Source organism: Protopterus annectens, chromosome 13.part0 (genome assembly GCF_019279795.1).
Source record: "Protopterus annectens isolate FY-2018-M chromosome 13.part0, PAN1.0, whole genome shotgun sequence".
Classification (NCBI taxonomy): domain Eukaryota; kingdom Metazoa; phylum Chordata; order Ceratodontiformes; family Protopteridae; genus Protopterus; species Protopterus annectens.
Genome location: NC_056747.1, coordinates 1,031,338,940 through 1,031,483,118, shown reverse-complemented (window position 1 = coordinate 1,031,483,118; position 144,179 = coordinate 1,031,338,940).

Here is a 144,179-nt window from a genome sequence, read left to right as displayed (position 1 = left end):
AAACACACAGATTAATGGATATGTTTACACCAAACCTATTGTTGGGACATATGTCCTATTGTTCAACAAATATTGAAATGTGCTTCTATTAATGTTCCATGTTGAAATACTATCATTGTTGGCCCATTGCTATCAATGTAAACTGCATGCTGTTGTAATGGCCACTGTGGTTCCATATATGCATGTGTTCTGCTTGCTACGCAATTGTTCCAAATCTGGTGTTTTGGGTTAATGGGGATATCTATGCATGCTGTTGTAAGTAATCCTGGATTGTGTTGACTATTACTAACCCACATATGTTTTAAAACTGCAACACCATAGCACGTTTGAGAAGGCCGGTCCCAGTGGACCCACCTCTCCCACCTCATCTGGCCGTGGCACTGGGCCCCAGCACATCTGGGACCCACCCTGGGACCTCCTTGTCTGCTGGTCCTGCATCACCTTCAGGTGGAACCACCTCAGGGGATGGGGCTCGTCCCCGCTGGGAGTGGGCGCAGACAGGATCCTGTCACCCGAAGTTAGGTCTGGGGATTGGTGTGTAGTGAGCTCCATAGGGAGTTTGGAGATCTGCTACACCAGCTTGAGGGCCGCATGGTGCATTTAGAGGGTCAGCCTGCCCCTCCTGCTCAGCCCTCAACACAGCCACCTTCAGGACCGTGAAAGTGCAGTGGTGACTGCACATGGGTGGGGACCTCAGTCCCACTGTTTCCATTTGTGGGCTCATGGGCTTCTGATTTCCAAACACCCCTCCCTGTCCAAGGTGTTTACCCCCCACATGTGTCATATACTGCCTCTGTATGCTGTCTTGTCTGCCTTGTCTGTTGGCTACCCAACCTACCTCCACAAATATACCTACGATCCTTCTCCAACATCCTACTCTCACCTTAAAAAAAAGAATTTTGCACCATACATAACTGTCCATTTTGCCCCTGGTTACAAATGCTTAAAAGTGCCTTAATCACTCTGTATCCAACAGTCCTTGTTCTACCCAGCAAAAGAGTAATCAGCCCTTGCAAGTGTTAAACCCAGGACCTTGCACACCATATTCACAGCAACTTACCACTAAGCCATCTAAGTTGTAGATATGTGTGATGTTTTCGCAAACATATCATGCAGCACAGTCATTCAACAGTAGAGAAATGTATTTATATATATATATATATATATATATATATACATATATATATATATATATATATATATATATATATATATATATATATATACACACATATATATATATATATATATATATATATATATATATATACATATATATATATATATATATATATATATATATATATATATATATATATATATACATATATAAATATATATAGGTATTTGCCATACACACATTTAACATACCTACCCATAATGCATGATATACATGTTCACTTATTGCTGCTGTTAACTGCACTACATCACAGTGGTTACCATGGTGGCATAGTATACCTAACAACCTGTCAGTGCAAGATGTGTGAACAGAGATGAACATAATGGTGAGACAAATGGATTCAGGAGGGACATGTCTGAAACATTACCCTTATACAGTGGCTATAACAGTGTGTATACCACTATCGCAATGGCAACTGTTCCTAATCTAAACAACGGCAAATCACAATACCACATTCCACACCTTTTACAACCTGTAATGTGACCCTAACATGAGCAATGAATGCGTAATATGGAGTCCTATGTTAGGACAACAAATATGGGGAATACATACCTTAACAAATACTGGAGGCATATGTGTGCACACACTCTAAATAACATATTGTGGAAGCAGCTTTTGAGGTACTGACAGCATTCACTCTTCTCGAGTACACACCTTCCATCAAGTACAGGGCCTCAATGTCACACCAAGTAATGGTCTGCCATCCAAGAAGTATATCCATTACATTTGCCCACTCACCTGCAACAGAGGTAGCCATGGCTAGTGCACACATCTTACAAACCATGGAATGGATCCCATATCCGAAAGGTAGCACTCAAGAGTGGGAGATGTAGCCTTACCTCACCATTGCATATACCATGGCAAACAGTGCAGGCAGTCATATATGTGTGTATTAAGTTTGGGACAACATCAATGTAGAAAATAAACAGATGCCCATCCAAGACAGATGACAACACATGTTGCAAACTGGTCATGGAGGCTGCCCAGAAACATGCAGCAATACTGGGGGATTTGCAGGAATGTCTTTCAAGTACTGCCCGTGTAGTACCTGTGTCGACAATCACCTGGAATCTGCATAAGTGTGGCCTATGGGTTAGGGTAATCAGATGGAAGAGTTGTTCCACAGGAAACATCATCCAGGGCTGTCTGCAGGTAGCATATGCATAAAATCAAGTCTCCCAAAGGCATGTGTTGGAATGTGTAATGGTGCACTGAGACCAAGGCTGAAACCTACAGACAGTATTAATAAAAATACATGTGGTGCACAAGCAACACCTCATTCTACCTCAGGCCCACCATCCCCATTTTTACCTTGCTGGTGCCAGTGTACACCTTTAGGTTTGCTGTTCATTAGCAGGAACTAGGCCAGTAGACATGGCATTCTGAATTTGAAGCACTGCAAAATGACACTCATGTGTGGCCCATAGTTGTCAAGCATCTTCAATAAGGTTGAGGATGGGGAGGGGTGTCATCCTGAAACACAACTGTGAACTGAAGCATACATCCAAAGCTCACTAAAAATTGCTGTATCTGAACACAGTCAAGGTCATGAATTGTGCCAGACATAACCCTGACTCCACAGCAATAGTGAAGGCACTGTGTGACCTCCAGAGGCTGTGCACATGAGCTGACCTTGCAATCCAGCAAAGATGGGGGACATTTGTAGCGCATAGTGACCAAATAATGACAAGTGAAGATGGGCCATGCTAGTATACCCCTTCCAGGAATAGTGACTGCTGTAGTTCACTTAACAGGTACTGCAACAAACCATTGTGTTAAGGGAGTGCACACTTATGCAACCCACATATTGTATGCATCTCAATCAGAATCTGCAGGCCTAACACATTTGTTTGATACTGCATTTGATAGCATAGGTCATATGTCACATATCAGGTGTGTGTAATGTTAACTTATGCAGTACTGTGGCCCCATTGCATATCATGGAAGAGGCTGGCATGTCAACAAGGGTGTGCACATTGCTCATATCCACAGTAAGCTTTGAATGTTGTCAGTGTAATCAGATTTTATTGCTCATACATGCACTAATGATGAGATCTGCAAATCAGAGGTCAGGCATTAACTATTGACATCTGTCCTTATATCATGCCAGGTATGTGTCAGACAAACACATAGGGGCTGTGAACAACAGAGCAAACATAACTGCCACACATATACACATTCAGCAATGGTGCATACAGTCATGAGGTATGGTGCACAGTACATGCCAGGGTGCTGTACAGATGCACAGCAATACTGTGTACATGGGTGCAGTGTGTTCCAGGGGAAGGGGCACCATCTACTAACACAACTCATGCAACACAGAGATGTATAATGTTGATAACAAAGATTGAGTATAGCTGCAGTGCATGCTGTTGAGTGTCATATGCATGTTGACTGTTGGGTAATGAGAGGTCTGTGTAATATATTTGTGCCACCTCACCTGTAAGTGTGTGTGTGTGTGTGTGTGTGTGTGTGTGTGTGTGTGTGTGTGTGTGTGTGTGTGTGTGTGTGTGTGTGTGTGAGTGTGTGCAGAAGTAAGCAATAATTTACAGGTCTTAAATTACATTTTTTGTTTTCCCCTCACAGGTGGCGAGGTGGGACAGGGTCCCTCAGACAAACTCATGTTAGTGTCCATACAGACTCTGACCATGATGATAAGTATGGTGAGGCACAGGCAGGGTTCTCAGGGGCTGAAGCTGTGCCATCGGTTGACATCCCACTTTTATCCACCCCATCCCCACACATAGTCACAATCCCTATACATACCCCATCGCCAGTGACCATAGATGAGGGACAGTTGGCAGGTGCTGGCAATTGACAGGACAGTGTGGGGACTATGGCAAGTGTGTCTGCACACAGAAGCCATAGCCAGATGACTGGCGAGGTATCACACAGGCAGATGTACAGGGGTGCTCATTGGAGGGCTGCTGGCCATCATGCCCCTGGCAGAAGTGCCAAAGCAGGTGTCACCAGACGCATGTTTTGGGCCATCATGGAGGCACAGGCACATATGGAACATTGCACCAAACAGAGTCTGAGGCTCCAGAGGGCTAATCATTCTGCTGTACTTGACAACATCCGTAATCTTGCAGGTGCCCACCGTTATTGTGCAGAGGTCCTGGAGAGATGGCTGGGTGAGATGGTGGGAATCCTCGACCATGTAGTGTCTGTGTTAGAGCATATGGTGGGAGTAGGGTATCAGCCATGTGGACATAGGTCAGCAACACCAACAGGTGGAGGGCTATGTGGATGTGCAACAAGTCACAGCTGCTCCCATAGTGCAAGCACCAGCACTGCAGGGGGGGGTGCTGTCCACACCACAACACAGCAGGTCACATGCACGTGGTCCTGGCCTGTCCCAACAGGGACACAGATCCATCAGACATTTGTCATCATCAGGGGAGAGTAACATATCTGGGCTTCTACCTGGGAGTGCTCATGGAACCTCTGGCAGGCACAGTTCCCGTGTCCATGGCCAGACATGGTGAACTGTACACCATGCCATGTACGGTGTGCAGCTGTCCAACAAACCCCTGTATAGGGCAGCCACATGGCAGAACTGTGTGCATAGATACACACACACACACACACACACACACACACACACACACACACACACACACACACACACACACACACACACACACATCACAAACACAGCTAGGGCACCTCCATACCTACACACACCACATCTATGCAGCCCAATTGATAAAGAACCCCCTAACACACACACATGATGTCAACCAAACAGCTCAGCCTAGGTCTCTGGCAAACCCACAACACACCCTGTGCATATGATGATACCTGTGGCACATCCCTGTCATCCATACCATCAATGCAGGGACATGCTAATATGGTTCTGATGCACAGGGTGAATGTACTAATGTTTACAAATGTAATGCTGTTTAACATGTTTTCAGCTGGAATATTTAATGCTTACATGTCAGAGTGTATCACTGTCCAACCATGATGCATTATAGCTGTTATTAACACTGACTGATTGTGGTCTCCATAATGTATTCAGTTTGGTTGTAGGTGTTTATGTGTCAGCAGGATGTTGGTCTGCTGTCCTTTCCTACAAGGGGTATGGCACTGTGCTGACACATTGACTGTGTCATATCCTGGGTACAGCTGAACACAAATAACATGTCTGTATAACAGCTCCTGCATGTGCCACATGGCTGAAAGGTCTGAGGGGTGTGTATACAGGTGAGTGCCTAGTGGCTGATGTCAGCAGCTCTTCTACAGTGGACAATGGTAATTGTAATGGGTGGCATACACCAAATGTTTCTGAATAACACACACACACACACACACACACACACACACACACACACACACACACACACACACACACACACACACACACACATAGAGGCTTTGGTGTTGATGCAATACACAGAGAATACTGTACACATGGATGTACTTAATTTTGCATTGAACTCACTTTGACCTATGTAATTCCACCAAGACAAAATAGGCAAAACATCACATCAGTAAATAATCAGTCTGCCAGTTTAATGTTGTTGATGATGGTACTGGCAGGGTATATGTCCTTTTCCCCAGTGCAGTGCAGTCCTGGAATTGGTAAACATAGGTGTGCTAGTGTGGGTGACACAGCCCTCCACTTTGGAGGGTGTGGGGTGACGTAGAACCACACATAGTGTGATTAACAACTAGTTAACCTGTTAACATAAACTGTACAGTAGAGCAGCACACTAAGTGAGGGGATATGCACAACAATAACCCAAATGAGGGTGGCTGTGCCCACAACCACACCCAACTATATATACCAACTCCAGTATAACTGTACAGCTGTACAGTGGGGAAGAGGGCATTTACACATCTACTGCTAGTTTTGATGGCATGAATTTCCACAAGATGATTCCTTTGAAATGCTAGCTGTTGTCAGTTTGTTCTTGGACAAATGATCTCCTGGGACATGTATTTTCTCCAAGCTGAAGTAGATCCCTTCATATACACACATACACTTACTTGGCAACACTGATAGTAGAATACCTACCTAGGTACTTATTGCTACTAATGTGTTTGGCCTTAATTGCACACACCACAGAGCTCTTAAGATGAGGTGTGTTCCAAGTTTCTTATTAAGTGCAGAACATCACCAGGCCTTGTACAGTATGGCAATGGGAGATGTACTGGGTGTTAATGAACACTACATAGTATGACATACTGTCATATACACATTGACAAACACATAACAGTCATAGACACATCTGACAGACCTGGGTTTAGCAGTGCTAACTACCTTGTCAGTGAGTCAATTCTGTTACAGAGAATTTGCACACAGCACATGCATCATTGGGCTGGATAGTGTAATCAGTTACCTGTATGGTTGATGGTGACAGTGGTCATCATACAGTGGATTTTGGGACATGTACTGCAGGTACCATGGTGTAAAGACAGTATACCCAGCACCCACACCCCACACTGGATATTGTACTCACTGAAACCCATGATAATGCTCTGACATATCCACAATCACACATTGACCAGGACTGCAATACAACCCCTTGTCTATCTAATCAGTGCTTCTACAGGGATATGCATTTATTGCACATGCCACAGGGATAGTAGGGTGAGGGTTTGTCATGGCTCTCCTAATGTCAGCAACATCACTATCCCTTATAATTTATGGCAAGGTTTATTGTAGTTGGAGAATGTAGCCTCAGAATGCTGTCTCCTACCAATATACACTATATCCTTAAGCTTTTAATCTGCTGTAAAGGCAGTGCACACTTGCAGGGACAACTGGCTCAACCTCCCCACAGTGTAGACTTGGTTCCAAGCTGTACCACTAGATGGCAGCATTACTTCTAAATCAATCACCAGCTGTTTTTAGGTCTCACCGAGCATTTTTAAAATAAATCAAACACTCAGGTTGTGACTGTTACTCTTTATTGGAAGCAACTTAAAAAGTTTATTTGAGTGAGTTAACCATTTGGAACAAAACCTACACATTTGCTGATAACAAACAAACCCAGGACCCAGAAGTTATTTGCAAACAGTAAAAGTGCTGCAAACTACCATACCTGAAGTAACCTGGCTGATTGTTTTTTCTGGGCTAGTTCCATCTGGTTTTGTGTGGCCCGCTCCGTTCACCCTCGCTATCACATGGACTCACTTCACTCCCCATACCCTGCCCCCATTCCCATCCACCCCTGACTCAATTTCCTTTATAGTTAACTGCACCTCCTCCACCCACTTCACTAGCCAATCATACAACACAACACACCCACACCTCTTTAAATCCCCACCCCCTTAATACTCACACTCTTACACCATTCCTATAGTCTTCAATCACCCTCTGAACTAACAATCTCATCGATCTCACACTACTCTAATTACTAATATGCCTACTATTCTTAATGTACTATTTCTCCTTCTCCTTTCATCTACATTACTCTTTCTCTCAGTTCTCATATGCTATCAAAGCACTACTGTTATACACACCAAATCACCCACACTCACTTTATCTCCAAATCACAACACATCTACCTTTACTCACATTTCCCCCTCCCTATCTAACTTCACCATTATTGCCACACATAGATTCAAATACTTCCTTACACCTTAACAGCATGCCAACCACAAAAACAAACATCCACTCATGCACCCAATCTCTTCAATAATCAATTTCATATTATCCAACCTGTTACTATCAGGAGACATCCACCTTAACCCAGGTCGTAACAATTCTCCTCAAAATACATTCAATGCCACTACCACCTCTGTGCTCTCTTCCACCTCTCCATCATCCATTACTAATACTATTCCCCAAAAAAGACTCACCCTCTCATCTATAAATATTCAAAGTATAGTTAAAAAAAACAACACACTTCATGCTTGGATTACTCAACATAACCCAAACATACTTGCCTTGTGTGAAACCTGGTTAAAACCAAATATTTCTAATTCTGAAATTGTTCCCCCTAGCTACAATATCCTCAGGCATGACAGACTTTCAAAAAGAGGAGGGGGAGTCACAATCATGTATTCTAACTGCCTGTCTGTCTCTCCTATCTCTTTTCCCATATCTGACTTTCTCCCAGCTGAGATAATTTTAGTTGACTTTAAATTTAGCCACCATAAAAAACTTGCCATTGCATCAATTTATATCCCTCCTGGAAATAATGTCCCCATTTTAGAACACTTTCTATCCTGGATATCTAAAACTATCCCTTATGAAACCATCATAATATGATATGTCAATATTGACTGGCTGCAGATCAATAAAGAATCACCTTCTACCTCTCTCAACCTGTATGGATTCACACAGCTCATCTCTTCCCCTACCCACCTTCATAAATTTTCCTCTACTGGTTCATTTATTAACTGGATACTAGTATCTCACCCCCAACATTACCATAATCCAACCACTCTACCAGACACATTCAGTGTCCACCTACCTTTACTAGTTCACAGAAACTCTAAACACTTGCATAAAGCACAACAATATAAGGTGACCTGTGATCTATCTAGCTATTCTCCTGACTCACTAAATCACATCTATAAACTAGTCCTTTCTCTCTAATCTCACTCTTGATGAAGCAGTCCTACACTTAAACAGCACCTTTCTATCCATCCTCAACTCCCTTGCCCCCCACTAGGAAAACTTTCATCAAATTCAGATATACCCCATGGCTAACTAAAACTACCCTTACACTCATGAAGACCAGAGATAAAGCTTTGAAAATGTGGAAAGGCAATGATACCTTTTCCAATCTTATCTCTTACAGGGAACTTAGAAACAAAGCTAAGAAACAAATCAATCTTGATAAAAAGAACTATTACCAATCCTCACTTAACAATCCCATCTGTAATCCTAAAAAAATCTGGAACTCTATCAATAAACTTCTCTCACCTGGTACTCCTACCCCACCCTCACCTTATTCTGACAGGACTCCTCTGGAAATAGTAACCCTCCTTAATAAGTTCTTCATTGAAACCATTGAAAATGTAACTGTAACTAACTTCTCCACCTGCACCTCTTTCAATCCATCTACATCTTCATCCACCTCAGATTCACTTCTCTCACACTCACTCGCATTCTCACTATCACCTGTTCCCGCCTCTTTTATCAAGCTGCTCTTAACTAAACTAAAACCTGGTTCACCCTCAGCTGATAACTTTCCTCCATTATTCCTTAAACATGCAGCTACATCTCTAGCTTACCCCATATCTATCCTGATTAATAGATCCATAAAAGAAGGCAAAGTCCCTGAAATTTGGAAGACATTTTTGTAGTATCTTTTCATAAAGAAGGAAACTCCAATGAGCCATCCAATTTCAGACCAATTGCCATACTGTCTCCTCTCTCCAAAATACTGGAAAAGTGTATCCATAAGCAAGTGCATAATCATCTGCTACAAGAAAACCTACTCACACCAACTCAACATGGCTTCCACCCCACACATAGCACAGTTACTGTTCTTGTATCCTTTACTAATAACATTGCTCAAGTCAGGGATAATAGCAAAATACCATCAGCCCTCTTTCTGGACCTGTCAAAAGCATTCAACACCATATCTCATACCATACTTCACCATAAACTCTCCAACCTAGGCTTCTCAAACTCCACCACCTCCTGGTTCTGTGATTACCTCACTAATGGCTGTTAGATGGAACTCTTCCTACTCCCCTTTCTAGCAGTTAGGGCAGGGGTCCCACAAGGATCAATATCGGTCCCTCTCCTCTTCAATGTATTTACCAATGACCTTTTCTCATCCTGCCCCCAATCCAATCTTATCCAGTATGCTGATGACTCGACCATCATCAACTCTGCTGACAACATAGAAAACCTTCAATCCCTTATGCAAAACTCACTCCACTCAGTTGAAAACTGGCTACAATCCAACCAACTTCTGCTAAATGCGAGCAAAACTAAGCTACTACTTTTCCTTCCTAAAAATCTGGAACATGCAAAACAGAACTTTTCCGTAACATCTCTTAATGGAACTAAAATTTCTGTTGACACCCAAACAAAACTCCTTGGAGCAATAATTGATGATGAACTTAAATTCAACCATCACATTCATAGCTCAATAAAAAAACACCAAAAACTAGGTCTGCTTTACCGTCACAAAAACTTTCTTCCCTGTGCATCCAGGCCATCCCTTGCTGAATCCCTGCTTCTACCATCTCTACTCTATGCTTCACCTATTCTTACCCATCTACAGAGTAACCTAACATCCAAACTAAAAACCACATATAACAAAGTAGCCAGATTTGCTGCAAATCAACCTTACAGATCCCATCACTGCATTTCATTAAAGGCTTTACACTGGCCTGAGTTTTCCAACTTACTGCCTCAATCCCAACTCCTTATAGCCCACAATATACTAAACAATCCTAAATCCTGCCCATCCCTTGGAAATTCCCTGACACTTTATACTCCTCATTGCCCACTAAGAAGTATTAATCAATACATTCTTTAAGTTCATAAGCCAAACAAAACCTTTGGGAAAATACTCTATTATCACTCAGTTGCAAAAAACTGGAACACACTCCCTTTAGCCCTTAGACTACTTAAAGACAAAAATTCCTTCAAGAAACAGCTTAAATTTTTTTTCCTATCAAATTGGATATGCTCATGCTCTAAACTAATACCCAAGAAACATTCAGGGATAACCTAACTTAACTGTATCACTTCTACCTCTCTCTCTTACTACTACCTACACATTTTTTTCCATCATATTCCATACTAGTTAGCTCATGTTACTGTCAATTCCCATAATCAATATTACTGTTCTTTAATTTATTTACTAACTTCTAAAGTTCACACAACTTTATCTGTACATTTACTTACTTTATGCCTAGTACCTTGGTTCAGCAATGCATTGACCATAGTCTTACTATATTTCTGCTTAGTTTCTTGCCATACTATGTGAAAATTTCCATATATGTATTGTATTGTATTTCTATCTATTCTATATATTCATTTATTGCATGTAATATAATTACTTCAGAAGTACGTACACTTAAAATGTGATCTGTGTTTATCTTTGTTCTTACTTTACTTAAACTTTTTATGGGAGCTTTTCTCCTTGGGTCTCTGCTGAAAAGGGGCTTCTTTGAACCCATACAGACTAACCCAGTTAACAAATGTAAAAATAAAAAAGAAATACATAAAATACACACTCGCATACATACACACACTTGCCAGGACTCAGAGGGTAACCCATGCCTATCTACCCATTTGTAGAACAGTGTTGTGTTGGTACTGCAAGCTCCAGTTATCCCATAGGGTGAAGAGTGTAATAGGGTACATTTAATGTCAATTACAGCAGCAGCCATTTCTAAATATGGTAATGGGGGGTGTAGTGGGTGAGAAGGCCCTCATGGTATTATCAACTACAAGTTTACAAACACACAGACACTCTTATTCTCAGTAATGCACATTGACACATTTATCAGTACTGGGGTCCATAGGTACAGGTGTTTCCAGGTGTGTACCAGGCTAATGTCCATGGAGAGATGAGAAGAGTAGGGGATGTGGGTACACTGGTATCATGCCACCTGACATTTGTCAGCAGGCCATCTATCAACTGATGCCACTTGAGTGATCTCCAGGGTAACAGTTAAATGCAACATCCAATCATCTGGTTTTCTCTTGCAGAGGGCTTGTAAAGTGCTCCAGCTGACATGTATGCAACATATATTACATAACATGGCCAGTGTCTGGGTTAGTGACCTGTACCCAAGCATGTTCTATTGACTGTGTTAGTCTGGTTAAGGTATCCATGGCATGTGGTGCCTACAGGGTGGGGTTGCCTAGCTGTGACATTCATAACACTGCTGGGCAGACATGTCAGTGTCAGTCAATCATAGATTGTCTGCTGGCAGCCAAGATGGATACCTGACATCTGCACATCTGTACAGAGGACAGACAGAAACCAGCTAGCATACAGGTTATGCATTAGGATGAATGTTTTGACAGATAGATGCCTGACACTGATAGGTATGCCATTACTACATGACAGCAGCCCTCAATGACATGTCCTAAACACATAGTAGTCTACAGTTAATATCCACATATCAGATCAATATCCAGTAGCAAATACTTAATAACATACAGCTCACACACCAAGAACATGATAGTCAGTACTCAGAGTCCAGCTTTGCATGCAGAGGTGTAAGGTTCCAGTACAACAATCTGCAGTCTACTCTTACTTGGGAAAGCACTGTTAAAAGTAGAAATGTAATGATACAATACATGCAAGTGTGACTGCATATAACCTGAGATACTACCCATGTATGAAACACATACAAAGAGAAAAGATTGTTGTACTAGCCATGTATACTCAGGTGTCTCATACACTATACTCACACCCCTTGCTACTGTAATGACAGCACATAGAAGCATGTTATGCACATGGAATTAAATACATTTATTAAAGATGTCATTACCCTGCTATTTTATTAGACTGGAATGAGATCACTGGTTACCAGGGCTGAGCTATGCTTAGCAGGTGTAAGCATTGCTTAAATGTAAATGTTAAGCAGATTTGCACACGGGTAAATGAAGCCTACATGGTGTAATCGCCTTTCATTTAACCATATGTTAGCACCACTTACTGTCGCACAAACCCGCTTAAAGATGCTCAAAACTGCCTTAACCACTCTGTATCCAACAGTCCTTGTTCTGCCTAGCAACAAACAAACAACCATTGCAGGTCTTGAAGCCCAGGACCCTGTACGCTACAATCACAACAGTTAACCACTAAGCCATCAGAGCTGTAAAGATGTCTATTGTTTTTTCAAATATATCATTCAGTACACATACTGAATAGCAGTAAATAACTGCTCTCACTACTACAATTGTTTAGTTCTTGCAAGTGAAAATAGTGTTGAATAACTTGAATCAGTCATGTTTTTATATATAAATATACACATATCAGATAAATATGGTGGGATACATCTGGGAGGGTTATACAACACTCATGTTTACACATGTTGTTATCTTTTGACTTTTCCCAGTTAGGGGTCAGCACAGCAGAACTCCGGTCCGCTAACGATTGGCAGTAGATTTTCATGAATGCCGAGGTGTCAGCTCAACGTTCAACCTTCAATGAAGGCACGCCCACTTGCGCATGTCTTTCGAATGCCCACCCAACCACAGGGAGGACATGCAGACTCCACACAGAAGGCACTCCCCACACTCTAGCCAAGAATTGAATGGGAGAACCTCTTGCTGTGAGGCAACAATGCTACCACTGCATCACTGTGGAAGTACACTCATGTTTACACATAATAAGGATATATATATATATATATATATATATATATATATATATATATATATATATATATACATATACATGCACACACACATATGTAGACTACATGTACATACACACACACACACACACATATATATATATAATATATATATATATATATATATATATATATATATATATATATATATATTTATATATTATAATATTTATATATTTTATATATATATATATATATATATGTGTGTGTGTGTGTGTGTGTGTGTGTATATATATATATATATATGTATATATATATATATATATATATATATATATATATATATATATATATATATATATATATATATATATATAAAACATATGCCCATAACATGTAGTGGAGTCATACCTCAGCACCAATAGTCACATCCTGTTAGTGCAAGGGAATGTAATGTAAATATTGCGGGTATAAATGTAGAATGTTGCTACAGTAACAGGGGTTGTGTCGACAGACATGTTGTGTAGGACGTCATGTCTGGTACTGACATGTACACCATCATTTGCTGACAGATATCATAAGATCATCACACTGAAGTACCACACAAATCACAGTAATCATCCTGTGGCATACAGCAGAGATATGACCAATAAACGTGGACAGTCTGACAAAATCTGGTCAGTCCAGAGGTATACACAGAACTCTTTAGTGCAAGATGTGTGGACCAAGCCTGACAAAGCTGATGTTTACAGCCATGAAAATGGGGATATCACAAAAATACTGGAATAGATAAGCTCACACAGTTGATGCATTCACACACTCCTGTCTGTTCTAACACATATTAACTGGAGAAGCAGAGGTCCCAAGCCCACATACTTCCCACTAGTTAGTGATGTACATCTTCACAGCATCCCACTGCTTTTTCAGAAATACACAACACGTATGGTGGCCAGCAACAGTACATCTGACAAATATCTTGACATAACATCACACTAGGTAAATATACTGAGCTTCTAGGCATGTTACAAAGTGCTGTGTAAACTACAGGCAGACTGCCACAACACCAACCCAAGTTTTCTATGGGGGAATACACTTGTCAGGTGTCCCCCCCCCCACAATCCTATGTGGAAATGCAGTAACATGTATGTGTGGGTTTAATAACAGTGGAGCACAGATTACCTGAGCTGGCCCAATCTACTGGATAGATTGTTGCATGTGTACAATATGCAGGGTCCGTGTGTTAGGTTGTTGTGTGTTCAATATTGTCTGGAAGTTGTCAGCATGTAGGCATGAGGGTTGTGTCTCAGTGGTCTATGGCTAGTACTGTTGATGACAGGGCCATGTTCCGACAACTGCAGTGCTGACCACAATGCTTCTCAGCAATACCCATGTCAGCAGTCATCCATACTCACTGTCCAGATGTAAATATCTGTCACTGTCTGAAAGATGGACATGCCATGAATGTGGGTCCAGACATACACACAGTACACAGGTAGAAGTACCCTAGACAGAGTACATAAAATGTAACTGTCAACTGCACACACCTTTGGAATTGTACATACAGGTTAGCAGCACATTAGATGTCTGTGTAGTATGGAATACTGATGTAGTCTGGCCAATCAGTGGCAGACCACAAAAGGCACAGTTATGAAGTAATGAGAGATTGCCTATGTCCCTGCATGAGGCAGCATAAGGGGAATGTCCCATGTATATCTGTGAGTCAGCTGCAAGAAGCTTCCATATCATACATGCACTCAGCTCACCCCACTATCAGCCACAGGTTTATCACAGGTCATATCCTTGCTGTTGGGAATGAGTACAGTATGATTCCCACTTCTGCATGGGAATACCCACCGAATGCAGCATGCTGAAGAGGTGCCCCATGCAGGTAAGTCCCTAGCTGTAAGTAGCATCCTGCCAGCATTCAGACCAATGGATTAATATGGACAGGAACTATTGCCATTAACACCTCGCACACTTACCCTGTCACCCCAGGGGAATCCAGTGGCTCACAGCCTGGAAATGTAGGAGTGACAGAATGCACTGGCCTGCTACAGATGGCCTGCATCACTACCAGATGGCCTACAGTCCTCTGTCAAAGGCCTGTGCCTCACCCGTAGTGCCATTGTATGTTATCTCATGGGGTCCCAACTAACATAACACAGTCAACAGAACACAAATGCAAGGCCATGTTGAGAAATCCCAGTAGCATGCCCACCATGTCCTACTGCACGAACCATGGACCATCCCCTAAATACCACTGGGATGAAGGGACAACTATAGGGATACTTCTGAGATATCACTCACATAATGTTAGGAAGAGGATAGAATAACAGAGTGGGGGTGTAGAAGCATGGATGTCATGGAGTGTGTGAAGTCTGAAACTCTGATGTGTGTCCATACCACCCCTACCTGCAAACCCAGTAATGGATGGCTACAAACCTGCTCATAAACCACAATGTGAAGGGGAACTGACCAGATGATATATAAGCCCTGCCTCTGGGTAACTTGGGTGAATCTGTACAGCTGAGAAGTATGGCCACAGCAGAATATGGCCATTCTGTTATGTCAATATATGTACAAGAAGGGGATCCTCAACCACCATAGTACCAATGTGCTGGACCATTTGCACAGACCCATCAGCAAGTGTCTGCAGCTACCCCTCCAGAATGGCATGAGTGTGCAAAAATATGTTGGCTGCAGACCACAATACTGGACACAGCTTCATTCATCTTGTATTTCCTAGGAAATAATTGTGAGCAAATAAGTATATCTGTCAGTAGTTGATGACATAATACGTCACATTGTAAAACAGTACATATGTCTGAATATGTCTGCTAACACCAACCATGTAACACAAGCAGCACAGACACAATAGTTGTAGTATCCCACTATCTGTCATCCATTGTGACCCCGTATTGTCAATCTATCTACAGATATCCTGCAGAAACAGGTTGCTAGCTGTAGGTGTACAACACCAAACCCTGGACTGGAGTACAATCTACCTGGAATGGATTCACACACTCAATACAGAAGGTCATACTGGGCATAGCCCTATACTTAAAGAAATGAAGCCCATGTCTGATAACACAGTGGACTATACATATCTGTCAGTCACAGATGTCTGTGCACACACACTACATTATACACCATTCATGCTTTGCACACACTTTGGATAGGAATACTCACACATATCCAAGGCCAACACACTCTAATATGTCAAACATACACACACAGAGATGTGGGGAAGAGAGAGACAGACAGTGAAAGAGAGATTTCCATCATGAGGCCTGTCCCACCCACCACACATCCAATTGGCCAATATTACATGATGTGCTGATCTCAATCACTGCAAACATTCCTTTTGGTAGCCCTCAGCCCTATAGTGTCTGTGGTGCTTGTGATAACTGTGTAACATGATAGTACAAATCAGTATTCATCTAGCATTTGTATACCGAGTCCTGTTAAATGTAAAGTTGTGTGTCACTGAGTGTGTGTGTTTCCAGAGAAATGGTTTATGTCCCATTCAAATACACTGCACTTCCCATTGCCCTTGTTAGCACTCCTGCTGATGTCACTTACCTTGAAATAACCCTCTGGCCAAGTCTCAGCCTTATAAGCTGAGTGGCGCTTGCAATACATGTGTAATACTGTAGTGTAGAAAACTAGTTAGGTAGGAGTTATAATCCCAAACATGGCAACTGTGAAACTTTGTGTGTGTGGAGATGAATGATTTTGAGGCCATTCATACTCACTACACCTCCCATTGCCCTACTTTAGCATGTCTACTGATGTCAGTCACCTTGAAATAACCCTTTGGATAAATACCAGCTCTTTATGCTCTGTGGTGCTTGTGATAACTGCGTAATGCTATAGTATAGCATATTATTTAAGTAGTTCTAATCCCAGACATGGCAACCATGAAAACTGTGTGTGTTTGTGTGAGAGAGTGTGTGTGTCTTGGATAATATCTGATATTATGGACATTGACACTTACTACTCTCCCCTTACCCCTCCTTTAGCACTACTGCTGATGTTAGTCACTGTCAAAGATACCTTTGGACAACTTTTCAACACATTGGCTCCATGGCGCTTGTGATAACTGTGTAATACTAAAGTGCAGCATACTAATTAGTTAGGAGTTGTAATCCCAGACATGGCAACTATGAAACTGTATGTGTTGGTGTGAGAAAGTTTGTGTGCTTTGATGATATCTGATTTTATGGACAGTGACACTTAATAATCTCCCCTTACCCCTCCCTTTAACACTGCTGCTGATGTTTTTCACCTTCAAAGATACCTTTGGACAACTCTCCACCATATATGCTCTGTGGCACTTGCAATAACTGAGTAATACTGTAGTGTAGCATACTAGTTAGGTAGGAGTCCTAAGCTCAAACATGGCAACTGTGAAACTGTGTGTGTTTATGTGAAAGAGTGTGTATGTCTTTGATGATATCTGATTTTATGGACATTGAGACTTACTACTCTCCCCTTACCCATCCTTTAGCACTGCTGCTGATGTTAGTCACCTTCAAAGATACCTTTGGACAGCTTTCCAGCATATAAGCTCTGTGGCACTTGCAATAAATGTATAATACTGTAGTGTAGCATACTAGTTAGGTAGGAGTTCTGATTCCAGACATGGCAATTGTGAAACAGTGTGTGTTTCTAGGAGAGAGTGTGTGTCTTTGATAATATCTGCTTTTATGGACATTGGCACTTACTACTCCCCCCTCTCCCCTCCCTTAGCACTGCTGCTGATGTTAGTCACTTTCAAAGATACCTTTGGAGAGCTTTTCAACCTATAAGCTCCTTAGTGATTGCAATAACTGCGTAATACTGTAATATAGCATAGTAGTTAGGTAGAAGTTCTAATCTCAGACATGGTAACTGTGAAACTGTGTGTGTTTGTGTGTGTGAGAGAGAGAGAGAGAGTGTGTGTGTGTGTGTGTGTGTGTGTGTGTGTGTGTGTGTGTGTGTGTGTGTGTGTGTGTGTGTGTGTGTGTGTGTGTGTGCGTGTGTGTGTGCATGTCTTTGATGATACCTGATTTTATGGACATTGACACTTGATACTCTCCTCTTACCCCTCCCTTAGCACTGTTGCTGCTGTTAGTCACCTTCAAAGATACCTTGGCACAGCTCTCCAACATGTAAGCTCCATGGCATATGCCATAAATGAGGAACAATGTAATAGCAGTGGCTATATAGGTATGGGTTTGAATCTCATCTGTGGCAAGTGCTTGTGGGTGTATATATGTATGTCTGTACCTCAAAGATTTTGGCCCCATTTACATCCAGTATACATCTCAGTGCCTGACTTTAGCAGTCCTGCAGCTATCATCCACCTTAGAAATACCTGTTGCCAACCCTAAACCATGTAAGGCTAGTGGTTCATGTGGTAAATGCATAATATAATAGTCCATAAAGATTGTTAGATAGAGGTTTGAGCCTCACTCCTGACAATTTTAAATGCGTGTGTAGGGTAAAGTTGTTTTAGGGATCTCTCACCAACTACATCACCCAATGCCAGTATTTACAAGGGCTGGTGATGTTCCTCACCTTAAAAGTACCTTGAGACAACATCCATCCTATAAGCTCTGTGGCGTGTGTGATATAAACAGGTGGCAGTTTGAATCTCAGTACTAGCAAGTGTGTGAGTGTGTGTGTGTGTGTGTGTGTGTGTGTGTGTGTGTGTGTGTGTGTGTGTGTGTGTGTGTGTGTGTATGTGTGTGTGTCTGTCTGTCATCAGCATCCTGTGTGGGGGTTTCTGTGATTGTGTAATAACAGTATCCATTGTGGGGCGGGTTTTGCTAAATTATTATGTTGAGGACCTACTATATGTCACAATGTCCACCTTACAAGGCCAACAGATGTCAAACACCAGAGAGGTTGATGTAGACAATCCATAGCCCTACATGTGACATTATGGATTGGTGAACAATATAGGCAACCTTTCGATTACTCAGAGAACACTCTCCACCCACGTCTCATACACAAACACACTTGGCTAGGCAACAACCACTATATTGGTAGTTCCCTACATATTGCCTTGCAGATAGTAACCACGGTATGATTGCAGTGGACTACATTCCTGTTGACCACAACAGTGTCACTGACATCAAAAAGTGCTTTGATGTGTTACATCTCCTGACTGAGTGCATGTTATCTAGAAAGTAAAAGGACATGGCACCCTGTTCCATCCCCTCAGTAGCCAAATAAATGTATACAGTGGCCCTTTTGCCATGTTCCCCACTAGACGCTTGCAACAGCTGTAGAGTCAGCAAATGTACACCACAAAGGGAATACCATGCCTTATACACATACCCTGTATGGACAGACAATACTAACTCCACTGAATACCCATATCATACTGTCAATGTAGGTGCAAGCACGACCTCAGTTACATAGCCAGGTCTCACCAAATGAGGTCAGGAATGCTACATCAGAAGATAACAATCTGTCCACACAACATGCCACAGAGACCTCAAGTACACTTCCACACATCAAAGAACATGCACGTGGGATATGTGCACAATCCAGACACTGTTCCTGTAAGGGAATATAGATCACATACATGGGAAGAGGTGCACATCACTGCCAACCCACAATAGTAACCCAGATGAGTGGATGGTGAATACAGTACCCACCCCTGGGGACCACTCCAGGGACTACACCCCTGAGCCACACTGGAGACTATTGTCATGTGGCCTGATGCCAAGGTATTCTCTTGGCCTAGCCCTGTAGAGCCTTTAGGCCCATTCACCTACTACACACCTGTGAAACAATGAACAAAGAACATTTTTTTTATCTGTATTGTTCGGAGCTTTTCTCCCCGGGCCTCCACTGAAAATGGACATGTATCCAGTCTGATTTCTCCCGGTTAACAAATGTAAAATAAAATAAAATAAAATAAATAAAATAAACATATGGACCTCAGTAATGGCAAGTGTGTGTGTGTGTGTGTGTGTGTGTGTGTGTGTGTGTGTGTGTGTGTGTGTGTGTGTGTGTGCGTGTGTGTGTGGAGATGAATGATTTTGAGGACATTCACACTCACTACACCTCCCATTGCCCTACTTTAGCACACTTGCTGAGGTCAGTCACCTTGAAATAACCCTTTGGCCAAGTTTCAGCTCTCTAAGCTCTGTGGCACATGTGATAACTGCATAATACTGTAATGTAGTAAACTAGTTAGGTAGGAGTTCTAATCCTGGTCCTGCCACCTGTGATAATGTGTGTGTGTGTGTGTGTGTGTGTGTGTGTGTGTGTGTGTATTTGTTGACACCTGATTTTGTGGACATTCACACTTACTGCACTCCCTTACCCCACCTTTAGCACTGCTGCTAATGTCACTTACCTTCAAAGATACCTTTGGACAACTCTCCAACATGTAAGCTCCGTGGAGCATGCAATAACTGTGTAACACTGTAAGAGCAATACATAGCCAGGTAGGGGTTGGAAACTCAGTACTGGTAAGTGGATTTGTGTGTGTGCATTATCAACATCTTGTTGGGGTGATTGTGTAATGACAGGATCCATTGTAGTGTGGCTTTTGCTACATTATTATTTTGATGAGCTATCTGTCCCAATGTCCACATTACAAGGCCAACAGTACATAGCCAGGTAGGGGTTTGAAACTCAGTACTGGTAAGTGTGTGTTTTTTGTGTGTGTTATCAGTATATTGTGTGGTTGTTGGGGTGATTGTGTAATGACAGGATCCACTGCAGTTTAGGTTTTGCTACATTATTATATTGAGGACCCATATGTCCCAATGCCCACATTACAAAGCCAAAAGTTTTCAAACACTGTAGAGCTTGTTGTCAACAATACACAGCCATAAATGTGTACTGCCATGTGCAATTTCTATGTGAGAGTATGGATGAGTAAACAATATAGGCAACTGTTATAATACCCAGATACCACTCTCCACCCATGGATCATACACAAACACGCTTGGCTCTTTCTCCCTTCCTTTCTTACTTTCTCTCTGTCTCTCTGACTCTCTCCGTCTCTGGTAGATGTGGAAAAATACATCTGTTTTGCATAGGCAGCAGCTTGACTTTTGTAGGTAATGCTCATGATCAGCTGATGGCCCGTGCATGAATTGGAGTCCCCCATTTGCTAATTGCATCTGGAACAGCTGTGGTATTATTCCTATAGCCAATTGCATGGAAACACACTTATATAACTAAGCACATCATGTGGGTGTTGGCCCTTTTCCTTCAATGTGAGCAGGACTTCATGTGGGTGTCTGACAAACAGCATCACAGAGGGTAGTTGGAAATACCTCTTACAGCATACACTGTGGAGACAGGCCAACAAACAAGAGGGGGATGTTCCAGACATGGAGACAGAATGTAAGTATTGCTGTTCTACATTTGCAGTAATGTTGGTTTAACAGGGTTTATGTGGATATGGCTGTTCTGCTTGATTTAAAGTCTGGCATGACAGTGTTATGTGGCTGAGGGAACTCTCACCTGTAGGGCTATCTGCAGATTGGCCAGAGTTTGGAGTCTTAGATGTGACGTGTTACTCACACATTTCCTGTCTTTAGAAATACAGTGGCATACTCTCATGATTGCAGTCAGTAAATGGTGACATCCATGTATGTTACTGACTTCATATCCCTCAGAAGAGATATGGCAGAGCAAACCCTGTTACACCAGCAATTGTCTCAGTTTATCACAGAAATATGTCAATATTGGTCCTGTGTTTGTGTCTCTGTCCCCCAAGTCTGTCGCCCTTTGTCCATATGTCATGCAGTAAGAGGTGCATATGTACAGTATATCATTATTTTTTGACATCATTCCTGGTAACAGGCCAGTGGTATAAAAGAATGCCAGACATGTTATGCATAGTAGGCTTTATAATTGAGGACAAAACCTGGACATTCTGTTGTAGTCTGTACAGTAGTGACGTCTGTATACTTATGGTGATTGTTGACAGAGTGTCAGTATTGTGTAGCGGTGTATTGTGAATATGTTACTTGGCCTGTGTACAGACTTTGGTAGATGTTAGTGTTCTTGGTCCTGTTCTATCTAACGTTGCATGCTGCTCCTGTTTCTGGTACCCTGTCAGCATATATGTTTGCAGGGCCTGACTGAGACATGTCCCATACCACAGTCAGGCATCAGACTACACTGTGAATTGGGCCAGTATATGCAGGGTTAGTGTGTGAGTGGCAAATATGAGGATGGTTTTGTTCACACAGTCCATATACTGTACTATTAATTAGGCTTACCATAATGTGACTGTGACTGTGTTGAGACTGGTTGTCAGTATGCACTTTCACACTGGTGTCTGTTACTCCGTGCTGTTACATGCCTTTCGTGCCTGCTGTATTTGCAATTACATGTGTATTCCCCCATAGAAAACTTGGGTCAGTGTTGTGGCAGTCTGCCTATAGTTTATACAGTGGTTGGTGACATGCCTAGCAGCTCAGTGTATTTACCTAGTGTGATGTTATGTCCAAATATTTGTCAGATGTACTGTTGTCTGGCCACCATACGTGTTGTGTATTTCTGAAAAACAGTGGGATGCTGTGAAGATGTATGTCACTAACTAGTGGGAAGTATGTGGGCTTGGGACCTATGCTCCTCCAGCTAATATGTGTTAGGGCAGACAGGAGGGTGTGAATGCATCAACTGTGTGAGCTTATGTACTCCAGTATTTGTGTTATATCCCTATTTACATGGCTGCAAACATCCTCTTTGTCATGCTTGGTCCACACGCCTTGCACTAAGGAGTTCTGTGTATACTTCTGGACTGATCAGATTGTTTCAGACTATCCACGTTTATTGTTATATTTCTGCTGTATTCCACAGGAGCATTACTGTGATTTGTGTGGTACTTCACTATGATGATTTTATGATGTCTGTCAGTAACTGATGGCATACACGTCAGTATCAGAAGAGCCGTCCTGCACAACATGTCTGTTGACACAACCCCTGTTACTGTAGCAACATTCTACATTTATAACTAATGCTTACATTACATTCCCTTGCAATAAGAGGTTGTGAGTTATGGTGTTAAGGTATGACTCCACTACAGGTTATGGGCATATGTTTTATATATATATATATATATATATATATATATATATATATATATATATATATATATATATATATATATATATGTATATATATATATATATATATATATATATATATATATATATATATATATATATATATATATATATATATATATATATATGTATATATATATGTTGTCTTTCGGCTTTTCCCGGTTATGGGTCACCACAGCGGAACTCTGGTCCGGTAATGATTGGCAGTAGATTTTGGCAAATGCTGGGTGCCAGCTCGACATTCAACCTTCAACAAAGGCACGCCCATTTACACATGTCTTTCGAATGTCCACCCAACCACGGGGAGGACATGCAGACTCCACACAGAAGGCACTCCCCACACTCTAGCCAAGAATCGAATGGGAGAACCTCTTGCTGTGAGGCAACAATGCTACTGCTGCACCACCGCTGATGATATATATATATATATATATATATATATATATATATATATATATATATATATATATATATATATAAATATATACATATATATATATATATATATATATATATATATATAGAGAGAGAGACATATCCTTATTATATGTAAACACGAGTGTTGTATATACCTTCTCAGATGTATCCCACCATATTTATCTGATGTGTGCATATTTAGATATAAAACATGACGGATTCAACACTGTTTTCATTAAGAAGTAGTAAACAATTGTAGTAGTCAAAGCAGTTTTATTGATTTATTTTATTTATTTTATTTTACATTTGTTGACCGGGCTAGTCTAACTGGATACATGTCCATTTTCAGTAGATGCCCGGGGAGATAAGCTCCAAAAAACACACAATTACAAAAATGTTGGTACAGTACAATAATGTAATAAATGATAATAGTAAAATACCTTACTTACTAACAATCTTAGCACAAACACTAAATAAAACTTTATGCTTTAGTACGATGTTTATATATACATTAGCTTAAATTACAAGATCATGGACTGGTTATTAAGGAGAAAGACTGCAGTTAATACAGAAGAGTTAAAAGAGAGCAGCATCAAGTAAATAAAAATATGGTGAGCTAGTCGGGGTTAGTACAGGGGCATAACTAATGTGTTAAAAGGTACACTTTCAGGTTATACTTGAAGAGAGATGTTGAAGACAGTGATAAAAGTTCACAGGGGAGTAGATTCCAGTTTTTCCTAAAAGTGTTAGAGAACAGAGAATCTCCGGCCAAGTTATTGGATTTACTTGTGCAAACAAGTAATTTATTTGATGAGCATAAGTTTTTAAGATATTTGTAAGGGGTAATAAGGCTAGAGATTACTGGAGTATTGGTAGGTTGGTAAAGGGTCTTATCGCCAATAATAAGCTGGTGAAATTGAAGCTGATTTTGTAGCTCTAGCCATCCAAGTTGCTTTAGATTAGGACAATGGTAGGTTCTAAATGGAGTGCCAGTGGCAAATCTAACAATATTATTGTAGGAGATTGCCAGTTTGTTGAGGTTATTTTTGACAGATTAGTATATATAGGTGAAGCATAGAGGAGTGTGGAGATTAAATGAGTATGGGCTATAGTGGTTCTAGCTAATGGTGTAAGGTAGGGTTTGAGTCTATAGAGGGACCCCAGTTTCTTATTGACTGTTTTTATTGTGTTGTTAATAAGAGTATCGAAGTTAAGGTTGCAGTCTATTGTTATTACTAAGAGTTTGGTGGTTGGGTCAGGTGATATAAGAGTGCCATTATTAGATGTGACTGTAATATCTACTGGGGTGGACTTCCAGGTAGGAGTGAAGATTAAAAGTTTTGTTTTTTTTTGGGTTCAAGAGGAGGCAGCGCTGTAAAAAACATTTTCAGCTATATTAAATGCCTTTTGAGTTAGGGACTGTAGTTCAGATGGTGAGTTAGCTGAGCATATTATTGTGGAGTCATCTGCAGATTGTATACATGTAGCTTGAGGAATTGCTGAGTGTAGGTCATTACTGACAATAGAGAATAGTAGCAGGCCTAATATGGAGCCTTGAGGGACACCAAGGTTAATGTGGAACGTAAGTAGATAGATTATTATCCCATAGCACAACTTGCTATTGTCTAAGTAAGATTGGAACCATTTTTTAGCCAGTGCATCAAGTGAGAGGGATTTGAGTACATTTATAAGTAGCTGGTGGTTAACCATATCGAAAGCTTTAGAAAGATCGATAAAGAGTGCAGAGGAAATAATGTTGATGTTACGGTTTTTGTTTATGCAGTCTGTAAAGGATAAGAGGACAGTGGTGGTACTACGGAATGGTCTAAATCCATGTTGACAATTAGCAAGTAAGTTGTTTGGATTAGGTGGTGTAATAGTTGCCTATGGATACACTTTTCCATTATTTTTGCTAATGGAGAAAGTAAGGCTATGGGACAATAGTTTGAAAATTCATTTGAGTTACCACCTTTATGTAGGGGGATATGTGAGAGATTTTCCAGATAGTTGGGATGGTACCTTCAGTTATGGTTCTGTTAATCAGTATGGAAATAGGATCGGCTATGGCTTTAGCTGCTTTTTGCAGATATTCTGCAGGTAGATGGTCAGCTGAAGGGGTGGTTGGTTTTAGTTTTTGGAGAAGGGTGCAGATGAGAGAAGTTGGAACTAATTGCAACTGAAATGAAGGGAGTGAGCTAGTAGTGGAAGTTGGCAGAGTTGAGCTGTCTGGGGATAGTTGACTGGCAAGAGATTGAATGGCTTCTGTGAAAAAGGTATTGAAGGCTTTGGCGGGTTGAGTGGGATTCTCAAGGTTAGTGCCTTGTGGGTTTGGTGTATTGGATTGGCCTGGGTGTAGAAGTCTGTTAATGCTTGCCCAAAACTTTTGTGGTTTATTTTGGTGAGTTTGTTGGAGTTGGAAGTCAAAGTTCTTTTTATCTAAGAGAATAGCTTTTTTTGTATTATTTCTCAGTTGTCTAAATATTTGTTGGTCTTTTAGGTCTTTAATAGTACGCCATTTAGCCCAGGATTTGTTTCTAAGAAGAATTTTTTGCTTGGTTTCTTTTGAGAACCATGGGGCAGGTTTAGTTTTATTTCTGATAGAGTGTGTTGGCGCATAGTGGTCTAGGATGGCTAAGAATTTGGAATTAAAGTATTTTACTGCTTTATCAAGAGGGAGGTATTTTACTGGTGACCAATTACATGTCTTAAGTTCACTTTGGAAAAGTTCAGGGTTAAAATGTTTTTTGGTCCGTATTGTCCTGAATGTACTTGTACAGGTAATATTGATCTTATGCCTGATAATATAGGTAATTGAGTGGTCACTTAAATCATCTGGGAGGGTAACTACTTTGCATGTTTGATTAGGATTATTTGTGAGAATCCAATCTAAGGTACTTTCTTTATTACTGGGTTTGTTAATCCTGGTTGGAGAGGTAATAGTTTGAGAAAAGCCATATAGGTAAATATGGGTAGTAGGGTGTTCAGTACTACAGCACTTCCAGTCAATATTAAAGTCACCAAGAACTATAGTTTCTTGTGGGATATTTACAGAAAGCCAGCTAAGGATATTTTCGAGGGTGTTTATGTTATTACCTGGAGGAAGGTAGATACAAATGATATATATGGATTTACAGGTATTGAGCTGTATCTTAGAAATAAGGATTTTGGCATTATTGTCTAGAGGTAGTCTTGTAACCCTACTTTGTAAAGGATTGCTACCCCACCTCCCTTCTTGGTTGTGTAGTCTAGTCTCAGGATATTATAACCAGGTGGGATGACTTCATTATCTTTAGTTGTAGGTTTTAACCATGTTTCTGTTAGATATAGGATATCAAATAAATGGACATCTAGGAGATCGTGGAGGTGGGCAACTTTATTGTTAATGCTACGTATATTGAGATGTGCTATAAAGAGTGAGTTTAAAGGTCTAGTAGGGTTTGTGTATTAGAGAGACTAGGGCTATGGAGTTCAGTGGCAGGAGTATTCTGTGGGCCAGGGTTTGGATGAATGTCTCCATCAAGTAAGGAGTGGAGTTGTATTCTACATATAGGATTTAGAAGCTTGGAATATTGGTACAGAGATTTCCTAGCTTTTAGATTATTATACCTGATGTGGGCCATTCTATGATACTTAGATAGTAGGAAGCTGGGTTGCGATGTAATGTTTATATGGTTATGGGAAATAGCTAGAGTTGGTATGGCAGTTTGTTTGGAGGAGTAGTGAAGTTGTGGTTGTATTGGATGTTCTTAGGAGGTTAGCAGGCAGACTATAGTTAGAGGGGGTAAGAGGGAAACCAAGAGTAATAGCTTTATGTGTAATGGGGTAGGTAATGTAGGCACACTGATGAATTAGTTTAAGGTCCTATGTGGGAGGTAATGAAATATTCTAAAGAGGTAGAGTAAGGTAACAAGAAGGGTTGGGAATGTTAACAAGGTTGACTGTTTGATTGGCTATAAGGTAATGGGGGTGTGATTTATAGGTATAAATGTAGGAGTACTGGGGAGGGTGGAAATTGGGGGCAGGGTAGGGGAGTGGAGTGAGCCCGGAGGGCGAACGGAGCAGGTAGAACTAGCCACAGAGTGGAGTAGCTAGTAAGAACCAATCAGTTACACAGTGAGGTTGTACACTAAGAAAGCTAAAAGTAGGTAGGTTGCACCCTCTGCATCAACTTTGTTTCAAAAATAATACCAAGATTGTGCTTCCACTTCAGCTTTTAAGTGGACAGTGTAACTGTTATAGCAACCAATTTGTCTGCCTCTACTACTATGGTGGACTTTAAGTGGTATAGTGTCAGCCCTCTATCTTTTTTTCGATACAGATTTCCTTCCTATGTTTTTTATGGGGAGAGACTACTCAGTTTTAATGTTTGAAATGGGGTGGCTGAAATTGACTTAACAAGTGGAGTTGAACCCGCAGCTGGGGTTTGCATGTAACAAAAGTGATTATGCCCTAATGTCTCCACCTTGTGGCAAAGGTAGATAATTGCAGTAGGTGTAGTTAAACTAGTTTAAAGTAGTGAATGTAAGATGGGAGGGGGGTGAACGGCCTCAGGGTAGGTCCATGGGTGTGCTGATCCTTTACAAATATGACTTGAGAGGAATACACACAGGATAATAAAAATAAAATAATTACAGAGCTGTAGGCTATCACCTACACTGTAAGGCTGAAAGAAGACACAACTAGGTAGTCCACGCCTGGGAATTCTGTTGGGATATTCTTTTGTATTGCTATTTGCAGGTGAGGGAACAGCCCGAGTATCCGTACAAGGCTTTCAAGCTGAAAAATGAGAAAATAATAGTCTAGGTTAAGAATGGTCAAAAGGATCTTGCAGAACAGAGAGGAGGCTAAGGGAGCAAAGTGCGGGTGAGAAGCAGAGTGAGAGTGTGGGAAACATTATAGTTTTATCAAAGTTAGTCCAATGTTATACTCAATACAACCTATGCAGTTTGCTAAAGAAGAAACCAGGATAGTCCCATGCAAATTCCCTTCTAGTCATCTTACTGTTATTTAAACATTCACTTAGGAGAAAACAGAGCAGTAAAACTACATTGCCGTGAGACAGGCATTTACAGTACAGTAGTACTGAAAGAGTGGAGTTTAGCTATTTCTCTCCCCCAATTGCTACTCGATGCAGGGCAAGAAGTTGCTAGCAGTTGTTCACTACTATTCAGTATGTGTACTGAATTATATATTTGGACAAGCAACAGACATTTGTACAGCTCAGATGGCTTATTGGTTAATTGCTATGAGTATAGTCTAGACGGTCCTGGGTTCAAGCCATGAAAGGGCTGTTTATTTTGTTGCTAGGCAGAACAAAGACTGTTGGTTACAGAGTGGTTAAGACAGTTTTGAGCAGCTTTAAGCAGGTTTTCATGGGTTTGAGCAAAGGTAAGCTGTGCTAACGTATGGTTACACAAAAGGAGCTTATACTGTGTAGGCTTCACTTACCAGTGCGGAAATCTGTGTAGCATTGACATTTAAGCAATGCTTACATCTTTTAAGCATAGCTCAGCCCTGATAACCAGTAATCACATTCCAGTCTTTTAAAACAGTAGGGTAATGACATCTTTAATAAGTGTATTTAATTCCATGTACACAACATGCTTCTATGTGCTGTCATTACAGTAGCAAGGGGTGAGAGTATACTGTATGGGACACCTGAGTATACATGGCTAGTACTACAATCTTTTATCTTTGTATGTGTTTCATACATGGGTAGTATCCTACGTTATATGCAGTCACACTTGCATGTATTGTATCATTACAATACTAGTTTTAACAGTGCTTTTCCAAGTAAGAGTAGATTGCAGATTATAGTATTGGAACCATACATTCCTGCATGCAAAGCTGGCCTCTGAGTACTGACCATTGTGTTCTTGGTGTGTGAGCTGTATGTTATTAAGTATCTCCTATTGGATATTGATCTGATATGTGGATATTAACTGTGGACTACTATGTGCTTAGGACATGTCACTGAGGGCTGCTGTCATGTAGTAATGGCATCCCTATCAGTGTCAGACGTCTATCTGTCAAAATATTTATCCTAATGCATAACTTTTTGGCTAGTTAATTTCTGTCTGTCCTCTGTACAGATGTGCAGATATCAGATTGACTGACACTGACATGTCTGCCCAGCTGTGTTGTGAATGCCACAGCAAGGAAACCCTACCCTGTATGCACCACATGCCATAGATATCTCAACCAGACTACCAGAATCAACAGAACATGCTTGGGTACAGGTCTCCAACCCAGACACTGGCCATGTTATGTAATATATGTTGCATACATGTCATTTGGAGCACCTCACTGGCCCTCTGCAAGAGAAAACCAAATGATAGGATGTTTAATTCAACTGTCACCCAGGGGAAAACTCAAGTGGCATTGGTTGATAGATGGCCTGCTGACAAATGTCAGGTGGCATGATACCAGTGTACCCACATCCCCTGCTCTTCTCACCTCTCCATGGACATTAGCCTGGTACACACCTAGAAACACCTGCACCTATGGACCTCGGTGCTGACAAATGTGTCAGTATGCATTACTGAGAATAACAGTACCTGTGTGTTTGTAAACTTGTAGTTGAAAATATTCTGAGGGCCTTCTCACCCACTACAACCCCCATTGCCATACTTAGAAATGGCTGCTGCTGTAATTGATGTTAAATGTACCTTGTTACACTCTTCACCCTATGGGCTACCTGGAGCTTGCAGTTCCAGCATAACACTGTTCTACAAATGGGTAGATAGGTGTGGGCTGCCCTTTGAGTCCTGGCAAGTGTGTGTATGTGTGTCAGCATGCATATTTGTAGGAGACAGCATTCTGAAGCCACATTCTCAAAATACAATAAACCTTGCTATACATTATAAGGGATAGTGATGTTGCTGACATTAGGAGAGTCATGACAAACCCTCACCCTACTATCCCTGTCACATGTGCAATACATGCATATCCCTGTAGTAGCACTGATTAGATAGACAAGGGGTTGTATTGCAGTCCTGGCCAATGTGTGATTGTGGGTATGTCAGAGCATTATTATAGGTTTCAGTGAGTACAATATCCAATGTAGGGTGTGGGTGCTGGGTACATTGTCTTTACACCATGGTACCCCAATACATGCCCCAAGGTCCACTGGATGAGGCCCATTGTCACCATCAACCATACAGGTAAGTGATTACACTATCCAACCCAATGATGCATGTACTGTGTGCAAAAACTCTGTAACAGAATGGACTCACTGACAAGGTAGTTAGCACTGCTAAACCCAGGTCTGTCAAATGTATCTATGGCTGTATGTGTTTGTCAATGTGTAAATGACAGTATGTCATACTATTTATTGTTCACTAACACCCAGTACATCCTCCATTACCATACTGTACAAGGCCTGGTTATGTTCTTCACTTAACAGGAAACTCAGGACACACCTCACCATAAAAGCTTTGTGGTGTGTGCAATTAAAGCCAAACACATTAGTAGCAATAAATACCTAGGTAGGGGTTCTACTGTCAGTATTGCCAAATAAGTGTGTGTGTGTGTGTGTGTGTGTGTGTGTGTGTGTGTGTGTGTGTGTGTGTGTGTGTGTGAAGGGATCTACTTCCATTTACAGAAAATATATGTCCCAGGAGATCATTTGTCTGAGAACTAACTGACTAAAGGTAACATTTCAAAGCAATCATCTTGTGGAAAAACATTCAAGCAAAACTAGTAGTGGATGTTTAAATGCCCTCTTCCCCACTGTACAGCTGTACAGTGATACTGGAGTTGGTATATGTGTGTATATATATATATATATATATATATATATATATAGATATATATATACATATATATATATATATATATATATATATATATATATATATATATATATATATATATATATATATATATATATATATATATATATATATACATATATATATATATATATATATATATATATATATATATATATATATATATATATATATATATATATATATACACATACGGGTGCGGTTGTTGTGGCCATAGCCATCCACATTGGGGTTATTGTTGTGGGTATCCCCCTGCTTAGTGTGCTGTTATAGTGTACAGTTTATGTTAACAGGTTAAGTAGTTGTTAATCACACTATATGTAGTTCTATGCCACCCCACACCCTCCAAAGTGGGAGGCTGTGACACCCGCACCAGCACACCTATGTTTACCAACTACAGGACTTCACTACATTGGGGAAGAGGACGTATACTCTGCCAATACCATCGTTAATGACATTAAACTGGTGAACTATTATTTCCTGATGTGATGTTTTGTCAATTTGGTCAGTGTGGCATTACATAGGCCAAAATAAGTTCACTGCAAAATGAAGTACATCCATGTGAACAGTATTCTCTGTGTATTGCATCAACACCAAGGCCTCTGTATGTGTGTGTGTGTGTGTGTGTGTGTGTGTGTGTGTGTGTGTGTGTGTGTGTGTGTGTGTGTGTGTGTGTGTGTGTGTGTGTGTGTGTGTGTGTGTGTGTGTGTGTGTGTGTTATTCATGGACATTTGGTGTGTGCCACCCAGTACACTTACAATTGTCCATTGTAGAAGAGCTGCTGATATCAGCCACCATGCACTCACCTGTATACACCCCTCAGACCTATCAGCCATGTGACACATGCAGTAACTGTTATACAGACCTGTTACCTGTGTTCAGCTGTAACTGGGAAATGACACAGTCAATGTGTCACCACAGTGCTACACCCCTTGTAGGACAGGACAGCAGACCAACATCCTGCTGACACATAGACACCTGGAACACAAACAGAATACATTATGGAGACCACAATCACTCAGTCTTAATAACAGCTATAATGCATCATGGCTGGACAACTACACACCCTGATGTGTAAGCATTAATCATTCCAGCTGAAAACATGTTAAACAGCATTACATTGTTAAACCTTTGGACATTCACCCTGTGCATCAAAACCATATCAGCAAGCCCCTGTATCGATGGTATGGATGACAAGGATGCGGCACAGGTATCGTCATATGCATAGGCTGTGTTGCGGGTTTGCCAGAGGCCTAGGCTGAGCTGTTTGGTTGACATCATGTGTGGGTGCTAGGGGTTCTTTTTTAAATGGGCCATGCAGATGTGGTGTGTGTAGGTATGGAGGTGCCCTAGCTGTGTTGGTGAAGTGTGTGTGTATGTATGCACACATGTCTGCCATGTGGCTGCCCTATACAGGGGTTTGTTGGACAGCTGCAGACCGTACATGGCAGGGTGTACAGTTCACTGCCTCTGGCCATGGACATGGGAACTGTGCCTGCCAGGGGTTTCACACACATTACCAGGCAGAAGCCCACATAGGGTACTCTCACCTGATGATGACAATATTCCACTGGATCTGTGTCTCTGTTGGAAACAGCCAGGGCCATGTGCATGTGGCCTGCTGAGTTATGGTGTGGACAGCATCCCCTGCAGTGCTGGTGCTGGTACTGTCACTATTGGAGTGGCCGTGAGTTGTTGCACATCCATGTAGACCTCCACCTGTTGATGTTGCTGATCTACATCCATGTGGCAGCTGCCCTACTCCCACCACATGCTCTACCACAGACACCACATGGTTGAGGATTCCCACTGTCAAACTGAACCGTCTATCCAGGACTTCTGCAAAATAACGGTGGGCACCAGCAAGGTCATAGATGTTGTCAAGTACAGCAGAATGAGTAGCCCTCTGGAGCTTCAGACTCTGTCTGGTGTAACATTCCATCCATGCCTGTGCCTCCATGTCAGCCTGAAACATGCATTTGGTGACACCTGATGTGACACTTATGCCAGGGGCATGATTCCCAGCAACCCTCCTACTAGCACTCCTGTACATCTTCCTGTGTGGTACCTCGCCAGTCATCCAACTATGGCTGCTGTGTACAGACACACTTGCCATAGACCCCACACTGTCCTGTCCCATGACACCACCCACCAACTGTCCCTCATCTATGGCCACTGGTAATAGGGTATGTATGGGCATTGTGACTATGTGCGGGGATGGGGTGGATAAAAGTGGGATGTCAACTGATGGCACAGCATCAGCCCCTGACAACCCTGCATGTGCCTCATCATGCCTATCATCATTGTCAGAGTCTGTATGGACACTAACATTAGTTTGCCTGCAGGAGCGACCCTGACCCACCTCGCCACATGTGTGGGACAAACAAAAAAATGTAATTTAAGACCTGTACATTATGGTTTACCTCTGCACACACTCTCTCTTACACACACACACACACACACACACACACACACACACACACACACACACACACACACACACTTACAGGTGAGGTGACACAAAGATATTACACAGACCTCTCATTACCCAACAGTCAACATGCATGTACTGTAGCCATACTCAATCATTGTTACCAACATTATACATCTCTGTGATGCATGAGTTGTGTTAGTAGGTGATGCCCCATTCCCCTGGAGCATACTGCACCCATGTACACAGTATCGCTGTGCACCTGTACAGCACACTGGCATGTACTGTGCACCATACCTCACGAATGTACACACCATTGCTGAATGTGAATATGTGTGGCAGTTATATTTGCTCTGTTGCTTATAGCCCCTATGTGTTTGTCTGACATATACATGGGATGATAGGACTGATCTCAATAGTTAAAGCCAGACCTCTGATTTGCAAATCTCATCATCAGCAGTGCATGCATGAGCAATACAATCTGATTACACTGACAACCTTCAAAGCTTAATGTGGATATGAGAGGCATACATACCCTTGTTGACATGCCAGCTTCTTCCATGATATGCAATGGGGCCACAGTACTGCATATGTTAACATTACACACACCTGATATGTGGCATATGACCTGTGCAATTCCATGCAGTATCAAACAAATATGTTAGTTGTGCAGATGCCGAATAAGATGCATACAATATGTGGGTTGCGTAAGTGTGCAGACCCTTAACACAATGGTTTGTTGCTGCACCTGTTAAGTGAACAACAGCAGTCACTATTCCTGGAAAGAGTATACTAGCATGGTCCATCTTCACTTGCCATTATTTGGTCACTCCGCCCTACAGATGTCCCCAACTCTGCTGGATTGCAAGGTTAGTTCATGTGCACAGCCCTTGGAGGTCACACAGTGGCTTCACTATTGTGTGGATTCAGGGTTATGTCAGGCACAATTCATGACCTTGACTGTGTTCAGATACAGCCATTCTTAGCAAGCTTTGGATGTATGCTTCAGTTCACTGTTGTGTTTCAGAATGACACCCCTCCCCATCCTCAGCCTTATTGCAGATGCTTGACAACTATGGGCCACACATACGTGTTATTTTGCAGTGTTCCAAATTCCGAACACCATGTCTACCGGCCTAGTTCCTGCTAATGAACAGCATACCTAAAGGTGTACACTGGCACCAGAGCAAGGTAAAAATGAGGATGGTGGCCCTGAGGTGGAGTGAGGTGTTGCTTGTGCACCCCATGTATCTTTATGAATACTGTCTGTAAGTTTCGGCCTTTGCCTCATGACACCATTACACATTGCAACACATGCCTTTGAGAAACTTGATGTTATGCATATGCTACCTGTAGAGAGCCCTGGATGATGTTTCCTGTGGAACAACTCTTCTGTCTGATTACCTTAACCCATAGGCCACACTTACGCAGGATCCAGGTGATTGTCGACACAGGTACTTCACATGCAGTACTTGCTAGACATTCCTGCAAGTCCCTCAGTGTTGCTGCATGTTTCTGGGCAGCCTCTGTGACCAGTTTGCATCATATATTGTCATCTGTTTTGGATGGGCATCTGTTTATTTTCTACATTAATGTTGTCCCACACTTCATACACACATACATGACTTTCTGCACTATTTGCCATGGTATATGCAATGGTGAGATAAGGTTACTTTTCCCACTCCTGAGTGCTACTTTTAGGATATGAATTCCATGTCATGGTTTGTAAGATGTGTGCAAGCCATGGCTGCCTCTGTTGCAGGTTAGTGGGCAAATGTTATGGACATACCTCTTGGACAGCAGACCATTACTTGGTGTGACATTGAGGCCCTGTACTTGATGGAAGGTGTGTACTCAAGAAGAGTGAATTCTGTCAGTACCTCACAAGCTGCTTCCACAATATGTTATTTGGAGTGTGTGTGCACATATGCTTCCAGTGTTTGTTAAGGTATGTATTCCCCATATTTGTTGTCCTAACATAGGATTCCATTTTACACATTTATTGCTCATGTTCGGATCACATTACAGGTTGTAAAAGGTGTGGAATGTAGTATTGTGAATTACCCTTGTTTAGATCAGGGATAGTTGCCATTGTAATAGTGGTGTATACAATGTTGTAGTCACTGTATAAGGGTAATGTTTCAGACATGTCCCTACTGGAGGCCATTTGTCCCATCATTATGTTCATCTCTTTCCACACATCTTGCACTGACAGGTTGCTAGGTATACTACAGGACTCTTACATACCCTTCAGATATGCCACCATGGTGACCACTGTGATGCAGTGCAGTTAACAGCAACAATAAGTGAACATGCACAGCATGCATTTTGAGTAGGTGTGTTAAATGTGTGTATGGCAAATATCATGGCCATAACATGGCCGGTATATTGGCAAATCTGAACCAAACAACTCCATACTCACCAGCTACAGGCTTCTGCCCCAGCTGTATACCAGAGGGACCTAAATAGTTGTATGAAAGACATCAGTAGCCACACCTGTGGCAATGGTATAATGTAGGAGCAGCATTTCAGCATATCAACAGTACAAACCCACAGTACTAGAGATTATGCACATCTGTTCATTACTACACTGCAGCAACAGATGCATTGTAGATACTTTACAGATAAAAATGGATAAGCAACAGTGGTCTACTAATGTGCCCTGGAGTTTTACCTGCATGCTCCTCATCTATTGTGTGGGTGGCACCCACCTCCACAATGCTATTTTCAGCTTGCTGGCTTGGATGGCAGGTGGGTGGGTGCCCCAAGGTTGATGAGGAGCTCCTCAGCATGTGTCAGTGGGTGCTGGATGGCCTGAACCCCTCACCTGTGGCTACCTGGTCCATCATAACTGCAGCAGCATGCTCATAGTTACAGTTGTGCAGGCTGACATCGTTTACCCTATGGATGAGCTCATTCCACAGGCTGGTCCTCTCCTGCAGATCCTGGGCTCAAAGAGGATGGCATGATGGACTATGAGGTACTGAATTATTGCATCATTTTCCAGGGGTGTGTATGCGGGCAGACATTCCTGGGACATTGTACCTGGAAGACATAAACAGGAAAAAAGGTCAGAGGACCTCATACAGTTGTTCACATGCACATCAACAGTGGGTATTACTTGCAAATAATCCAGACTATACCATAACACTGTAAGCTATCATGGCTTGTACATCTTGTATTACACTCCTGGCCCTGACCTGCCCAGTTCCCCCAATGTTGGACACTTAATGCACTTAATGGCATAATCCATTACACACCATTCATTTCTGTGTAGAGGGATGACAGTGGCCATCTTCCATGTGGATGGTGTGTGGATGGTGGCATGTGTGTATATGACTGTAGTGTGTGATGGGACTGTGAGCACATGCTGTGTTCATGTAGGAGGCAAACTGTGATGTTCTCATGTCCCATGGAGGCTGGCTGTTGTTGCCATCAGTCAGCATTATGTCCATGCTCACCATTGATGTGGGCAGGAGTGTGGGTGATGTGCATATCCCCATGTACTACTGTTGTGGACAGGGTGCCACTGTTCCCACTTATCCTGTCTGATGCAGGTTGCCTAAAATTCATGGCATGTGTGTATGAGGTGTGCTGTAACCCCAGTACAGGTTGACTTGTGTTACTGCCTCTGAGACTGTGCACATATGTGTAGACATGGTTGCAACTGGCCTTGATGGTTTGGATATGTCTGATTTCTAGTCATAGCCTTACAGGAGGTCACCTGTGAACCTACATGCTTGCTCAGATAGAGGTGCACTTGCTTCCAAGTTGTGATCTGCACCTGTGTGTCCCTGTACAACCACTATAGCAACCTATTATGTGCTTTGTATCTTGGTGGTGTCCACCAAGGAGGATTGCTCTATTGTTGATGTAGGATGGTTGTACAGGTAAGGTACTGCTGACTCCATATAGCTACAGTGGATATGAAGTGTACACACCCCTGATACAATGCAAGGTCATTTTGCAACTGTAACATGACCCCACAAAAGCACACGTCAACACAATCCCAACCTGTGATGTGTCCTATAGCCTGCTCAGTTCAATATGGAACATACCAACCTGTCCTATAGAAACATATAGGTTCATAGGTTCATAGATGTGTACTAGGCTAATGGCCCTGGAGCCTTTACAAGCCTAGCCCATAGGAATACCCAGGCATCATGCCACCTGACCTTAGTTCCCAGTGCCTCTGTTGAGCGAAGCCACTGGAGTGATCCCTGGGGTGAACTGTCTATTTCCCATGCACTCATCAAGATTCCTCTTGAAGAGGGCCAGTGTAGTGCTCTACTTGACATGTATGGGAAGTCTATTCCATAGCACAGGCAGTCTCTGGGTTATAAACCTGTCCCTCCAGCACATGGGAAGAAGTACTCAGTACAGTAATCCAGTTGAATGTGTGTGCATAACCTTACACTGATATGTTGTGTAAACACCTGCTGAGATGATTACAGCATCCATTTGTCTTGGTTTATACTCTAACATCATAGCACATCTTCACATGGCAATGGTTGCTCACCTTCCATGAAACAGCTTTGTTTCTTTTTCAATAGAATTGTACAGGTTATGGGTCACATTTGAGGTGAGAAACATTTTGACATGACTTCCTGTGGTCTCATTGGCATACAGCACACAGATCTACCATTCCAACAGGGGTATGTACACTTTGATATCCAGAGTATATGGGTGTTAATATAGCTGTTAGTGGTAGGCATGGACAGTGGGTCATAACACCGTTGTGCACTTCTCTGATTACTAAGTGATAAACATGCCTACTGTAGTACCCATATCAGTGTCATGGCAATGCAACAATCAGTAGCAGTACACGTTTTATTTTGTTGTATGCAGTGACAGTGATATTACACACATGTGCAACATGCACATTCTATTTTCAAGACTGCTTGTGACCCATGTTATTACTTTTGTGCCTTTCAGCTGCATACACATACACATACACATGGTCAAGGGATACCTGGTACACATTTGTGTTCTATGTCATTATGGCACACTGTATTTACAGTCTTGCAGCTCAATCATGTGTCTCAGCCTGTTATACCAGGACTTCTGGTCTTTTGTCCACCTCACTGGGTGACAAACCAGGGAAGTCAATTTTGATAATGTATCAATATAGCTGCCATAACTTAAGTATATGTGTGAGTACAGATATCTGTCACAACTGTGAACTTTGCCCAGAAGAACACTGTACAGTTGAATGTTATTAATTCAATATATCACATGCAGTTTAACACACACATCTGCAACAGTGTTTTACTATGCTCATGCCCTATACAGGTATCCTAGATATACAAATTACACATGTATAATACTCATATTCACAGGAAACATCTGAATATGGGCAACATCCCATTAACTGGCCTAGCAGTGGCACAGACATGACTGTTTGACAGACAACCTAGTGGTTGCCATATTTGACCTGTCCTTTCCCAGGGTGTGTCAGGCTCCTCAGCTGTGACCCAACCTATACCCTTCTTAGAGCATCACATGTGGACAAAGCCTAACATCGGGGGATATATAGGGACAGATCATAGATATGCCTATTACAAACCTATGAAGTTTGTGAATTCTACATTTTGCATTACCATGACTGTTCTAAAGGTGGTGGGGTCTGAAACCATGTGTCTGTCATGACTTCATGACTTCTACTTTCAGCTATTTTCCAGACTAATATAGATGTTTGGAGGAACAGAACAAACACTATGATGGCTAAATCTTGATATTCTGTGCAGATCTACACAGTTGACAGGTATGGCCCACTGCAGACAGAGCCATATACTATGTCCATATCATTTGTTCAGCAGGACATCATTACAGCAAGTATTGATGGCACATATACATCTTTCATAATCATCTTTCCCATTATTACAGACCAAGTACTACATTCAATTACATGCTTACATGTTTCACATACCTGGCTTATCTTCACATTCCTTCTGTGTACAGGATGTCTTCTTGTTTCTTATTTTGAGGTTTTGTTTATGTTTTTTTTCTTTGTGAGTGTGTGTGTGTGTGTGTGTGTGTGTGTGTGTGTGTGTGTGTGTGTGTGTGTGTGTGTGTGTGTGTGTCTCTCTCTCTTTCTCTCTCTCCACTACTGAGATGGAGCTTGTTTGAGTAGGTTGAAGCATGGCTTTTGAAGGTGATGCTCATGTTCAGGTGATGGCCTCTACACCAATTGCTGTTCTCCACTTGCTAACTGAATACAGGCAGCTATGTAGTTCTTCCAATAGCCAATGTCATAGAAACCCACTACTATAAATAACTACATCATGTAGGCATTTTCCCTTTACCTTTCCTGTATGGAAGACATCCTTAATGTGTGTGGGCAATGGTGTTACAGATAGCAGGTAGGAATACCTCTTACAACAGGACTTGTGGACACAGGCCAACTACACGTTTGTATAAGGTTTCAGACCTAGGGACAGTGTGTGAGTATTGCTGTTATACGCATTGAATACTGCTAGTTTTACAGGATTTGTGTGTACATGCTAGTTTTGCATGGAATGCAGTCTGTCTGCATAGCTCTCAACTGTGGGCCTATCCACATGATGGCCAGAGGACTGGCTGTTATGTTTTTTTCTGTTCCCCACATAGTACTTGTCCCTGACATATCAGTGTTATTCTCTCCGTTGATTGATATCAGTACATGGCAACATCCATTTGTATTTCTGACTTCATACTCCTGAGTAAGGGTATGTTGCAAACAATCCTGTAACACCAGCAACTTTCACATTGTATAACAGCAATATTTCAAATATGGCCCTGTGTTTCAGCCTCTGTCCCCCACGTATATACCAAGCTTTGTCCAGATGTCATGCAGTAAGAGGTTGATAGGTATGGTCTATCATTATTTAGTGCTAACATTCCTGCTATCATTCCAGGGATGTTGTGGACTTGTACAGTCTGGAGGTCAGTGTATGGAGAACACTGTTATATGCCCTTGTAAGACATTTTATGGGGGAGGGCTATTAAATGTTTTTATCCACAGCTGTTAAAACGTGAGGGATATCAGTAATAAGAAACATTAAGGTATATGGCTGTGCATTTTCATGTTTCACCATGGGAACAGTGGTGGGCTAGAGATTACTGTCTTGCACACAGTTCTTTTTTTTCAGTGTGATAGTGACATTTTAAGTTAAGCATTGTTATTTAATGGATACATTTACATTGTGACAACTGATACATTTCCCCCTAGGGGGATGAGTACAGAATGTAATTGGAGGCTGTTGAACTACATCTGTAATTAAGTGTTGATTGATTCTTATCTTCAAGACAAGTGTGTTTTTTACTGTTGTACTACTTGAAGGCTTTAGCCTAGACAGTAAAGTATGTTATGTTTTGCATATTACTGTATCATATGTTTTCTTTGAGAGTTGCATTAATCAGTTATGTATTTCAAACACCTAAATGCTATACGAAATGGCAGAAACAACTGCAATCGTACACAAATAAATATTTCTATGTATGCAAACTGTGTGTGTGGTGTCATGTCCTTTGCACTGTGTGGGTATATATTTCATGCAATAATTCTCATCTGTAGGAAAGAATCAGACACTGTCAATTTGAAAAAATGGCAACTGTAGGAATAATGGCTGTTTGATATTCTGTGCACCCTCTATATATACTCTCTTTATATATATATATATATATATATATATATATATATATATATATATATATATATAAGTCTTTATATATATTTATATATGTATGTATCTGTGTGTGTGTGTGTGTTTGTGTGTATGTATGTATATATATATATATATATATATATATATATATATATATATATATATATATGTGTGTGTGTGTGTGTGTGTGTGTGTGTGTGTGTGTGTGTGTGTGTGTGTTGTGTGTGTGTATGTACATGTATATGCATTATTAGAATATTTACTGCTTCCACATTGTACATTCCCTATGGTAGACTGATTGTTCTGCATGACATGTTAGTGAAATCATCCCAACATTTTACAGCCGAGATGGTTTAGTGGTAACTTGTTGTGGCTATGTTGTACAGGGTCCTGGACTCAAGACTTGCAAGTGTTGGTTATCCTATTGCAAGGAAGAACAGTTCAGCTGGGGAGGAACGGATAATGTCAATAATTACAAGAGGTCACTATTTTGGGCCCCTTCACCCCCATTTACAGTGCCTTTGGTCATATGTTTTGTAGTGAGAGGTTCAAAGTGTGGATCTGATACCCGAATACACGATATATATATATATATATATATATATATATATATATATATATATATATATATATACATGTGAGTATGTATATATATATATATATATATATATATATATATATATATATATATATATATATATACATACTCACACATATAGATACATATAGACATGTATGTCTGCATATATACATACACACACATGCACACACACACACACACACACACACACACACACACACACACACACACACACACACACACACACACACACACACACACACACACACACATATATATATATATATATATATATATATATATATATATATATATATACATATACATATATAAATACATTTTCCCTACTGTTGAATGACTGTGCTGCATGATATGTTTGAGAAAACATCAGACATATATAGCTACAACTTGGATAGTTTAGTGGAAACTTGCTTTGTCTATGGTATGTAGGGTCCTGGGTTTGAAAGGTGCAAGGGCTGATTATTTTGTTGCTGGGAAGAACAAGGGCTGTTGGATACAGATTGATTAAGGCACTTTTAAGCAGTTGTAAGTGGGATTGCGCAGGTTTGTGTGGTGATAAGCAATGTTAATTTCTGGTTAAATATGCTTGCAGACAGTTGGCCATGAAAGTGCTTAATCTGTGTAGGCATTGCTTAGCACCATGCAGACAGGCTTAATCCCACTTACTACTGCTGAAAAGTGCTTACTCCCACTTACCCTCACACTAATTTCTTAAAAAGATAAGAAAAAAGGGGTGATAGGAAAGTAGTGAAAAGGGGGGCACGCAGAGTGAAAGACAATAGGGAAAGTAGCTAGGGATGTGCAGGACAGGTGTAGGAAGGTCCATAGTTATCCATTTCTTCTATAGCAACAGCTGTGCATGTATACTGAATTTTGAGTTATATTTTGGCACTCAAATCCCTGAGAGAGGGGTGCGGACAACAATAATATGTTATGAAGCCAATTAGGCCAGATTACATGTGTACAGTGGACACATGTGTGAAATGGACAGCTATGTATGGGACAACATTTTTTGGGAGGAACAGATTGCCCTTTTTTTTCTTTTTAAGGTGAGAGTGGGATTTTGGAGAAGAGTAGTAGGTATATTTGGTGAGGTAGGTTTGGTAGGAAGACAGACAAGACAGACAAGACAGCATATAGGGGTGGTATATGTCACATGTGGGGGGTAAACTCCTTGGACGGAGAGGGGTGTTTGGAAATCAGAAGCTCATGTGCTCCCAAATGGAAACAGTGGGACTGAGGTCCCCACCCATGGGGAGTCACCACTGCACCTTCACAGCCTCAAAGGTGGCTGTGCTTGGGGCTGAGCAGGAGGGAAAGGCTGATCCTCTAATTGTGCCACGTGGCCCTCAAGCTGGTGTAGCCAATCTCCAAACTCCTTTTGGAGCTCGCTACGCACCAAACCCCAGACCTTGCTTTGAGTGACAGTATCCTGTCCGCACCCACTCCTGGGGGGGACAAGCCCCATCCCCTGAGGTGGTTCCACTCAAAGGTGGTGCAAGACCAGCGGATGATGTGGTCCTGGGGTGGGTCCCAGATGTGCTGCAGCCCAATGCCTCAGCCAGGTGAGGTGGGAGAGATGGGTCCGCTGAGACTGGCCTTCCCAAATGTGCTATGGTGTTACAGTTTTAGAACATATGTGGATTAGTAATAGTCAACACAATCCAGGATTAGTTATAACAGCATGCATAGATATTCCTATTAACCCAAAGCAACAGTTGCATAGCAAACAAAACACATGCATATATGGAACCACAGTGGCCATTACAATGGCATACAGGTTACATTGATAGCAACAGACCACCAATGATAGTATTTCAACATGGAACATTAATAGAAACACATTTCAATATTTGTTGAACAACAGGACATATGTCCCAACAGTAGTTTTGGTGTAAAACATACCCATTGATTTGTGTGTTTAGATTATTGTTGCAGATATGGTGGGGGTGGAGAGAGGGATGTCAATTAACAACATCATCATCATTGTTCTAATCATTACTCTACAGGTATTATTACAATAACCTATGGCCTTGATTTGGGCAGTGGTATGTTTGTACACAGTGTATACTTCAACTGTCCTATAGCTAAATTCTACTTCTCTTACCTGGTAGACCTATGGAGGGAATGTTTGTTAACACTACCTGACTGTTTCTACACATATTCCCAGATTCCTAGTTAAAATTATGTGCATACCTCTCAACCTCTTAATGCACAATATCTGGACAATGCTTGACAAAATGGGGGTACAAATAGGAACATATTTTAAATATTGCTCTTATAAACTTTGCTAGAGTAACATGATTTGTTTTAATACTCATTTTCTGAAGGATCTGAGGTCTGACACTCACATGTATGTCATTATTTGGTGACTACAATCCTGAGATCATCCCAGTGATTTGCCAGAAAAAAGAGGAACACGCCAAAAATATGAGCCAATTATCTGGACATTTTGGGAAAATCTGTACAGCTGAGAGGTATGATTATGCATACAGCTTACTACCACTCCTAGGAATCGAACCATGGCTGTGTCTGCTAAAAATACAAATATTTCTGTTTCATCAGATTGAGCTATTTAGAAACCACTGTCTGTTCTTTCAGTGTTTTCTAAGTCTATCTTGTACAACCTGACCTTGTAATTACAACAGTCTTATGCAGACATTCCTAGACATATTTTATGCAGCACAGTGTGAAAAACAATGGTTGACACTAGAGTACTATTGTGATATCACATCTTGGTGAATACTGCGTGTCAGGCCATACAATACCAGAGAAAACACAACCAGTCCAGGATTTAAAACTTTATTGCCAGGCAGTTAGTTTTCTTATCTGAAAGACCTGTGGGGGAATGTTTGTTAACACTACCTGACTGTTTCTACACATATTCCCAGATTCCCAGTTAAAATTATGCACATAGCTCTCAATCTCTTAATGCACAACATCTGGACAAACCTTGACAACATGGGGTACAAATAGGGACATATTGCTCTTACAAACTTACAGAGTTGCTAGAGTAACAGGATTTGTTTTAATATACATTTTTTGAAGGATTTGATGTCTGTAACTTAAATGTATGCCATTATTTAGTAACTATAATTCTGAGATCATCCCAGTGATTTGCCAGGGTGAAAGAGGAACAGGCCAAAAATATGAGCCAATTATCTGGACATTCTGAGAAAATCTGTACAGTTGAGAGGTACAGTTATGCATACAGCTTACTACCACTCCCAGGATTTGAGCCTTGGCTGTGTGTGCTAAAAATACAACAATTTCTGTTTCATCAGAGTGAGCTATTTAGAAACTGCTGTTTTTTTTCTTCAGTGTTTTCTGTCTAAGTCTCTCTTGGTTGTATAACCTGATCTTGTACTTACAACAGTTTTATACAGACATTCCAAGACATATATTTTTTATGTAGCACAGTGTGGGTAACAGTGGTTAACACATCATTACTATTCAGAGAATGCAGCACTAAATGCCATACAATACCAAAGTAAACACAACCAGTCCAGGATTTAGAACTTTATTGCCAGGCAGTTGTGGTTTTATTTAAATATCACCTATATGGGACTATTACTGTCATATTGTCTGGTTTATTCAGCACAACCCATACACAGTTTTTATACTGCCAGGTGACTTTCTACTACTTTATATTTATTTGGTATGACTACTACAAGCAAGATTGTTACTCACCAGCCTCGCAATGCAGCCATTGCAACCTACTGGCATGGGCTTCCTGATTCACAGCCCGCTCAGCTGCAGCTGTAAAGGGAACAGAGAAATATTTAGGCATACCTATCCATCACATATACAGGCTGGACTTTGGAAAACAGTTATTGATATAAATACTTACACATTGTTGGGACATCACCCCTCTGCCTTGCTTCTTGGACCCACTCATCTAAGAGTTCCCTCTTCCTCCGCTTCAAGTCGGCATAGTGGTGCTGCACCTACTCACCATTCTGAGGGATACCAGTGGCACTGATGAGATCATGGGTGAGATGGTCCCAGGCTTCCGCTTTATATTTGGAGCTCTGGTACTGGCCCTGCAGCAGTCTCTCAATATGGTTATTTACCAGGAGTCCTACCATGACCTTGGACTCCTGTATGTCCCAGTGCTGCGCCCGGAAGTGCATGCCCTTATCAACAGCTGCCATACTGCCTACAGTGGGAAGCTGCAAACATTTATGAGCTGTTTCCCGCCTGCAAGGTTTAAATACAGCCAATTTCCTGCCCTTTGCCATGATTGGACAGTTTTGAATATGCTGAGCTGAGTTAAGCTACAGGCAAACCTGCTTAGCTAATGTTGGCAGTGCTTAAAGGGGCAGGTTCAGCACTGCTTACCAATGGGCAAATCCACTTAGCTGGGCTACTCAGTGCTTAGCAGTCATATTTACACAGTGCTTACACCTGGTAAGCAGAGCTGTGTAATGCTTAGCATTGCTTATTTTTTATTTTATAAACTATCTGCTGTATGGGATTGATTCATCATTCATTACATATTATACATTTGTTTACTGTCCCTGACATCCCCCAGTGTGCTTTCATTACATTTATTCATGTGTGACTATACTGTATGGGGCACTTGTGTTTATATGGGAGTTTCACAACTTTATTAAACTGACACCTCACATCTGGACCTACTACAGTACTCTGGTTAACAAATATATGTTATTTATTAGCTAATTATAAAAAATGTTTATATACTGCTTTCACATGTAAAATGCAAATTGGTTATAGTGGGGATTGAACTGAGAATGGCTGTTTGCAAAGTGAACACTCTAACTACTGCACTACCGCAGTACTTCATATGTGGGATGTCTCTTGCTATTTAACTTCTTGTGCTGTTTAAGCTGGACTAAGCATAGCTAAGCAACGGGCACACTCACGCAGCTATGCTTAAACTTTATTGCATGTTTTAAAAAAAATTTATTTGTTGTGATTTTTTTTATTTGTACCCTTCAGAATATCCCTGCTAATACTGAACCTGTTATTCTATCAACTTTCTGCTTTGTGGGACGATTTTCCCTTTTGACTTTGCCCACATTCCTTACTCTGATGGGTTGGGTGTGCTCTATGTGCTTATGCTACATCTGTTATTCTATCAACTTTTGGCTTAGTAGGGATGATTGTCCCTTATGGCTTTGACCTGATTTCTTCCCCTGATGGGTTGGAGGTGTTGCAGAAAGGTGATTCTGGAGTGCATGGCGTGTGTGTATTGTGAGAGCTCTGCTCTCAGGCACACACACCCCCTGTGCTCATGCATGGAGCCATGTCCATTTTAGAGCATGGCAATGCGCCTTCATACATATGCATGGTGTACTGCCATTCTGAACAGGTATGGTCCCTGCCGTGCAGGAATAACTTATTCCTGCATGGCTGCTTGCTGAATCCGGGGGTGTATGTAGCATGTATTTTACATACAGAAGAACATAAACAGATTAACAGTCATAAAAAAGAAACAATATAGCTAAAAGGGCACTGAGTCATTTAACCCAAGGAGTGAAGTCAATTTTCAGTAAATCTTTGAAGTGTAAGCATATTGGAGTTTTTATTTCTCTTACTTTGGCTAAATTGACAAATGTGACTTCTTTATACCAATACACAGATATAATCACACCTCTCAACTGTACAGATTTTCACAGAATGTCCAGATTTCGGCCTCATATTTTTGGTCTGTTTTTCATAAAATTGTGGTTATCTTGCAAATTAGTGGTAAATCATTAAATATTAAAGTTAGAAAATAATGACAGACATTTAAGTTTCAGACTTCATATCCTTCAGAAAAATTCATGCTTATGCAAAACCTATTATTCTATCAGCTTTCTAAGTTTGTAAGAAATTAAGCCTGTGGAAATGTAAATAAAGGATTTTGTTCAACCTAATATATGCAATGGAAAACAAAGGAAATTCAAACTGTATGAGAAAAAGTCGAGGAAAAAATATCAAAAGGAGAAAGAAAAAAACTGTGAGACCAGGAAGATTACTAAGGTAACAGACTATTTCTGTGGAAATGACATGAACCATGTAAATCATATGGTCCTGCAGTTACAAATAGGAGTTCTACCCTTCTTCCAACTTCTTTAGCATGTATCATAGATGAAACATCAAGTCATTCAGTTACATTTTAGAATATGGACAGTACAGGGAATGAAAACTTTAGTTAGAGGAATGCTGATTTGGCATCTGTAAACATACAAGGCACTTTTTGTGGCTGTCATGCTCAGAGAAGATGCAGATATTAGAAGGGGTCGGTTTTCAAACTTTAAGGTATAGAATTTTTCTGATTTTAATTTAGGTAATGATACTCGCAGCCTATTACTAAAGTGTGTGAGCTTTGTTCCTATGTCTTTTCCAACTTTAGATGAGTTAGAAATTAAACTGTTCTAGTTACGTAGGAAATTCAGATTAAGAGGCATTTTGAATACTGAAGATCTGAAACTCATTAGCCAGCTCCTTGGTTACTATTTCTGATGGGAACAGTGAAGCTAAACATTTGAATTTATTACGTTCAGTTTGGAAATGCCTGAAAAGCAATGATAGCAGTGAAGTTAATGGATACAATAAAGTTTCTTTCCTTCTTGTTTTTCTTTCAGCTGTTCCCATTAGAGGTTGCCACAGTGCATCATCTGTTTCTATTTCTTCCTGTCCTCTGCATCTTGCTGTGTCACACCAACCACCTGCATGTCCTCCCACACCACATCCATAAACCTTATCTTTGGCCTTCGTCTTTTCCTCTTACCTGGCAGCTCCATCCTTAGCATCTTTTTCATAATACACCCAGCATCCCTCCTTAGCACATGTCCAAACCAATGCAATCTCACCTCTCTGGCTTTGTCTCCAAACCTTCCAACCTGAGCTGACCCTCTGATATAGTTATTTCTAATCCAGTCCATCCTTGTCACACCCAGTGCAAATATTAACATCTTTAACTCTGCCATGTCCCGCTCTGACTCCTGCCTTTTTGTCAATGCCACCATCTCCAACCCATATAATATAGCTGGTCTCACTACACTCTTGTAGACCTTCCCTTTCACTCTTACTGGTACCCATCTGTCACAAATCACTGCTGACATTCTTCTCCACCCACTCCATCCTGTCTGTACTCTCTTCTTCACCTCTCTTCCACACTCGCCATTACTCTGAACTGTTTATCCCAAGTATTTAAATTCATCCACCTTTGCCAACCCTACTCCCTGCATCCTCACCATTCCTCTATCCTCCCTCTCATTCACACACATATATTCTGTCTTAAACCTGCTGACTTTCATTCCTCTCTACTGCAGAACATATCACCACCTCTCCAGGGTTTCCTCAACCTGTTCCCTACTCTCCCTACAGATCACAATGTAATCTACAAACATCATAGTCAATGGGAACTCCTGTCTGATCTAGTCTGTCACTGTGTCCATCACCACTGCAAATAAGAAAGGGCTCAGAGCTGATCCTTGATGTAATCCTACCTCCACTTTAAATGCATCTGTCACTCTCACTGCAGACCTCATCACTGTCACACTATCCTCGTACATATCTTGTACCACTCTTACATACTTCTCTGCCACTCCTAACTTCCTCATACAGTACCACAACTCCTATCTAGGCACCCTGTCATATGGTTTCTGTAAGTCCACAAAGAAACAATGCAACTCCTTCTGACCTTTTATATACTTCTCCATCAATACTTTTGCACCTGTAGTGCACTTTTCTGGCATGAAACCATATTGCTGATTACTAATCACCACCTCCCTTCTTAACCTAGCTTCCACTACTCTTTCCCATAACTTTATGCTGTGACTGATCAATTTTATCCCTCTGTAGTTACTAAAGCTCTGCACGTCACCCTTTTCCTTAAAAATCGGTAACAAAACACTTTTTCTCCACTCCTCAGGCATCCTCTCACTTTACAAGATTTCATTAAACAATCTGGTTAAAAACTACACTGCCATCTCTCCTAAACACATCCATGCTTCCACAGGCATGTCATCAGGACCAGCAGACTTTCCATTCTTCATCCTCTTCATAGCTGTCCTTACTTCCTCCTTGCAAATCCAGTGCACTTTCTGATTTGCTATCCCCACATCATCCAACCTTCTCTCTCTCTCTCTAATTCTCTTCATTCATCAGCCCCTCAAAGTACTCTCCATCTGGTCAACACACTCTCCTCATTTGTGAGAATGTTTCCCTCATTATCCTTTATCACCCTTACCTGCTGCACATCTTGCCCTGCTCATCCCCTCTGTCTAGCCAATCAATACAGGTCCTTTTCTCCCTCCTTAGTGTCCAACCTTTCATACACCTTTACCACCTCCCTCATTGTCATGCATCTCATCTCCTTATAATCCTGTCTACTTTCTTCATCTCTCTGAAAATCCCACTTCTTCTTCGCCAACCTCTAGAGTTCTCTGTATACTCCCCTGTACTTCCTCATTCCACCACCAGGTGTCCTTGTCCTCCTTCCTCTGTCCAGATGTCACACCAAGCACATTTCTAGCTTTCTCCCTTACCTGCTGTGCTGTAGTTACCCAGCTATTTGGTAACTCTTCACTGCAACCCAGTGCCTGTCTTAACTCTTCCCTGAACTCCAACTTACAATCACCCTTTTTCAACTTCCACCATTTGATCCTTGGCACTGCCCTCACACTCCTCCTCCTCTTCTTGATCACCAATGTAATCCTACAGACCACCATTCTATGCTGCCTAAATACACTTTCCCCTGTCACCACTTTACACTCTCCAATCTTCTTCAGATTGGCTCTCCTGCAAAGGATATAATCCCCCCTGTGTGCATTTTCCTCCACTCTTGTACGTCACTCTATGCTCCTCCCTCTACTTACAATACGTATTCACCACAGCCATTTCAATCCTTGTTGCAAAATCCACTACCATGACCTTCTGCATTCCTCTCCTTTTATCCCCTCTGTTCCCTTCACCAACATGCCCATTGAAATCCACTGCAATCACCACTCTCTCTCTCTTGGGTACACTCACCACCACTTCATCCAGCTCACTCTAAAATTTTTCTTTCTCATCCATTGCAGACTCAACTTGTGAAGTGAATGCATTAACAACATTCATCATTACACTATCAATTTCCAGCTTCATAAACATCACTCTATCGGACACTCTTCTCACCTTCAAAACATTCCTGGCATACTGTTCCTTCAGGATAGCCCCTATCCCATTTCTCCTCCCATCCACAACATGATAGAGCAATTTGAACTGCCTCCAATACACCTGGCTTTACTCCCCTTCCATCTGGTCTCTTGAAGGCACAATATATCATCCTTTCTTCTATCCATCATATCAGCTAGCTCTCTCTCTATACCAGTCATACTGCCAACATTCAAAGTTCCTATTCTCACTACCACACTCCTAAGCATCTTCCTCTATTTCTGCCTTCAGACATGCCACCCCCCTATTCTTCTCCTTTTCCTTTGGCCAATAGTAGCCCAATTTCTTCCAGCACTCTGTTGGCTAATAGTACTAGTGGTGGTCATTGTTAACCCAGGCCTTGACTGATCTGGTATGGAAATCTGGATTGTTGTCCGCATATGTCATTTGGCAAAAGTTTTACACCAGAGGCCCTTACTGACATAACCCTCCCCATTTATCTGGGCTTGGGACTGGCACAAAAAAATGCACAGGTTTCTTTCCTAAGGCAGGAAAATAAGAAGTGAAGTATCCCCCTTTGAAAATTCAGAATTTAATAATGCCTGTGAAATTAATGGTAGTATTAATGTATTTGAAATAGTATGTAGATAAGAATTAAGAAAAGTATTTCTGAACATGTTAAAATGACTAAAAGATATATGGCCAGATTCAGTAAAGCCTACATGGTACGTTTCCACTGTTTGCATGTTGCACACACAGTAGCTCAGTGTTTTGGATTCAATAAGTGGCTCTACACATTGTGTAGAGCTGTGCATAGCCGTGCAAACAAGGTAAACACCATTGCAGTATAAGCAGCTGAACTGTATGCTAATCAACCAATTTAAGCTGGAGAAGCTATTTAACAACCTCATTATCACAATCAACAGAACATGCTGGAGGGACAGGTTCATAATCCAGAGACTGCCCATGCTCCTGAATAGACTTCCCATACATGTCAAGCAGAGCACCTCACTGGCCTTTTTCAAGAGAAATCTCGATGAGTGGATGGGAAATAGAAAGTTCACCCCAGGGAATCACTCCAGTGGCTCTACTTGATAGAGGCACTGGGAACTATGACAGCATGATGCCAGGGCACTTCTATGGGCTAGGCTTGTAAAGGCTCCAGGGCCATTGGCCTAGTACACACCTATGAACCTATGAACAAGGTATACAGTAACTGTGTATACTCAGTGCTGGTTTTCCCTGTGAATTCCAAAACCTATTGGAATGCAGCCAAAGGAAAGAGTCTACACAGAAACAATGTTAGGGGCTGATTTTGCTTTAATTCATGTGTATGTGCAACAGGCTGAAGTCTATGTTACTGCTGCTGCTCCTAACAGACCACAGCCAAAAAGAAGAAGAGTTTTCAGACCCCAATTATCTTATTACAATCTACATGATGTGAGCATTGGAGTGCACTACAGGGTGGATAGAGACACACTACAGGAACTCTGCAACCTCTGTCATCCTCAATTCAGAGCCAGGGCAGACTGAGGGAGTCCACCTCAGTTGAGACAAAGGTATGTGTAGTGCTTAAAATCTTAGCTACAGGTACCTTTCAGAGACCAACAGGGGACATGCTGGGGGTGTCACAGGCATCAGCATCCAGGATCCTCCATCAGTTCTTGAATGCTATGCTCCAACATGCTAGTGACCACATATATTTTCCCCATACTCCTGAGGATAGGGCCAGAAATATGCAGGAGTAGCTCACAACCCTGAAGTACTGGATGCCATAAACTGCACACATTTAGAAATTCAGGCACCACCTGGGGACAGGGAAGGCTCTACATTAATAGAAAGGCTTTCCACTCTATTAACTGCCAAATCATGTGTAATGCCAAGGGAATCATCTTGAACATGTGTGCTGACAACCCAGGCAGTTGCCATGACTCAGATATCTAGCACACCTCCCAACTGTATCAGATGTTCACTAGGGGGGATATCCCACAGGGTCATTTACTGGAGGATGCAGGTTATGCATAGGAACTGTGGCTGATGACACCCATCAAAAATACACACACACACCTGCTGAAGAATGCAATACCGAGGCACACTATCTAACCAGAAATATCACAGGCCATGTGTTTGGGCTGCTGAAGTCATGGTTTGGGTGCCTAGATACATCTGATGGAGCCCTGCAGTACTATCCACAGACCTGCATTGAAATATTCACAGTGTGTGTGCCATGCTACACAGCATCATCCTGAGAAAGCTTCAGCAGGGTCAGCAAGGGGAAGAAGCATACATGTCCCAACAATGCCAAGGTCACCACAGCCACACACAGGTGAGGAGTCAGAGAGGGATGCAGCAGCTGCTGTGGGTGTAGGCAGACATAGGCATGCTCAATATGCACTTACATTAGCTAAAAGACAAAGCATAGCACACTGTCATAACCACTGCATGTATTGGCTGTGTACTGCTTGCATCAGACAGACTCAGCCCTGAACTAACACTGTTGCAACTGCTGGATTTACAAGGTAAATGTGGAACCTGTAGTATATTATGTATTAATATGAATGGCTGGCATATCTTTGCATGTTGTTACTTGGACAGGCAAATGACACATTTTGCTAACAAACCATCTTTGAAATGCTAAAAGTGGCATCAAATGAACTGTCACTGAAGCATATCTACAGATTTAATACAGAACATTCCATGTTAAGGTAATGCCAATCATGCTTAGCTGTGAAATGCCCTGACAAACATGCCCATGCCATCAGTACACTTCTATCTAATGCATATAGATAAAAGTGTAAAAGCCTTTGCTAATCAATATATATGCATATATATATATATATATATATATATATATATATATATATATATATATATACATATATACAACTATTAAACAGATTATTCTTAATTACATTTCAGCATATACAGTATGTAGCTGACAAAATGCAAGTTCAGTAATCTTCTGTACAGGTATATACCAAATTAATAGCCTCTTTTCTGTGTTCTATACATAAACATGTCTCCTCACCTTCAGTTTCCATAGCTACATGGTTGCCTTTTTATGGTGTAGATTCAGGGCTGTCAGCACGGAGAATATGCAAATTAGTTGTAAACACATCAGAATTGCTGAATCCCATATACCTGGCTCCGTGTATCAGATGTAAACATAGTGCAGGCACTCCTTCTGTGTTTGTTTTTAATGGATTGCAACTGTTAATGATTACTGGTAGGGAGAAAGTGAACACAACAGCAATGCTGATTGTCCTACATCCCATGGCTGTGTCAGGTTAGGCTTATAAAGTGTTATATGTAATTTTGTCAAGGCTGGAAATGTAAGTAAGCAGCACACATAATTCACATGTTCTGTCCATTAACATCCAGCCTCCATTTCATTTGTTGGCAACTGCACATTGTATGCAAGGTTCTATGAGAACCTTGGATTTACTAAAACCGAACTTCTTATCTCAAAGCTGCAACTTAACCTCAAAAAATCCATCTATATCATCTGTATATATCTACCCCCTGGAAATAACTCTACTACCATAGAAGATATCCTCAGTTGGGCCTCATCCACCTACCCACAAGAAACCATAATACTAGGAGACCTCAACTTAGACTGGTCCTCAATATCCACTAACAACCCAGCATCCCATATTAATCTCCACGGCTTCACTCAAACTATTAATACCACTACTAGGATTAACAAAACTAATAACAAAGAAAGTATTATTGATTGGATTTTGGTAAACAAACCTCAAATTAAATATCAGTCTGGAACGCTACCTGATGACATTAGTGACCACAACCTAACCTATATTATTAGACAAAAAATACCTCTAATTACTCTCCTTTATATAGGACCCTACTTAAACCTCAAATGCTTTAACCCAACCCTTTTAAAACGGAACTAAAGGCTTGTAACTGGAACCCACTAAAAACACTTCCTCTTCAAGAAGCTGTTAATTTCTTTAACAACACATTCCTAACTATTCTTGATTATCATGCACCAAAACGTTCTATTAGAATTAAGGCTAGGCCAGCCCCTGGCTAACAAAAGAGACTAGACAAAAATGTCACTTAGAAACAAATCTTGGTTAAAATGGCGAACGAGCAAATCTCCCATAGACCAACAGACCTTCAGACACCTGAGAAATATTACCAAAAAATCAATCCTCTCTGACAAAAAGAACTATTATAGCAATCTTCAGCAAGTGAATCACAATAATCCTCAAAAATTCTGGTCAACCCTAAATAAACTTCTTCACCCTGGACAGACTACCACCCCCCCCCCTTCTGGGTCTGATACAATTCCTCCCCTTGATACTGCCAACACTTTCAACTCTTTCTTCAACAATACTATAAATTCCTTGGCCTCCCATCTATCCAGTGACAATACCATCATTCATGACCATACTTCCTCCAAACTACCAACCTTTAGGCTTCAACCCATCTCCACTACCTTTATACAGAGATGCATTCTCAAGCTTAAACCTTGCACCCCCTCTGCTGACCAGCTTCCTTCTGAATTCCTTCAAAAAGCAGCCTCTGAAATAGCTTATCCCATATCAATTCTCATTAATAGGACCATAAATGAAGAATCCATCCTGGATGTATGGAAAATCTCTTACATCATACCATTACATAAAGGAGGAAACTCCTTTGAACATTCTAACTATAGACCCATAGCTCTATTGTCACCTCTAGCTAAAATAATGGAAAAATGTGTCCACCATCAGGTAATGAATCACCTTCTGCAAAATAAAATACTAACAAACTGTCAACATGGCTTTAGGCCTTATCATAGCACAACTACTGCTCTGCTCTCCTTCACAGATATTATTAACAATAATCGCAACAATAATGTCCTGTCTTCTGCTCTCTTCATAGACCTGTCCAAAGCCTTTGACATGGTCAACCACTCTCTCCTTCTAAAAATTCTCGAATCTCTTTCCTTAGCACCTGAGACTATCCACTGGTTCAGCTCATATCTCACTAACAGGAAACAAGCTGTCCTCTGGGATAACAAACTCTCATCTCTTCTACCAATCTCCCTTGGTGTCCCCCAAGGCTCTATTCTTGGACCACTTCTTTTCTCCCTCTTTATAAATGACTTACAAGTAGCCATTCCTCAGGCTATCTGCATTCAATATGCTGATGACTCCACACTTATTTGCTCTGCTAAATCCATTTCTGAACTTCAAACTAACACTCAAGCTGTATTTTCTAAAGTTGAAACCTGGTTTCTAAAACGATGTCTACTCCTAGACGCGAAAAAGACCAAACTACTTCTCTTTAAACCTACTACCAGATCCCCTACACTTGACTTCTCCATTGCCTAATAATGGAACCATCATATCACCTGATTCTACTACCAAATTGCTAGGTGTCACAATTGATAACAATCTCTCCTTCGACCTTCATATCAACAATACCATTAAATCTGTAAACAGGAAACTTGGCTCTCTATATAGAATCAAAACTTTTTTAACCTTCCCAGCAAAAGTGAATCTTGCCCACTCACATCTTATATCCACACTTCTCTATGCCTCACCTATCTACACCAATCTTAAGAAAAACAATCTCTAAACTATCTACCTCCTACAACAACATAGCTAGATTTGTTACTGGAAAGCAATTTAGAACCCACCATTGTCAGAATCTGCAACAACTTAACTGGCTCGAACTGACAAACACATTGCTTTTATCCCAACTTATGTTTGTCCAAAGAGCCTTTTACCAACCTCTTAATACACCTGCTCTTTCTAACCTCTTAAGCCCCTACTCAAACCTGAACTCTCTCCGCTCTTCTAGCAAACTGCTAGTTACCTTATCCAAATCTAATAACCTTGCTGGTGATTCCCTTTTCTCCAATGCCATTGGGAAACACTGGAATAAACTTCCTCCCGAACTTACTTCAATTGCTTCTACTGCACTGTTTAAACAAAAACTAAAAGTTCATCTTAATAACCACTGGATATGTTCCTGCTCTAAACCTGATTAAAAATTTTCTTGGCTCTTTCTCCTCCTCATGGCTATTTGTCTCTCTCTTTCTTGCATTACATATCTTTTCTATTCTGTACTTTTGTTTTGCAAAATGTTCTCTCTTTTCCTTTATCTCTTGCTTTCTCTAGTTGACTCTCTCTAATTGATTCCAATGATGAAATTATGGTAACTTATGTTTATATCTTTAAATAGAATTAGTTATTCTGGTCTTGAGTAAAACACCTACCTCTTTTTTTAAATCTGTTTGTTAACTTTGTTATTATATATTTGTTTGGTTTTTGTTTTATTCCGTCCATGTCTTCCTGTGGAGCTTTTCTCCCCGGGCCTCTACTGAAAATGGAAATATATCCAGTTAGACTAGCCCGGTTAACAAATGTAAAATAAAATAAATAAATAAAGTATTATTGCCATTTAATATCCTGTCACTTTTTAAGGACATTAATATAGAATGGCTTACAGACCACATGTCTCAGAATATTGGTCAGATAAGAGAAGAATGACCAACATACACAGAGAGGTAAGCCAGAGCTGCATATTTGCAAGCACTGCTCATAACCTGTTATGTGGTCATTTAGTACACTACATCTAAAATAATAAATGTGCAAATAACATTTATATGGTTTCATATTACTGTCAATGATGTTGCAGTTGGTTGTATGCAGAGGCAAGGTTCATTGGAGTGAGAGTTCAAATCCAGTCCTATGTAGAAATATGTCATGTGTAGTAGGAAACATTTTGTAGTGTTTGCTTTATAGATTGCTTTTCTTAATTTGACCAAAACCTCCGAAACACAAGAAAGGCAGAGTAAACCAACAAACCAAACAAAACAGTCCGGAAGCAGACTCCACCTGGAAGAATTAGTGGTGCAGCAACACACAACAGCTCACAATAAGGCTCAGAAGCTCCGAATCCGCAAAATTATTTTATTCTTAACGCCACAGAATGGTACACACGTTTTCGTCAAACATATGACTTCATCAGACAAACTCAAAGTTGATCACACAGGTATAAATACTACAAAAATTACTCACTTAACACTAATAAATTAATTAATCAATCACATTTAAAGCTACAAAACCCATTTTTATATAAGACTTCAGTGTGTGTATGTATACATAATAACATCTTAAAAACCAGTAATAAAAACCAAATATTAAAACCAGTTGTCATAGTATAAAGTATTATCTTAAAAAATTTTTTTTATTATTACAACTGCATTTTTTAAAAATTATATACTGAAAACTCTCCTAGTGTGTTTCATATACGTAAATCAAATCCTATCGGATTTTAACTTTAAGTATGGAATAATAGATATTGTATCATTAAGCCCAGGAAATCGGTTGGATTCCAAGGAAATTTGCCAGTATGTTTCCCTATGGGATAATGATACCTCCCAAGGTCCACCCCTAGCATCTTGAGAAATGGAATCCAAAACAAAAAAAGAAAAGGTCGCTCCAGGGCATGTGGTAAGGTGCTTGTAAAGTGCATTGTTAGTGTCACATTTTTGTATGTCATAAAGGTGCTCATACACCCTTCTACGGAGTTGTCTTTTGGTCTTCCCAACGTAAAATTCCTGACATAACTGGCACACTGCCAAATAGACAACCCCGTAGGAAAGACAATTATAGAATTTTTTTGAACTAATCTTCCTGTTTCTACTTTCCAAATATACAAATTCTTGATTGGAAATGTACTTGCACTGGGAATACCGTCCACACTTGTAAGTCCCTTTGCGGAGGTGTTCGTACTGATGTTGTGTAGTGTCCTGCTCTAAAATTCTCTGAATATTGAAACCTTTTCTATATACAGTTTTAAGGGTTATATTCTTGAATCCATTAAGATCTGTTAATTCCTGGAAGGATTTAAATTCCCTATCTATAATCCTACTAATCTTCCCAACATTACCACTGTATTCTGTAATAAACAATAACTGATGACCATCACCGTCCGACTTGCTCTTACCCTGCTCAGTATGTAAATGCTCTTGCCCCAAAATGGGCATAAATCTTGTGGATCTGCCTTTCGTAACTTCTTCCTTAACCGAGTTTATCATGGTAGCAGGATACCCCCTATCCAAAAACATTTTAAACAGCTTGTCACACTCGATGTTAAATTGCTGGTCCTGAGATGTCATTCGTGAGGCCCTGACAAACTGTCCCTTAACAATACCTCTCTTTTGAAACCCTGGGTGTGAACTTGAGAAATGCAAATAACTATTTGAAAAAGTGGGCTTTCTATAAACTGTAGAAGTAAACCCTGATGTATCTTTACTTAAAGTCACATCCAAATAGTGTACAGATTCCACAGATGTCTCGTAAGTGAAGTTTAAAAAGCTGGTAGTACCCCTGATGTAAGTAATAAACTCGTAAATAATCTCAGTAGGACCAACCCAAAAAATGCAGATGTCGTCCAGGAACCTGGAATAATGATTCCAGTACTTTTCAAAGCCACTGTTGTGAACAAATTTCTTCTCCCAAACGGCCATGATAATATCTGCATAAGTTGGAGCACAATTGGCCCCCATTGACACCCCAGTGATTTGTTTAAAATATTCACCCCCATAGAATATGTAGTTGTTTTTTAATACCAACTCCAACAGTCCCATAATCATACTCACATCATTGTGGGTAATCCCAACACACTCCCATAAAGCCTCTTCTAACCATTCAAGTCCTGTATCGGTGGGAATTACTGAAAACAAATCTACCACATCTATCGTTAGAAACGTGAGGTTAGGCCTATACAAATCATTGGTGACTCTTCGCAAGAATTCCCAAGAGTCTTTAATGAGGTGGGTTTCTTTCCCCCAAACCTGCTTGAGCTTCCAATCCAAAAATTTTGCAATAGAATGGGTCTTAGAACCTTGTGCAGCCACTATTGGCCGTAGTGGTGTATCCTCCACACATTTGTGGATTTTGGGCACCCCGAAGATGGTGGGCACTTTGGGGTGGTTGTTTTCTAGAAAAGAAAAGATGTCAAATTCAATAATCTCCTGATCTAACATGTCCTTTATGGTCAGATCAATCTTTTTGTATGAAAGATGTATCTCATGGATAGATGTTGAAGTATATTTGTTGGTGTCATACAAAATTTCCCCCATTTTACTTTCATACAATAACTGACTCACAAAGACTGTGCCCCCTCCCTTATCAGGTTGCATCACCCTAATAGAATGATTGTGTGCTAGGTCATACAATGCTGAATTTTCCTCATCACTTAAATTGTAATCAAAATGAACCTGACCTAATTCTTTACGTATTTCCCTTTCAATTCTATTCTCTAGATTACTAAGCTGGGGGTGTAGTGGTGGATTAAATGTACTTGACTTTTTTAAAAACAGACCAGGAGCCACAGGGCCGTAGCCAAACAAGTGTTGAAAATTTAATTTTCGAATAAACATTTTGAGGTCAAGAATACTGTTAACTAACTGACTACCTCTAGCTGGAACAAATTTAAAACCTTTAGTAAATAAATCAAAACAGACTTCAGTGACAGGTGCTTCACTGTAGTTATAAATGTGGTAACCTTTCTTACTATGTAATTGATACACACTAATGTTTGTAACAGAGATACCTTTTCTTATTGCCAGGCCTGATTTCTGCTCCTCACTCTCCCCTGAACCCGTTTGTCCCTGCCTTGGGCAAAAATCGGATAAACAGGGTAGGTTTGTCCCCCTTGCTGATTCCGAATGCGCTCGGATCTTCTGGGTAAAAAATTCTCATCAGTTTGCCCTTGCAAGTCTGTAGAACCATTATCCTCACCCACTACTGTTGTAGGTAACGTCGTTTCTACTCTAGAAACCGACCCCCTGTTAGACTCAAGGTCCTGGAAATACATTCCCCTGGCTTTAAATGTGATTGATTAATTAATTTATTAGTGTTAAGTGAGTAATTTTTGTAGTATTTATACCTGTGTGATCAACTTTGAGTTTGTCTGATGAAGTCATATGTTTGACGAAAACGTGTGTACCATTCTGTGGCGTTAAGAATAAAATAATTTTGCGGATTCGGAGCTTCTGAGCCTTATTGTAAGCTGTTGTGTGTTGCTGCACCACTAATTCTTCCAGGTGGAGTCTGCTTCCGGACTGTTTTGTTTGGTTTGTTGGTTTTCTTAATTTGAGCTACTTTTCCCTTTTATTTATGTTTCAGTTTCCTACTGCAAAGCTGTTTGTGTGACAAAGAGGGATATGGCACCTTTACTGTACTCTGAAAGTTCATTGGAGTGAAAATTCAAATCCAGACCTATGTAGAAATATCTCATGTGTACTAACATTTTGTAGTGTGTATGTCATATATTGCTTTTCCTCATTTCAGCTACTTTTCCCTTTTGTTCCTTTTTCTTTATTGGGGCTAGTATTTCCATGATGTGCCACTTAGCACAAACAAGGGAAAATGTAAAAATAAATATCAGGTTTGACTGTGCATATCTAGTTTGTACAAGGCATGGCAGTGGGCAAACTGAGGTAGTGGCCCACCCAGGAGGCAGACAGAACACCTGAAAACAAGGTGTCTGTAAAAGAGAAAGGTGAAAAAAAACAATCTGTTGCTGCAATTTTTGTTTTCCATCATGCAACTGCACTTAGCAGCTTTGTGAGACAGTTAGCCATTGAACACCTGCAGTCAGGACTCAGCCAGTAATTGAAATTGGATACATTTAATTAATTCTGTTGGGCACTGGACAAACACACTAAGCGGCGTTGCAAGGCAATTACCACAGAGACCTTAAGAATAATTAGAAAATTAGGAAATTTCATGTAAGTACCCCTGTGGCAGCAGGTGTAAGTGTAGTGCTGGAGTACAGATGGTCCTGGGTTCTAGTACAGGGTGCGCAACCTATTTTTACTCTTGTGGCAGTGCAGCTTATAGCAATGAACTGAAAAATAGACAATGTTATTTCAACATTCTTGTGGCAACAGGTGCAAGTGTAGGATGGCCATGCACATGGTACTGGGCTCTAATACAGGATATTCCACACACTTTTACTGTTGTTCCACTTTCCATTATATCCACTCTCACTTATAACACTTTAGATGGAGCTGATATGCATTATATGTATGAGGGATGAGACACCATTATTGTATTTTCAGAAGTATGACTGAGGGTATACTGTTGACCATATTTCTGTAAATATAATTCTACTATCAGGGCTTCCATGGAGTTCACAATTACATACAACACATACACAACTGGATTTATATTTGTTGAATTTGGGTGGCGCAGTGGTGCAGTGGTTAATGTTGTCACCTCACAGCAAGAGGTTCTCCGTCTCGATTCTCAGCTGGGATGCCTTCTGTGCAGAGTCTGTATATCCTCCCTGCATTAGCATGGGTTTCCTCCAGGTACTTCAGTTTCCTCCCATATTCAAAGACAAGCATCTGGAACATTTCTCTCTGTGTCTCCACTGAAAATAGGCTCTGTCCTAGTTGGACTTTCTCAGTCAACAAATGTTAAATAAATAAAATAAATAAATATATTCAATAACCTTGTCAGGTCACACACATAAGTGTGTAACAGCTCAAACTGTCATCTGCACTTATGTATGATTCCAGACAATGTCTGAGCAGCAGTTCTTCTGTGCCAAAGATGAAAAATCAATGCTATGGAAGAAAATGTTTTGTCCCTTATTCCTAGGTATGAATCCCCAGTGTAAAACTCAGTTTTACTCAGTGTATAAAGCCAAAAGCAAATGTGTGAGTTCATTAAATTTATGACCCCAGTGCATGTCTGAAAATGTAACTTACCTAACAATTACCTCCCAGTTTCCAATATATATTTCCAAGCTACATCACCAGACACCCCTCAAACTAAGGCTATGTGTAAGATTAACCTTCCATTTTCAAGTATTTATTTCCTCCCTGCTTGGCACTGATGTGCTCTGTTAACATCACACAAACTTGGTTGTCATCATTGCTCAGGTTTGAGCACTACCAGAACATGCAGTAACTGGAATTGGTGGGAAAGCATCACTTTCCATTGCTCTAGTTTGGCTGGCAGACATAGCTGGCAATGGAGAGACTGAGGAAAGCAAGTGGTATGCATGCAGCAGATGAGAAGTGTTATTGTAGCTTTAAAGGTTTTGTTTGGTCTTTTATAGTGTTGTATTACATTAAGCATGCATATCCCAATTGTAAAAGCAAGTATGCATGCATTAATCTGTAGTACAAACCAATTGTAAGAGTCCAATATTAGACTGTATTCAGAAGTTGTAGGTTCAAACACTATGATTCAGAACTATACAATGCTGTAATTTCTTCAATAATATTAACCTTAAATTAAAAACTCTATATCAGTGACACAAATACCCTCCTGTAAACTGTAATCTGTATAACTGGAACACATATATGTGCAATATATGCACATTTCAAGGATTACTTTCAGCAATCTGTATTATAGTATCTTTTAGGATGTATACTTAAATGTAATACTTCCAATAAAAGAGTTGTACAATTGTGTTGATGCATTGTATGCTACATCTGATGGTACTAAATGTATCTGTTTTTTGCTCACCCAAGCCCTTATCACTTTTTTATTTTTATTTTCTATTATGTGTCATCAAAATGTCCCCATGTAATCCATGTATACCACATTAGTAAGTACTACACAGCACAGTAAGGTAGGCCAGCCCCACTGGATCAGCCTGCCCCTGCTCCACCGGCTCCAGCACTGATGTCCAGCATGTCTGGGAGCCAGCCTGGCAGCACTACCTTTGCTGCTCCTGTATTACCTGTGCACTCAGGTAGTACTGTCCCAGAAGCTGGTGGAGTGATACCTTCCAGGCGCAATGGCAGAGGTGGTGATTTCTTCATCCACAGGGAGATGCTAGGGGCAGTATGTAGGGTTATGCACCGCACCATTGGTGTATGCCTATGCCAGATGGAGAGGCTGCTCTCCCTCATGGTCTGTAGGATGAGAAGATGTCAAGCTCTCTAGCCACCAGTGGAGCAAGAGGACAATGATGAGAGTCCAATGGATGAGGACTCGATTCTCACTGTCTCCAAGCTTTACAACCATGACCCTGGGTTGTCACCTCCGTCACCCCAATCATGATGTCCCCAACATTTTGTCTCCCCTCACCATCCCTGTCTCTTGTCTTTTTTGTCTCATTTGCTTGCATTTGCTTCCTCATCTACCCAACTTACCTGACTCAGACATACCTACACCCCTTACCCAATACTCCTCTCTTACTGAATTAAAAAAAAAAAAGGACACCTGTCCCACAAAAAAAATGTCCCATACATAGCTCTCCATTTTGCATACATGTCTTCTTGACACACTTGATTATGTCTAATTGGCTATACAACAAGATTACGTTGTTGTCACCCCTCTATCTGGAGGTGACAGTCCAAATTTAGCTAATATTCTGCACATATGATCAGTTTTTACTGTTGAAGAAATGGATAGCTATGTTTTTTTCCTACCTCCCTTCTGCACATTCCTGTACTGCTTTCCCATTGTTCACCCCCTTGCTTGCTTCCCATTTCACCACTTTCCTTTCTATCCCATTTTAACATCTATGATGTGGTCATAAATAGAATCACAACACAAATAAGTAGCAGAAAAAGCAATGGATCCCTTCACGTTTTGGCCTCTGTGTTTGTGTGGAGTTTCACATCATGCAGCAGTGCCATGTTACAGTGAAGGCAGCACATTGCTGTAGTTATCTCCACGCAATCTCGCTTAACCCCACTGCACTATGCCAGCATACAGAAGAACTCTTACTATAAAGAATTACTATAATTGCATTATCACTGTTTATTTAAAAGTAGTTACAAGTATTAAACACACCTAGATTTGTATGCAGTATCATCTGGGCTCAAAATGACAAGCGTTAATGCATGTATACCTGCTGCCACAGAGTCAGTTAAGCAGCAAGTGTGTTTCATAGACTCAGTATTAACTCTCTGACATTTAGCAATGTGGCTTGCATTTGTGCACTGCTTAACTATGTGCAAACATACAAAGTAGTGGAAATGTGTATCTCCCATGTCCAAACACTTTACCAACTGTCACACAAACCTGCTACTTGATGCTATATGGAAAAGTAAATATTATTATGCATTACTACTGTTTACAGTCCATTTCCTGTCTATGGCATGCAATAACATGGAAACATAACAGACATTGGAAAATAAACGATAACAAACTGAAGAAAATATCCAGGAGTAGCCACCAAACCACGATGCAGAAGCCAAGAAGATATTTTATTGAAGACAAAAGCTCAAATCAAATAAACTGTGAAGCGCTTTTTGTTTGATCTATGTCAAACTTCTTCAGAGTCTGAAGAAGTTTGACATAGATCAAATGAAAAGCGCTTCACAGTTTATTTGATTTGAGCTTTTGTCTTCAATAAAATATCTTTTTGGCTTCTGCATCGTGGTTTGGTGGCTACTCGTGGAAACATAACAGACTGAAAGCCCTATCTAACAATATGTCACATATTTACAATGCCGACATGTGTTGCCTCCACCCAAGCAATGCAACCCTGCTGTGTCTGTACTTTTTTTCACACATATATCACCTACACTACAGAAATTAATATCAAATGTTGTGTGATGTGCAATGCACATGAATCTGTTAATATGTCAAACTAGAACTATTGACCCATAAGCCTAAAAAGCCTCATCCGTAAGGCTATGGAAGAAATCAGCATGGACTTTATCCACAGGGATATAGACAAACCTCAACACACTTGACCTGACCCATTTTGTTTTTTTCAAGTGCAGGTCTTGCTCATTAAACCTAGTGGACTTCTTTGATACTGACCCCAAAAACCTGGATGAGGGCTAACAGGACATACCACCAATGTTGAGGTATCCAAGGCCTTTGACACTATCCCCCATTCAGGTATCATAGAGAAAACCTCCCATCTGGGTATTAACCTCTACATTACTAGATGGATAGCCAACTGGATCACTGACAAAACGCATCATGTCAAAGTCAGGGACTGCACCTCCACCACTAGACACTTACCAATGGAATACCACAAGGATCTGTGCTGGACCCTCAACTGTTTGGAAACTATTTCTCTAAAGTTCAGGCAAAGGTAGATGGCCTGTGGCTTCCCAAGTTAACAGAGTACTGTCAACTGCACTCAGTCATATAGAGTCCCCCAACTATATTAACATACTACAGATGGGGCTGGCACAGACAAATGATTGGTTCCAAACTAATGGACTGAACATTAAAGTAAAAATGCCTCATTGTCCCCTTTGGCAATGAAATGCTCCTGCTAGTTATGATATACAAAGCACCCCACTAAGATCAAACACAATGTTGCAAGATTTGGGAACACATGTTGATAGCAATCTACACTACAATTACTATGTGCCCATAGTGGTGAGACACACATTGTACATTGCGCAGCTAATAAATAAGAACATAACATCCAAGACCAGTGAGGTCATAATTCTACTGTAGTCGACCCTTATCAGACCACTAAATGAGTACAATGATCTCTTTTGCCTGTACCTCACCAGACACCTGCAGCAACTGGAATAAACACAGAGGTTTGTGACCAGAAGAATCCAGGGCCTCCAAAAAACATGACATACATTGAAAGACTGAAAGACCTGTCACTGTATGCAGTATCATGCAGGCTGCTGAGAAATTACCTATGCCTCTCCTACAGAGCAGTCTCAAGCCCTGGCATACTGGAAATGGACATCTGCAAATCAATGGGACAAGAATAACTTGCTCCAGGGATCTTAACCTAGCCTGTGACAAAAGCAGAACATGCTGGGGAGACAGATATATCTCCCAGCAATTGCCACACCATTGTAATAGGCTCCCACTGCATGCAAAGCAGTGCTCCTGAATGACCCTATTCAAGTGCAACCTTGACAAATGGATGGGTGGGTGATTGTAAATTCATCCCTGGGTGGCACCTATGACCTTCATGGTCAAGAGCAGTTGGTGCCTTTCCTCAAAATCATTCTGCTAACAATGACCATCTAACTATGCTCAATAAAGGTACTTGTGTTTTTACATGGCTAGGCTTGTAAACACCCTATGCCCATTAGTCTAGTTAACTCCTATGAAGCTATGAACCTATGCAGGCCTCCCAACATCTTCTCTCCAACATGTCCTGCTGATGTCATCCAGTATAAGTTGACCTCCAGTCTTGTTAAAGTCGACTTGTGCCATGGAACTTGCATAAAGTACTGAGTTCTATAGTCCATATATTTATATAGACAGGGGTTCTGTTCTCACTGCAGTCAAGTGTGTGTGTGTGTGTGTGTGTGTGTGTGTGTGTGTGTGTGTGTGTGTGTGTGTGTGTGTGTGTGTGTGTGTGTGTGTGTGTGTGTGTGTGTGTGTGTGTGTGTGTGTGTGTGTGTGTGTGTGTGTGTGTGTGTGTGTGTGTGTGTGTGTGTCTAGCCAGAAGAGCAAAAGTGTGTATCCAATAGTTACCTCTTCATTCCCATGGACAGACAGTATTTTGATACGTGCACATGCCTACACATCCATTTCATGCAGGCCTCCCAACACCTTCTTTCCAACATACCCTGCTGATGTCATCCACTATAAGTTGACCTGCAATCTTGGAAAAGTCAGACTTGTGTCATGGCACTTGCATAATGTATTGTGTTGTATAGTCTATATATTTAGATAGACAGGGGTTCTGTTCTCACTGCAGTCAACTGTGTGTGTGTGTGTCTAGCCAGAAGAGCAGAAGTGTGTATCCTACCGTTTCCTCTCCATTCCATGGACTGACAGTATTTTGATACTTGCACATGCCTACACATCCATTTCATGCAGGCCTCCCAACATATTCTCTTCAACATGCCCTGTGATGTCATCCACTATAAGATGAACTGCAGTCATGTAAAAGTCAGACTTGTGCCATGGCACTTGCTTGAAATACTGAGTTCTGTAGTCTGAGTACTTAGAGAGAAAGGGGTTCTGTTCTCACTGCAGTCAAGTGTGTGTGTGTGTGTGTGTGTGTGTGTGTGTGTGTGTGTGTGTGTGTGTGTGTGTGTGTGTGTGTGTGTGTGTGTGTGTTTGTCTGTGTGTGTGTGTGTAGCAAAAAAGCAAACATGTGTATCCTACAGTTACCTCTCCAGTCTTATGTATTGGCAGTATTTTGATACTTGCACATGCCTACTCATTAATTTCATACAGGCCTCCCAACATCTTCTCTCCAACACGTCCTGCTGATATCATCCACTATAAGTTGACCTGCAGACTTGTGCCAAGATGGTTGCATAAAGTACTGAGTTCTGTATTCTATGTACTTAAATAGGTAGGGGTTCTATTCTCACTGCAGTCAACAGGTGTGTGTGTGTGTGTGTGTGTGTGTGTGTGTGTGTGTGTGTGTGTGTGTGTGTGTGTGTGTGTGTGTGTGTGTGTGTATGTGTGTGTGTGTGTGTGTGTGTGTGTGTGTGTGTGTGTGTGTGTGTGTGTGTGTGTGTGTGTGTGTGTGTGTGTGTATGTTTGTGCTCTTGCTTGACATTACAGAGAGCTTTTTACATCAGCATGTGGAACACTGTTATAAACATATTGTCCCAAAAGGCAATGTTGATGTCATCAGCTATATCTGATTTGTGGATGTGCACTATTTCTACCAGGACAGGATCAGGGACTGGGATGAAAGCCAGGCAGAATTAACCTCATCCTACATGATAGAGATTACAGTGACATGGCCATCAGTCTATCCACATACATTATGGCATGGTTTGTAGGCCCTGTGTTTTCTTGGTGAGAAACCCGTATGTTCTCTCCATCTGCTGTATGTGTCTGGCAAGGTGCATGCAAAAGAGAGGATTGTACTTTATTAGTGTTCTGACGAGGGTCGAGTACAGTGCTGTAATATAATCTTATGATCTGAATACGATGGCATGACTTATGACTTATGCACAACATATGCTTTCAATAACATTGTGGACACTTGGTGGTCGAAGTTCAGATTGTTATCTACGTGTGTCCCCAATGCTTGCATTACTGGGTTTCAGCATAATGGGTCTGTTGTCAATGCTGTAATTAGCAGAGAACTCCACTTTTTAAAGGACAAACTAAAGACACATTTTTGCATTCATTTGTAGACTGTGTGGCTTTGTTGGCAATCATTTGTCTGTGTTAGCCCCTCCTGTAGTATGTTATCATCACAGATGGACTAAATTGCATTCAGTATACAAGACTCAGCCAATGCAGTAAGTCAAAAGCTATATACTTTAGCCTAAACTGTCAAGAAATAGATTCCAAACAGTAAAGGGCCAAGCACAGATCCTTAGGGTATGCCAATGGTGATAGCTCTATTGGTACAGGTTGATTTGCCAGCTTTAACAGTATGTGTTCTATCAGTGAGCCAATTGGTTACCCATGTACTGAATAAGGGTTAATCCCTAGTTGGGAGAGTTTTTTAATGGTATCTACATGGAGGATTGCATCCAAACCCTAGGCCAGATCAGCATAGGCAGTATGCACTGTCTTACCGTCATCCAGGCCTATCACACAGAGCCAATGGGCTGTGACAACATCACAGATCACATATCATATGACTCAACACATACACCTTCCTGACACAGCTAAATACACACTTCAACACTCCCTCCGCACAGGCTATATTCATATAGAAGGGTGTACATCAACATGCATCCTCCTGAGTTGGGGAGATAACACCTGATGCATGCATGTATAGACACATGCTGACTCTCCTCATCTGTGAGGTAGATCGACATGTCATCATGGATCATTTCTAAATGGACACTAGTAATAACCTGGCTGTGTGCAACAGACCTGCATGAGTTGTTAATGCTACATTATGTCTGTTACATCTGTTAGATGTCCTCAGAGAGGTCGTTGAGAGCATGCATGATGACAATACTATCATCTTTTTCAACTTGACAAGTCCAAGGCATTTAATGCAAATCCACACTGAGATATTCATTCAACACTATCAGATTTGGCCATAAACACCTATATCACCAAGTGGGGAGACCACTATATCACATACATTGTGTGCAAATATGTTGAAATGTATGAAGTGAACTATATTTCAGGTCCAGTGATCAGGTCCATACACTGTGGTCTCTGCTAGGCCCTTTCCTGTCTGTTATTTAAGTCACAGACATCACGGATGACATGCACATCCTGTGCCCAAACAGCTCTCTGAAGATCTACAGATTGCGGGAAATCATTGACTCTAACTTTGATTCTAGTATAATACAGACAGTAGTAACACACACCAAAGATTGCTGCCACAGCCATGACAACACCTGTAGTGACAGAAAAATATTGGGGGGTTTATTACGTCACATGAAAACATACAACTCAAGTATAATGTACATATCACACCCTATAATTAGACCAATAGGTATCTGACCTGTGTCCTGGGGTAGATGGTATGTGGAATGTCTACCAGCATGTGGCCACACTGCTGAATACACCCTTGTATGTATCACAACTGCTATGTGAAAGACATCCACATCACAGGCTGTAGTACCTCCATAGTTCACAGCCTTCATCACACTAATAACTGAGTACAATGCATCCTTTTTTATTTACCCCTTAGATATCTTCCATTGATGTGCAAATCAAGTGTACCACTTTTGCCACAGTGAGCTGTCATGCATCATATTGGCTATACCTAAGTATTCTTTTTGTGGCACAAACATTATTGTCTGATGGTGCGGTACCATCAAGTTGTTATACCAGGTACATACCTGTTTTGGTGATGTACACAATACATACATAGGTATTTGACAACATTAATGGGATGGGTAGCATTAATGGCAGTGTGGATTGTGCTATATATATCTATCTATATCTATATATATATATATATATATATATATATATATATATATAAAATATATATATATACATATATATATATATATATATATATATATATATATATATATATATATATATATGGGTCTACTTTCTATCACCGAACTTCCGATTCACCAACACACAAGTTACCGACCCCAAACAACCGAAAACACACAACACCGACAAACACCAACAACTCAAAACCGAACACCACTACACGACACAAAAAACGTCAACTACACATTGCACACAATAACATATCCACTAACCTTAACCTAAACCCTAACCCTAACGTCCGACACTACCGCACACATACCCAACCCGCACCCTAACCCTAACTCACTTAACCCACCCCTAAACCTCAACACCGTCACTATCGCACACTTACCCTACCTGCACCCTAACCCTAACTCACTTAACCCACCCTTAAACCTCAACACCGTCACTATCGCACACTTACCCTACCTGCACCCTAACCCTAACTCACTTAACCCACCCTAAAACATTCAGCCCGTCACTATCGCACACTCACTCCACCCGCATTCTAACCCTGACACACTTAACCCTTCTCTACACTGCTCTACGTCACTTCCACACACTTACCTTACCGGAACCCTTAGTCCGACACTACCGCACTCACCTTTCCCACACCCTAACCTAAAATCCCTCACTATCGTACACTTACCTGTCCACTCCCCAATCCTAAATCTTTCACTTTCGCACACTTACCGGATCGCGCTCACACGCTGCCGTTGTCGGTCTCTCAGCTGTCGGGATATCGCGTTTTCGGTAACCTACCTGTTTGGTCGTTCCGTCTCGGTCTTCCGGGTGTCGGTGACGTGGCGCTTCGGTTATTCGAAGTAGACCCATATATATGTATACACACACACACACACACACACACACACACACACACACACATATATATATATATATATATATATATATATATATATATATATATATATATATATATATATATATGTCAGCACATCAGTGCATACAGGTATAACAGTATCTCTCCTAACACCTACAGCAGATGTTATGGTGCCAGAACAGTGTGCATGATTAGCCTCATAGAGTGTGGATGCATCATAATAGTTGTACAATTGTGTTTGTGCAGAATCATCTCTGATCAATGTAAATCACATATGTTATGTCAGAGGCATGGGATTACTGGTGGTATTATTCTGGTATTGTCCATGATTGTGCTTGCTTCTTTTAATGTTATCAGTGAGCCTTTGTCCTTGTCCCACTTGCTAGAGACCTCTGATAAGATTACACTCATATTCAGGCAAATCAGTTTGCGCAGCTTTACAATATGCATCCTACCCCAATTGCATGTAACATCCCTGATAAATGTCCCCTGCATTATTCTGTAAGGATGATTATCTCACACAGACATCCTCCTACACATTTTCACTGTGCAGTCCCTAATGTACCAGACTGAGATGTGATTGGTGTTGCTCATACAACCATCTTCCATTGACATATCCTCATCTGCTGTACATTAGGTTGTTTCACCTGTCCTCTTTCCCTGTGCTCATTCCTACAATTCATCTGTGTGTCCCTATTCAATACACACAGTTCCCCCTGAGTGTTTATTTTACATGGTAGTCCATGTACCCTTACAGATCATTTACACAACTTCAGTACAGAATGCCAGGAATGAGATTTCACAATAATCTGCACTGTAGATGCACTGTCCTGTACTGTGTTTGGACAATGTACTTAATAATCATACTTCTAAACTGTCCAGATTTTCACACAATGTCCAGATTTTTCCCTGTATATCTTTTGGTGTGTTCCTTATCAGATTTGTGGTTTTCTGCCTTATCACTGGTATGATCTCCGGACTAATGTGACTCAATAATTCCATATATTTGAGTTTCAGACTTCAAATCCTTCAGAACATGCATCTTAGCACAAACCCTTGGTTATTCTAGCACATTTCTAAAGAGCAACTATGTTCAAAAATGTCCATATTTCTGTGTCATTGTCCCCCCATTATGCTGGCCTTTGTCCATATGTCTTGTAATATGAGACTGAGAGCTATCTGTTAAGCCCTGGTGATCATTGTGGCATTTCCCACAAAACCACAGATCTCCAATGCACTGATTTAAACAGGATTGCTATCTATGTTCACTTACATGGCTTCCTGGCCAGCAGCACTATTGCCAGCCACAAAACCTCACTCATTTACGTTTAAACATTGCGCACAGCATGAATATGCAATGAGCACTGCTGCTCACCATACATCACCTCACACACATGTAAATTCTATGTAGGCTTCACGTGAAGTCTACACAGAGTTCATTGAATCCTAGGGATAATCATAATGAAGAGGAATGGAGCCCTTTACAAAAACTGAGAAGAAAGAAAATAAATGTATTTTTTGCAAATTTGACAAATGTGGAAATTTTGTTTTCATGACTTGGTTGAATACCAAAGAATCTTTTGTGATTCAAAGATGGACGCCATTCTTTAAGCACTGCAATCCTACAGCTCTTCAGATACCAGAAACAAAAATCAACCCTGTGGAGATATCTCAAGATTTATTACGCTAATTGGCAGCAATAACTAAAGTACTAGGATCTATCTTCGCTTCTGAGAGAAAAAAATCAAGAAAAAATAATTTGTAACAGCAGGATTGGAACTGATGGTCAGCCTGACTCTGAACAGAGCATCAAACAAAGGATTTATATATCTCTCAGCTGAATTTGTACTCCTGGTATAAATCTGTTTACAGCGTCTCAAAATGTCAAAGGAAGACAAAACTATGGAAATCACAACTACTAAAACTAAACTATCAGCATTGCAGTCTCCGGAAAAAGAATCTATATTTAAAAGACAGAAAACAGTTACACAAAAGGAGTCTGCAAAAGCAGGAATAACAAACAAACCAGATCAACCGGTCAGCATGGAGGAAATTAAATCAGCATTGTTACCTATTCGAGAAGCCTTAAAAGATTTATCAACTCAAATGCTTACGTTTAGTGCCACATGTAATCAAATCTTGGAAAGGATGGATAAATCAGAAACCAGAATAGCTGAAAGTGAGGATAAAATAATAATGCTTACCAAAAAAACAGACTCTCATGATGCAGACATTCAAGCTATGCAAAATAAAATTCTAGACTTGGAAGCAAGATCCAGACGAAACAATATAATTATTAGAGGAATCCCAGAAACAATTCAATACAATGATCTTAATACAACCATAGTACAAATACTTGAAATACAGTTTAAGGACTCTGACAGTGTTAAACAGATTGTTATAGAAAGAGCACATAGAGCTCTCAGAGAATCATTTGCTTCAAATGCACCTAGACCAGTCTATGCCAAAATATTGAATTACCAAGATGTAAGCAAAATACTTCTAATTGCTAAAAAGAATGGTGGATTTATTATGTGGCAAAATAACAAAATTTCCATGGCACAGGACTTACCAACACAAATAAGACAATCCAGGCAAATGCTAGCTCCATACTGCAAGTTTTTGATTGAAAAAAACATCAGATTTCAAATGAAGTTCCCCAATACTTTAATTTTTACAGTGGATGGTACTAAATACTCAGTAAACACTAAAAAAGAAGCAAGACCTACCTTTCTGAAGCTTTTCAAGTCACTGCCACCTTCGGAAGTTAGATCAGAGCATCCAGGTTTTCTTTCAGCATCAGACAGACTGGGACTCCATAACTACGATAATCCGAGGCTTTATAACCCTTTGTTTGTTCTTTTCTTTTCACCAGGCCCTGGGAATCACTTGTTTACCTGCTTATCTCGAAGTTCCAGCGTGTCCACGAGGCTTTTCCGAGGATTTATGGCTTCAATGATCGTAAACAAGGCACGAAGTAGCAGGAAGTCCTTCGGAGGCTGCAGGGGGACCGATTTCAACATAGCGCATCCAGGAGGTCCGTCAGCGAACTGGTTCCCCCATCGCGAACGCGAAATAAAGAAAACAGGCTCACTAAACAGGAAGGACTGTAGAGAAGCAGAAGAAACTATTTGGACTGAAAAACGAAGCTTCCTGGACATATTTGGAGGGTAAATGGCTTCAGTGTGCTATAAGGATAGGTACAGCTGTACAGGTAGGGAAAAATACTATTATGAATGTTCTGATTAAAATAGAAGGGTATTGCATTGTATAGTGGTAGAATAGGGTACTGATGTTTCCTTTTCTTCTTTTATTAGACAGATTTTTTTCATTTTTAGTTAGAACAATGTATGTGTATGCTCTGCTCAATATGGTAACATGATGGTGATAGTATAACAACTGTTACTAAAGACTGTGAACCTGAATTGTTTAAAGTGATACATTTAGTTTTTCCTTTCCTTAGTACCTTTACATGTATTTTATATGGACATAATTGTTTAGCCAAATGCTTTGTGTAGTTACAGTTTTAGTACTATTTATAATATTTTCCAAATTTTAGTAGTCTTTTACCTTTGGAGGAAAACAACTAACTAAAGCTGTTAGAACACTTAAATAAAAATAGGCTTAGGATTGTCTTGCAATGTTAAACAATTGTTTGCTTTCTTTGATAATTAATAATTAATATTGTATATGACAAGAAGTCAAACTGTATTAATGTTATTGCTGAATATCAATAATGTGAGATATTAGTTAAACTGGATTCTCATAGAACAATTAGTAAATGTGTTCGACTATATAAAATATGTCCAGAGCTGTAGTTAGTTAGTTAGCAGTGTTTATTAGGGAATGTTTGGATTAAGCTTTGTAGATTTAGAGGTAGTGGTTGTAGGTTTTTTGCATGAGGTTTTCATGTTATTTTGTAGAGTTAGAAATTTAGATAACCAGAGAAATTCAAGGAATGTGAAAAACCTATGTACATCCTGGTCCAGAGGAATAGTGGATAAGCACTGGGTAGGGATGGGATGTCAGATTTGCTTCCAAATAATTTATGATATGCTAACATACTTCAATCTAAGGTTATCTCTTAATGTTAGAAATAGAAGTACATTTTTGAAAAGCTTCATATGTGGATAATAGACTCTTGGAATGTCAAAGGACTCCAGAACATGAAAAAAGGAAGCTATTTTTACAGCTGTTCTTCCAATCAAAAGTAGACTTTATTTTATTACAAGAAACTCTCTTGACTAATGATCAGTGGGATATACTGAGGGATAAGAAATGGATTAGGAAGATAGTGGCGGCGGAAGGGACAACGAACAGTGCAGGGGTGGCAATTATAATTAAAAACCGATACCAAGAGAAAATCTTAGATGTCAAAATAGATAAAGAGGGACGGTGGTGTTTGGTGATTCTTATATCCAAGTTCTATGATAAACCCATATTACTTATGAATATATATGCCCCTTCCACTACTCAGCATCATTTTATAACTTCAATTTACTCCATTTTACAACAATATAACAACTGCTATATATTAATGGGAGGTGATTGGAATTCGTATCAAGATCCCAAGTTGGATAAATTAGGTTCATCTAAAGCTTTTAATAAACAGGCAATGATAGCATTGAAGGAACTTAAATCCGATTTCAAACTATATGACCCATTTAAACATACATACACACAAATGAAAGCAGAAAATTTTACTTTTTACTCTAGTTGCCATAAAATGTGGTCGAGAATTGACTTTTTTTTTATCTCGGAAGCATTGATATCTGCTGACCCATGTGTTTCTACCCAAGCACGACAATTATCAGACCACTCTAAGATCACATTAACACTAAATAATAATAATATGAGTAATAGGAGACTTCGAGGATACAATTGGTCTTTAAATCCATATTTACTGAGTAAAGACGACATATTGAAAGAAGTTAAAGAGACACTTAAACAGTTACTTCATAACCTCCTCAAAAACAGACACCCCGTTGATATAGAATGGGCTACAACTAAAGCCCAAATAAGAGGGATTTTTCTTCAGAAAGCTACTTACTATAAAAAAATGCAAAATAAAGAACTACAAGAGTTGGAAACCAAAATTAAGTTATTAGACCAGGAGTTAAGGAGGAACTACAATAAACAAACAGAAACAGACTTATTAAAATGTCAAAAAGAGCTATTTTTATTACATAATAGTAAACTGTCATTTTATGAACAGAGAAATTTAGTAAAATACACGAATCATATTCAGACTCCCTCAAAAGCACTAGCACGCATTATTAATCAAACGAAATCAACACTATTAATCTCAGAAACATATTATAATAATAGGACATATACTAATAAGGCAGACATTATGAATACCTTTGAAACAATATTTAATCAGGTATATGGTGACCAGCAGGCACTTTTACCAGATAAAGCTAGGAAAAATTTCTTACAGAAGATTACATTCCCGAGTATTGATAATGAATCACATAGGGATTTAATTAAACCGATTTCAGCGGAAGAGGTAACAGAGATAATTAAGAAGCTGAAACCTCATAAAGCCCCAGGGCCGGATGGATTGACCTCTGAATTTTACAAAACTTTTAGTGAGATTCTGAGTAGAATACTTTCACAGACATTTAACTATATAATTCAAAATAAAATTAATGATCCCCACTTTAATGCCTCAAAGACAATTCTGATACCGAAAGAGAAAAGTGATACTAAAAACCCAGATAATTACAGACCCATTTCACTCTTGAATATAGACATGAAAATTATGACATCCATCCTGGCAAATAGGCTGAAGAGGATCATAAATTTAATAATATCAGAGGAACAGGCGGGGTTTATAGATGGGAGACAGACCACTGATAATACACTAACGCTTCACACATTAATTTCCTACGCTAAGCATAAAAATCTTAATATATATGCACTTATAATTGACGCACAGAAAGCATTTGACAGAGTTAACTTGGTATACTTATTTGACATGTTATCATACTTTAATATACCTCAGGATTTCATTTTAACATTAAGGAAAATATATAACAACGCATATACAAATGTATTTATCAATTAAGACTGCTCTAAGAGAATACAAATTAAAAATGGTACCCAACAAGGGTGCCCATTATCTCCTATTTTATTTAATCTTTATTTGGAACCATTATTTTTACACATTAAACAAAATGTTTTTTATAATCCCCCATTATTATATGGTATGAAGATAAATATGGCTGCCTTCGCAGATGATTTAAATATATACTGTACCACACTTGTGTCAGATACCGAGAAAATATTAAAAGCAGTAGAAGACTTTGAGAAAATCTCTAACTATAAACTTAATTAAAAAAAAAACAAAATATTCCCATTAAAGACACCTACACCCTTTTCATTGTTACCACTGATAGGACAGGTAATGATTGAAGAAAGAACAAAATATCTGGGTATTGTATTTTCAACTGATAATAGAGATTTTTTTTATAAACAATGTTAAGTCAATTTGGGATCAGATAACATTGGACTTGAAAAGATGGAGTAAATTGAAATTACCAATAATGGCAAGAAATGCAATTATCAAAATGAATGTTCTTCCCAGAATACTATATATCCTTAGAGCTACACAACTTAGAATCACGAGGACATTTTTTAAACAGTTTCATATAGGACTAGGGAGATTTCTTTGGGAACCTAGGAAAACGAGGATAACATATGAGAAACTGATGGCTCCAAAGAATAGGGGAGGTCTAGACTTACCAGATTTCGAAACTTATTACTTGGTAATTAATGCTAACAGAATTTTAAGGGCGATTCACTTTGATAGAGCCAGTCTGAAATGGGCACCCAAATGGTTGGTCCTAACTTATAGACATGTAACTGGAGTGGGAATTAATTGTAAAGCACTACCCTTTCTGAATAGAGGAACACTCAGTAAATATGACTTAATGGAACATATTAAAAGCTATGTAACTTCAATTCAAAATCTCTTTACTTCATTAAACCTACTAAAGTATATGATGGTGTTTCAACCACTCCACAAGAACCCAAATTTAGTAATTGGGAATCAGTTGATAGACTTACAGAAATTCCCTCTAATAAAGGATTTAATCATACTGGATTTATACCCCTTTCTTGCAGTATCAGTACACGATATTTTAAAAGAGAAAAATCTTCCCATTTCTTATCTAATTATCATGAGACAACTAAAAGATCTGTCTATAAATTATTTCAATAACTTTGAACTTAAAGAAGAGGACTTAAATATATGTCGTAATCTGTGGGAAGCTCTGTTACAGGACAAAAAATATATAACTACCTCATATAAACTGATAAAAGAGATGAAATATAATAAACATATTCTCCTATCGAATTACTGGAGGGAAAAATTAATATTGGTTGATGACAGCAAGATTTTGGAAGCATTTAATCTAACACTAAAGTCAGTATCCCTCCAAAAATTACTATTCACACAACTGATGATATTTAATAATGCCTACTATACCCGTCTTACTCTTCATAAATTTGACTCAAAGAACTCGCCTAAATGCCCACATTGTATAGATCAGACAGCTGACCTGTTACACATGTTCTGGAGTTGCAAATGCATTTTTAAACTTTGGAATTCATTAAAACTTCGTTTACAGAAAATGGGCTACCAACATTCAACACTCTCTTGGGAATTTATGATCCTACATATTCCCCCGGATAATTTAGACAAATCAAAAAGGATCATAATCATGAATATTTGTTTATTAATGAAACTGTGCATAGCTTCAAACTGGTTGAACCCAGACCAGACATCTTGGGAAAATTTTAGAACATTAGCAATAAGACATATATTAGCGCACAAATTGTTAATCAATGACCATAAGAAAAGCATAAACAATATAAAAATATGGGAGCAAATCTTTACTATTGTGTTGGCCTAGAGGTTCCTATCCACTTTTTCTCAGGACATATATTTATAGGATAGATTCAATCTTAGATTAGATATAGGTTGTAACAATAATACAGACCGCTGTTTTTTTTTTTTTTGTTGTATTTCCTTTTTAATAATGTGTGTTAATATACAATATTTGTGTAACTTTTGGAAGCAGTCATGTACATATTGTATATATATAGTAGTTTGTAGTCATGTAGCTGAAAAATAATAAAAGACGGATTATTGAAAAACCAAAGAATCTTTTGTTCAAGGTTTATTACATTTGTGTTTTGCACATAATGTGTTTACATTTGAAAGTAGAGATTATTTACAGAATAAGGGCAGAATTTGTCCCTGTTTATACCAATGGTTTTATGGCAAGTTTAGAATGAAACATCACATCAGGAGATAGAGTTATTGAGACACAGGTAATAATTTATATCTGCTACATAGATCTTTTATTTTTATATAAAGGAGAAGCATCTGGTTGTGGAATTTATTGATTATTAAAACAGTCATAATTGGGACATCAATTTTACAGGACAGTTTATGGGTACTGTTGTGAGTTTTTCAGCTATCTTTATTGAAACTACTTTGGACACCTTACTGAAACTAAATTATTTCAAAAGAGTACAACTAAAAATATGTCCATAAATGCAGAGAGTACCCATACCCACACCCACACCCCCTCATTTCACACAGTCCTTGCTGACAGCTGAATTCTTACTAGGAAGGAAAATACTGCAGATGATACTGATTTGAGGTATGTTATTTGGAGAAAATGGAAAAGTTGTCGAAAAGGGTTATGAACTGAACATCGGGGAGAAGCTAAACATACAGGTACACAAAGTGTAGAAAGATAATGGTATATTAGAACTTGGGAGAGAAGAAATCAAGAAAGTGATGAAGAAGTTGAAACAGTTAAGATTTTCAGAACAATAAAAACTACTACATTTTCTGAAATATTTATTGGTATAATATGCAAATGCTGACTTTTGCATGGTACAGAAAACTGGTCAGTGAAGGTAGGGTAGTTAAGGAAGCTGGAGATGGTAGAAATGAAGTGTCTGGGATAGGATGCACACTGGGGGACAGATGGAGTAATGATAATTAGAGCAGAAGCTAAAGTAGCTGCAATTATAGAAAACATCAAAGACAGCAAGAAAGCAGAATACAATTTGGTAAAGAAGATGTTGGAGAGACAAGAAGGCAAGAGGAAATGAGGGTGTACAGCAAAGAGATGGATGAATTCTGTGAGAGAAGATCTGAGTTAAGCATAAGAAGAAAGTGAGAGAGTAGCATTAAACTGAGAGAGTTTTTGACAGTTGTTGTAACACCCTTACCCCATATAGATAATGGGAAAATGGGGGATGATGATGATGATGATGATGATGTTCACCTCTAATATATAGTGTTTGTGATTTAGTTTTCAGGGCACAACAGGTTGTGATTAGTTTAAAAAAACATTAGTTTTGATGGAGTGTTTTTCATGGCAGTCACAAATATTGATATTTGTTTTTTTTTTTTTTTTCTGTGACTGTACCAAAGCAAAATTGCATACTGGACAAGCAAAACAAAAAGTAAAGACTCACATTCAAGAACATGTTGAAGATGTCCAGAGAGGGAATTTGTTTAACCATGGTGCATCACATACACTTGAACAACATAATAAAATAACTGGTAACTTTGTGTTCTTGATATACCACATATAGCTACAAAGGAGATAAAACTCAAGCTCTTAAAAAAATGGAAGCCACATTTATTGTAAAGTATAACCCTGAACCCCAGAGGTATGGATTATTATATACTATGGCAAGATTTGATTTAATAGTTTTGAAAGTCATGTGCTTAAGGGAGTATAACTATAACGCATGCCAGTTGTGCAACAGGTACCATACTTGTTTTTGCAGCAGAAGGCTGTGGGTTCTATTCCAACACAAGGAAGATAGTTCGGTTACACTACAATGCAGCATAAAGGAAGAGCTGCACTCTAAGCTGTACTGTCCTTCAGATAAGACATTAAACCAAGGTTCCATCTGCTTGAATTGGTGGTAGTTCAGGTCATTGTAAAAAGCCCCAATCACCTATTGAAAAGACTAGGGGTCCTTTATTTATATACAAAAAGAACTCTTATTTACAGCATATGTACATCTTTACAAATATTTACAAATGTACTAAAATATAGATATACAGATCTGTTTACACAATCATACTAATTCTTCATCCCTATTAGACCCCCACTTTTTCCATGACCACCATCTGATTTTATTTAACATTGTCGCTAAAATCCATTTACCACTAAACATAATGAGAGTAATTTAATAAAGCCTACCTGATCTTTTTTACCATGTAGGCATTGTGCCATGCTGCTTACATGAAAATAAGCAGGTTTGCGATCCAGTAAGCACTGCTGGGTGGCTCACATGAATGTGCCAACTTAGGAAGTTCTGTGGCATGCAAAGCACCTCATAAGAAGGAGAATCTCATGCAATGAGGCAGGTAGAGTTATTCAGTAAGCATATAGGCAGCTCTGCAGACCTCATGTCAGTGTCTGTATTGTGCATAGGTTCATAGGTTCATAGGTTCATACTAGGCTATCTGCCCGAGGGCATTTACAAGCCTAGCCCATCGTTTTGTGGCTTACGCCACCCCTTTAGTATGGGGAACTATACCCATTATTTTGCTGTGCCTCTGTCGAGCAGTGACACTGAGGTAATCCCTGGGGTATATCTGCGATCTCCCATCCATTGGTCAAGATTTCTCTTGAACAAGGCCAGCGAGGTGCTCTGCCTCACATGTACCGGGATTTTGTTCCACAGCATAGGGAGTCTTTGGGTGATGAATCTATCCCTCCAGCACGTCCTATTAATAGCCGTGTCAAGGTTTAAGTCTCCGCCCTTGTGGCTCTGATGGATCTAGATTTTTGAGGTGAAGCATATTCATCAAATCTGGGTTTGACATGGCCTTGTATGTTAGGCAAAGGTCACCTCTGAGCAAGCGTGCGACTGAATAGAGCTGGAGTTCTTTCAGTCGGGCAGCATAGGACAGATTTTGAGACCCTTTATCCTTTTGGTGAGGAACTTTGTGGCCTCTCCAGCTGCTGCAAGTGTCGGGTCAGATACATTCCGAATGGGGCATTGTACTCAATCATTGGTCTGATGAGTGATGAGTAAAGGAGACTATGACCTCCCTTGATCTAGATGAGAATCCCTTCATGATAAGGTGGGCAATGTAGAAGGTCTTCCTAACTACTTTAGCTACATGGTTGTCGAATGACAGACTACTATCAACCTGGGTCCCCAGGTCCCTGATAACTTCTTCTGTGCTCAGTGGATTGCCACCTATTTGGTAGCTAGGGGTAACCTTGTTTTTCCCGAAGGGTATGACTATGCATTTTTTGGCATTTAACTTTAGGCCGTGGCTCTGGCACCAGTTATCCGTTTCTGTGAGACCCTTCTGACGGATATCTGTGTCAGATGTGTTTTCTACTATGGCCCAGTTTGCAGTCATCTGCAAACTTTGTCAGCCATAACCCTCCTGTGTTTGCTTGTACTTCAGAAAAGTAGATGCCAAACAAGAGTGGGCCCAGGACTGAGCCCTGTGGGACACCACTTGTGACAGGCTTTGAGTCTGACATGGTGCCAGCAACTCTGACCCTGTGGGTTCTGTCACTCAGCCAGTTTGCAACCCATCTTGTGATGTATGGGTTGACATTTAAGCTGATGAGTTTTTCAATGATACCCGAGTGGGGTATTGTATCGAAGGCCTTAGCCAGATCGAGGTAGGCTGTATGGACTGCCTTTCCCTCATCAATGGCTTTGGTGACTGTTTGAAAAAGTCAACCAAGTTTAAAAGGCATGATCTGCCTTTGACAAAGCCAAACTGGGTTGGATCCAAAGTCTGCAAATTCCCTATGTCTTTATTTATGAGGTCCATTATGATCCTCTCCATGGCTTTGCAGATAAGGCTTGTCAAGCTAATGGGCGGTAATTTCCAGGGTCGGTGGAGGCACCGCCTTTGTGAAGTGGTACCACAGTTGCAGTCGCCACTCCTGGGTACATATCCAGAGGTAAGACTTTGATTAAACAGCTGTCCTAGCTGTGGGTTTAATTCCTCATTGAGTTCATGGAGCACACAGCCGGGGACACCATCAGGTCCCATGGATGCTGTGTTTTTGCTTTGGAGAGAGCAGTTCTCACTTGGGCTGGAGATGTTTGGGGGCTGCAATCGTTTGGTATAGATATCTCTCCTTTTGGGGAGGGGAGAAGTTTGCACTGAACCTGTCAGCCAGTATGTTGGCAATGTCTGTAGGATCAGTAATCTTCACATCATTTTGAACTAGCTCTGAGCATATCTGGGAGTTTCCTCCCAGGTTTCTAACATAGCTAAAGAAGGCCTTATGATTGTCTTTTGAGTCTTTAGCTATTTTTCTCTCGAAATTTGCTTTGGATGATTTTATGAGAGCTCTTAGTTTTTACTTATAGTGATCAAGGGTGTCTTACCTTTTAAGGATTTTGCTCTATCTTGTAGTAGCTTCCTCCTTTTGTTGTAGAGTTTGTTTATGGCTGGGGTCCACCAGACTGGACGCTTGCCTTTGGTACAAAGAGTCTTTGTTTTGCTTGGGATTGCCTTATCCATGCAGTCCTGCAGGTGCTGGTAGAAGGCATTTGTAAGTGATTCAGCGGCTTGAGTACTGTTTTCCACGCTCGGGACCTTAAAGGAGACCACACTAGTCTTTAGAAGTGTGAAGTCGGCTTTTGAGAAGTTCTTTACTGTGGTCTTTTTTATTTCAGGTGGGGTTGGGATGAGGACCTCCAGCGAGATTAGTTTGTGGTCTGATCTCACCAGTGAGGGGTACACCTCCGGTGTTGAACATTGTGCTCCCATGTTCGTGATGATGAGATCAAGTATGTTATCTCCTCTTGTGGGGATGGTGACTAGTTGTTCCATGGCATTTGAGTTTATGAATTCCAGGAACTTTTGGGCTAGGGTGTTTGGGCTTGAGTAGTGTTCCCAGTCTATATTAGGGTAATTGAAGTCACCTAGTATGATGGTGTTTGGTGATACATTTATCCCCTCTAGTGTTTTCAGGAAGGCCATGTGAGGTTCCTGAGTTTGTGAGGGTGGCCTGTAACATGCTACAATTTGCAGAGCAGTCTTGCCTATGGTTAATTGCACCTGGATGGTCTCCGATGCATCGTGCGTTGCCACCAGTCTTGAGGTGTGGGTGTCCTTGATGAATATGGATACCCCTCCTTTCTTGGTATTGTCTGGATTTTGGGGCGGAGCATGATATGAGGTAAAACCTGATAGCGCTGGGGTGCTCTCAGGAGCCTTGAACCAGGTTTCTGTCACAGCACAGACATCGATGTTCTCCATACTGAGAAGGGCCTCAAGTGCGTGCATTTTGAGATTTAGACTTCCCGCATTGAGCAGCATTACCCTTAGTTTTTTCCTTTTTGTGTTCTAGGGTGGTAGGTTTAGAATTTGAGCCTTTCCTAAAAAAGGCACTATAGGGGTGGCAAGAGCCTTTGCCAATATCCGGAATCCCAGGGGTGACAGGTGCAAGCCGTCCCTTGCGAAGCAGCGTGGCTTGTCCAGCATGTCATCCCAGGCAGACAGACACTGGATCCCCTTTGAATGACACCAGTGTTTAAGCCAATTGTTAAAGCTGATCATCTTATCTCTGTATTGTGGCATAATTCTTGGTGAAGGTAGGATACTGCTCAAGGTCAGGGTCATACCTGCCTGGGCTACATAATCAGAGAGCTCCTCAATCAGAGAGCTCCTCAATGTCTCTTTTCATGTAGTCCAAGGAAAAAAATCCATGGACATGAATGTAGACAGACAAAAGTGGCTGTAAAAATGTAGATAGATGGACAGAAATGGCATACCACACACAGATATGAGTGGAACAATTCTGTTTGTGTCTCAAAAGTTACAAGAAAATATATGTTCAAATAAATATTTTTTTAATATTCTGGGCATATTTGCACAGCATGCTGCAGTGGCAAACATGCCTTATAAAAAAATGTGGAAAAAAAACAAAATGAATATTATAAGACAGAAATGTATTACAGGACCCTATGTGGAGTATCTACAATGGTGCATTGGTGCTGTTGCTAATGTGGTAGGGCTTGGAAGCGTGTAGTTTCCAGGTTGTGAGAATGAATCTCTATGCAAATGAGGTGGAGTTACTGAATAGCATACTGGTGTAATTGTGTCCTCATATCCCTGCTGTGTAGTCAGAGAACCATTGTGTTGTCCACACAGGAGGTAGCTGACTTCAAGAGAGGGTATGTCCAATAATTTCTAAGCTAACTGGAGCTTAGCTGCGCCTGTATGAGTGGCATGCCACCATGCTGAGCGTGAACATCTGGGGGGAGTGTGCACTGACTTCTAAGTTTTGTTTACCTATGGGGCATATGTTTCCACATGTTTGTGCGGTTCACTGCTGTGCTGAGCATGGAAGTCTGGGGTGTGTGCATACTGACTGCTAAGCTTTGCTTACCTGTGGGGTATGTGTTTGCATGGTGAGCCATATTGCTGAGAATATCTAAAAGGCAATGATGTATTAATTAGTTTTGACCCTTGTTTAACTTAACATTAGGGCCAGTAAATGATGTTAATGATATACTAGGCAAGTGCAATGCATCATAGGAAGCCAATCACACAGGCAGCACCTAAAGTAGAGCACTATAAAGTATGCATACACTCTACAATCAGATTTTCACCCATATTCTGAACCATTGGAGTACAGACTTGGGAATTTTAACTGAAAGAATACTGGGGCTGTTGCAGGTCTGCTACATCTGTATGTGCTAGATGCTGAAATCAGTGCTGCTCCTGCTGCTGAAAATAGGCCTGGGTAGAGAAGGAGAAGAGTGTTCAGGCCCAGGGTAACCTTCCAGGAGCTACATGAGCTGGAGATTGTTCAGCTCTACAGGGTGGACAAGGACATACTACAAGAACTCAGTGAGCTCTGCCGTCCTCAACTCAGACCCAGAACCAACAGAGCAGAACCCATCCCAGTGGAAACAAAGGTATGTGTAGCCCTTAGAATAATAACCACAGGTACCTTCCAAGACCAACTGGCAACATGACATGATGGGGGTCACACAGACATCAGCATCCAGGGTGCTCCATTTCCTGGATGCCATGCTACCACATGCCAGTGAGCACATTTATTTTCCACTCACCCCTGAGGCAAGGGACAGCAATATGCAACACTTCTACTGTATAGCACACTACCCTGAGGTACTGGGTGCCATAGATTGCACTCATGTACACATCAAGGCACCACCTGGTGAGGAGGGTAGAATATACATCAACCGCAAGGGGTACCACTCCATCAACTGCCAGGTCATGTGCAATGCACAGGGCATTATTGTGAATGTGTGTGCTGGCAGCCCTGGCAGTTAGATATCATGACTCCCATATCTGGCATGCATCACAGCTGTACCAGATGTTTGCAAGGGGGGACATCCAATATGGCCAATTATTGGGGGATGCTGGCTACACACTGGAACCGTGGATGATGACACCCATCAGAAATGCACACACACCCACAGAAGAATGCCATAATGAGGCACATGCACAAACCTGGAACATCATAGAGCATGTGTTTGGGCCACTAAAGTCACAGTTCCGGTGCCTTGATATATCTGGTGGAGCACTGCAGTACTCTCCAGCCACATGTGCACATTTGTTCATAGTATGTGCCATGCTACACAATATGATCCTGCAGAAACAGCTGCAGCAGGATCAGCAAAGGGAAGAGATACAGAGCCCCTCACCAGTGCCTAGGTCACCACAGCCACACTCACAGGAGGACTCAGAGGTGGAGTCCCCTGATGTTGTCCATTTAGGCAGATGTAGGTGTGCCCAGTACTCCCTGGTATTGGCTAAGAGACAACACAGAGTATATTCATTGACAACCTAGGGCCCTACTGACTGACACCTTACTCCTACTCACATACATATATTAAAATAGTTGATGCCAGGCAACCCACACAACCTGTACCTATCCATGTATTGGCTGTGTACTGTTTGCATCACACACAGCCAGTCCTGAACCACAAGTCTGTCAACTGCTGCATTCGCAAGGTAAGTCTCTATACACTAATTGTAAGGATTACTATAATATGATATCATATGCATGGATCTGCTGCTGTTATGCAAGGAAATATAGTGGGCTATTTGGGCAGATGTAACATCTGCATGGGACTACAGATACTCAGTCCAACAGTATGTGTTCTTTAATATTCACTAGGCCTCATGGTTAGAATATTCATGACATCAGGCAAGAGTGATGTTAAACATTGGGCACACATGATATTGGGGCAACTGTCTACCCAAGCTGTTCATGTGTTCTTGTTTCCTCACCCCCAACACAGCAGTGTACTCATATAACTGGTTTAACAGAAAATCAGCTATGGTATATCAGTGAACCAGGAAATTTCAGGGCTGTAACAGATATTGCTCACACATTGTATGTCTCTTCATGCAGGATAACAATATACATATTTATGCTGTTGCTTGTGTAATGAATGACTCCTCTCTGTTAGGCGACCTGTGTGGCTGAATGGACTAGGGAAGCTAGCATGGGTGATGGTGCTGATGGTTCTAATCTGGAATTACTCATTTTTTGCATGTGAGGTAGTACTATGTTGGTGTTTTCACAGACTGTCATACCTCTCAACCTCTTAGTGCAAGAAATCTGGACAAAGCCAGAAAGACTGGGGGAACAAAGGCCCAAACATAGGGACAGAATTTAAATATTGTTCCCATAACCCTAGAAAGTTGCCGGAATTAAAGGTGTTGAATTATTACATATTTCCTGGAGGACATAAAGTCTGAGACACAAATGGTTGTCTGTATTTAGTTAATATAGTGACTTAAATATTCAATAATTCACAAGAAGACCACAAATGTATGAGAAACAGACCAAACATATGAGGCAAAATTCTGGACATTCTGTGACAATCAGTACAATTGAGAGGTATGTAGACTGTCAGTCTGTTGGTGGTGTAACATTACCAACCTCAGTCAAATATTAAGGACAGCACACAGCTGGGGAATGCCATGGACATGTTGAGTGAAGTGCAGTACTGCAGAAACAGGGGTGGATGGTAATGTCTGTAACATACAAAATCCCAGACTGGAGTACAGGTAGGTGTGGCCTGGAGTCAAATTATAAGTACTGACAGTCCCACTGAGCATGTCCATATACTTATTATGTATAAATGTCTATAAATACAGACAAATATGCATACATATTCATCTGTCATTATCTTTCTCTCACACGCATAGTATATCTATCGCTATATAGTGTCAAATAGATGTATACCGATATATACACCTATATATATTAAAATGATACATAGACTCCCCCATATATCTACACAACACACACACACACACACATATATATATATATATATATATATATATATATATATATATATCATACGCACACATAGCTGCAGTTAAATATACATCCCTGTTATATACAGAAATATGTGTGTGGCTGTCTGTATTGTCTGACATACCCTAATAATGGTGAGTAAATCTGCACTATCACACAGCCATACTGTTGCTCAAAGGATCCAAACTAAGTGTGCAACAGTATATAATCCACTTACGTACAGACTGCTGTGCCTGCTAGATGTCACCACATAGACAGACACAGGTGAGTAGGTGGAGTAATTTATAATGTTGTCAGTGCACATAGGACAGGGCACATTGCCCCTGCTGACAGATTCACATTTGTAACTGCAAGCAGACACATATGGGCATACTGGTAACTGTACACACATAGCTAGGATAAAAAACAGTTATCTCACTGCTAAGATAGTAGATGCAGATAACTGTATGAAGCAATATCACTGTGCAGGCTGCAGATGCTGTTCAACATAAGCCTAGTTTGTGTAATGTACAAGTACTGTTCCTGTAATCATATATACAACAGACTTAACCAATGGCATGTGTGATAAGCACTGTGCTCTATAGTGTACAAGACTAGATAGGTAGGGGTTCTAATCTCACTCCAGCCCACTTGATGTGTATGTGTGTGTCTGTGTGTGTGTGTGTGTGTGTGTGTGTGTGTGTGTGTGTGTGTGTGTGTGTGTGTATGTGTGTGTGTGTGTGTGTGTTCCCCTGCAAAACAACAGCCATGCCCTCATGGACTATCCACCTGCAATGGTTATGCCCTTTTTGGGCCTGCAACTTGCTACTCTCTTCCAAACTGGCCTCTTCTACAAGGCCCAATGATGTCAGATGCCTTAAGTCTACCAGCTGACAGTGTAGTATCAGATGTAAGCTGTGGTGCATGTAATGAGAACTGTGATCTATAGTGTATAAGACTAGATAGGTAGGAGTTCTAATGTCACTCCAGCCACTTGGTGTGTGTGTGTGTGTGTGTGTGTGTGTGTGTGTGTGTGTGTGTGTGTGTGTGTGTGTATATATATATATATATATATATATATATATATATATATATATATATATATATATATATATATATTGCTGCTGGCTTCCAAACTGCCCTCTTCCACAAGACCTGATAATGTCAGCCACCATAACACTATCAGCTGACATGGTAGCATCAGAAGTAAACAGTTGCACATGCGATTAGTACTGTGATCCATAGCATATAACACTAGATAGGTAGGGATTCTAATCATACTCCAGCCCACTTTGTGCATGTGTATATATGCATATGGCGTAACCTAGTTATAGGTAGGGTTTTGCAGTGTTTGATTTGTATCGGGTGATGTGCCCCCCCAAAGGACTGACCACAACAAGGCCTGCTTATGTCATCAGACATAATATGTCCTAAACTGATAATACTAGCAGACATGAGGTGAGTTGCATGCAACTCGTACTGTGATCTGTAGTATGTACCATTACATAGGTAAGTGTTCACATCTACATACAGCCTACTTGCAATACATGTGTGCCTTGGCATGTTCTGTACGCAGTGTCTGGAAGTGGTGCTAGCCTCAATGTAGCCATGTTTGTATGTGAGCCTGTTAGAGCATTGTACATCATGTTATGGAACCATAGGATTTTTGAACTGAACCAGAATGATGGCCATACAGCCCCCATGATCATAGACACCATCATACCCATAGTTTCAGGATCAGCACATATTGCCCCAGTTCAAGAGGGACACAGGCAGATGCCTTGTGTTGAGATGGCAGTCACCTAGCCAGTCAGACAGATGACATGTGCTGAGGTGCACTGAGGAGCTCTGTGTGTCATTAGGCAGGGTTCTGTTGCAAGAGTGTGTTTCAGTCTGCTAGACAAATCTCTCCCACAAGCATGTAGTACTAATGTCACATACTAGGTTAATGTCCTTACAGTGAGTCATCCATCTACTATGCTTCCTACAATAGGCAGCATGTGCAATCAAGCAGGGGCACACATTGCCCTGTATGCAAGGCACAGATTACTTCTGAGTAGTCTATATACCACAGGTGACAATGGCACCCATTCCAGATTATCCCTATTGAACACATACTAAAGACGTGAATTGTCCCTGTGAGGGACTATACTGTTGTGTGCAATTGTCAGTACTGCTTGGAAAGGTATGTCAACAACTGACCATTGTACTCAGAAATTGCCATGCTAAGGGAAGGGTACATAGAGGTTATGAGTATGTCACTTACTGGTGACTGTGGCCACAGCTATGCCATATGATCCTTGCCATACCACTGTATGGCAGGTATCATATGACATATGAGTCAGTCATCAGAGCTGTGGATGAAGGCAAGGTGGTTCATACAGCCTACCTTGATCTGGCCAAGGTTTTTGATACCATTCCCCACTCAAGAATCATAGAAAAACTCACTAAGCTAGGCATCAACCCCTATATCACTAGGTGGGTTGCAAACTGGCTCACAGATAGAACTCACAGTGTGAAAGTAGCTGACTCCAAGTCAGACTGCCGACCAGTCATGAGTGGAGTCCCACAAGGTTTAGTCCTGGGTCCTATCCTCTTTGGTATCTACTTCTCTAAAGTCCAGGCCAACATGAAGGGACTTTGGCTGACAAAGTCCACAGACGATTGCAAGTTGGGAGCTATTATTAACTCCCCAAGTGATGTTGACATCCTGCAGAAAGGCCTCACTGAGACCAACGACTGGTGTCAGAACCATGGCCTTAAGCTCAATGCCAAAAAATGTGTCATCATCCCCTTTGGAAAAAACTTGGTTCCCATGAATTACCACATTGATGGTAGTCCACTAAACACAGAAGGCATTATAAGAGATCTGGGAACACAGGTTCACAGCAACCTCTCTTTTGATCACCACATTGCCACTGTGGTCAGAAAGTCCTTCTAGGTGGCACATCTCATTACTAAGGGTTTTGCATCCAGGAAGAAAGAGGTCATTGTCTCCCTCTACTCATCCCTCATTAGGTCAATAATCAAGTAAAATGCCCCTGGCATGTACCTCACTAGACACCTGCAACAACTGGAGAGGCCACAAAAGTACCCACAAAGATGATCCTAGGCCTTAAACAGCTGTCCTATATGGACAGACTCAAAAAAACACAATTAATCCCTGTCTCATATCGCCTACTTAGAGGCGATCTCTGCTTGACTTACAAAGCCATGTCTGACCCAGCTCTGTTAGAAATGCTACATCTAAAGAAATCCCAATCCCTTCCCACCACACACTCCAGAGACGTCAACCTCTTTACCACAATCAAAAGAACATGCTAGAGGGACAGTTCATAACCCAGAGACTGCCCATGCTATGGAATAGACTTCTCATACATGTCAAACAGAGAACCTCACTAGCCCTCTTCAAAAGAAATCTTGATGAGTGGATGGAAAATAGAAAATTCACCCTGGGGATCACTCCAGTGGCTCTACTTGATAGAGGCACTGGGAACTAATGTTGGGTGGCACGATGCCAGGGTAAACCTATGGGCTAGGCTTGTAAAGGCTCCAGGGCCATTAGCTTAGTACACACCTATGAACCTATGTAAAGACATGGTGATCTGAGGCAAATTAAGTGTAAACCTGTGTGGCCAGGTCTGTGTGCCCAGTTCTTCACCCCTGAGTATGTACAGCACATGTTGTGACTGATGTGTTTCTTACCAGGTACATAATCTACCTGATGGAAATGATACATCATATATATTCATTTGGCGTTTATGGCCATTAGTATGTCAACAAGCACTTGTTCATCAGTACCCTCTTGTGGGCTATTGACATAACTCACAGACTCTATGAGTGCTCACAATGTGCAGCCATCAGCCAACATTGTTAGCCACGGTCTTTCAGTAGTTACGTGTATTGTGGTTACATAGATTCCAAGCAGCAGAGGACCCAGGACTGCATCCTGTTGAGCACTGCTGCTTACAGATCATCTATTGGAGATAGATGTCCTATGTTGCATATTTGTGCCATCAATGGGCCACTTAGTGACCCCCTATAATTACAGTATCGTGGATGCCTAACTGGGTGCTTTGTAAATGGTGCCTGAGTGGGGGATATAGTCAAATGACTTGGATCAGTCTGGGGGATGTACATCCTGATGTACCCTCACCCAGGTCCTTGGTAACTGCCTCGGAAATGTCCATCACATTTAACAGTCATGCTCTCCCTGTCACACATCCAAACTGTGTACAGTGAACTGTATGTAGATTACATATATGTGTGCTGAGCACCTCCATGATGATTGCCTCTGTGGGCATACAGATATGTGTACTTAGAAAAAGAGGTCTATATTTATGTTGGTCAGTGTACCACCACCTCTATGCAAGGGTGGAACAGTTGCCATTATCCACTCAGCTGGTGTGCAGCCAGTGGTGTCAGCATGATTGCAAGGGTTTCCCAGTGGTGTTAGTAATCCTTGTGAGATGGCATGTGAGATGCAGCCTGGAATGTTAGCATGTGCAATAGATGCTGTGTATGGTCCATTGAGAGGCCAGTTGTAAACTGATCAGTAAATATGAGAGTTATGGGACGGGTCACATGTGGTGGGGACAAGGGAGTGTAGTTGATGCAGACAGTGTGGGAGTACAGGTTAGGTATGAGTACAGACCCATCATATGTGCCATCATGACATCTGAGGTCAGTGACATTCTGGGCCTGTCCTTTGAAGTTACACATGTAACTACATTGTGCATTGTGGTTTTGCTTTGTGCGGGTGGCTAATGTTGTCACCATGTGTACACAACATCACAACAACACTATGTGCTTCATTTAGCTGAGGAGGTTGTGCTTGCATATTGGGGGGGGGTACCCTCACTCCAGCTGTCACACAGCAATGTCCACCTGTTATTGCACAGCCTGCTAATGGCAGGTGTCCACTGCTCAGGTTTGGTGAGCCATGATGGACCTGTGTCCCACCTGTCCCACACAGCCATGTTCATGCAGTTGTAATGCTGCTGAAATAATGCATGGGGGTCGAGCTGTGCATACCTGCCTGTCCTATCTGCAGGGGGGGTGTGCATTCACACTATGTCAACCATCTCACAGGAGGTCATATGCATTTTTTTTACATATATGTCTGTGTTGTCTGCAAGGGGGGTACATGCTGGTAGTTCCAGAGAACATGATCTATGGCCAAATCCCACCAGGTAGAACCTCACACTGGGGGGCTGCAGTGGTCATCCATATTGGTAAACACATGATGCAATATGTTAATTCCCCATGTGATGAATTCACAGTACTGCTCCAATGCATTGTAAGTAAGGACCTGTACCATCCTTTGGGCAAGTGAGCCACAGCATCACTAAGCAACACAGTGTGTACATATTCCACTTCCCTAATGTGTTTGTCTGTGCTCTGTACAGAGACCATCCATGACTCTCTTCCTGCAACATGCTGGCAGTAACTGCAATACTTACATGCACAGAGGACAACTAGCATGTAGTGCAAAGCAGTGTCCCCAGATCTCTGAGCCCTGTCACCTGAAATGCCGTAATATGGGATAGCATGGATATGAGCACTACCACTGATGTACACCTACTGACACTGGACCAAAGACTGTTACCTTTGCTGAAGGCCAGATCATGCCTACTGACTGTAACCGGCACAGCCCATTAACTGTTACACTGTGCAATGGATGTCGTACATAAGTCTCACTCCACCAACCAATGTTTATTACAGGCCATGCTAGAAATTGTGTGCATCATGTACAGAGTGTTATATCAGCTGGTGGATAGGCAAGTGTCTCACAGTCATAAACATGGAACATAGCAGTGGGAGACTTTCAAAGGAAAAAAATTCAAAGACCAATACACGTAAGGTTCAGTTAAGGCACTTTTAATTGACTTGCCGCAAGGAGACAAAAACATGCAAATACAAGGATTTGTCTAACTACTAACAGGAAGTATGCTTATTCTTCTAAGCTTCTAAGCTTCTTAACTATCTTCAGCCAAATCCATGCTCCAGAGGGCACTGCCACTTCTGACGGTCTGGTTCATTCTTTATCTGAAACAGAATTTAACTGCAACAAATGTTTAGAATTTAAAAGGTTTCGCATATACTCAGCTAATGTACTGGTCTGCGGGCATGAGAGATTTCCACTGAGGTATATAATAAGCCCTTCCAAACAGTTTTTCAAAAGGAGTCAATACTTTTGCATTTGGAACAGTTCTCATGCTCAACAGTGCCAGGGGCAGACAGTACACCCAATTTCTCTGCATTTCTGTTATTAATTTTCGTAGCTTACTCTTTAAAATCCCATTATGCTTCTCTACTACCCTGCAGATTGTGGGTGATATGCACAATGATTTTTTAAAAAAATGCCAAAATGTCTACTTAACTGCTGTATGGTCTGGTTTATGAAGTGTGTGCCATTGTCACTGTAGATCCTTTCCAGAAGGCCGAATCTAGGGATGATTTCTTTAACAAGAACTTTGGCCACAGTTGTAGCATCTGGATTTTTAGTTGGAAAGGCTTCCACCCATCTGGAAAACATATCTACAATGACAAGACAATACTTCTTATTTTCACATTTATTCAACTCTATGAAATCCATACAGATAGTATGAAATGGATACGGTGGTGTAGGGAAACTCCCTTGCTTGGGCTTTAATGCCCCTTGTGCATGATGTTTATTACAGATGTGGCATAACGAACAAAATTTTTTAGAGTAGTTTGTAAATCCGTACAGCATGAACACTTGGTTCACCAGCTGTACCATCCCCCCTGTTGAGACATGGCACTGCCCATGGCTCAACAAAGCTGCATATCTAAACAAATTAGATGGCAATATCGGTTTTCTTTCTTTAGAGATGTACAGCCCCTTTTCGAGAATTGCTCCTCATTTTACCCATCTTTGTTTTTCAGTTTGCGTAGTAAATGTTTGCATTGTCTTTAACATTTCTAAGTCTAGAATCTCAGAGAGTTGTAGTTCCTCATTCAAAAGAAATACTTCTGAGGCTGCCTGCTTTGCAGCTGTATCAGCTCTCACATTACCTTTTGAAATCCTGTCCTATTGCTTGGTATGAGCTGTGCATTTACAGATAGCTACTTTTTGAGGTAACTTAATAGATTCTAAAAGATCAAAAATAAACTGTGCATGATTGATTGGTTTGCCAGTAGATGTTATAATTCCTCGATTTTTCCACTGTTGCGCAAAAACATGTACAGTAGAAAAAGCGTACTGGCTGTCAGTAAAAATGTTCACACATTTACCTTTTGCTAAGGTACATGCCCGTGTCAAGGCAATCAATTCTGCTGCCTGTGCAGATAAGCTATGTGGTAAAGATTTTGCTTCTATAATGTCTGTGTCAGAAACTACTGCATATCCTACTAGGTTCTGTCCTGTAGGACCCCTTTTGCATGAGCCATCCACATAGTATGTCACCTCGGCATCATCCAAGGGAACATCCGTAAGATCTTTTCTAGGCAGTGTCTTTTGCTCAATCACCTGCAGGCAGCTGTGTGGTGTGCCATCTGCAGGGGTTGGGAGCAAGGTAGAAGGGTTCAAAGTCATACATCGTTCAATTGTCATATGAGGTTGGCTCAACAATATAGTCATACAGGAAAGATGCCTAGCAGGGGAAAGATATGCTACCTTCTCTTGTAGTAAAATAATCATGACTGCATGAGGCACTCTCAATGTGAGAGGGTGGAACAACACTACTGAGGCCGAAGCCTGTACTGCCATTGCAGCTGCAACTACTGCTTGTACACAGTGAGGTAAAGACAGTGCCACTGGGTCCAGTTGTGATGAATAATAAGCAATAGGGCATTGCTTGTCCCCATGCTGCTGTGTTAACACTGATGTCATATAACCTTGCTTACAATCTACAGTTTGGAAAAAACGTTTATGATAGTTTGGTAATCCCAAAACTAATGAGGACACTATTAACTGTTTCAGTTTGCAGAAAGCAGATCCTGCTTCTGGTGTCCATTGTAATAAATCCTGTGCTGCCATAGGCTTTTTATAAATCAGGTTAGTCAATGGTGCAGATTCCAAGGCATAGTTTGGAATCCAACTCCAACAAAAATTAGTCATACCCAGGAAGGACATCATTTCCTTCTTGGTAGTGGGTTTTGGTGCTTGCAAAATCGCTATTTTTCTGTCCTCATCTAATGTCCTACCTTCCTTGGATATTACATATCCCAGGTATTTGACTTGTTTTTTTCCAAAGCTGCAGTTTATTTTTGTTTACTTTATGTCCTTCAGTGGCTAAAAATTGTAATAGCGCTATGGTTTCTTCTTTACAATCTTGCTGGGTGGGGGCCGCCAGCAGGATATTGACAACATAAAGCAAAATTTGACTACCTCTTGGTGGGGTAAATCCCGCCAAGTTGCTTGCCATTTCTTGTGAGAATATTTTTCCGGACTGTACTACATAAACCTCTGCTCCATCCTCTACAGACTTTCATAATACCCCTGTGGTAGTTGTGTATATGTAAACCTTTTCCCCTGAAATGTGAATGCAAACCAATGCTGGCTGTCAGGGTGTATCGGTATCAAAAAGAATGCATTGCTGATATCTACCACAGAAAAATATTTTTATTGAGGTTTTAAGTCATTCAACAGGGTGTGTGGGTCTGGCACCGTAGGTGCCCTTGGTATTACTGCATCATTTACAGCTTGTAAATCTTGGACCATACGCCACTCTCCATTCGCTTTTTTAACAGGAAATAAGGGTGTGTTACATGGTGAATCAGGAGATTCCACCAGCACCCCTACTATAATAGATTTGATTCCTACCTCTGCATCTTTTCTTAAGGGATACTGTCTTTTTTGTGGTCTAAATGCTGACTTTGGCGTAATAGTAACTGGCCCTGCTGTACGAATAAGTCCTACATCTGATTTTCCTGTTGACCAGAGATTTTCTGGTATATTCTGTAAGGCATTTTCTTCCTCCTTCAATAGGAGCGCTAATCAGCTGTCCCTGTTAGATTGCAAGTGTACAGCTGGGTGGGTCTGAGTTATCCAATTCAACTTCTGCATTTGTATTCCCTGTTCTGACAGTTCTAACTCTGTCTGTTTCTCCCATCTCGTGACTTTTTCTCCCAAGTCTACCCATTTCACATTTTTGTCCTTAGTTAAGCTAACATGTGGTAACTGATTAGATTTGTAAAGTGCAACGAACTCCTGTGGTAATGAACAGCTGACTACACTGTTCCCTTCTGTGTCCCAGTACAGATTACGTAATATCAATCTGTTTGCACAATTTCTAAACAATTCTTGCTCATATTCCTTATCAGGTCCTGGTGTGTTACAATAATACAGAGTACAGTGCAACAAATGTTGTCTATCTATGTCAAGGGAGGGGAACTTGCTGATGGCTACGTTCATCAATTCTTCGGTCACTGCCCCTGGACCAGTCGTAACCAAGTCCTGGCTGTACCAATAAAACATTTCACCCTCTGATTGCACTGCAAAGGTATCAATTTGTCGCTGTGCTTTCATACCCTGCATAGTCGGAACTACTGCTATACCAAATAGCTGCATAAGGTCTCTGCCCAAGAGGTTTACTGGGCATTTTGCAGAAACAACAATTTTGCTTTTCTGGGTCAATCCTGAAACAGGATCAGTTATCACAATATTATGGGAGAGGGGCTCCCGATACAGCTGTCCATTAGCTGCTTTCACTAATATGTAATCAGGTGACTCTGAATTCTCTGGCAGTTTGGAGGAATGTATCAGGGTCCATGATGCCCCTGAGTCACACAAGAATCTGACTTCCCTCCCTTCTACCAGGAGTGTAACTTCTGGTTTCATTTCTGCTAAATAGAGCTCTAAGCTCAATAAAACCAAATCCAATATTTCATTTTCTTCACTATCCGTGACTTCTTGCACTTCCTCTATTTCTTCTGTCACATTCTCTACTCCCTCTATCACATACTCATTTGTCCCTTCTCTGCTATCCCCTTCTAGTGATTCCTAACTATCATATAGTCAGTCCTCACCCTCCTTAACTTCCGTGGTTGCTTTCTTGTTTTTCTTGCAATCCCTTGCCAAGTGTCCCTTCTTACTGCATTTAAAACATTCACCCCTTTTCTTTCGCCCTTCAAAGTCCTCTGATCGTTGATCAGATTGTTTGTTTCCTTGGGCATTTCTCTTGCCCTTTTTCTGGACTGTACTACATAAACCTCTGCTCCATCCTCTACAGAAAATACTTGGGCTTTCTTTTTCTTTTTGCTATTAAAATGCCTTTTGGGCATGCCTAGCATATTCAAGCAATGACTGTAACCTGCTTGTACGATGATCTACCATGTGTTTTGTAATAAAACTGCTTATGGGTGCGATACTGCCTTTCAAAAATGCATTCTTTAACTGCTGCTCATATGGGGAATCATGTGCCTGATATTCAGGAATCTGCATTCCACAGTGGTTATTAAAACATTCTAACAGTCTGGCATAATATTTGTCAACAGTTTCACCTTCTTGTTGGATGCATTGATTAATGCAAGTCCGGTCTGCCCTATTCCATTTCTCAGAGACTCGGTCTGTAAGACCTTTCACTCTGTTGTCTAATTCTGTGCTGCTATGTGGGAGGGGCCTGAGCGCAACGTCACTGGGATTCCAGTCACCACTAATCATATGCCAATCTGGCCCCACAATTTGTCTGACTACTTTTTCTACTTCTTCTCCGTTTAAATTATAACTTAGCCTCATTCCTTGCAAATCTTCTAAGAACTTTCTAAAATTAACTTTTGGATAGGGAATTCCCTCAGTGGCTTTCCGGATGTCTTCCGGATTCCAGGGTCTATACACTAGAATAGTTGGATCCTGACCTTCTTGCCCTGCCTGAGGATTAGGCACTTCTATAAGTGGGCAAATTTCTTCTTCACTCATAGATTGTGAATTTCTACCCATTTGATATAACTCAATGTCCCCTTTTGAGTTTCCTGCCCGTGTTCGAGTCCTGGTCTCGACGGGATCTCTAATGAACGGTTTCGCTTTTGTAGTGTCTCTACTCACAGTGACAGCAGGATATCGTAGGGGTGGACTAACTTGTTCACTTGCCTCATATTCTGGTAAAGGAGGTGGAGGGGCTGATGCTATTACTAAGTTATTGTCCTCCTTGTCTAAAAACATTGCTTTTGAATTATTATTCTTTTGTTCCCTTTGGTTTACTTCCTCAATCCAATTGTGTGCCTGAGGAATTCCTAATTGACGTTGCTTTTTTACCCGACCTTTGGAATCGGTCTTAAGCTGTTTGACAAGTTTGATAAGTGAGGATTTTTCCTAGTTTACCATCAAATTCATACTTATTAACCCATTTTGAGTAGTATTTAATATTATCAGCACACTGTGACTGCATGTATTTCGCGTCTTCGGTTAACGGTGGATTTTGGGACCTTTTTGTACAATTATTACCCATTTTGTTGTACCCTTTCAATCGTTACATAACTCCTTATTTTTAACGTGGTACCACGGATGTTTTTATAGTCTCTTCAGAATGACTGCCTACCTGCTCTGTTTCCCTGATCTATGACAAGACAGTAATCTTTCTGTCCCTGACTTATAAACAAAGTTTTAACAGAACAAATACAAATCTAGTCCCTGATCTAAAACAGGAAAAGAAGGTAGATTCACCTTACCTGAGCCTTCGTGATTGATCACCTGGTTCAAGTAAACCTGTCCTTCAGTCACAGATCAGAAAGTGTCTGGCCTCTTTTGTACGACAATTCAGTCGGAGGGCTTTTCAAATAAGAAGAACCAATGTGGTTTCAAGCCACCTGGCCTGTCTGATCCAAGGCGAAGTGAGGGTTTCCGGTCCAAAGGACCAATCTGTCAAAGGAAAAAACTTCAAAGACCAATACACGTAAGGTTCAGTTAAGGCACTTTTAATTGACTTGCTGCAAGGAGACAAAAACATGCAAATACAAGGATTTGTCTAACTACTAACAGGAAGTATGCTTATTCTTATACTATTTTACAAGACATGGCCTTCTAAGCTGATGTAATCAAACACAACTTTTAGCATTGTTCTACAGCAGATGTTGCTCAGATTTTCTGCTGACATGACTAGATTTGTGAGAAACTTTTGAGAAAAACAACCTGGCCTTGGTGACCATTAATCCGTTTGCAAGCGTCTATTGTACAGTGTTACATTTCAAGGTACTCTTCTAATTCAGATATAAGCAAATGCTGATTGCAGTTAATATTTTCAAGCAGGCTTTGTACTAATTATCTGTAACTTCTACAGCTGTGTATTTTCTCACAGCACAGCAGAACTTTTTGTCTAGGTTTCATACAAGTAGTATTGTTCTATTCATTATTTTCCTAACGCAAGCAGAAATCACCTGCTTCTCAGTAAATTTTCAAGGCACAAGCAAGATTTTGGCTAAAAATACAAGGTCAGAAAGCAACTTCAATTTGTACAGATTTATGCAGTATGAAATAGAATAAATGTGTTAACCCTTTTCAAGCTCTAAATGCACTAAGCATATTGCTAATACACACATTAATACATATTTTTCTAACAGAGACCTACGCTGCAATGATGCCAGTCACCAGTGGAGTTCATTAATTGAGTACCTCTTCTACCTGTTACCTCTCTGCAGTCACAGCCATTGTCACTGACCTCTGATGGAGTACATTAGTATGTGAGTGCATATCAGGAGCTGTCACAATCCCACACAGAACCAACAGTTATCCAGGATGGCCTAAGACACAGTCAGTTGTTGTCTGAGCCACTGACAATAACTAAATGTCAACGACTGCACAATACTATCCTGTGGGGATTCATCTACTTCTGCAAAATATTGTAGTGACTGCATACCACATACAGTTGAGCTATTATACATGGAGTTATGGACACAGAGAGTAATGTAGCCTTCAACTGTCACTGGTCAGAAAGATGTGGATGCATTCACTGTTGGGCAACCAATACCGACAGGTTTTGGATGTACATCCCAGACTGTCACTGGTATACTGAATGCGGCAGTTATCACACCAGTCATTGTGTGCAATGGCACCCTTTCCATGTCACTACACAGGCATATTGTACAACTGTAGCTGCCACACAGGTTCCATGGTACACCAATAAACAGTGTAGATAACATGTCCTATGAAGTCCATGTCATGGCCAGACATGTGTAGTCTGTCTCCAAAATGCTTTGGAGGGGGTGTGTATGGCTTCATACAGGGAGGTATCAGTTCCCACTATGTACCTCCTGCATATCCATGACAGGACTAACATGTTTCACTTGTTCTACACACCGTCATTGTGATATGCATAGTACATGCTGGTGAGACTGGTATGTAGCATAGGCAGTACACCTTACATGAAACAGGCCCCCATGCATGTAAAGCACACATCTGCTGTGACCCACATCATGTGCAGGTTACGCATTGGGATGCAGAACACAACAATCATAACAGTTGTCAGACAACTGTTGGTACTGGACACAGGATATATGTAGATGGGTCATCTCTATCAGCACAGCTTGTAGATGTACTAGTTCCCAAAACCATGGTGGCACTTATCAAGGATAGCAGATATTCTCACAGAGAAGGGATGTATGAGTATGCTGAATGTCGCCATTGTTCTAGTTAGCCTGTTATACACATATGAACCTATGGAGTTATAAAAAAGAAGACCCACAACCGGATTAGTGGTCAAACAGCTTTCTTCTCCACTTTCGTCCACAAAACACTTCCTCAGAACAAAATATAAATTCATCTCAGGAACTTTATAACAATCACTTGAAGTGAATCAAGTAAAACATGACCAGTAATATTTACCTTTTAATTAATCAGTATGACAGTATACTTGAAAAGACAAAACATGAAAACCCAGTGCAACTCTTGGAAATACAAATTTCACTGCCTAATGTATTTACCTTCAACTTGTATTTTAAAAGGCATTTAGGATTCCTTGCCTTATTTAAACAAGGAGCCTTATCTGCTCTTAACTGTAACCGCCAAAGTGTATTTGTTTGTTGAACTGCACTACTGTGACTACCCCTTCTAGAAACCTTTGATATGTGTTCCAGACTGGAATTTAAAAATATCCTGCACTGTTTACACACATAGTTATGTTTACATAAGGCATTATTATGGCCCTTAACTGTACTATAATATAATTGTTCTTTAACAAAACAAGTATCATGCTTACCAGGAGTTGGGCCATGGTCTTGGGCAATACCTGACAGACATGTGAAAAGTTGAGGGTGGGGTAATGTCAGTACCACTGCATGTTATAGCACAACAAGGTAATACATCCACATATCTCTCATTTACAGTAACTACTGTGTTACTTGTTGTATTGGTCACAATCTGAGTATGAGTGTGTAACTGAGATTAAACCCCCAAAGAACAAAATACCTGACACACACACATAAAAGTAAATACAACCTGCCACACTGACTATTACAGTATTACAGTGCTGCTCACAGTAAGCTTATCTGCATGCTCCTCAGCTATGGAAGCTGTGGTACCCACCTCCACGATGTATGGTGTGATGGATGCCTGGGAGCTGTTGTGTGTGCCTAGGTACACCAGGAAATCCTCAGTGGCTGAGAGTGGTTGTTCCACTGCAGGCCCTCCACCAGTGACAGCACAATCCCTGGCTACATCTGCTTCTCCTTGTTGTGCAGCATTTATCATGTCGGTTGCCCGGTGCTGAACCTGCTCATATGTCCTGCCTTGCTGGCCCGTGCCATTCACATCACAGGCAAGGTCTGCCACAATGCAGCCTGCTGTTCCCTGCTTTGTCTCCTTCTAGATAGTGGGATGTGATGATGTTGCCTTAGTGCTTGCAGTATAATTTCATTCTCCACATCTGAGAAGGGTGCATGACATCTCTGGTACATAATTCCTGAAGGACAACAAAAGAGGAACACATTACAGGATCATATATGTGAACATACACTATGTACAGATACAGCAAAGCCAAAATGGCTGGAACTAACCACTGCTTGCGCACACGTCAAACTCCACAGTGTGCAAACAAGCAAAGTGATTGGATACAAATGCAATAGTAGCAATAGTCAGGTATTCTGTGTGTGCCATGACAGCTACTGCTGTATATCATACACCCAACACTCAGGTCAATGTGGTATGTCCCCTATGGGTAACCCCTCGATAATATGTCATACGAACAATGCCATACAAATAGCAGTGTACTATCATTGGTTAGTACTAACCTATGAACCTATGAACCATACAAATAGCAGTGTACTATCACAACCACTATAAAGGGACAGTCCAATGAGACCAGTGTGCCACAATGACAAAAAACAATGCACCCTTGATGTTTTGTATGCCCTGTGTAAGTGTGAGACAGCAGGAGGTCACTGACATGTCATTATTACAGGTCTAATACAGGCTTAATGCTGTAATCGCTATTCTCCTTAAGTCTATTCACCCATTTGCAACCTTTGTACACAAAAACATTTACATACATGATGGAGTGCAGTACTTATCTGTTGCTATATGGTGATAGTATAGTTGTCGCAAAGGCATGCACTGTGTAAGGAAGGTCTTATACAGAATAGTTCCAAATAGCCAGCTGCTTGCCTTTTAAACATGCTTCCCATCAGCAGGTGATTACCTCTAAACCAATCTGTGGTTCTGAAATGCTAATTGCAGCCAACACAGCTGATTTGCACTATCATCAGCCAATGATATGCAACCACTGTAGGATATATAAGGCCTTCATATAGATTCTGGCCCCTTTCTGATATGTTGTGCTGGACATTACTGGGATGAGAAGACTACATTGTTGCAGAGGGTAGGTCTGCAGCAGACACCTTTACATAGAGATGGGTGTGCTACAGGCTGCAGCTACTGCTGCAGACAATAGACATAGGCAAAGTGTGTAAAGACTTTGGAGGACAACAAGCTTTAGGAATAACTGTGTGAGCTGTGTCAGGCTTGTTGCAGAGCCAGGTCCAGAGTAAGAGTACCCTCTACACTCCAAAGAAGGCATGTGTTTAAGGTAAATATGTTAGGCAATGGTATCAATAACAGTCAGATTACTAGGCAACATGTTTGGTGTGTCCTTGAGCAAGATGGGGTATATATGTATGAGGGCAGTCCTTGTTACAAACAGGGATTTCAAATATGTATGTTTGTTGTTCAGCTGTGGTGATCTGCACTGTGACTGAAAGGATTGTATGGTGCACTCTGATATTAGTGGCCCCCATTCACAGTACCTGAGTTGACATTCTCTGTGAATGTATATTACTGCATCATGTGACATTTTATGCACATATACATTTCCTATAGGGATATGTAAAGTGTGTTCCTACCTGCAGGTCTGTGACTTCCATCAGTTAAAAGCAGTCAATTTACTTGACATGCATCGTGTGGATAAAGAGTGCATGGCTCTGTCATGAATTGCTGGTTTCACAATACTGAAAATTCAGTGCTACACACCACTGGATTTGAACCCAGGACTGTGTGTGGAATAATGTACTGTTTATGAGGCATTTAACAGACTGAATTACTGAGGCACTGCTGCAGCAGGTGCATTTGCAAGACATATGTACACACCTACAGGGTGTGACAATCATGTTCTACACACATCAGTATGTGCAAGGCTTTATATGGATGTATTTCTGCACCAGGGTCCCAGTTGCACATGTATGTTACCTTAACAGGTGTCTTTCTAAAAGTTGCTGATGAAAAGGCACATGTACCTATCAGATGCCACACTTATATCCATTATTATGTCTTTAGATTTGTAGTGGTGTACTATTGCACCAGAGTCCCAGGAACACTCCCATGTTTTCCATTAAGTTGTATTCAAGTTTGTGCAGCATTGCACAGCATGCAGCTCCACTGAAATGTGCTTAATGACTGTAACTGAAGATTACTATTTTTTAAAGCACCTATTTAAAGTAAGAGTTGAGTGGCATGGCAGATTAATGCACTGGTCTGCAGGTGCAATGGTCTCGGGTCCGAAACAAGGAACAGATGTGTAAATGTGTAATAGAATTTTAAGGGCACATATAATCAATATAGCTCTATTTAGCTGAGCCTAGCGAAGATGCGTGATGCAGCACACTAGTTCATAGGTTCATAGATAGGTACTAGGCTATTGGCCTTAGGGCCTATACAAGCCTAACCAAAAAGGTACCCTGGCTTTCATCACCCAAGAAAATTATTTTCCTGTGCCCCTGTCAAGCAGAACCACAGAAGTGATCCCCAGGGTGAATTTCCTATTACCCATTCAATCATCAAGATTTTTCTTGAAGAGTGCTAATGAGGAGCTCTAGACTCCTGTGCAGCACTGTGCAGCATCAAGCTAAAAAAATATAAAGAAAAGAAAATTGGAAGTTAGCAAAGTGATGAAATGGGGTGCAGTCAGTGGGACAAACATAGTGGAAGGCAGGTAGGGATGTGCAGGAAAAGTGTAGGAAAGAACCATAGCTATCCATTTTTTGTACAGCAGCAACTGTGCACTTTGACAGAATATGTACCTGGATTTGAACTCTCACCCACAGAGAAAGGGGTGAAGAAAATATAACTGCATTGTCAAGCCAATTGGACCAAATTAGTTGTGTTCAGTGGACACATGTGTGAAATGGAGAGCTATGTATGTGTTAATATTTTTTTGGGACAGTTGCCCATTTTATTTTAAGATGTGAGTGGAATGTTGGGGAAGGGAGATAGATATGTGTGAGGGAGGCATGTTGGGTAGGTGAAAATGCATTTGAAGACAGACAAAACAGACAAGACAGCAGACAGGGATGGTGTGTGATGCATGAGGGGGGTGAACACCTTGGATAGGGAGGGTGTTGTGGAATCCAAGTCCCATATGCCTCCACAAGGCAGCAGTGTGACTCACATCCCCACCCATGGGACTATCAACACTGCTCCTTCACTTCCCCAAGGGTGGCTGTGGTGGAGGCTGGGCACCGGATTGAGGCTGCCCCAACAGGTTGGCCAGCATGTCCTCAATCCAGAGCAAGTGATGGTCAAACCCACTGTAGACAATCCTGCACACCCAGACCAACAGCTCATCCTGGGTGACAACTCCCCCGCTGCCACTGCTCACAGAGGGGGCCCATCCTCATCCCGTGGAGCGGTACTACCCAATGCTGCAGGTAGTACATGGGCAGTAGAGAGGGCACCACCAGTCTGCGTCCCAGATGTGCTGGGACCCAATGCCATGGGCAGTTGAAGCAAGGTAGGGGGATCAGTTGGAACTGACCTACCTTGATGTGCTGTGGTAAATAAGGTATAGCAGTAAGTTACAGTTAGTAATAACCAAACCATTGTTAGTATTAACAGAATGGAACATCATATTAATTAATGCAAATACATACTCATGTATATTATGTGTAACACAATATTAAGTAACATAACAGTCAGTACGGTAGCAGCATGCCAGTAAGAATTAAAACATATGGCCAACAAAACAGTTTAACAATATTTGTTAATATTGAATCATAATAACACATGACAATAATCAACCACATTTTACAAAATATAGTTAGTTTAACAAATTCTGTTAATATTACATCACAATAATGCATAACAATAATAATTACATAAAAATAAGGGGTGAGGAGAGAGAGAAAAAAACATTCCATTAGTGGGACTACAGATTATATCCCTGAAAACACAGATAATAAATACTCTACCGATGTGTCATGTCAGTTTTGGTACAGTGACTACAATTCTCCTATAGCTGATGTAGCACATACATACCTTTCAAGCTGTTAGCATGGGTCAGTATGGACCAAGCAATGACAAATGCAAGTACACAACTACACAGAGCAGTTTTACATAATGTGGACTTATATAACTACCAAGATATTCTGTAAGCAAATATGGTAATACATTGCCTTCCAGGTAGTCTTTCTCTGGTAATCCTGTGACAGACGGATTAGGCAGTTTTAACTACATTACAATAAATCAGGACATTGAGAGGTATGTTTGTGTACAGTACATAAACTAGACAGCCATCAAGGCTTAGGTGGGAGATATGGGGATAGAACCCAATAGCTGTGACTGCACTGCAGCAACTTAGTACAGACATGCAATGAATACAGCCTTACTGGAAATAAATAGATTTATTTATGCATCAACAATGCTTGTGAACACTTTCTTGCTATTGATTTTAAAATTCTGTGAAATCTAAACACCATATCTGCTCATAATATGGGCTACCTCACCCATATACCTTTTGTTCCTTGGGAGAGAGAAAATGTGAGCATTATGTGACTGATACTGAAATTTTAGTGCTACACACCACTGGATTTGAACCCCGTCCTGTGTGTGGAAAAATGTATTGTGTACAAGGCATATAACAGACTGAGCTATTGAGTCACTGCTGACTACTGAGTGACTGATACTGGCCTGAAGATAACCTGGAGCCATACTTATGAGCTAGCAATACAAGTTACAGGATGTTCTTCATACATTCTAGAACTATTACAGTGTTATAATTGACTGTAGTGACTGTAGAACACACATGCATGGAATACTACTGTACTGCATATATTAATACAACTTTATTTTCGAATCAACAATGCTGGTGAACACTGTTTATTGGTATTGCTTTGAAATATCTGTGAAGTCAACATACAATATCTGCCCATGGAGTGGGTACCTCCTCCATATACCTCTATTACTTGAAGTAGGAGGAACAGAGAGCATTATTTGACTGATATTGGCCTGGAGACAGCCTTGGACAGTACTATGAGTTAAGCAATACAGTTTGCAGACTATTTATTTTACATTCTACAGCTATTACAGTGTTACACTTGACGGCAGCAACTTTACCATAGACAATGCATACAGCTCTACTGCAATGGTTATGACAACACAATCCTGATATACACCATTTTGCTTATTGTTATTGATATTGTTTATTGTTTATTGAACTACAGTTGCTATTGTTCATTTATTGCACTACAGATGACCGTGCCCATTTATTGCACTACAGTTTTTCTTGTGTATACTTTATTGCAGTAAATGCTTTACTCTTTCTTGCTTATTGCACTACAGTTAGCATAATAAAAAAATACTTATCACACTCAGGGTGCAACATGGCCAGGCATGCTGCATAAAACTCAACATTGTGTGCCCTCTCAGCTGCAGCTGTTGGGAGAGAAGCACACCATTATGCATACCAGTTTTGCAGACATTCAGCTTGCATTTTGGTAAGACAGTGGAAAACATACTTACATACTTGTGGGGCATTCCCATCTCTCACTTCTTGGACCCAGGTATCCAAGGTTCCCCTCTTTCTCCTTTTTAGGTCATTGTAATGGTGATGACACTGCTCACATATGCTGGGGACACCAATAAAACCAGTAAGTTCCCTGGCCAACCAGTCCCGGGCCTCCACCTTACATTCAGATCCCTGGAAACTGCCCTGCATCAGCCTGGGTTCATGTTTCTTTACCAGGAGCCCAACCATGACCCTGGACTCCTAAATACCCCACTTCTGCACCTGAAAGCATGCACCTTCACCAGCACCATCTGCCATATCAACAGTCGATTGAACTCAAATGAATGGTGCAGAATTCATACCTACTGTGCTTAATATAGGCTGTTTTCCCACCCTTGCATGTCATTGAGCAAGATTCAAAAAGGTGCCAAGTCACTTAGCAGCTTGCTAACTGGCTAAGCAGAGCTGAGCAGCATGAAAACTCACACAGAAGTGGTTTTAGTGAACATAAAAAGAAAGTTGTGGAATCAAACAGACCCAAAAGAACAATAATATAAAATAAAAAGGCGTTGCGGCTGGAGAGTAAAAAACACTTTAATATACAAATGATGAAAGATAGGTAAGCACTTTTGAGGTTGCCCTTTGTCTTCTAAGCCAATAGATTTTTCTTTTTATGCAGACTGTTGTACTAAGAACATAGTATATTTGGCTAAGTGCAATTTGTGTAGTGGTTTCTATATAGGTAAGATGTATTGTATGCTAAAGGAGAGGGTTATGGAACATCTGAATGACATACATAACAATAAATTGACAAATGCACTGGCCAAACATGTATTTGAGTGCGGTATGGATCATAATTTTAAGTTTTTGGTTTTACAGAAAATTAATGAGAGTCAAAGAGAGGGAGATCTATCTAATGAAATAGAGTACATCGAGCTAAGATGGATTGTTGATTTTAAAGCTTATGTTCCACTTGGCCTGAATAGTGCTATCTCTTTAAAACCTCTTTTAAGAAAAAGAGGTTTGCCTCATTAGTTTATGTGTGATTTTATTGGCTGTCAATTGTATTTAAACTTTTAATATGAGAGATTGTTTTATTAAGGTCTGAAGAAGAGGGCAACCTTGAAAGTGCTTACCTATCTTTCATCATTTGTATATTAAAGTGTTTTTACTTTCCAGCCGCAACACCTTTTAATTTTATATTATGGTTTTAGTGAAGCTTAGCACCATGCAAACATTGGTAGCTGTTAGAATGTTTATGCAGAGCTTTGCATGGTTGAGCAGAGGTTAGCAGAGTGCAGCAGTGTCATATTTCATAAGTTTGTTATTAAATTAAATAAAAATAGTACATTAAATTACAGACATGTTCTGCCTGCTATGGACTCAAACCCAGGATCTGATACACATAAGGCCATAACTCTACCCATTTAGCTACTTGGATATTATGAAACCTAGTATACCTTCACATATACTATTAGGCTACCTGTTAGCATTGCTGAGCACCGCGCCATGCCTCATAAATACATGTAAACAAACCTATAATTAAATAATTGATTATATAAGGTTTCTATTTTTAGATGTCTGGCAGGTGTCGGCAATGTATGGAGGTGCTCAGCTCTGCGGTGCTCTGTGGGCACATGCCATGTCGCTCAAACTGCAATTACAAAAAAATAAAAAATTACAACAGAAAAATAAAATAATTGATTACATTGTGTGTCTATTTTTAGAGATGTAGCAGGTTTCAGCTGTCTATATGTAAGCATGGCTTGGCATTGCTCCACTCTGCATAGTGCAAACATGCAGAAAAATAATTAAAGAAAAACAAATAAAACCATATAAGTTATATATTACAGAAATAACACAATTCGCAGCATTTCAACAGTGGTGGGGTGTATTACAGGGAGCTTCACCCTGTACATAATATCTGACCAGGCATCCACAACCACAGGTAGCCTCTACACATCTCCCTACATGGATTCAATATCCTTGTTCTAATGTTCTCCCTTGGCAGTGCACCATCATTAATATGCATGGCATGCTGCCGAGGGGGAACTGTGGCCATGTACATGGATACATTCCAGGTAGGCTCTACAAAATGCCTACATGGAGTTTATTAATCCTAGGGAATGTCATTTATTTTTCATTTCATATAACTAATATAACATAAATAACTTTTATCTATTATTTTAACATATTCTTTACTTATATTTTTATAATATCCATATTTAATCATATCTATGTTTATTTTATCCATGTCTCCAAAAAAATCTTCTTTACATAGTTTTCCTCACAACTTTTTACTCTTTTACATTTCAAAACCACATGTTCCATATTTTCTTCTTCTTGGCAATGTAAACATATTCTATCACTTTTCTTTTTATATGGCATTTTTCCTTTTACTGAAGATTTATCTATTACAAGTCTCTGTAAAAAATCTTGACATTTTATTTTCTGATTATACTATTTGCTTTTTATTTTTATAGCTTTAATATTTTTCATTTCTTGGATTTTCCCATGGTTTTACAGTCTTTTTTATCTTTGGCTTGTCGACACTCGGCATTTCATGCTGACATTTCGATAGGGAGCCTACTGTATACTGAATGTATTACTGTTGAGTGTTAAGGTATTGTTTGCAACTTACATTTGGGCTTTCTAAATACTGATGCATTGTATTGCATGTCTGTTTTTGTCTTCATGAATGTTGCCTTATTAATTTTTGGCTCATTCCCTCAAAGGCTGATTAATATCTACTGTCAATTATATCTTCTAGACAAAAATCTTAATAACATTTTCAGTCAGTACTCTATGAGTTATATTGCAATAAACTGTCTTTGTAGTTTGACGTATTGAACATCTGTGTTATTGTACATGTACATTTCCAAACTGTTACTGACGCATATTTCTACCTGATAACTGTCACATTTCTGGAGTACATTACAGGGCAAAGTTTTATGCATTTATTTCTTTATGTATGGGATCGTTTGTGGTTTGAGGTCCCTGGCTTAATGCTTCACCTGTATATATAGTGAGACACATTAGTCTTCTGACACAGTCACATTATGTCTATCCTTCAATATGCTGCTGCCACTACTGGCTCTAAGGCATGCAAAGTTGTTTAGATGCGTATGGACATGTGACATGCGTTCATGCATCTCAGTGATAAGCTATAAACTTCAGCATATTGCATGCAGCAGTCTATGATTTTCAAGGTTGTTTGCACATCTATTGTAACATCTGTAACTATTTCCTCAGGGTTAGTGTTGGCATGTTTTTTAAACATGAATAGACATTATTGCTGCTAGATGCATGCTTCTAAGAAGGAATTTTGCAGGCTAGAATAGTGCACTTGTCATCACAAGCATGTTTCCTCTGGACATACCACATATAGGCTGTGCACTACGGGAGTTGCTGTAATGCAGCAGGGTCACAGTGCTAAGACACACACAGAGCAGCTATGTACTCGAGCCTGGCCATACATTGGATTGATATGGACTTTCTAAATACTGATGTATTGCATTGCGTGTCTGTTTTTGTCTTTATTAATTCTTGGATGACTCTTATAAGGCACACATAGGGCTGCCATATACTTGAACCAGGCCATAACATGGACTAACATCTATTCATTTTTACTATGGTTGTGCAACTCTAGGACCTATGGCAGATAAATCTGCATCTTCTGATTCATTATCACTTTTCAATTATTTGTTGTTGTTTTTCATATGATTACAATTACAGTAGATTCAAATTATTTTTTTTCTCCAAGCATCTTTATTAAATGTTCACATATGACAAAGGCAATCTTATATATATATATATATATATATATATATATATATATATATATATATATATATATATATATATATATATATATATATATATGAAAAACATACAAAATGATAACACTTTAGTTGCAGACAGTTTATATCACAGACACCATTGAAACAACTGTAGTTGCAAACATTATGCGTCACTTATAAACCATCCAGTCATTGTCAGTTAGGTATCACATAGGTCGTTCAAATCCTTCCTCTTAAACCTCATTCCTTCTCTGCATATATTGTTCACACAATTCCCAATTTTTTCTATGTAGTTTGCTCCTTCCCTTTTCTAAATATCCCAATTCCTGTTGTTTTACCTCTGTTACTATATTCACTACTTCTAGTAAAGTTGGTCTAGACTTTGATTTCCATTTTCTAGTTATGCGGTATTGTGTATTTACCTATGTCACTGGGTATCTACTATACCTGTCAGTAATGTAATCATGCTGGTACTGTTGGCTGATATACAGATTTTTTCAGTGTGTGTGTGTGTGTGTGTGTGTGTGTGTGTGTGTGTGTGTGTGTGTGTGTGTGTGTGTGTGTCTGTGTTTATTGTACCCACCATTTACTACTTACTCTGTTTGACACATTTGTGCATATATCTGCAACTGATGTTGTTATGCTTTGTAGGCGATGGGGGCCATCAAGTAGGCTATATAAGTAGGCATATCATACCAGTTGCAGTTATGTATAATGATTGCATTAACTTGTTTCTATATATGATCTTGTTCTGTCATCATATAAATGTATCAATAGATGATGGATGTCTGTTCATGTATGTACTGTGTGCTGATATTTCATGATTATTTACTGTTAAGAGGATATGAGTAATATACAAAGGAAAGCTGGAAAAGTATCTCATAAAATGCATACTAATTTTCTCCCATTTTTAAGATGGGCCTAAGTCTCAACTCAAATAACCCTATGGCTCAGGGTAGTACAGATTTTCATAAAGCTTTTACCCTTACATTTTCAATAAATTGAACACCTTGCCAGAAAACTGGAAATTGTTTTAGGTAACTGTGACTAAACAAGAGTGGTAGCGACTAGGCCTAGACTTGTTAACAAATGAAGCTACAGCTCAAATTATTTGTTTGACAGAAGTGATAGTGTGAACATTTTAGCCACTGTTAGACAGAAATGAACATACCCATGTTTTATGTGTACATACTAGAAATTTATTGAGCAATGGGCTATCTGTAATATGGTATATATGGGCATGGTCAATCTACAATTTGGTGTGTCGTGGAGAGATCAGTTTCTGCTTTTACATATATGGGCATGGCAATGAGCCCAAATAGATGATTTGACTATTATACAAGATGGGTAGTTTACATTGGTAAGATGTCTAACATGATAGTTTCCATATCAGGAAGGCTAATAGGAAGTGGTCACAAAGAATTTCTGAGCACATTTTTATGTAATTCACACTAGGAAACCTGTTACTGTTCTGCATATTAACAGTATTAACCATGTAGATTTGAAAAAAAAATCTGCATTTTTGTGTTGAAGCAGCTAAATCCTGACACCAGAGGAAGAGATTTTGATTATGATAGAAATCTGAAGGAAACAAAACTTTATTGGCAACTGACCTTGAATGCTACTATTCCTCCAGGTCTGAATGGCAAGATAAGGATTAAGAGACTATTAAAATGATGCCCTTTAATATAGATGCCTAATTTCCTATGGTCTTTCCGTGTTTAATTATTTTTCCTTCATCTCTGCACCTTTCATTACTCTCCCACCTAACATATAACCTTCAATCCTCTCCTTTTCTCTATCCTCTCATTTTTCTCTCATCTCTTTACTTATCTACTGTAATCTCAACCACTCCTTAGTTTATGTACATTTTCTGCTTCTTGTTTTTTCTGCTTGTATTGTTGCTTTGCCCCCTCCTATTTATCTCCTGTTCTAGTACGCCTGTTCTTTCTATATGTGTGCCCTGAACTACTTTTTCATTCCTTATTCTAATAACTAGCTTCATTTATGCTAATATGATCAACTGAATGTATGTAAAATGTTTTACTTTGTTTAATATTAACACTAATGTATGGTAAAATGTTTTTATGCATCATATATTTATATGGAACTTTCTTTCCCAGATCTCTGCTAAAAATGGGATGTGTTGCCCAGTCTGAGGTTTTCAGTAAACAAAGGCAATTAAATAAATAAATAAATAAATTTAGTTTTATATATTTTATCATTTTAGATATTACAGCTCTATTTGTTCCATCACTCTTGAGCTTTGTTTTTTCTTGGTAATGCTTTCAGGATCATTTGAATACTTTTGTGATGCAAATTTCGAATGGAAAGAATCTATAAGTATTTCTTGGAATCGTCTACAAGTGGTCTATATTTTAAGTCACGTGTGCTAGTTTTGTTATATAATGTGATAGTTTTAGATCTGGCTTTTGTTCTGATGTTGTCTTAAATTTAAGGAATATGAAAGCATTAAACAATAACAATTATATACTGTTTTTTCTGTCTCTTTCATTTTGTTTAAGACACATAAATAATAGCATTTTGTTTGCCTTTTCCTTACCACTCTTCCTTCATTATTGCCAAGTTGGCCTTCATGCCCAGTTTGTGCCAGGTCAACCAACTACTCCATGCCCCCCCAGAATTATTCCAGAAATTACTGTGGATGGTCATGTATAATAGGCAATGGGGATCGGCACATCGGAGCTTCTGTCCAGGAGGGTCTTACTTTGGCCTACCCTGTTACTCCCCCTTACCTGTGTGACAGTGTGGTACAGTCTTGAGAGGGTGTGCAATATAGGATCTGTGGCTTATTGTTCTACTTCTGTGGGAGCTCAGCTAAGCCCCCAGTGCCCCTGCTGACCGCACCTTCTCTGGTGATGTCCCTTGCCTCCAGCAGGAATCGATGTCTGGAGATGTCCACATAACACCCTCCCTCAAAGATGGGAACACCCAAACCTTACTACCTTTCCATTAATTACCAGAGATAAAACACAAAAAGCACTTGAATTCAACCAATAAAGCTGTTTTCTACTGGAATTTTGGACCTTTCTTTTGGATCTACCTTATTGTGAGCTGTTCGAATTTCACCATCTGTTTGGTGGATACTGCTGTAATTACCAGAGATGCTAATCAAACCTGAGTTGCCTAGGTCATAGTCAGGGTTTTATCCTTCTATGCCACTGGAGAAAACAAATAAATAATAACTAATGTAAAATACATAAATAACATAATAAAACATTCAAAGCAGTAAACCAGAGTCATTAAAGCAATTGATAAAAGAAAATTAATATTAATGTAACAGCACAAAGATTTATCTTAGGGTCCAGATATATCCTCCTAAAGAGATGAGGGCCCAGTCTCACCTGCCCTACATAGAGAAAGTTACTTGATTTCAGACAACTGGAACCAGACAACAAAATTAGCATCTACCAGACATTCACACCTGGTTCTAGGAAAAAAAAAAACATGCTCCTCATTCAGAGAGGGATGTAGGCACAAACAATTATTTTCAATAGGTAGGTTTCAGATTGTGCAGGGCACAACAAGTAAATAAAATAATCTTAAATGTGGACATAGCTGTAATAGGCATCTAGTCCATATTAAGCAGCACAGGATAATACAGCAAAAGCTAGCAGATCTAATTATTATTATTGCTGCAGAATTCTTAACCTGTTGCAAGAGATCAAGGTACATATTTCAGAGTAATAAGTATATAACCAAACAGCAAGAAGCAAGACCACACAGAAAAGAAGTTTGAATTTTTTACTCCACCACTGGTACCGCAGCCATTCGCCTTCAACATTTAAAATACAGTGCCAAACAACCAACACTTATACACAGGTTCAAATCCCAATCAGTTCAATTATACAAATTGATTAAACATTTATATAATACATTTCAATTTTTAAAATTTTTAAAATTTTTAAAGTACTGCAAACACATTTTCTAAAAGCAGCCATCATAAACATTAAACATAGCATACTTTTCAAATTTCATCAACATTTTAAATAACCTACATGACATAATTAATTATGAATATTTGTATTTTATATGTTTTGTATTTTCGATTGCTAGGGTTCGATATTAGAACACTCGACATTTCAAATGTTTGGTGTTCTAATAAAGACCCAACTATACGGCAGTAATTCCTGCCACCACCAGCTAATAATTATCAGCTAAGCAAAGGCCCTTAAAAGGGTCCCTTTCCTTAGGAAAGAATACAGTTGTCCTTTTCTGTTGCTTCATTATTTTCAGCGCTCTGGTGGAAAGTTACAGGTCGGGTTCAGGTAAGTGTGCAATTGTGTGGATGTGTGGGTTAGGGCGGGTTAGGTGAGTTAAGGTTAGGGCTCGGGTCAGGTAAGTGTGCAATTGTGTGGAAGTGAGGGTTAGGGCAGGGTAGGTGAGTTAGGGTTAGGGCACGGATGAGGTGACTGTGCGATAGTGACGGACCTTAGGGTTAGGGTTTGGGTTAAGGTAAGTGGATAGTTAGTGGTGTATGTATAGTTTAGTGTAGGGTTAGGTGTATGAGTTTTGGATGTGTGTGGATTGTTGTTTGTTTGGTGTGCTTGTGTTGTGTGTATGTGTTTTGGAACAGCAATTTTTTTTCCCTAGGGAAAAAATTCGCTGTTCCGAATGTTTGATGTTTTATATTTTCTATTGCTAGGGTTCGATATTAGAACACTCGACATATCAGATGTTCAGTGTTCTAATATAGACCCGACTAAATGGTAGTAATTCCTGCCACCACCAGCTAATAATTATAAGCTACCCAAAGGCCGTTAAAAGGGTGTCCAATTATTATTGTGCAATATTATTATCCAATAATAATGTAACTAAGCAATCAAGGCTTATTCGAAGGGCTTAGTACAGGATCACTTATAAGCATGCAATGTACTCTAGAGCTTAAATTATCTCTACATAAACCAGCCACAGTTGAAAAGTGTTAGAATATTTAATAATAAATACTAAAAACACAAGACAATACTACTACACCGCAGTGCTATTCAAGAGTTCAGAGATCACACAGAAACTTAAAATAATTCAGTAGTACAGTTCTGACATAACAGTAAAAACACTTAGTCTAATCTTTTCTAATTCCTAGCTATTGCTACAAGAAAACATACTTCTAAAATAACTTACTTACATAGAGCATAAGGCAGTGCTGAGTTGGATAGTTAGACAAAAATGCTTACAGTCTCTCTCTGAGCAATAGTTTTTAAATCACTACAAAGATTTCTGCTGGGCCCTCCCAGATTACATCATTTTTGACACTTAAGTTTTCCCCAGTATACACATCACATCATTTTGACACTTAGGCTGGGGTTCCCAGGCCAATAGGTTACATTATTTAGCAAGCTAACACCTGCTAAGGAAACTACAACAATAAAAGGCATTTCACATATACACTCTAGTAATTATTCCTTAAACATTAGAAAGAATGTGCTATCCCAGACAGACTGACTCTGAGCTCTAGAGATAAAAAGGATAGATTTGAAATAATTTTAACTTCAAAAGAAAGATTTGAAATGCTTGACTTAGTTTTTCTTACAGCAGATGGCAATGTTGCTACAATCTTGAAGTTCAACATTTTACAGTATTTTCTTTCATTTACAAAACAAGCCTGTATTTTACATTTATATTTACAAATGGCAGAATTATGTATCAAATTATGTTTGACTAGGCTGGCAGCCTTCACCCTTCTCTATCAGTCTTCACATTTCTTCACCCTTCTCTACCCAATCTTCACATCTTTCCCCTTGGAGAACTCAAGTTAGTTTTTCAAGTGACCTTTGAGAAATGCTGCTTGCAAGGGTTAGGTCTATCTGAGTGTACCTCACCCCATTCCCTGTCTTGAGAGCCCATCTGCATTGGCATTGCTACTCCCACTGCAGTGCTGCACTGGCATATCATATGCTTGCAACCCCAGACTCCATCTTAGCAACTTGGCATTTTGCTGGCTGGCTCTGTTTAACCATATTAGGGGGTTGTGATATGTCATTACAGTGAATTTCCTTCCATACAGATAAGGCTGAAGTTCCTGCAGTGCCCACTTTATGGCTAGACATTCATTTTCTACAGCTGCATAGCATTCCTCCCTGGGTTGGAGCCTACAACTGAGATAAATCACCGGGTGCTCTTCCCCCTCTGAAGAAATCTGGCTAAGTACAGCCCCCACCCCATGGTTCGAAGCATCCACCTCCACAACAAAGTCGTTGCTGTAATCTGGACTGGCTAACACAGGGGACATCCCAAAGCTCCCTTAAGCTTTTGGAATGCTTGCTCACATGCTGGGTTCCACACTACCTTATCTGGCCTGTTCTTTCTTGTCAGGTCTGTTAGTAGAGCAGTGATGGTACTATAACTGGGGACGAACTTTCTGTAGTACCCTGCTGTCCCTAAAAATGCCCTCACCTGCTTTTTAGTAACAGGTGCAGGCCATGCCTGAATGGCTTTCACTTTGGCAAGTTCTGGCCTTATATTACCACTCCCCACTCTATGTCCTGGGTAGGAGACCTCTGCCATACCCACCTGATATTTCCTTGGCTTAATGGTCAACCCTGCCCTCTGTAGTCTGTACAGCACCTCCCTGACATGCTGAAGGTGCTCTGGCCAGGAATGGCTGTAGATGGCAATATCATCTAGGTAAGCAAGGGCAAACCCTCCTGCTCCTGCTAGGATATTATCTACCAGCCTCTGGAAAGTCGCTGTGGCATTCTTCATCCCAAAGGGCATCTTTGTGAACTCGTACAAGCCAAAAGGACTCACAAAGGCTGACTTCTCTCTAGCACTGGGAGTCAAGGGCACCTGCCAGTAATCCTTGGTAAGATCAATGATTGTAAGATACTTAGCCCCACCCAGCTGCTCTAGGGCCTCATCTGTCCTAGGCATGGGGTAAGCATCTGACTCCGTATGTCTAATTTTGTGTAATCCACAGAGAACCTGGTGCTGCCATCCTTCTTTGGCACCAGCACCACTGGGGAGGCCCAGGGACTGTTGGACTCTTGAATCACCCCTAGTTCCAACATCTCCTGTACCTCTTCCCTCAGAGTCTGTTTGACTCTCTCAGGCACCCTATAAGGGGCCTGCCTAATAGGACTTTGGGGTCCTGTATCCACATGGTGCTGCTACAAGTGGGTGCACCCTGGTTTCCCAGTGAACATGTCCCCAAATTCCTGCAACACTGATCGGATTTCTCGAACCTGGGTAGGAGATAGCTGCTGGGAATTGCTACCCCTTCCACTGAGGTGTCAGCCTGAGCCTCACTGAGGAGTTCAGTCACAAGATCTCCCTCAGACTCTTCTTGCAATCCACTGCAAATGCTCAGCACAAGAGCCTCCCTATCATGGTAAGGTTTCATCATGTTAACATGGTACAATTTGTGCCCCTGCCATCTGCCTAGCAGTTCCACCATGTAGTTAACATCGCTTACCTTTCTTACCACCTGGCAGGGTCCCTCCCAAGCTTCTTGCAGCTTGTTGTGTCTGACAGGAATGAGAACCATTACCTGCTGCCCCACAGCATATTCTCTAGCTTGAGCATTCCTGTCATACCACACCTTCTTCTATTGTTGGGCTTCTGCCAGGTTCTCCTGGGCCAAGCCCATGAGTTTCCTAAGCCTTGTCCTGAGGTTTAGGATGTATGCCACAACAGACTCATTGTAAGGTTCACACTCACCATCCCACTCATCTCGAATTACATATAGAGGTCCCCTCACCCTATGCCCATACAACTCAAAGGTTGAAAAACCTGTGGATTCCTGGGGAACCTCTCTGTAAGCAAACAACAGATGGGGCAAATATTTGTCCCACTCCCTCTTAAACTGATCTGTAAATGCCTGTAGCATGGACTTGATTGTAGAGTTTAATGTCTCAACAAGACCATTAGTCTGGGGATGGTAGGGGTGTTTTTCATGTGCTTCATCTCACAGGACATCCACAGACAAGCCAGCAGGTCTGACATGAAATTGGCAGCTCTAGTCAACCAGTATTTCATTTGGGAAACCTACCCTGCTGAAAATCTCTAAAAAAGAATTTGCCACATTCTCTGCCTCAATGGAAGACAAAGCCACTGCCTCAGGGTATTGTGTAGCATAATCCACTACCACTAGGATATACCTTTTCCCTGTGGAATTTGGGGTACTCAGAAGACCCATAATATCCATAGCTACCCTCTGAAATGGCTCCTCAATCACAGGCAAAGGCATCAAAGGAGCTCTTACTTTGTCTCCTGCCTTGCCTACCTTTTGGCACTGCTCACAGGTCCTGCATTACCCTGTTACATCTCTGGAAATTCCAGGCCAATAGAAATTCTGCATAATATGCCTTTTTGTAAGTTTTATGCCCATATGACCTGCAAAGGGAATATCATGGGTTATGGCTAGAAGCGCCAGATGGTAGGCTCTAGGCACTACCAACTGCTGTACTCTCTCACCTTCTAGCCATCCCTCAGGGGTCCACTCTCTGTACAGTAACCCTTTGTCCCACTATATAGATTCCCCCTTTCCTTGAGAATCAGGTGCCTCCCTAGCTACCTGCCTCAGGCCTTGCAATGTAGGGTCTGAGAACAGAGCCTGTCTCAACTCTCTTCTTGTAACCCTTCCCAGCTCCACTTCCACAGGAAGTCTGGCATCCTCTGACAGCAGTGCCTCACTGTCAGCCTGGGTAGTACTACTCACCTCTACCTTTGCAGTCACTCTGTCCAAGGGAACATCAGTACCCACAAGCAGCTGTGGCTCACATTCAGTCTGACTGCTACAAAGTAGCTCCCTTCCTGAAGTAACCACCTCACCAGTCCTGGCTGCAATAATGCAGTCTGTCTGGGTCTCCCCCAGGCTACCAGACCCACATGCTTGTTTCCTAGCATAATCCACTGACCATGTGTAACTGCATAAGCACATGGTACTGCCTCATCCAAATACTTCCCTCTCAGGACATCTGCAGCGTGGTAGTTTAGTACCCATGTTGTCTTAAGACAACCTACTATTGTCATTTTGTCTTTCCCACTTACTGGCTCCCTCACCTTTGGTTTCCCACCTTGTCTTAGTGGACACCTGTATGCCACATGGCCCCACTGGTTGCATTCAAAACATTTAACCCTTGCTCCTGGGCTTGTACCTGGGCTAGTGGCTTCCCCTGCTACTGACAGATTCTCTTGTGGCAGTCTGTGCTGCTCAACATGGGTTCCTTTAGACCCATGAGTAGTACTAGGGGTCCCGTGCAGGGCTGCCCTGCTGGCCAGATATAGGTCTCCCTTCTTCCCCAACTCATCTGAACTAGTACATTGTCTATCAGCTAACCATATCCTCATGTCTTCAGGCAAAGTGCTAAGGGCTTGTTCCCTCACCAAAAGGTCTACCAGCCTTTCAAATGTGGTGACCTGACATCAACTCACCCAGCTATGAAAATAAATGCTCAGTTCAGCAACATATTCCCACACACTTTCATCTGCCTTGCGTCTATGCTCACGAAACATTTTCCTATACATTTCAGGTGTTTGCTTAAAACATTCTAAAAGACATTTTTTACAGCAGTCTAATCAAATCAGACAGTATCAGGCATTTCTGACAAAAAAATTTACAGCTTTTCCATGGAGTAAGGGGGTCAGGAACCATACCCAGATCCTTTGGTTAACACTATACTGTTTGCATACTCTCTCAAACATATGAATGAAATTATCAAAATTATCCCCCTCTTTAAATTGTGGAAGAAATTTACTGACCTATTGTGCTTCTGGGGTCCAGTTACTCCCTTCCCTATTACCTCCATGACTCTGGTGAAGAGTCAGCATTTCCCTCTCATGCCTCCTCTGACACTCTGTTTCTTCGGCTTCTATCTCCAAATGCCTGGCCTCCAACTCAAGTCCTTTTAGCTCCAGCTGGATTTTTAAGTCCACTGCAGAAAGGTTGAGCTATCCATTCTCCAAGGATATTGTATATCCTATGCCAGTCTGATGGTCCTTTGCAGAAAGGTCGAGCTGTCCATTCTCTGAGGATATTGTATCTCCACTGCCAGTCTGATTGTCCTCCTGGATGCCGTTTTCTAATGCATCTGTAACCAAGGCTGCAATCAGGTCTGCCTTAGTCAGGTTTCCATGCACCAGTCCCCTAGTCTGGCACATCTCCACCAGCTGGCTCCTTGTCGGCTTTCCATACTCCTCTGCTGACATGCTACCTGCTCAGCCTGACTAACTAAGCTAAGAAAAGAAATAAAACAATTGTGATCTGAAGTCTGAGTGTTCACTGCGTGAATGTTTTAGAGTACAAAACACCTTCAGAGATCACTGTACATACGCTACAGGATTCACTGTACCCACACTACTACAAGCCAGTTAGTATTTGCTAACTAATTAATATGTGATGTGGATATCCCACTAATGCCCACCAATTAGTATGTGTAGTGGATCCCACCACTGCTAACCAATTAATATGTGACACCCGTGCCCTGGCCCAGCAATCAATGAGCCTCAATCCTCACCACTAACACCAGAGAGGGTGTCTCATATATGAGGAAAGGATAACAAATACACACATTAAAGTGCAATTTCCCTTAAGAGCACACAGAGATCACAGTCAGTCTGAAGCTGGTTGCTCCCTTGCTCTCCAGGTCCCCAATAAGACACCCCACTGGCACAGCTATACGGTCCAGATCTCAGCCTAGCTGGCAAGCTGACCTCTAGTACCCTTTCTGTTCAACCAGTGCTTCGTGTCCCTGCCCAAGTAGTTGACACACACACACACACACACACACACACACACACACACACACACACACACACACACACACACACACACACTTTGATATAAGTATTTATATAACTTCACAGACCGCGGTGGTGGTGCTGTGGTAGCATTGTCGCCTCACAGTAAGACGCTGTTTGGTTCGATTCTCAGCTAGAGCATCTTCTGCATGGAGACATGCATGAATGGGCATACCTTCATTGAAGGTTGTGCGTCAGGGCTGGTAACTCGGCACTTAAAAATCAACTACCAATCATTAGCGGACTGGAGTTCTGCTGTGGCGACCCCTAACTGGGAAAAGCCGAAGGACATAACACCAACAATTTATATAACTTCACAGACACTCCTGGGAAAGGCTGACACAGATTCTGCAGCTGTGCCTCTATGCCCAGACTATACGGTAGTAATTCCTGCCACCTCCAGCTACTAATTATCAGCTACCCAAAGGCCCTTAAAAGGGTGTCCAATTATTACTGTGCAATATTATTATCCAATAGTAGTGTAACTAAGCAATCAAGGCTTATTGGAAGAGCTTAGTACAGGATCACTTATAAGCATACTATGTACTCTAGAACTTAAATTATCTCTACATAAACCAGCCACAGTTGAAAAGTGTTTAAAATATTTAATAATAAATACTAAAAACACAAGACAATACTATTACACCACAATGCTATTCAAGAGTTCAGAGATCACACAGAAACTTAAAATAATTCAGTAGTACAGTTCTGACATAACAGAAAAAACACTTAGTCTAATCTCTTCTAATTCCTAGTTATTTCTACAAGAAAACATACTTCTAAAGTAACTTACTTACATAGAGTATAAGGCAGTGCTGAGTTGGATAGTCAGACAAAAATGCTTACAGTCTCTCTCTCTCTCTGAGCAATAGTTTTTAAAATCACTAACAAACATTTATGCTGGACCCTCCCAGATTATATCATTTTTGACACTTAGGTTTTCCCAGTATACACATTACATCATTTTGACACTTAACCTGGGGTTCCCAGGCCAACAGGCTACATTATTTAGCAAGTTAACAACTGCTCAGGTAGCTACAACAATAAAAGACATTTCACATGTACACTCTAATAATTATTCCTTAAGTTAAAACAATAGAAAGAATATGCTAGCCCAGACAGACTGACTTCAAGCTCTAGAGATAAAAAGGATAGATGCAAAATAATTTTAACTTCAAAAGAGAGACAGCCTTACAAGACTCTCTGCAAATATATAGAGCTGAGTATATTTTTTGTATTATTCTGTATTACAGAGCTAAATTGTTACTTAGATATCTGTTGTCTTACTGTTCTGCAAATATACAGATATCAGTATATATTTTTTGGTTATAATTTGCACTGTGATTCCTCATATCTATCTCTGTTGAAACTGTCTTTCCCACCCCTCATTTTAGTTTCTATAGCTTGTGTGTTAACTCAAGGTTCCCTTAATTTGCTGTTAATAGCAGCCTGCATTTAAAGTGGATTGTTGAGAGACAGCCTTACAAGACTCTCTGCAAATATATAGAGCTGAGTATATTTTTTGTATTATTCTGTATTATAGAGCTAAATTGTTACTTAGATATTTGTTGTCTTACTGTTCTGCAAATATACAGATATCAGTATATATTTTTTGGTTATAATTTGCACTGTGATTCCTCATATCTATCTCTGTTGAAACTGTCTTCCCCACCCTCTCCCTCATTTTAGTTTCTATAGCTTGTGTGTTAACTCAAGGTATCCTTAATTTGCTGTTAATAGCAGCCTGCATTTAAAGTGGATTGTTGAGAGACAGCCTTACAAGACTCTCTGCAAATATATAGAGCTGAGTATATTTTTTGTATTATTCTGTATTATAGAGCTAAATTGTTACTTAGATATCTGTTATCTTACTGTTCTGCAAATATACAGATATCAGTATATATTGTTTTTGGTTATAATTTGCACTGTGATTCCTCATATCTATCTCTGTTGAAACTGTCTTCCCCATCCCCTCCCTCATTTTAGTTTCTATAGCTTGTGTGTTAACTCAAGGTTCCCTTAATTTGCTGTTAATAGCAGCCTGCATTTAAAGTGGATTGTTGAGAGACAGCCTTACAAGACTCTCTGCAAATATATAGAGATGAGTATATTTTTTTGTATTATTTTGTATTATAGAGCTAAATTGTTACTTGGATATCTGTTGTCTTACTGTTCTGCAAATATACAGATGTCAGTATATATTTTTTGGTTATAATTTGCACTGTGATTCCTCATATCTATCTCTGTTGAAACTGTCTTCCCCACCCCCCCTCCCTGTACTTGGTTGTAGTTTAAATTTGGTGGCTTTTGCAGTGCCCGCCCCACTGTAGATTTGATCTAGGACACTCCCCCAGTCGAATCTCTTTACCGCATTCTACCTAATAAACCCTTTCTGCACTTGCTTTTAGTCCTTTTTAATTTAATTACATTTTTTCAAACTGTGTGTGGACTAATATTGCTACATACTCAAGTGTGCCAGCTTGCACTGCATGTGAATTGTTTTTACTACTGTTTTTGCTACTTTTCTGAAAAAAAAAATGTTCTGCTTTTACTGTATTTGTGTTTCTTCCTACTTTATTTTGCTTTTGCGTCATCTTAAAAGTACTCAGTTGTATTTATTACTTATTGGTGTAACTCATTCTAAGCCTTTTAGTTTAAGCACTTGGGCTTCAGACCAGTTGTTTTACATTAAGAAGGTTTGTGGTCTGCACTGTAGTGGCAGAACAGGTAGCTTACATCCTTCTAAGTTGGGAACTGCTGACTGAGGACTCAGTGTCTGTTATTCTAAAAGTGTATTAATTGTTGTTTAAGCACTTGGGCTACAGGCCAGTTAGTGGTCTGCACTCTTGTGGGAGGAGAGGCTGGACTCTGCCCTTCTGAGCTGGGAATTTCTGGTTAAAGGCTTATAGTGCCTGCATATTTGAACTGCTTATTACTGAAATTGGTACACCTTGTTTGCTGTAGCGTAGACTAGATCCAGGCCTGCTGAATCTAGCTTTGTTTGTATAACTTGAGCACTAATCCAGGCATTCTTTAAAGTATTCAATTGTATTTACTACTGCTTGGTAGTAACTTGATTAAAGTGTAGCTGGATTAAGCACTTGAGCTTCAGACCAGTTGTTTTACATTAGGAAGGTTTGTGGCCTGCACTGTGGTGGCAAGACAGGTAGCTTACATCCTTCTAAGTTGGGAACTGCTGATTGAGGGCTCAGTGTCTGTTATTCTAAAAGTGTATTAGTTCTGGTTTAAGCACTTGGGCTTCAGGCCAGTTATTTTACATTAAGAAGGCTCGTGGTCTGCACTCTTGTGGGAGGATAGGCTGGACTCTGCCCTTCTGAGCTGGGAATTTCTGGTTAAACGCTTATAGTGCCTGCATATTTCAACTGTTTCTTACTGAAATTGGTACACCTTGTTTGCTGTAGCATAGACTAGATACAGGCCTGCTGAATCTAGCTTTGTTTATATGCTTGTTGCTTGTTTGCTTGTTATTTCCCTGAAACACTAATACCACCTAAAACGCGGCTTTTCAGTGCTTCTGTGGATCCCTAGTGATATCTGCATTGCTTACTGTACTTATTTCCTTGTTTCACTTAAAAGAAAGTTACTGTTTGTCATTTTTGCATTTAAGTTACCTGTAACACATTGCATTTAAGTTACCTGGCACTTGCTCACTAAAGCAATTATATAAGTCAGCACTAAAAATTAAAAGCACTACACCCTCCTAAACTCCGCTTGAGTACCTTGTTCCCCATTGGCCCTTTTTTTCAGTTATAAAGGAATTCCCAATACTATTCTAGCATGTCCAAAGGTCAGTTGTCAATCTCCTCTCCGGTCCAGCTGGTGAATCTGGGAATCTTGAGGCAATGTTACAACTGCCTCATGTACACAGACAACCCTCACCTCCTCCCAACAAATTCCAACACATGTGAGAGATGCATCCATATAGCCAAACTGGAGGCTAAGCTCTCTCAACTCAGTACTGGCGTAACCAGTCAGGAGGAGAAGGAAACCACACTCACTACAATTCCAGTCTCACATAGACCTACCACGACAGCAAACCAAACACATAAACACACAAAAACATACTCAGAGGCTCTAAATAAAAATCTGCCTAAGCAGCAGAGACCTCCAAAGCAGACACCCAAGCAACCACTACCCCAAAACAAAACACGTGCAACACATAGCTCACAAAGCCACTGTGCCAAACAGTCACAGCCCTTAAGGCTAAACAACACACCTGATACACTTGTAATAGGTGACTCTATCGTCAGGCACACTGATGTCCCACTCACCAGGCTGAACAAGGAGAAGGTCACGGTGAGCTGCCTGTCAGGCGCTAGGATCCGCCACATAACACAAGCACTCAGGTCACTCCAAGGCAAGTACAAATATGACTCAGTCATTGTCCGTGCTGGTGTGAATGACCTGAGATGTACCTCCCTGGACTACATGAAAAGACACACAGAGGAGCTCTCTGAGCATGTGGCCCAGACCGGTATGACCCTGACCTTGAGTAGCATCTTACCCTTACCAAGAATAATGCCACAATATGAAGACAAGATGATCAATTTCAACAATTGGCTTAAGTATTGGTGTCATTCAAAGGGGATACAATGCCTGTCAGCCTGGGATGACATGATCAACAAGCCACGATGCTTCGCTAGGGACAGCTTGCACCTGTTACCCTTGGGCTTTCGGATACCGGCAAAGGCTCTTGCTACCCCCATAGTGCCTTTTTTAGGCAAGGCTCAAAAGACAAACCCACCTCCATAGGTATCACAAGGGATAAGAAACTAAGAGTAATGCTACTCAATGCCAGAAGTCTAAACCTCAAGATGCATGCACTCAAAACTCTCCTTAGCATGGAGAACATCAATATCTGTGCAGTAACAGAAACCTGGTTCAAGGCTCCCGAGAGCACCCCAGCACTACCAGGTTATACCTCATACCATGCTTTTCAGCCCCAAAACTTGGACCGAACCACAAAAGGAGGGGGAGTATCAATATTTGTCAAAGATACCCACACCTCCAAGTTGGTGGCACAGCACGAAGCATCAGAGACTATCCATGTGCAACTAACAGTGGGTAAAACTGCCTTCCAGTTTATAGCCTGCTACAGACCACCCTCCCAAACCCAGGAACCCCACTTGGCCTTCCTGAGAACAATGTAAAATATGAAGGTCTCTCCAAACACCATTATATTGGGTGACTTCAACTACCCAAACATAGACTGAGAGCATTACTCTAGCTCCAACACCCTAGCCCAAAGGTTCCTAGAATTTATAAACTCAAATGCTATGGAACAACTTGTTACCACTCCCACAAGAGGGGAAAACATACTGGACCTGATCATCACCAACATGGGGACTCTATGCTCCAGACCAGAAGTGTATCCCTCACTGGTAAGATCAGACCATAAACTAATCTCACTGGATATTCACATCCCGACCCCACCTTCTGCCCAGAAAACCATAGTGAAAAACTTCTCTAAAGCAAATTTCACACTCCTCAAAACCGAGGTGGAATCCTTCAAAGCCCCCGGGCCTGTGGAAAATACGGCCCAGACTGCAGAATCTTTTATAAATGCATTCTATGAACACCTTCAGGAATGCATGGATCATGCAATCCCAAATAAAACCAAGACCCAATCCTCCAAAGGCAGACGTCCTGTCTAGTGGACCCCAGCCATAAACAAACTATACAATAGAAGGAGGAAGCTACTAAATGATAGAGCAAAATCCCAAAAAGGGAAGGCATCTCTGATCAGTATTAGCAAAAAATTATGGGCACTCATAAAATCGTCTAAGGCCAGCTTCGAGAGAAAAATTGCACAGGAGACTAAGGATAATCACAAGACTTTCTTTAGTTATGTTAGGAACCTGGATGGAAATTCCCAGATATGCTCAGAATTAGTCCAAAATGACAAAAAATACACCGAACCCACAGACATTGCCAACATCCTAGCTGACAGGTTCAGCGCAAACCCCCCCCCCCACCAAAAGGGCAAATATCTATCCCAGCAGAGTGCTGCCCCCCTGACATCTCAGATGCTCAGGTAAGAGCCGCCCTCTCCAAAGCAAAAAACACAGCATCAATGGGACCAAACTGTGTCCCAGGCTGCATCCTACATGAACTCCAAGAAGAGCTAAACCCAAACATAAAACTACTGTTCAATCTCAGCCTTACTGCAGGATATGTACCCAAAGAGTGGCGTACAGCAACAGTGGTCCCTCTCCACAAAGGTGGTGCCTCAACGGATCCTGGAAACTATCACCCCATAAGCCTGACTAGCTTGTTCTGCAAAGCTATGGAAAGGATCATCATGGACCTCATAAATAAAGATATTGGGGACCTACAGACACTTGATCCTACCCAGTTCGGCTTTGTTAAGGGCAGATCCTGCCTCTTAAACCTGGTTGATTTCTTTGAAACAGTCACCAAGGCCATTGATGAGGGGAAGGTGGTCCACACAGCCTACCTGGACCTCGCAAAAGCCTTCGATACAATACCCCACTTGGGCATTATAGATAAGCTCACCAGCTTAAATATAAACCCCTATTTCACTAGATGGGTTGCAAACTGGCTCAGGGACAGAACCCACATGGTTAAAATTGCTGGAGCCATATCAGACTCCAAACCAGTTACAAGTGGCATCCCACAAGGCTCAGTCCTGGGACCTCTCTTGCTCGGTATATATTTCTCGGAGGTACAGGCCAACACGGAAGGACTGTGGCTGACCAAGTTCGCAGATGACTGCAAACTGGGTGCCATAATCGACTCTCCAGCCGACACAAGCATCCTCCAAAAGGGCCTCATAGAAACAGACAACTGGTGCCAGAGCCATGGCCTCAAGCTAAATGCCAAAAAGTGTATAGTCATCCCCTTTGGCAAAAACAAAGTGCCCACAAATTACCATAGGTGGTAATCCATTAAGTACAGAAGAAGTAATTAGGGACCTGGGGACCCAAGTTGATAGCAGTCTCTCATTTGCCAACCACGTGGCCAAAGTGGTTAGAAAAACATTTTATATAGCCACCTAATCATGAAGGGATTCACATCTAGATCAGGGGAGGTCATCGTGCCTCTTTACTCATCCCTCATCAGGCCCATAATTGAGTACAATGCCCCTTTTTGTAACTTACTAGACACCTGCAGCAACTGGAAAGACCCCAAAAGTACCTCACCAAGAGGATCAAAGAGCTCAAACAGATGCCATATGCTGCCCGGTTAAAGAAACTCCAGCTCTACTCAGTGGCATACCGCCTGTTCAGGGGTGATCTGTGCCTGACGTATAAAGCCATGTCCAACCCGGAATTAATGGACATGCTGCACCTCAGAAAATCCAAATCCCATCGAGCTATGTGCTCGAGAGACTTGAACCTCAGCACTGAAATAAATAGGACATGCTGGAGGGACAGATTCATAACCCAGAGGCTCCCTTTACTCTGGAATAAAATCCCAGTCCAGGTTAGGCAGAGTCCCTCATTGACTCTCTTCAAGAGGAATCTTGATGAGTGGATGGGAGATCATAGGTTTAACCCGGGTACCACTTCTGTGTCACTGTTAGACAGAGGCACAGTATACTAACCTCGAAAAAGGGCATAGCAAAATTAATTTAAAATGGGTGGCGAAAGCCAAACACATTCTGGCTAGGCTTATAAATGCCCTAGGGCAGATAGCCTAGTATGAACCTATGAACCTATGAACCTAGGAAAGATTTGAAATGCTTGACTTAGTTTTCCTTACAGCAGATGGCAATGTTGCTACAATCTTGAAGTTCAACATTTTATGTATTTTCTTTCATTTAAGAAACAAGCCTGTATTTTACATTTATATTTACAAATGACAGAATTATGTATCAAATTCTGTTTGACTAGGCTGGTAGCCTTCACCCTTCTCTACCAGTCTTCACATTTCTTCACCCATCTCTACCCAATCTTCACATCATGCAAGTGTTTACTGACCTTGGGAAAATTTCACCATTTGGGTATTTCATCTTTCTCTATTTTCATCTTGCATAAATGTCAGTTATATGTGCATTGAGTGGGCAGCCACGGTGGTACAGCGGTTAGCATTGCTGCCTCACAACAAGAGGTTCTCTGGTTTGATCCTCAGCTGGGGTGCCTTCTGTGCGGAGTCTGCATGTCCTCCCTGTGTTTGCATGGGTTTCCTCTGGGTACTCCAGTTTCCTCTCACATCCCAAAGACATGCTGTAGGTGGATTGGACACTCTAAATTGGCCCTAGGCATGAGTGCGTGCATGTGTGCACCTTTTGTGGAAGGTTGGGTGCCAGGCTGGCAACTCAACACCGTAAAACTCCACTGCCAATCATGAGCGGACAGGTGATCCACTGTGGTGACCCCTAATTGGGAAAAAGCCAAAAGAAGAAGAAGTTATATGTGCATTGAGATTTCAAAGTAGACCCATTCACACATATGCAAATCATGATATATACTACAGAGGGGAGGCAAAGACTTATGGCTGCATAGCCATGGACATAAAAGTTAAAGATATGATGACTTTCCCTGAAACCCCAGAAACAAAGAAAGTGTGCTCTGCAGAATATCACCAAACAACACTGGCTGTTCATAGGTTCATAGTTCATAGGTTCATAGTTATATACTAGGACGATGATCACCAGGACCTTTATAAGCCTAGCCGTGCAATCCAACCCAATTGTGCCCCTATGAATCATGTACGTTTATTAGGAGGAGGTATGTTAGTTAGGAAGTTTCTAGAGGTTATGTGGCAGGTATTTTGGTTTGGACAATAGTGTCTGCCTCTGACTGTCAGAGACATGGTGGCCAGACCTGAGGTGATTTTCTTATTTCCCAACCATTTGTCAAGGTTATGTTTAAACATGGTGAGGGATGGACTCTGCCTCACATGGACAGGTAGCCTGTTCCAGAACATGGAGATCCCCTGAGATACATATCTGTCATGCCAACATGTCTTATTTGTGTCACAAGCAAAATTTAAATCATTGGATCTAGTGGTTCTGATGCTGTTCACTTTGTGAATGTACAAAAGAACCATCAGAGCTGGCTCTGAGGATGCCTTGCATGCCAGGCAAAGATTGACTCTTAGTAACTTAACCTGTAGGAGACAGAGTATAGAGATAGGGCTTTAAGGTGATCCATATAGGACAAGGTGCTTATACCCTGGTTTGTACTGCTAAGGAACCTTTGTGATTATTCCTACTAATGCATATGTCTTGTCAGGTACATGCTGTAGTGGACATAACACTTAGTGATGGGTCTGATAAGGACTGAATAAAGTGTCACTATGACTTCCTTGGACCTGGATACCATATCCTTATTTATAATTTGGCTGACATAGAATGATTTTTTTTTATTAACTTGGCCACATGTTGATCAAGGCCAAATTACTGTCTACAGTAGCATAGCTAGAGTGAGGCAAATGGGGCAATTGCCCCAGGTTATGGGCTGCTGGCTTGTCCAGGGCACAACTCACCGATGTAAAAAATAAATAAATAAATAAATACATAAATATATATATATATATATATATATATATATATATATAGACAAATGCTTTTATTTATTTATTTTCCTTTAATGCAAATAGCAGCATGTACATACTAAATGGATGTTCAAGACCTTCCTACATGCCTCCCTCACTTGCTTAAGTCATTTAGCTTCAGCACCGCCCCAAAAAGACCTGTGATTGGCTGCACAGGTTGAAAGGGCAGTGCAGCAGTGCAAGAAAGACTGTAACTTGGGCTGTATCATTGGTGCCCATAGTGAGCTGACGGATGTAGTGTTTTTCCAATGAAAATTGCTCACTTAAATGTGGGATAGAGACAAGTGCAGAAAAAACAAGTCTCTGAAGTAAGTAAGGTTATTTATTAGTGCATTTTGCATAGACAATTGAAGGGGTCATTAGGGAAAATGTTTCATTTAAGTGCTTGTGCATACTTGGACAGACTACTGATGGGTTCATTGGGTAAATGTTTCATTTTGGTGAATGAACATACTTGAATTGAAGGGGTTGTTGGGAGAAATGCTTCATTTCGATGGCTGTGCATACTTGGACAGACTACTGAAGGGGTTGTTGGGTAAAATGTTTCATTTTGGTGCATGAGCATACTTGGACAGACTATTGAAGAGGTCATTGCAGGAAATATTTCATACTGGTGCTTGTGCATTCATGGACAGACTATCTTCATGAAGCCATTCTGAATTTGTAAACCATTCTACTGCATACCAGTCCTACATCACAGGGCACAATTTATATGAATGCTGCCCATAGTGCAGACAGCTGTTTTATGTGAGTGAACGATATGGTGTCCACTTTTCTAAAGCAATGTTAATGTAAAAAGATGATTCTATATCATTCTTAATCCTTTTTATCTACCTTATCTGTACTGTACCTCAATTTACAAATTTTAACTAATTTGAAGTCATAATATTTTAATTAGCTTCTATTCCATCTTGTTCATCCACACCTTTTGTTGATTTGTAAGACCAATTCTTGAATACAATTTGGTCTTCTGTAGTGAACAATAACTGAAATAGGAGAACTTGGGATTATGCAAAGGTGTTATACTTAAACAATAACAGCAATTAAATCTTTGCCGTACTCAGAAAGATTAAAATATCTAGGTGTATATAGTATTCTTTTAAGACTGGTCAGAGGAAAATTGTGTCTGGTCTTTAAAGCAATAAATGACAATGATTTAAGAACTCACCTGGTATTAGATTTGGTCATTCCAGTACAAGGTATAAGAGAAAAGGGACTGACTTATAAAATGAAACATAATAAAACTCAGAGAAGAGAGAGATATGTAACCTAAACAATACAAAGACTGTGGAATAAGCATTAAATGTCGAACAATCAAACACATTATGTTTAAAAGTGGACCAGATGACTATATGGGAAATAAATTCAAGCATGGAATACAAGAATATGCCATGTTACAATACATTAATTAATTATGCTGAACCTTCTCTATTTTAATCTTTATATCTTTATTTGCACTTAATATAGTTTTACATCGCTGCATATCTCTGAGAGGGATTTCATATAAACTTTAAAATAGCCTGCCTTCAGTGGAAGTTTTGTATGTGGTTCAGGAAAGATTTGTGCCATGCAATCGATGTCCACCACATCAAATTGATGCCATATACACAAAAGATAATAAAACTCATTTCAAATGGCAATGCCAGAAATCAACCAACAGATGCATCGAAATCCTGAAAAAATATAGAGAACACAAATAATACAACAAACTGCAATATAGAAGTCAGTCAGGGGGCTTTGCTCCCCACACCTGTTTACTTACGTGTACTAGTTCTGTAGTTTCTGTTCAGAAAAATTATGAGATGTGAAATTTTATCTGGAAGGTAATAATTTCCCAGTTCAATGGCTGTGTAAGTTTCATTTTTGTTTTTTGTTTCACAGTGTGTATTCATTCTAAAGGATACAATATTTCTTGGTAAGCACCAGATCAAAACAGCTATGGTATAGCAGTCATTAAATAGGAACTGTGGAAAAAGCAAAACCTATACTCGAAACTCTTTCAGTTTTTGACATGGGTAAAGTATTGCCCATCAGAATTAAGCTTTACACCATGGGCTACATATTGCATGCTAATATGCAATATTCTCTCCCTTGAACTGTGTCACTATACTTCAAGTCACGATTCAGCACTGTTAACTATACATTATCTGATTTGCTGCCCATTTATAATGTAGCCATTTTTCTTAACAGATAATCACATTTTTGTGCAGTAGCTCTCTGCTTCAGAACCTATTTACATCAGTGCAGTTGAAGAGGAAACTGAGATTCTTTAAATTTACACATACTTTTTAAATTCTGCCTGAGGATTTAAATTATAATGTTAGGCAATGGGACTGAAATGTAATTCTAAGAAGCATGCCATGGCATGCTTCATAGTAGAAGGATGCATTTTAATGGCAAAGATAAAGACACTGTTGCTCATTGTACATATCTACAAATTACATGTTACTTTCTTCTTCCATTTTTTGCTTAGTGGTATTTTATTTGACCTTTCACCAGAGTATGTCACTGCCCCAGTAAAGTTTCTAATGTTCTTTTTACATATATTTATACATGCACATTAGACATTTTATAACATATAAAAGTGTTCTCAAATGCATGTCACCCAAAATAAAGCACAACTGGCATTGTACCAGAAAGGTAAAAGTGAAGCTAAGTAGCTCTATAAAATTAAAATAAAACACTGTATGAGGCAATATATTCAGCTTTTGTGCCAGATATTTTAATTACAGTGTGAACATAACTGTCATAGTCTGTGCAACAAATAATTCAAATTCATATAAACATACTGCTTCTTATTCAACTCCACAGTTTATACAACCTGATATATTTCTGGAAATTTCAATTGTTTGACAGCTGAAATGGCAATCTTCTAAACTGCAGTAGAGGTATATGTGTATGTGTGTGTGTGTGTGTGTGTGTGTGTGTGTGTGTGTGTGTGTGTGTGTGTGTGTGTGTGTGTATCCATTGATAGACTGACATGCCTGACATGCTATCCAGTTCTGTGCCTTGTACCAGTTGTTTGTCAGAACATAAACTAGCCCTTTCGCCGCATGATGTGGAATAGGATAAATTGAATATCAAAGAATAAAATGCAACAGCATGAAGTTCTGGATGTCTTTAAAAAATGAAAGAAAAAAGGGAGAAAATGGAAAATTCATTTCACATACATAGCAGTTACATTAAAGCATGTCAAAGCCTTTTTCTATTTTCATGGTAGCATGTATGTCTAAGAAGAATTTTATGAATTAATACAAGAGAATATTCAGAAAAAAGTTCATTGTAATCTCCTAGCACATCAATGACAGACCTTCATAGGATTCAACCAACTAATAAAACAGAACAAAGAGAAAAAGTAATTAAACAAAAAGACAATGGCAATTAAATACTAGGTATCTCCAGCTTAGTTATATATTAAAGCCATATTGAGCTTAAGACTTACCTTATCTTCATTCCTTTCTAGCATTTTTAATCCTTTTACCTCCCTGGCCACAGTCTTTACTTGACAAAAAACAGTAGCCTTTACTTGTGTGTTCAAACTTTTGTGACAGTAATAAAAATCATATTTAATAGGTCTTGCTCATATTTTTACTGACTGTATCCTTGAGGTTCTCCTGTACCCGGGGTGGTGGTGCTGCGGTAGCATTGTCACCTCACAGTAAGACTCTGTCCGGTTCGATTCTCAGCTAGAGCATCTTCTGCATGGAGACATGCGTGAATAGGCATACCTTCATTGAAGGTTGTGCGTCAGGGCTGGTAACTCAGCACGTAAAAATCAACTACCAATCATTAGCGGACTGGAGTTCCGCTGTGGCGACCCCTAACCGGGAAAAGCTGAAAGACTCAACAACAACATCCTTGAGGTTCTCCTAATGTGCCCTTTATAGGTTGGGTTGCAGGAACATTTTAGACAATAAATCATAGCCTTGTCATCAAAATTAAAACTGCCAACAGTATTAAAAAGTAGTTTATGGACTGTACCAGTCTCAATAATTTATTTAATGAATTCATCTTGCTGACCAGAACAATCCTACTGGGTCAATTGCCATTTTTCAGAGGAAGCCCAATGGGAAAAGTTTCTCATACAGTACATATTAACAGACCTGTAAAGAATAATGGAAATATCAAATCACAAGAACAATACAAATAATTAGCGTAGCATTTATACTTTTACAATTTAAACCTGATCACACATAACTATCATTCTTTTAATGCAAGTTTATATGCTATGTCTGCTTTAAAAATGATGGTCTGCTTTATATTAAACATCTCATACAAATAGTGCTTACTGAATTATTCAATGTCATTTCTTTAAATACAATAGCGTTTTAGTGGTTAAAATACTTTGAAATGGTTTTGTTGTTTATTTTAGTGGTTTGGAAGGGTTTGAGGGATTTATGTATAATGTATAGGTGGCTTGGATTCATGCATGAACATTTTTGTGTGAATTGTAGTTGATAAACTATTCATTTGCAAGACCTTATCATGACAACCAGCTTGAAGCAGCTTAATTAGAATCATGAGCATTTTTATGATGCTGCGGGAGTTCTAAAATTCTAAGAATTGTCCAGATTAATTCTTCCTGTCTAAAAGTAAATAACCATAATATTCTGAAGCATATGCTGAGATGTCAATGAATACAAATTAGATAATAAGCAAAAGAGAATGAATTGCACTCTAAACCACCATCATTTATTAAATAGTTCTGAATGCTTGCAGTATACCAAAAGGAGAGTTTATATGCAGGCCTATAAAAAGACACTTCTGATAAAAAATTAAGGATTGTGTTTCTCTGTTATTTTCTCTGGGCAGGATTCATGATGGCTTGCGCGGAGTCTAAGAGTCGTGTAAGACTCCATGCAGCCATTGCGACCCAGGAACAGCCCGAAATCCCATGTAAGAGACCAGCTAAAACGTCTCTTACACGGGCAGGGCGTGGATATGCTAATTACCTCACTTGAAGCTGAAAGGCATGCAAATGAGGTAGATTAGCGATCCACGAAGCTGAAACCAGCCCGTGTAAGAGCCGTGTTAGGTGCAGAAATGTACTCAGTTGACAACTGAGTACGTTACTGCAAATAACACAATGGAGCCATGACAGCTCCAACTAAAGTGTGCATATGTATCAAGCAGCATGCCAATGGCCAAATATGTGGCCATTGGCATGGTAACCTGATGCAAACATGAAATAAAATAAGTTTTTTTTTCGGCGATCAGCGATGTTTAAATGCAGCGCAGTCCCGCGCAAACGGGCTGCGCTAAATAAGACATAAATATAAAGGTTTGAAACCCACAAATGTGGGTTTTATGTAATGCATGGATTTGCAATGCAGGGACTAGCACACCGAAAACAACATGGCCACCATCTAGTGGTTGCTAAGGGAGGAAGCTGAGTGTAAAACATGTAACTAAGCATTAGTAGGCAATCCTATGTAAATCTGTGGTAGGATAGTGAATCACACTGTCACATAGCAAATGAGCACATTCTGTGTAGTGTAAGAGTTAGATAAGGGGGAGTAACAGAGTAGGAGATAGGTGACATCACAGGGGGGAATGTCAGTAAGAAATCAAGCTCATTGGAGCAAAGTGGTATGTGAAAGATGTCAATCACACAGCATAAAAAGAGGAGTGTCAACAGATAAGCATGGGAAAGTCAAGAAATTGAAGGTGTACACTGTGGCCAACACCAAAGTTTCTTGCTGTGCATGCATGCGCGTGTGTGCGCACTGGGAGGCGCGAGTAAGACAGAGTGCGTGCGTGTAAGGCAGAGTAAGCATGTAGGAACCTGTTTAAAGATCTGTAAACATGTTTGCGCTGGTGTGCGCGCGTTTAAACCCGAATAAGCAGATTCTAGTCTGTGTAAGCATGTGTGCGCACATGGTAGCCACTGTGAGCGTGTTTTCGCTGGGATGTGCACTGCTACGCCCTGAGGAAAGAGAGAGGAAAAAGGAAGCAGAAGAAATAGTAGGAAGCTAGCAGGGAATACTGGTAGAGCTAGCAGGTGAAAACAATTAGAAGCAGGCAATTACACAGGCAGAATACTAGCCCAGCCCAGCACTTAAAGCACTGCAAACAGCATTGCAGTATGTTTCTCTCAAGAGACACTGCAAGACAGGAGTAAGCTAGTAGAAGTGAAAACTGAAAAAGCTGCACTCAGACCAAACATGCTAGGGGCTGCCATAGCTGTCATAAGGAGACATAGGAGACTTGCTGAGGGTGGTGACAATGCAAATTCTGCCAGACAACCCACAGTGAGGAGACAGAGAAGAGTGTACAGGCCCAGGGTCAACTACCAGGGGTTACATGAGCTGGAGATAGTGGAGCGCTATAGAGTGGACAGAGACCTCCTGCAGCAAATTGTTGAGCTGTGCAGGCCACGCCTCACACACAGAACCAACAGAGGGGAACCCATCCCAGTGGAAACCATGGTATGTGTTGGCCTAAGAATACTAGCAACAGGTACCTTCCAGAGACCAACTGGTGATATGATGGGGATATCACAGGCATCAGCATCCAGGGTACTGTACCAGTTCCTGGATGCCATGTCAGCACATGTCGGTGATCATTTATATTTCCCCAATTCCCGTGAGGTATTGGCCAGCAATATGCGTCTCTTCCATCAAATAGCGGAATACCCTGAGGTAGTGGGTGCAATAGACTGCATGCACATACGCATCAAAGCACCAGCCAGTGAGCGGGGTAGGGCCTACATTAACCACAAGGGCTTCCCCTCCATCAACTGTCAGGTCGTGTGTGATGCCCAGGGCATAATAATGAATGTGTGTGCTGGCTGCCCTGGGAGCTACCATGATTCCCATATCTGGCATTTGACACAGCTGTACCACACATTTGCAAATGGGGACATCCCACATGGTCACCTAGTGGGGGATGCTGGATATGCACTGGAGCTGCGGCTGATGACACCCATCAGAAACGCACACACACCTGAACAAGAACGCCATAATGAGACGCACGCACAAACACATAATGTAATAGAGCGTGTGTTTGGGCTGCTCAAGTCATGGTTCCGGTGCCTGGACACATCTGGTGGAGCCTTGCAGTACTCACCAACTACATGTACCCAAATTGACATGGTATGTGCTATGCTACATAATATGATTCTGTGAAAACAGCTGCAGCAGGACCAGCATAGGGCCGGGACAAACAGCCCCCCACTATTGCCAAAGCCATCACAGGCAGAGCATGACTCGGAGGAGGAACAACCTGAGCCTGCCCCAGTAGGCAGAAGGAGGCGTGCCGAGTATGCCCTGGCCTTGACAAAGAGGCAATGCATAGCACATACACTGGCTCAGTAGGAACCCTGGGAATGATACCCCTCTCTGACTCACTCATATAGTAACAGGGACGCCTAACATGACACAACCTGCTCTCAAACATGTACAGAGAGTATAGCATGTGCATCTGACAGAGGCAGCCCTGCACCACCACCTGAGGCATGATTGCCATGTGTTAAGCAATGTAACACCATCTAGTATATGCAAACATGAAGACCCTGCCTAACAACTCACCCTCACCAAGCCTGATGCCACACTATGAAGACAAGAAGATCAAGTACAATAATTGGCTGAAGTCTTGCTGTTAGCAAGGGGGAACAAATGGCTGACAGCCTGTGATGACATGCTGAGCAAGACATGATCCCCACCTGCTAGGGATGGCATGCACCCAGCACACCTTGCTGTGTGGATACTGGCAAAGGCTGTTGTCACACCCACTGTGCCTTGAATAGGTAAGGCTGGAAAAACAAACCCACCGCCATAGGTAGCACAAGGGATAACAACCTGGATGTAATGCCACCCAACGCCAGAAGTCTAACCTGCAAGGTGCATGCAGACCAAACCCACCACATCATGGAGAATGGTAATATCTGGTCTGTAACAGAAACCTGAGTCAAGGCCCAGAAGAGCACCCTAATACTACCAGGTTATGCCTCATACCATGCTATACAGCTCCAAAACATGGAACACACTACAGTAGGAGTGTGGCTATCAGTAATTGTCAAGGATAACCACACCCCCAGGTTGGTACCACAGCAAGAAGCAGCATGGACTATCCATGGGCAAGTAACAGTGGCTCAAACTGTGTCCCTGTTTGCAGCCTTTGACAGACCACACTCACAAACCCAGGAACCCCATCCAGCCTTCCTGAAGACACTGCAGAGAATGAATGTCTCAACAAATACCAAACAAGGCACACACAAAGTATGACATAGGTGGCAATCCATTATGTATGGAAGAAGTAATCAGGGACCTAGGGACACATGTGGATGGTAACCCGTCATGTGACACTCACATTGTCAAGGTGGCCAGGAAGACCTGCTATATTGCCCACCTTAATATGAAAGGATGCACATGTAGATCAAGAGAGGTCACTGTGCCCCCATACTCTTCCCTTATCAGGCCCATACGTGACAACAATGCCCCGGTTCAGATGTACCTTACCTTACACCTGCAGCAGTTAGAAGGACCCCAAATGTACCTCACCAACAGGATAAAGGGTCCAAACATTTGACATCTGCAGCCTGGCTGAAGAAACCACAGCCCAATTCACAAGCATACTGCACAGTCAGAGGCGATGTATGCCCGGTGTACAAGGCCATGTCCAATCCAGAATGAATGGACATGCTCCACTGCAGAAACCACAAATCCAGCAGAGACACCACAGTGAGATATCTGAACCTCCACACATAGATAAATAGGATGTGCTGGAGGGACAGATCCATAACCCAGAGGCTCCTTACACTCTGGAACAGAATCCCAGTCCATGATAGGCTGAGCTCCACACTCATAGTCAAGAAGAGAAATCTGGTGAAGTGCATGGGAGATAGTAGGTGTACACTGGGGGCCATCCCTGTGTCACATCTAATAAAGTAAACCCTACATGGCTATAATATGCACATTGCAAGGGGTATCGAAACTCACACACAGTCTGTCCATGCTCAAACAAGGCCAGGGCAGATAGCCTAGTATGAACCTATGAACCTATGATGATACAAATTGTGCAGGACACAAAGGATTATCACACAGCTGTCCTACCTGATGGTAGGAACCATGGTGATAATCCACAGATATGCTCTGCAGTACTCTAATATCACAAACAATACATCAAACCCATACACATTGCCAACATCCTACCTAACAGATTCTTTGCAAACTCCCCACCAGCACCTAACTGCCAAATATCTATCCCAGCAGAGTGCTGGCCCCCTGACATTGCAGATGCTGAGGTAACATCTAGCATCTACAAAGCACACCACACAGCATCAATGGTAACAGATGGTGTCCTGGGTCGTGTCCAACATGTACTGTAAGAAGAATGGAACACCAAATAGCACTACTGCGCACTATCAGTCTTACCACAGGATATGTACCCAAAGAGCAGTGTACAGCAACAGTGGTCCCTCACCACAAAGGTGGTGCCTGAATGGATACTGCAAACTATCACCCCTCAACCCTGACTATGTAGGTTGGCAAAGTAATGGAGAGGATGATCATGGATCCCAGGAATAACGAGAGTGGGTACCTACAGACATTGGACCCTACCCAGTGTGGCTGTCATAGGGCAGATCCTGCCCCTTACACATGTCTGACTCATGTGAAACATGCACCAAGGACATTGATGTGGGGAATGTGGATCACACAGCCTATCTGGACCTTGCTAAACCCTTCCATACAATACCCTAGTTGGTCAGTACAGATAAGCTCACCAGCCTAACTATAAACCCCTATCCAAGTAGATGGGTTGCAAACCAGCTCAAGGGCAGAACTGACCTGGTCAGACAGCCATGTTAGACTGCAAACCAGGAACAACTGGCATCCCACAAGGCATGGTCCTGGGACCTCTCTTGTATGCTATATATGTCACATAGGTACAGGCCAACATGGAAGGACTCTGTCTGAACAGGTTCGCAGAGGACTACAAACTGCCCACCATACTGGACCCTGCAGCTGACACAAGCAACCTACAAAAGGCACACATAGGAACAGACAAGTGTTGCCACAGCCATATCAACAAGCTAAATGCAGAATAGTGTATAGTCATCCTCTGTGGAAACACAGTACATGGCTAGAAATTACCACATAGGTGTTAACCCAGTAAGTACATCAGGAGCAATAAGAGACCTGGGGACACAAGGTGATAGATATCCTGCATGTGACAACCATGTGTCTGTAGTAGTTACAGAAACATACCATATACCCACCTAATCATGAAGGTAAGCACAGCTAGGTCAGGGTAGGTCAATGTGCCTCTCCATTCATCCATCAGCAGCCTCACAATTGTGTACAGTGACCCTTCAGGGATGTACCTTAGCAGACACCTGCATCAACTGGAAAGACCCCACAAATACCCCACCAGGAGGATCGCAGAGCTGTAACAGATGCCATGTGTCACCTGATTAAACCAACTGCAGCTCCACACAG